This window comes from Salarias fasciatus, chromosome 13 (assembly GCF_902148845.1).
Source record: "Salarias fasciatus chromosome 13, fSalaFa1.1, whole genome shotgun sequence".
Lineage (NCBI taxonomy): Eukaryota > Metazoa > Chordata > Actinopteri > Blenniiformes > Blenniidae > Salarias > Salarias fasciatus.
The window spans coordinates 27270699-27411715 of record NC_043757.1 but is presented as its reverse complement, the minus strand read 5'-3'; the positions used below and the strand labels follow the sequence as shown (position 1 = coordinate 27411715).

Sequence of the window (141017 nt, the reverse complement as noted above, 5' to 3'; positions counted from 1 at the left end):
ATCATTGATTTCATGCTCCCCACCACACTTTCCACACCTTCTACTCCCACGACAGGCAGCTGCGATGTGGCCATAACGCTGGCACTTGTAGCATCTCAAAGGAGGCTTGCGATAGGGATGCACTTTAAAGGACAGGCAACCCAAAAAAACCCGCTCAGGTAAAGCCTCTTCCATAAAAGTTAAGACCACAGTTGTTGTGTCTTTTTTCCCTCCATCACGAAATACACGAATCCTGGTTGCATCTGTTACTTTAGCCCTTTTGAGTTCCTTCTTTAACTCCTCAGTAGAGATTTCAGCCGAAACCCCATAAATCACACCCTTAAATCCTGCAGCATTACCACCAGGGACAAATCCTGACACACGCTTCCTCCCAAGCATCTGCAGAGAGACAGCTTTGGCCAGCTGGGCTGCAGTTTTACACAGAACAAACAATTTCCCGTCTGCCAAAATTTTCGCATCAAGCACTTCACCCAGCTCTCCCTTCAAATCTCCAGCGAGCCGCATAGGATTTAAAGATCTAAATCCCGCCTGCTCTCCAATCAGCCTAAATATAACTTTATACTCTCCTGCCTGACTATCCTCCGTCCTCATTGTCTTAGCGCTTTCCCCCTGATCTTTCCCATCACTCCTACTCGATCTTTTCCTGCTAAGTTTCCCCTCAGTTCTCTCCCAACTCCCTCCGTCCTCATCCATGTCATTACACTGGCAGCAGTTCACTTTCTCTACTGAAGTTGTTGAATTACAGAGCACCGTGCGTCCCGGTGTCTCCCAAAGCACTGTCAAAGCCAGCCAACCCGCGCCCCTCTGCGCCCTACCTCCGGACGCAGAGGCTGTACCCGTGAGAATGGCCCTCTTTTATACACAGCTCCCCCTGGCGGGATTGGTTAATTATTACAAGCCAGGAGAGGGCCTCTTCCTGCTACATTATTGTTGGTGACTGATTTGAGCTGTGGCGGAGGTCTGCGCTCTCTGAGTGCCAAATTCTAATTATTTATTATAATCATGGCCTCCAGTGACATCCGCCATCTTGGATGTTACAAGCTTTTGAAGACATTGGATTGATCACAGCAGACATTTCTGAGGGTCTCAGCAGACAATCAGTCCAGGCGAGAACAGCAGGAGACGTCAAGGTCACATGTTTAAGGTCACATGATCAAGGTCACATGCTCAAGTTCATGTAAGCCAGTTGTACTGCGTGTCCGCTCTATGTGGGGCACCTCTCCACAAAACCTGCATAGCTCTGCGTTGTGTTTCTTGTAGTGTTAGGGTGGAGGGTGTCGTGCAGAGAGAACAGACAGCAGGGGGGTGTACTGGCCTGGGGTGGGTAGCCGCCCGTGTGGGCCGGTTCTCCCGGGTGGGTCATGGCCATCCGCCTGTGTGGGGGGTCGGCTCTTGGGCTCTTGGGCCTTGGGCTCTCAGCTCTGCCCGCCCCGGGGGTCCGGCGCCCGTGGTGGACCGGCTCCTGCCAGTTGTGGCTCCGTGGGGCCCGGGCTCCGGCGCCGACGGGGTCCCCGGCCGGGGCTTTCCTCTGCCCCATTTCTGAACCGGAGCAGGGGCGTCTGCCTGGGGGAGCGGCTTGGTTCCGGGCTCTGTGATGACCGCCGGCTGTCTGGGCTCTGAGGGCCTCTCTGGCCTGCTTCTGGCCTTCTCAGGGGGCAGAGGTCATATATGCATGATCACTATCACCATCACATTTGCATGATCACGCTGATCTTTAAAGGGGAACGGTCATTTTTACAATCTGGACCTTATTTCACATTCGTCACAACAACATTTACTCACCCGTTTGACTTTCGTGTGATTTGCAGTTGGTTCGGAGATAATTAGATGCTCCCATATCCATATAAAGGCAGCGGGCGGGGCACTGACATGCAGCCGTTACAGACGCTCTTTTCTCTTATGTTTGTTGTGGTGTGGTAGGTACATGTAAATTTATTAAGTCAGCATCACTTAGCGCTATTGGGAAGTCTGTAACCGGCTAGATTGAGCAACTCTCCGGGAACTCTGAAGCGATGATGTCATCACACTGCGCCGTGGCGCACATTCATTGTTTGTTTACATGGAAGTAGCGTCTCTGCTCTGCAGTCAGACCACGGCATCTCCATCGGCTTTTTTAGTCAGTCGGAGTTTATTTTCAGCTGGTTGTAACTTTGGTACAATGGTTCCAGTGTGCATATATCCTGGCTGTGAAAGTAAAATGACCAGCTGGACTTCATTGAGCTCACAGGCTCCCACTTCGTGACCGGGATTTATTGAAGCTATGGCTAATAGCGCTCAACACGGACCCCAGCATCAAAGTTCAAACATTACCACATTTGGATTATCGGGGGTGTAGTGCCCACTTCACATCGGAGGACTTCTTCCCAGTTCAGGAATGAAATGAAGGCCAGAAGATCCAGAGGATGAACCTCAAAAAGAATGCCATTCCAGCGGCTGCAGGAGGAGAGCAGGTCGAGGTAACAAGACGCTAACGCTATTCATTTTTTTCTTTACTAATGTCTAGAGCTGGTTAGAGTGTTATAAACTTGTTCCTACTCCTTTTGAGCAACAGTGTACAGAATATTTTACTGTTTATGTACAACTATTGTCATTGACAGATATACTTATATCATCCTTTGTTGTTGCTCAAATGAACTAAACAGTAAACATCCCAGCCTCTAGATCCCAGCCACAGCGCAGTGTGATGACATCATCGCTTCAGAGTTCCCGGAGAGTTGCTCAATCTAGCCGATTTATAGACTTCCCAATAGCGCTAAGTGATGCTGACTTAATAAATTTACATGTATCTACCACACCACAACAAACATAAGAGAAAAGAGCGTCTGTAACGGCTGCATGTCGGTGCCCCGCCCGCTGCCGTTATATGGATATGGGAGCATCGAATTATCTCCGAACCAACTGCAAATCACACGAAAGTCAAACGGGTGAGTAAATGTTGTTGTGACGAATGTGAAATAAGGTCCAGATTGTAGAAACGACCGTTCCCCTTTAATCATTCTTCACATACTCGGTTACCTTGTCTTCTTGTGGTGGTTAGACTAATGGTGATCTGTAGTAGCCCTCTCTTGATGCACGCCCCGAGTTTACTACTAGTTACTACGAGCTATATTCTCAAAAAAAAAAAAAAAGGTTTGTGGTGTCCTTGCATTTCCTTCCTTCCCTACACCTCCTTTTATTTTTGTGGCCTGGTCTGTTCACTTCTATGGTTCGTCAGGGGGGAAAAAAAGAAAAAAAAAAGTATGTATACCTAAAAGAATCTGGAATTTGATTGTAACTTTTTATTTCTGACATTTCAAAATAAAACATCACCGTCACCTTCAAAATAATCTCCATCCGCATTAATGCAGCGCTCCAGCCATGTTTCCCACTTGACGAATGTGTCGTCAGACCCGTGCGTAATTGTGCCATTTTGAGCCGGGTGCCACCTGTCATCTGCAAACCGCTGTCCCTTCAGCTCCTTCTTCAACTTGTGGAACAAGAAAAAGTCACTCGAGGCTACATGTGGGAGAGGAGATTCATCTCATTCTTCTCCAGAAACTGCGTGAGGCGCAGCGCCGTGTCCGCTGGCGCTCTGTGGTGGTGGATCAACCGGCTCCACTCTGCCACTGCGCTATGCTTCATCCTCACGGAGCGTCTGAGGACTTCCTGTAGTAGTCCTGATTTACAGTCTGACCTGGAGGGACAGACTCGCTGTGGATGATACCCTGGACAGCCAAGAAGCAGCTCAGCATTGTTTTCACGGCTGAGCGGACCTGACGCGCCGACATCTGGCCCTTCTCAAACCGCCCGGACCACTCATGGACCTGAGTCTTCCCCAGAGCATCATCCTTGTAGGCTTGCTGCAACAAACTGAGTGTTTCTGCTGCTGTTTTTTCCCAGCAAAAAGCAGAATTTAATGTTTGCGCGCTGCTCTGGCTTCCCAATCAATGTCGCCATTTTGGAAATAATCGCAGATCGCTGCTGCACTCTGTTACTATAAATAGCGCCTGACAGGCGTCAGTGTAACTCTGGGAGCTCGGACTTTTCACAGATATGCATGAGGCTTACCTGTAGCACATCTGACGGCCAGAAGTCGAAACTCATTATTGTTATTATTTTCTGACCAAATTCCAGTTTCTTTTGGGTACGCCCTCGTATGTATATGTATGGTTCTGTCAGTTTCTGTGTTGGTTGTCGGCTCTGTTTTGTTTTGTCTAGATTGGGGTTTGGGATTGTTCTTGGTTGCGTGTGGTGCGTCGACAACACTGTTTTGTATTGTGAATTTGTACATAAGTTGTGCCCCCCCCCCCACCGCCGTTCTCCCTCTCTTTATCTCTTCCTGTCTCTCGCTCTCTGAGCGTTTCCATCCCGGTCCTGTCCAGCAGCCATGCTGGATGCCAGTTCTAAATAAAGGCAGCAGCAGGAGGAGATTCAGTCTTGTCCCGCTACTAACATTAAAATCTGTTCGAATAGTAAAAGGCTACAATCAAACAATATTGCGCGCCCCAACTGCCGAACAGGACAAGGGAAAAAAAAAAAAAAAAAAACAGACAGCAGGGTTCAAAGTTGTAATGTAGACTATATTTCTTGCCAATCGCTTGTACATACTCAACCTTTAGCAGTAAAAAGAAAAGAATAATGAAACATGGCGCCTCCTACAGAACACTTACAAACAACGGTGTCCTGGAAAGGAAAAACTGCTAGATTTGCTGTGTTCAACAGAGCAACTGTAATATGTTTGAAGTAGTTCCAGAGGCGTTTCGGGAGCGAAAAGATGTTTATTCCCAAGCAGGCATCCACAAAAACATGCATCAGCATTGGCAGTCACAAACACACACCACAATGCAGCTTCTGTAGCTCCGGCTTAGACAGCATAGACCTATCGATATAGAACACTAGATATAGGTATCTAGATACGCATGCTCCTCTCAACTGCGCCAAAGAGTAAATTCAAACAGAACATACATCTGCATATGTGACAGAAACATGCAGTACTACAACACCACCTACTGGAGGGTTTCAGTTCCTCCCTTACTTCCACATGACAAAGTATAGAGACGCTGATATTGTGGTTTATCCTCCATTGTTGGTTTTTATTTCACATGAATTACTGGAGATGAGGAAGTCACCATTTCATGCGTCTGCTACTTAAATTCAGTACTTTCATGAGATAATATCACTGCAGCATGAATTTTTGACCTTTTCCATAAATTTCACCAGAAAGCCAAATGTCCAGCAGGGATGGTCGGCTCTGGTCCTCGAGGGCCGGAGTTCTTCATGTTTTAGACGCCTCCCTGCTGCAGACACTCCCTTCTCTGTCAGAGGAGGATGGACTGGAAATAAAACGTCACGCTGAGAAAGTGAAACTTAAAGTCAGAGCTGCAGTTCAGACACGTGTCTGAGTTTCTCTGTAAGAAATCTAACCTGAGTTCATCTGGATTTTCACAGACGCTGACTCCAACACTGGTGAGTACTAGGGATGTGCACAGCTAATCGTTTAATCGTTTAATTGCCTACTCATTTAATAAACATTTAGTATTTTACTAGTCGGCTAAACGCTGCATGGCCCGTCCATGCTTCACGTGTCCGCGTGTATGGGCGTTGGTCACCGCGCTGCACTGCTCCACAATTCTCCCCCCGTCCGACACCGCATGCAGGCACCGCTCCGTGCCGCTCTTATCCCCCCTCGGACACCATGCCTGCGCTGCTCCGCTCACATTATTAATTAAATATGGGTATTAAATTGCAGGTTTTCTTGCTTATAGACTAGTCGACTAGTTTCAACTAATTTCCCCGCCGAGCAGACGAAGATTTTATTTGCAGCTACTCGGCAGGGAAGTTAGTTGAAATTCCCATCTCTAGTGAGTACAGCTGATCACACTGATGCTGACTCTCAGGAACCTGATGAAGAAGGTGAACAAATGTCCTCTTTTGTCTAGACAGGTCCACTTTTCACCTCCTGTTCAGGATGTAAGTGTTGGACATATTGTGGTTTATTATCATGCATAAATGCTTTCACTGAGCGAAAGATACTGTCCCTGAGCTTTCCGTTATAATACATCCAAATAAGGTCATGGTTTGTCTCATCTCTTTCCTGTTGAAACTGTTGCTTTAAGAACATCCAAATAAGGACGGTTGGACCACTCTTCACTGATAAATCATGTGCAAGCGCCACCCTGTGGACTCAATAAAGAGCTGCAGGAAAACGGTGCTCAGGACAGAAAGAGAGATGCCACTGAGCAGGGTGTTTCTGTTCTTACGAGTACCAGAATTTTGACATTAACTGAATTCTTCTCTGTTTGTTTCCATCCTTTAACTATTTCAGGGTTTGAACCTGACAGTGAGTGACGAAAACTGATATATGTAAGCTGTGAATATGATAATGATGATGAACAAAACAGAAAATAAACAGAGGTGATTATTTTGATGATTATTTGAAGAAATTAGGTTGGAATTGAAGAAAACCTTTCTCCCTCTTTATTGACATATTTTATTAGACCTGATTTTTACAGACAGACCTGATTTTGAATGCCACTTGACAGAGGGAAAAGGCACTGCCCGGAAAAATATTTGTTGGAGATAAAATATGGTTTAGAATTCAATCTGAAAACAGATAAAGTTTCACATAACTACAACTGGACCAACAGGCTCTTCAAAACTTTCTGTTCAGTTTGATCTTAGAAATGTCAACAGGGTAACAATGACCTGCAGCTTCAGCTCCCAGCCTGACGTTAATGTACCATCCAGTATGTGTAGAGATCTGTGATTGACTCCAGTCAGATAAAGTCATGTGAAACAGTGGAATTGTTGACAATGAAAGTATTTAACAGTCTCTTCAATCAATGTTGTCCTCAGTGTGTGAAGATGTCTGCTGCCAGCAATCTGCGCTCTGAAGCTCGGTTTCTGTGCTCCATCTGTCTGGAAGTGTTCACTGATCCAGTCTCCACACCATGTGGACACAACTTCTGCAAACAGTGCATCACTCAGCACTGGAACATCAACAACATCTGTGACTGTCCCCTGTGCAATGAGGTTTTCTTCAATAAACCTCAGCTGAAGGTCAACACTTTGCTCTCTGAGATGGTTTCTCAGTTCAGACTTGAAGCTGAACTCAAAGCCAGCAGCAGCTCAGAGCAACAAGCTGCCAAACCAGGAGAAGTTCCCTGTGACGTCTGCACTGGAACCAAAGTGAAGGCCCTCAAGTCCTGCCTGGAGTGCCTGGTCTCCTACTGTCAGACTCATCTGGAGCCTCATCTGACAGTGTCAGGCCTGAAGAAACATCAGCTGATGGAGCCTGTGGAGAACCTGGAAGGCAGGATGTGTCAGAAGCACCATAAACCTCTGGAGCTGTTCTGTCAGAGAGAGCAGACATGTGTCTGCATGATGTGCTCTGTTTTAGAGCACAGGAAACACAAAGTTGTTCCTCTGAGTGAAGAATGTGAAGGAAAGAAGAAGGAGCTGAGGAAGACAGAGGCTGAGATGCAGCAGATGATCCAGGAGAGACGAGTGAAGATCAAGGAGATCAGAGAGTGTGTGAAGAGGAGTAAAGCTGCTGCAGACAGAGAGAAAGCAGAAGGTGTTGAGGTGTTCACTGCTCTGAAGGAGTGTGTTGAGAGAGGCCTGAAGCAGCTGATGAAGAGGATGAAGAAGGAAGAGGAAGCCAGAGAGAAACAGGCTGAAGGTCTCATCAGAGATCTGGAGGAGGAGATCTGTGAGCTGATGAAGAGGAGCTCAGAGGTGGAGCAGCTCTTCCTCTCTGAAGACCACCTCCACCTCCTCCAAGGCTTCTCCTCCCTGAAAGCTGCTCCACCCACCAAGGACTGGACACAGGTCAGCGTCCGTCCATCATCATATGAGGGGACTGTGGTGAGAGCTGTGGCTCAGCTGGAGGAGACTCTCAGCAAAGAGATGATGATGAAGAAGAAGAAGCTGTTTGAGGCTGATCTGAAGAGGAAGCAGCAGTTTGCAGTGGATGTGACTCTTGATCCTGATACAGCAAATCCTTATCTCATCCTGTCTGATGATGGAAAACAAGTGAGTCAAGGTGATGTGAAGAAGAAGCTTCCAGACAACCCAGAGAGATTTGATGTTTTTTTTAATGTTTTAGGAAAACAGAGTTTCTCTTCAGGTAAATTTTACTTTGAGGTTCAGGTTAAAGGAAACATTAACTGGACTTTAGGAGTGAGCAAAGAGTCCATCAACAGGAAGGGAAGGTTCATAATGTCCCCTGATCAAGGTTTCTGGGTTATGATGCTCACAAATGGAAATCAGTACTCAGCCTGTGATCGTCGTGCAGTGCTTCTGTCTCTGAGATCAGCTCCTGAGAAGGTGGGGGTGTTTGTGGATTATGAGGAGGGTCTGGTCTCTTTTTATGATGTAGCTGCTGCAGCTCTGATCTACTCCTTCACTGGCTGCTGCTTCACTGACAAACTACTCCCATACTTCTGTCCCTGTTTTAATTATTGTGGTAAAAACTCTGCTCCTCTGATCATCTGTCCTGTCAGTCAGACTGTCTGATGAGGAAGATTCACCAACAATTAATGAGCTTGTTGGAAAGTAAAAGACTGACTCTGATTTATTTGATCAAATCCAGATGTTCAGTCTGCACTAAACTCACATTCTTCTCTTCAGTCTTTGATTATTGGACCATTGTTTGAATGAATCCAGACCAACCAGTCATGATGTCCACTTCCCTAATATGAAGTGCTGAAGCTGCCCTGACCCACTGAGACATGGACTCCTCTACACCTCTGAAGACCTGCTGATTAAGGACTGAATACAATCCATGTGACAAACACCATCCATCCATCTTCTCCACCTCTTTCTCCAGCAGAAGTTCAGGGGCTGTTGTAGGAACCAGCAGCTTGATCATTTGTCTCACTGTGGACTGCTAAATGTCTCAAATCTCTCAGATGACTTTGTGTCTTCTTCCAGCTTCATGCAGCTCAACAATTCTTCACAGATCTTCTTCTTGTGATGCTTCCTTCACATCAGCAGATGTTTCTTGTGTTTGGTGTTTTTCTTGGTCACAGTTGTTCTTCAGTTTGGATCAATCTTTCATCTGAACTCAAATTAACATGTTTTAGACTCATTAACCTGAAAGTTCATTTATTTCTTCCAGCAGCTGTGAGAATGTTTAACGGATATTTTCAATAAAGACATGAAATGTTGCAGATGTTTCACTGGTGATTTGTTTTTCCTTGATTATATTTATTTTTGCATTTTGTAGAAGTGAAAATCAGTGTCCAGACCAAAGCCAGTCACACATTGATTCACACTTTCACTGCAGATCAGAGAACATTTAAATAATATAATTGAATGAAAAATGCAATAAAAACATTTTGTACACAAAAGCAGAAGAATTCATGTCATCCTGAACTAAAGACACTGGTTTAATCTACATGAAAATACAAATACAGTCAAATTGGATCCAAGTATTTCAACCAAGGACCAAGATTTCTACCCGTTTCTCTTCCTTTTAGGCGAGTCCAAAGATTTATCTGCAAATAAAATCGCTGAAACAAAACTGTTGTGTAAATTAAGCTAAAAAAAAAAATCTATGAGGCCACATTTTCTGAGCATTTTAATCAGGTTTCCAAACTTGTTTTTAGAAAGATTCAATAAGTATTTTAAAGAGTTGAAAAAGTTTAGTACAGCCTTGAAGAACAAGCCACCAAAACTGAGCTTCACTTAAACAGCAATATGTTAAATATAAAAGTATAACTTTGTCATGCTTAATTCAGTAAAGAAAAACTGTACATTTAGGGAATTGATTTGGATGAATTCAGACACTTCGTCTGATTTTACATGAATAGTTTTGCATGTTATGAGAGTCTAAATTACTTTATAAAATGAGTCAGAAATAACTAAGAAATTTTGTTCTTTAAAGAAAGAGAACTGATTGTGTCAAACATTTATTCTTCTGAAACCTTTTCTGTAAATTCACAGTTCTTAACTGTTTACAATTTTTCTTTTTGTGGCGAGATGTATCAGATGAAAGGAAACCGGACAACGCCACCTTGGGAGTTGCACCCAAGGAAATAAAGAATGAGAACACTCGGGTTCGAGGCTTAAGAAGCAGGAGACGTGGGTTCTGGCTCACAGAAAATCTTTATTAAATATCAAAAACACATTCACTCTTCTTAAAAGAAGGGGAAGAGGGGGAGCCCAAACAGGAACTGAGGCTTACCGGTGGGACACGGGTAGTAGGGGGAATGAAGGCCTCGGAAGGATCACCCCAGACATACGTGGACACTCTCACTCGCTGAAAATAAAGGTGAGCACACTCAAACCAAAAGGGGTGCACCGCACATCATACGGGAGGGAGACACCATCACCCAGGGACACCGATGCCGCCACCGTTGCTCTCAGCTTCTGGAAGGGAGGACAAAAAAGACAAGGGGAGTATAAAAAGGGTTTTTCCCTCACATTCATGCACTCAAAAGGAAAATAATAACTAAACACGAGTGGGAGGGCAGCCACCACTCACAAGTAAAATAAATGCAAACGTGTAACTGCCACACCCAAACAAAACAAAAGTAAATAACCAAAGAATGAAAACAAAATTAAATAAGGAAACAACAACCAAAAGAGCAATAAAATGTACCAACACCTGTCTTAAACTAAATTAATCGAATCAAAAAGAGAAGAAAACGCAAACAAATCGCTTCTGTCTTCCGCCTGGCGTTCCACAAGCGTTCAAGCTCTGTTCAGGAGGTCAGCCAGTTGCTTGAAGTGCAGCAAACTGCAGACGGCCGACTCCACGGAGCAGAGGCAGACCAGCCGTAATTACGTGTGCCAAACCTGGTCGTGGCAGCAACCCGGAAGGACAAAACAGCTGGTGGGCTCCACAGCAGATTAGCCAGCCGCTCCTAATATGCAATAAAACAGGCATATCCACAGTGCACAAACCAGCTTAGAATATGAGGGTGTCTCGTCTGCTTACCTGGCAGAAAAACATCTAATTAACACACCCAGTAGGAGAGGTGGGGGGTCGGTGACCCCAGATAGCCACCTAAACACAGACAGCTGATTACTGCCAGCTGATCCTGACAGTAGGGGTGCGCCTCCAGAAGGAAAGCTGTACTCACTCACCTAGCAGCAGCTCCACACACGGATGAAGGGGACAATCACCTCAAACGCAGCCCAGCAGAGCTCACATGGCTCACACCAGGAAGTGAGGGAGCCCAGGGGCGGGGTCTACTCCAGACTCTTCTTCTTCTTCTTCTGTTAGATTTCCGGCAGCGTAGACGCTTACTGGCATATTACCGGCCCCCCACAGTTCAGAACAGGATTGTACTCTCTCAAATCTTCTGATAAAGGCCAGTGGAATGAAGAAAAGCCAGCACTCTTCTCTCGACAGCTCGAGTCTCCTTCCCCCGACTGAACAGAGTTTTATAGTCCAAAGAGGATATTCCGAAGCCTTCCAGATCTTCAGCCAGCTGCGCTCTCTCAGCCCAATACTTCTCACACTGAAAGAGGACATGTACCACAGACTCTTCTGTTCCACACTCACACAGTCCGTCTGGATGTTTCCCGACTATTTTCAGGCAGCTAGCCAGGCCACAGTGTCCAAATCTCAGGCGGGTCAATTTGACTGCGTCTCTTCTGTCATTACCCATACACACAATCTTTTCTTTGACAGATGGATGTGCTGAGTAATACAGCCTCCCTTTCACTTCGCTGCTCCACTCTTCCTGCCACTGTTTTTCGAGCCCCTCCTTTATGGCACTATATAATTCTGGTTTGCCTAAAGGCATTCTAACATTCACATTACCCCTCCGGAGCGAGTACTTTGAGAGCCTGTCAGCCACTTCATTCCCCTCTACCCCTGAATGAGCTGGGACCCAAAGAAACGCCACATCACACCCCCCTTTTTCCACCCTGAGCAGGCTTATCAAAGCTTCATTTATGAGGTCAGCCCTGGCTTGTGATGTCCTGCTCCTCAAGGCCATCAAGGCAGCAGCTGAATCAGAGCAAATTATGACTCTGTCTGGCTTGACTTGCTCGACCCACCATAATGCCCAAATTATTGCCATTATTTCAGCGGCAAACACAGATGTCCCATTTGTCACACGTAAACCTTGAGGGTCTGCCACATAAATTCCAAACCCAGTTCTTTGACTGTCTGGATCCTTAGAACCATCCGTAAAGATTTGCATATGCGCCCCCCATGCATAGCTTAGGTAGCCTTCAACCTGAGAGCTAGAGATGCCTTCCCTCTGCTTCCAGTCTAGCAGTGTTAGGTCTACAATAGGCTCTGGGAGCAGCCACATTGGCACAAAATGCATGTATCAGGCCTTTGTCTTTGTCTAGTCCCACTCTCCCAGCCAATTCTCCAGCTCCAGATAGGAAGTTTCCTTTTTTCCTCCCATCGGAGAACTCCCAATTTTCATTAATTAAGCACTTGGCTGAGAGACTCAGGCTACTACCATTTAGTTTTGCCCAATAATGCAAACCTAATTTGCTACGCCTAATTCTAAGTGGCCACTATCCCGTTTCAACTAACAGAGCAGAGATGGGCGTTGTACAAAAGGCCCCGCAGCATGTTCTTAAAGACCTCGCTTGGACAACATCTAGTTTGTCCAGAGTGGACTTCGCGGCAGACCCATAAACAAAACTCCCATAGTCTATTGCTGACCTAATCATCGCTTGATATATCATGAGCATGGTCCCCCTCTCTGCTCCCCAGTCACTCCCAGCCAGACACCGAAGAATGTTTATCACCTTTTCACATTTACTCTGAACCTTTCCTATGTGGATTTTCCAGGTGAGTCTTTCATCTAGCCACATTCCCAAGAACTTGAATTCTTTAACCTGCTCTAAGGGGGCCCCATACAATTTCAGTTGGGTTTGAGGGATTTTCTTTTTAAAACCGAACACCATGAAATTGCTTTTAGCAACAGATATTTTAAAACTCCACTTATTTGCCCATTCCTCTATTGCTTTTAATCCTTCCTGCATTTTCTTAAATAAGAACTTTACATTCCTGTCTCTCTTCCATATGGCCCCATCATCTGCAAAAAGTGACCTCCCGAACCCTTGCCCCACATTTTTAAATATATCATTTATCATGACATTGAAGAGGACTGGACTGATAACTGACCCCTGTGGGGTGCCATTCTCTATGTCAACCGTCTCAGAGAAAGTTCCCCCCACTCTAACCTGAATTGTTCTTGCGATGAGAAAATCCTTAATCCAGTTAAGCATCCTCCCCCTCACTCCTGCATCATAAAGTTTAATTAAAACACCTTCCTTCTATACTGAATCATAGGCCTTTTCAATGTCTAAAAACACTTCAACTACAGCCTCCTTGTTTGCCATGGCTTTCCTTATCTCTAGGTCCAGGACTGCTACAGAGTCCATTGCTCCTCTTCCAATTCTGAAACCATTTTGATAATCAACAAAAAATTCACTTGTTTCTAGAAAATACACAAGCCTGTTGGTTACCTTACGTTCCATTATTTTACACAGCACCGATGTCAGCGCTATTGGACGATATGAATCGGGCTTTGAGGCATTCTTTCCTGGCTTCAGAATTGGAATAATTACAGCATGCTTCCACTCCATAGGTAAGCTTCCTGCCTCCCATATGATATTAAATAACATTAAAAGTTCTTCAAGCACGGTATCATTTAGATGCTTGAACATCTCATAACACAGCCTATCTTTTCCTGGGGCAGTGTTGGCCCCGGCCTGAATAGCCTCCTTCAATTCTTTAAGAGAGAAGAACAGATTGAAGGAGCCACTATTTTCATGACAATAGTTTAGCTTCCATTTTTCTTGTCTTAATATTTCAGCTCTACTCCTCAACCCTTCTTCTCCCAATATAGCTAAGTTGTGGACTGCCTGAAATGCTTTAACAAGCATGTTAGCTCTCTCTATGTTGCTTACAGCCTCCCTCGTTTCATCATTCAGAACTGGCATTATGTACTTTTTAAATTTTAAATTTCCCTGACATTCTGTGAACTCTGGACCAAACTGCCTTAATGGGAGTGTCGGGGCCTATTGTACAACAATACTTCCTCCAACATCCCCTCTTGGCATCCTTAATAGTTCTCCTAGCAACAGTTCTTAACCTTTTGTATTCCACTGCATTTATAAGAGTAGGATATTTCCTTAACTTTCGATAAGCCCTGTTTCTATTTTTAATGGCTGCATCACAGTCCTTATTCCACCAAGGAACAGCTACTCTGCCTTTGGGACTCTGCCTTTGAGGAATTGAGTTTAGTGACGCTCCCAGCACCATTGAGGAAAAGGACTGATTAAAGGGCAACTCCGGTTTCTTGACACCTGGACCTTATTTATAGGTGTGTGCATGCTCATATACTCACTCAGACAAACATCGTGCAGCTCGGAGTCCTTCAGAAGTTATTTAGATCCAAACGATGTAGCCGCACTAGCGGGGGTGCCACAGCAATGGAGCGTTAGCGCGGGACATAATCTCTGCAAAATCGTTTTGAAGTCAGGCTTTTATTGGAAGAGCTGCTTCATTCAGGTGCGTTATTTAGTCACTGGCACCTGAACTGTGGCGATATCCTGTATGCATGCAGACATTGTGACCCAAAATGATGACTTTAAATATGGGTTATGGGTCAGGCTGCGGGTCGTGTTTCAACGGGTCGGATCGGGTCGCGGCGCTCTTCGGGCTGATGCGCGGGTTTGCGGTTCGGTTGCGGGTTTGTACATCCCCGGGTCGGGGCGGGGCGGGTCTTGAAATTTGGACCCATTCAGGACTCTGCCCACAAGGATACGCCCACTTCCAGGGCCAAACGTGTCTGCACTCCGTTGGCACAACGTGTAAAACAATTCAAAACAAACATGTCAGAACCTGTAAATCTCTTTACAATTGCATCTTTTTTTGAATGAATGAATGAATGAATGAATGAAGTTTATGGAATACATGCTTCCGTATTGGTACAACCACTCTGTTCCACAACGGCCATACATATAAAAATATATTCAAAAGGAATGGGAAGAAGTGTAAACTTATAAGCGCCATCCCTTTCATATTTCATATTACATTTGAAAACATCCAGTTCCAGTTCTTTTTTTTGCCTTTACAGTCGCTCCTGCTATATATATGTATACATACTTACATACATGAACATATAAATACACAAACATATCTATTACTGTTATTAATACCATGACTACCATTATTATTATTAATATTATTATCATTATAATTATTATATTTTTCTTCTTTATTGAAGTATACTTACTAAGTAAGACATTGCATTGGCGTAGAGATACATATTGCCATCACCACTCCATTACATCACCATCACCCAGCAAGACTCTCTTTATAAATTAACAGTTGCTTACTTTTAACTAGGGATGTTCCATACCACTTTTTTTCAGACCGATACCGAGTACGAGTACTTCATCTTCAGTACTCACCGATACTGATACTCGATACTGTACAGGTAACTGATTATTGCTTGCTCTATACATCAGCTGCACTGTTAAATATTCAACTATATCTATAAATTTTAACAATTTTGAGTGGAAAAATAAAGAGTTTGTGTGATCTCTAAAGGCCACTTTATGTACGATTCTAATCGCCCTTTTTTGAAGAGTTATTATGGGTTGAATAGCAGTTTTGTAATTGTTCCCCCACACCTCAGCACAGTAGGATAAGTATGGTGAGACTAGCGAATGATACAACAGCTTGAGAGATGTTATGTCTAAAACATGTCTTGCCTTGGCCAAAACTCCAATGCTTCTGGCCAATTTTGATTGCACATGTTTGATGTGGGCTTTCCTGGAAAGTTTTTCATCTATTATTACACCCAAAAACTTAGTTTCTTTGACCCTTTCTATAGTAATATCATCTATCAAAATATCTGTCTCAGCATTGATCTTTTTATTTCCAAAAATCATCAATGTCGTTTTGCTTAGATTTAAAGATAATTTGTTTTTGTTAAACCAAGATTTTAATTTTCCAAATTCAGTTGCAACATTATTCAGTAATTTTTGCAGATTTGTATCAGATAAAAAGATGTTGGTGTCGTCTGCAAACAAAACAAGCTTCATTAGCTTAGATACGTTACATATATTGTTGATGTATAAAATGAAAAATTTTGGACCCAATACCGACCCCTGGGGGACCCCACATAGAATGCAGCGAAATGAGGAGCAATTTTCCGCCAACCTCACGAACTGGTGCCCATTTGTAAGATAGCTTTCCACCCATTGTAAAGCCACGCCTCTAATACCGTATAACTCTAATTTATGTAATAAAATTTTATGATTTAACGTATCAAATGCTTTTTTTAGGTCAATAAATATTCCAATTGCAATTTTTTTGTTATCAAGAGACTTTGTTATCTCTTCAATTGTATCAATTAAAGCAAGTGAAGTGGATCTTTGGGGTCTGAAGCCGTATTGACATTCGGACAGTATATGATGTTTATTAATAAATGAATCTAATCTGTCGTTGAACAGTTTTTCTAGAATTTGAGCAAATTGAGGCAGTACAGAAACTGGTCGATAATTTGTGAAGTGATGTTTATTGCCAGTTTTATAGAGAGGGACAACCTTTGCTATTTTCATTTTTGAAGGGAATGTGCCAGTTTGAAATGAAAGGTTGAATATATGTGCTAATGGTTTCGAAATCTCATTAATAACTTTTTTCACTACCATCATATCCACTCCATCACAATCAGTAGACGTCTTGTTTTTACAATTTCTTACTATATTTACAATCTCTACTTCATCAACAGCTCTAAGAAACATTGAGTTTGGATTTGATTTTATAAATTGATGATCATCATCTCCATCAGGAATTTTGCTTGCCAGTTCAGGGCCTATGTTAACAAAAAAATTGTTGAATTTCTGAGGCACAACATTCATATCATATTCCTCCTTCTCATTGTCCAAGAAATATTTTGGATAACTATGTTTTTGTTTCGACTCCCGGTTAATAATTTTGTTTAATATTTTCCATATTCCCTTGGTGTCAACTTTATTTTTTACAAGCAAGTCTTGATAGTATTGTTTCTTTGCACTTCTTATAATATTGTTATAATATAATAGTTCATTTTTATATATTTTATACTTTCTTTCCACTTCTTTTCATTAAAAACTCTTTATATAGCTTGTTTTTCTTTTTGCAGGCCTTAGCCAAACCCTTAGTTATCCACGGACAACCTTTATCTCTCCTTCTATTTGTATACCGTCTTATGGGGCAGTTTCTATCGTACAGAAACAGGAAGATTTTAAGAAATTCAGTATATGCTTTTTCCGTTTCCAGATTAACATATACGGTGATGTGGAATAATGCTTTGTTTTCAAAGTTCTCGGGAACACAGTGTGAAGGCCGCTCTGTTTTGTCTGAAGTCACTTGGAAACAGCGTCTGCTAGTCTCGTGAGATCTAGCTATATGACCTGGCATGGCCGGAAGTCATGCCAGAGTTGGGTTGGATTCTCCTCGGAGCAACAGCCTTGCTCTCAATCAGCTGATTTGTGTGTGCTTCCTCTGCAATCCTCAATAAATCCTCCTTGTGCAGCGTCAACACCTTGACTCGTCATCTTTGGCTCTGATTCACCAAAAATTCCACAACAGTTTGGGGGCTCGTCCGGGATCTAAATACAACATAAACGAGGTAAGTGCAAATGTTTCCTCTGTTAAATATTTAACTCAGGAAGTAATGCCTTACCTGTGGGGATGTTTGACTAGATAAAAGAACTATTTCATGGTTGATTGGAATTGTTAAAGCAAATTTCTAAACATAAAGAGCCAAAGATGTCCCTAAATTTTTGATTGATTCTTATCAATCAATTGCTAATGATTAGTAACAATTGGGTTGTAATAATAATTTAATTCTAACTTGGAACTGTGGCTGAGAGAGCTTTGGAAGAGTTTCTAGACTTGGAGTCTGGACGGCCCTGGGGGCCACTGGCGTGGAAGGGCTGAGTCCCTGAAGCGACTTTGTTTTCACTCGGATTGGATCCGATCCGAGATTGACGCACCGCAGAGCTTGGGGGGTATCTTAATATAGCCTCTTCACCAGGGCGGGCCTGGTGCATGTAACAGAAGGGTTGATGATTTCCCTAACGGGCTGACCTGCACTGTTGCAACTGTGGGTGGCGTCGCGTGTGGAAGTTTCTACTGGTGAAACTTTTTGAAAACTGGGTGGGTGTGATTCTGCAGGTCACACCTCACGACTCTGACTCTCTCTTTCACGTTAAAAGAAAAGGGGGTAAATAAAGAAGAAGGTCATGATGCTGGGAGGTTGTTTAGGTTTGTAGAGGACATGTGTTGCTGTTTGTTTTGCTGTTTTGTTTGCAGTTATTGTTTGTGCTAAACGTTTGGTAAACACCAAAGTGTTAAACATAGGAAAAGAAGAGACAGGAAGTAGAACAGCACGGCGTGGTCTGATCCCATTGAAAGTTTTCAGCAACTATTCGATAAGTTCACACCGGTCGGGGTGGTCGGCAGGACCAAGATATTGGAATGTTTAGAAGAGTCACAATCTACGGCCCGAGCGATGATTTCTGGCTGGTTACGCAGACCACCGAGTGATCTGAGAACACCGAGAGAATTAAAGTTTACTTTAATGCATGGTGGTTTTGATTTGCTGGTTCTGTGTAAAACACGGATTGCGACTCCTCACTCGTGCCACAAAACCGGTTGTTGAAGAGAAGTGTGAGGATAGAAATGCTGAAGAGAGAGAGACAGGCAGAGAGAGGGAGAAAGAGGTAGAGAGAGAGAGTGAGAGAGACAGGCAGAGAGAGAGAGAAAGAGGTAGAGAGAGAGAGAGGCAGAGCAGGTAGAGAGAGACAGAACAGAGAGACAGGCAGGGTGAGAGAGAGAGAGACAGAGAGAGAGACAGGGCAGAGAGAAAGACAGGCAGAGAGAGACAGAACAGAGAGACAGAGAGAGAGAGAGAGAGAGGCAGAGCAGGTAGAGAGAGACAGAGAGAGAGACAGAGAGGGAGAGAGGCAGAGCAGGTAGAGAGAGACAGAACAGAGAGACAGGTAGGGTGAGAGAGAGAGAGAGACAGAGAGAGAGACAGGGCAGAGAGAAAGACAGGCAGAGAGAGAGAGAGAGGCAGAGAGAGAGCGGCAGAGTGAAGTGAAGAGATGAAGGGTTTGATGAACAGGGAGGAAGAACAGGAAGTTAAGAAAAATAAGCAGGGTTTTAACCAAAGGGAAGGTTTTCAACCTGTTTGTTTTGTTTCCTGTTTTTTACATGTTTAAAATAAGGAATCCATCAATGAGTCAACAAGGTTGCTTGTTGAACATGTAATCTACTCCACTATTTTTAACCTCAAGTCTACCGTGGACACCCAAGATTTGAATTTATATTCAAATTTTTCAATCTAACAGCCTGTCTGATCACGACGGGGTTGATTAATCTATGATGTGATTGATGATTGGTTCTCTGAGAGAGATTCACTCTGCAATCTTAAAAATTTGATTAATCTAAAAATTGAATTCATCTGCAGCTTAAACCAAAATAAAGAAAAACAGTTACTGTTTTCTAATGAGAGGGAATTCATTTAATAGAAATAAATTCCTGCTTATATCTACACCCAAGACAAGCTGTCTTGGCATAGTTTTTCATTATTCCTCTGAGGAATAAACTTTGAATGCAGTATTTTATCAGATGAATCAAATAAAATGTCTGCTACTGACAACACAAATCATCCATTGGTTAAAAGTAACAATACTTTGAGCAGTTTGTCTAGAGACATGCTTTGCACTCATAAGTATTTTCTGATACTGGTACTTTTACGGGTCATTGAGCATTAATCAGTGTAGCAGTATTTGTACTTCAGTGCTAAATTTTCAGAAACCTCTGCCTCTGGAAGTTTGTCAAAATAAGTTTCTTTTCTTTTCCATCTTCAGTCGGTGGGCAGAGGCCAGGAGAGCCACCTGTGAACCGTTTCCTGGATAATGCTGTAGAGCATGTGATTCAGGCCTGTTTGAGAGAAAACTGATTTCTCCAAGACTGCCAGCTGTGTGCAGGGTCAGAGGTCACTGCTTGAGCCATTGACAGGTTTGAGGATGGTTCCCTGAGGACAAACTCTCAGGATGATTATTCATGATTGTGTTAAAGAGAAAAGACAACCTGAATTTGCTGAATTTGAGAGGCAGTCTATTTTCTTTGACAAAATTTCCACACTATTTTAAACCCTCCAAAGTGAGCTGAAGAAAGCAGTTCTTTCAGTGGTTCTTATCAGACTGCTGAGGAGCCGAGGACCCTGAACAGAAAACAATCCAGAGAAAATATCAGCACTAGTGAGAGAATGAGGACGAAGGTCCACCAGTCACATTGTTTGATAGACAAATATGATAATATACTAATATGTTTTTCTCTCTTGAGTGTTTGTTTTGTTATAAAGTCCTGTACAGGCACTCGCCGCCCCGATCCACAGCCCCGATCCTCACGGCCAGCTGCACTGCACCAGCCAACCGGGAGGGAGAAGCTCTGTCAGCAGCGGGAAGTGCAGACATACACACACACACACACACACACACACACAGGAGTGACGAAACTCAGATTTTAGCGAGAAAATTGGTTTTTCTATGATGATGACATGTGTGGTGATTCTCTGTTCTTCTGTTCTGCTGAGACTTTCCGTACAGGAGAGGAGATGTTGTGACTACAGAAGCAGTGGACGCATTCTTGGAGAGGGCTGCTCCTGGTGGCTGGGTGGCTGGCTGGGAGGAGGCTGTGGAGGCGGTGGGTTTGATTACGACGTGAAAACATCGGACGTGATAATGGCGTACCGCTACGTGATGAAAAATATGAGGCAGCATGACCGCGACAAGGTCAGGCCATGAACACACACACTGTGGGGAAGAGAGATTAGACTTTAAAGAGTTTTAAATTCCTTACTTTTTTAGCTTTTGAATGAATTATGTGTTTTGTTTGTTTTATAAGTCACTAGGAAGATATCAGTGGGTCGACGGGCTGAACCGTCCTGATCAGACTGAACCAGAGGCAGCAGGATCCTCCATGATGGTCACTTCTCCCCCACATCACTGTAACCTGAACACAGGGTGTGGGGCTTTAGTGAAATGGTTTTAATTATCGACCAATTGCTCAGATGGGTGAAGAATTAAAGTGAATTAATTAAATGAATTTGTTTCAATACAGTTTCAATGAAATGACTTGGAGGTCACATTCCGGGTTTTCAAACTGAGTGAAGGGGGAGACAGAAGCAACAGGTTTATCTCGACCTTCCCCTTCGACATAACAAAACTAGCATGACAATGTTTTTACATGACTGTGCTACAAGAATTTGTTACTGTCTATGAATCTACATTCCTAACTTTGAAATCTACTGAAATGAATTACATTTGCACCTTTATTTGATTTAGTTGGAGAATTTGTGGACTAACTATAAAGAGATTACTCAGATTTAGCATCGACTAAACCTCACAGAATCACACGGGAGCTAAATGTCTAACTGATACAGATAGACAATAGAATGTTTGTCCAGAAGTCATGGGAGGTATTGAATGTTTTATGAAGTCATTGAATGATTCAGTGATGTTTAGTACCGACTCTTTCTACACCAAGAAGAGGAGGACCTGATGGGTGGACATTTTTCCAAGATTTTATGGAAATCAACTGAACTGTACTATCTTCTACTTCAAAATCTGCTGATTTTGAAATAATTTTGTCTTTTGGACCTCTGACTCATGCTACTATCCAGTCGTTGACCTGTCTGACCTGTCTGCTGCATTATTTTCACTCAGATTGGATCCTGAAAGGCAATATTTGCCTGCATTCACCTAAAAAGGTAAATAATGCTTCACATTTGGCCCAGGACTTTGTCTCTAGTCTGGGAGTTTATGCATCGGCAGTGAGGGGATCTGGATCTGGACCTGTCAGGTGGAACTCTGATACAGTATGAGGATGATGTTTTCACACCAAAAGGTTGAAGGAAGCTTGAAGAGCCTGACACTGTTCTACTCCTGAACTGTCTCCCTGAGGGAGGCCGCCGAGCATCCTGAGCCCAGCTGCAGCTGAAAGTGACGTTCCTTGGACACGTTCTGGAGGAGAGGATCTGGAGGAGAAGAACCGGTCCTGGTCTTCGGGAAGACCTGAACTGTGGTCTAATCTGCCGCTACAGACTAAAAGAAGAGACGTTGTCTTTTCTAGGTCTGGCAGAATGCTGTCGTCACTGGATTTTTGGTTTGCAGCTGTAGACTCTGTGTTCGAAACAACCACACAAGGATGTTTCTGCAGGACTGGAGTGAACAGAGACCAGGTCACGTGAGGGTTAACATCTGGAAGAAGACTAAACATCAGCCTCTGGTCTGGGATTACCTGGCTACGGACCGCCCTGTCATCTCTATTCCAAGAGAAGGGACGGTTCGCTACAGGTATTCTGGTTTGGACACATGGATCACGGTTTCACCCTGATGCTAATTTCTCTTGCAGACTCCTGACTGGGTTCCTGGGCTCCTAAACAGTCTGAGAGCAGCTGATGCTCCAGCAGAGATTATCATTGCAGCAGGTTTTGGTTCGGGGCGACGGATGCGTAGTACATGCATCACATTCTGCTGCTGGTGAATAAAGCACAGAGTGCCTGTCAGCAGGGGGGTCGGGGTGTGAAGCCATGTTCTGTGGTTTTAATTTTACCTTTGAAATATCTGCTCAATTGAATATGTGTGAATGTGACTATGACTGTGTTACGGCTGACAAACTAACTTACTAACAAACTAACATTGACATTGATGACTGACTTTGAGAACGACCAGATGTTCAGTGTTTTATTGTTGTTCAATGTGTTTGCTGATTTTAAGGGTTTTTCTTTCTTTTCTTAGTTTAGCTTGATTGGACACATCGCGGCCACTGATTGTCTTTTGCCTTCCTGGTTGATTGGCCTGGACCAGGATTGATTGTTTGGCATGAAGGTATTTGCAGCTGTCACTGTCCCATGGTATGCTGGTTTGTTTAAATTGTGCATCCATGACTGAGTGCTGCTTGGTGTTTTTTTGTGACAGTGGATCAGTTGGAAATGGTCGTTGAAACATAGGTAACTTAAGACATATAAAATAAAAATGACGATGCACTTGGAGGAACTGATCTTATTGATGTTTATGGGAAACATTAATATTGACGTGTGACACAAATGAAAAGTGGTTTTACTTTGTCTGGCTTTACTGTTTCCGATAGTGAGTTAGATTATTGTTAAAATTCGAATTTATTTTGTGTCTGGTTTTGTTTAAATTGAAATTTAACAACAGGAGGGATTGATGTGGAATAATGCTTTGTTTTCAAAGTTCTCGGGAACACAGTGTGAAGGCCGCTCTGTTTTGTCTGAAGTCACTTGGAAACAGCGTCTGCTAGTCTCGTGAGATCTAGCTATATGACCTGGCATGGCCGGAAGTCATGCCAGAGTTGGGTTGGATTCTCCTCGGAGCAACAGCCTTGCTCTCAATCAGCTGATTTGTGTGTGCTTCCTCTGCAATCCTCAATAAATCCTCCTTGTGCAGCGTCAACACCTTGACTCGTCATCTTTGGCTCTGATTCACCAAAAATTCCACAACATACGGCATCCCAAGTCTGATTCAGTAAGTCATTCTTGAATGCCCTTAAAGCTTCTTCTGATTTAACTCGTCTGTATTCAATTTTTTTTTATCATTTTTTTCCTCACCAAAGTAACCACTGCTGACTGTAAATACCGGAAGATGATCTGTAATGTCACATATAAGCATTCCACTGTCTGAGTCATTATTAATGTCATTGCTGAATGTATTATCGATCAGAGTAGCACTGTGTGAGGTTACTCTAGTTGGTCTGGTAATTCGGGGATAAAAGCTCATACTATACATTATATTGATAAATTCTTCAGTCGCTTTGTCATTCTCAGAATTTAATAAGTCGATATTGAAATCACCGCAGACGAAGATAGTTTTATGACTTATTTGTGAAAAGGTTTCCTCCATCCAGTCTCTAAATGTTTCAGGATTTGATCCTGGTGTTCGATAAACACAGCTCATTGTTACATTTTTATGATTCTCAAAACAAACTTCAGCTGTTAAACACTTCAAAAGGCTGTCAACAACTTTTGTCGTGCTGTCAATAACTTTATATTTCAATAAGTTATTTACTAATATGCCTACACCCCTCCTCCCCTATTTTGTCTATTGACATTTACAAATGTATAGCCTTCTAGTTCAAAATTCATTCCCTTTTCCCCATTTTCTAGGGAAACCTCAGAGAGGATTCAAAAGGGTCTGAATTCCTTTAACTCCGGTCGGGGTTTTTTTTCCTTGTCCTGTTCGGCAGCTGGGGCATGCAATATTGTATGATTGTAGCCTTTTACTCTCCGAACAGATTTTAATGTCAGCAGCAGGACGAGACTGAATCTCCTCCTGCTGCTGCCTTTATTTAAAGCTGGCATCCGGCATGGCTGAGGACAGGACCGGGACGGAAACGCTCAGAGCAGGGAGCAAGGGACAGAAAGAGAGAAAGATAAAGAGTGGGAGAACGGGGGGCAGTGTTGCCAGGTGGGAAATGTAGGATTATCGTACCAGAGACATAAAATTATCGTATTTTGAGGAAAATTATCGTACACCTGTCATAAACTAAAAAACTCTATTGATGCGCTATAGTCACTCTAGTGTTGAAAAGCATCTAACAGGCACTCACGGCTTTGCGGCAATACAGAATGGATCAAAGAACGTCTGAATGGATTCACCAGCAGCTCCACAGTGGCGTCAGGCGAATGTGTCCCCCATAAACAATGAGGGGTGGGAACTAATGAGCCAAACCATGAGAACTGGAGGCCACCTAATATCAGGAAATAGACATAGCGCTAGGTTTAAAAGGTAAATAGTTTTCATGATAACTGACAAGGAAATAAAGATCTGGCTTCAAGTATTGAAGCCAGATCTTTATCGTGGGGCGACAGTAGCTCAGTTGGTAGAGCAGGTCGTCTTATAACCGGAAGGTTGGCTCGATCCCTGCTCCCGCAGGCATAAAACTGTCGTCGTGTCCTTGGGCAAGACACTTCACCCACCTTGCCTAGAGGGGCCGATGGCGCAGATTGGCAGCCTCGCTTCCGTCAGTCTGCCCCAGGGCAGCTGTGGCTACAGCAGTAGCTTACCACCACCCAGTATGGTGTGAATGAATAATGCAATGCAATGTAAAGCGTCTTTGAGTGTCCTGAAAAGCGCTATATAAAACCAATGCATTATTATTATTATTATTATTGAAATTTTATTTTCAGTGAAACAACATTGTCTCTGTCCTCACAATGAAAACAGTTCATAAAATAAACAAAAACTGCACTTATGCAAACTTAAAAGCGCCTGTGTCGTGCCAAAACTTGATTTTTGCCAGAAAGTGATTTCCGGTAGGCGGAATCTGTTTTTGTCAAGCAAAACAAGCTGATTTTGACATTGTGATGTCTTTACTCATTTTCAAGTGCTATAAAGTACTGGTTGTGTTCAAATGTTGTAAATCTGACTCTGCTGTGTTATATTAAATAATTCTGGGGCAAAATATCCCTCTATATACAATACCAGAGGCATGAATCTGTTTTTGGCAAGCAAAATAAACAGATTTTCACATAATGTCCCTTTACTCAATTTTCAAACCATGCAAAGCACAGCTTGGGATCAAATCACTCTGTTGAGCGATTTAGTAATTTTGGTGCAGAAAAAAAAGAACATATGTGGCAGAATGAATGGGGGGAAAAACAGAACACAACCAAAAGACAACGCCACCTGGGGACTTGCACCCCAGGATCTCAAATGCTAAATAAAATTAAAAAAAAAAAAAAAGACCCGCAGGTTCGAAGGATTCACTGGGACGGGAGAAGTGAGTTCAAATTAAAACAAACTTTATTAAATTCCAATATTAAAATTAGCAGACTAACTCAAAAGTAAATGGGGTTTGAGGCCCGCCAAACAAAACTGAACTCGACGGGGCTGGGGCTTACCACGACAGCGGTAACAGAAAGGGGGAAGGATACAAAAACACACAGCACCCGTGACACAGCAAACAAAAAGTGAAAAAGGGACCACCACCAGGGAACCGCTGCCACTCCAGGCCCCCCAGCACCTGCCAAAAGAAAAGAAAATCAACAATTAAACTCACGAAATGATGGCAGCCCTCATACCCCAAAAACAAAAATCCAATACCTGAACAATATTCAAAGGAAAAGGAGAGCAAAGTAATTTATACGAAATGACAAAACAGAAATTACAAAATAACAAAACCAAAGGAAGTGAATTGGATAGAACACAATGAACCAAAGTAATCACTAATAAACGCAATCCAACAGAAGAAAGAAAAAAGAAAGAAAATCAAAAGGAAGAGTGCGTCTGCATTTATAAAAATGCCCGAGCACGGCGCATGCCCAAGCTCCTAGGCTCGATGCAGCAGAGCCACACTTCTTAAGGAGCCCGGGTGGTCCATCAGGCCCCTAGGGCAGCAGGGGGCACTGAGGAGGCCGCGGTGCGATGAGTAGGTGCCAAGCACATCCAGAGAAGGGGAGCCAAAACAGCAGTAAAGCCCGGGATCAACTGCAGCTGATGACTGCGCAGCTGTAAAACAAATCATAAAATCATACCAAAATAATGAAATTAATCTAAACAATAAATCACCATTTCCTACCGAGGAGGGATTGGCACACCTGGCAGCATGAAGGAGAGCACACACAGCCCAATACAACAGCAGCGGCGGCTGCAGGAAACACGCCGCGCCCACACAGACTCCAGGGCAGTCCAGCTCCCAGTCAGTTCACACCGCTGTGAAGCGCAGGGCTGGGGTAAATACACTGCTGAGGCTGCTAAGTGGATTAAAGAGAAACAGGACATGCGTACCTTTGTGGAAGACTCAACACTATCCTGCACAGACACGCTGTCAGGACCATAGATATCTTATAGAACACTAGATACCTCGTCCCCGCTGCTCGCCAATGAAGTCGGACGTCTGCAGAGGTCGGCCATCTTTGTACGGGAATCTGGCTCGCTCATAACATTGTGTTGATGAGACATGAACTGCTTAACAAGCTATAACTTGCTCAAATTTTTACCGATTTTCAAACGGTTTGGTTTGTAATAAACATCAAATCTCTGTTAATGACATGACATATGTTTGATGAGTATGGCATGCCTTAAATATATATAATAAATATATATCATATCCTAAATATTCATAATATTCTTCATATTAGGCTCCATGTTCAAATCCTTACACTGAGATATATTTATAGCACTTACGAATAATTTAGACAAGCCATACATGTCCATATTTTTAGTTTTGGTGAAAATATTTTAAGACGTGGCAGGGCTGTAGTGGAGGCTGAAGATGAACAATGTTTCGTGTGTTTATTGTTTGTTTTTAATGCTGAGTGAAGCTGCTTTTGACACCCTGCAGTTTGTCACGTGAGGCACATGGTTTATTCATGTTTAGGGGCACATGCCCCTAAACGGTGAATTGGAGCAGGACGAGGAGCTACAGTTTTCTGACCGGTTGGTTGCGTCAAAGTTTTTTGTTGTACTCCTGAGGTTTTGGCAGCTTTCAGTAACAGATTGTGTTATTTTTTGTGACTTTTATGGTTTAATAAATGGCAATCGTTTTTATATCCGTTTTGCCCGTTTTTCTTTATTGGAGTGGATTCTGCGTGTCAGAAACTTCGAGTCCTGCAACACCAAAACAGAGCCGACAACCAACACAAAAACTGACAGAACCATACATGTACACATACAATTTTTTTTTTTCCCTGATGAACCATAGTAGTGAAGAGACCAGGCCACAAAAACAAAAGGTGTAGGGAAGGAAGGAAATGCAAGGACACCACAAACTTTTTTTTTTTGACAATATAGCTAGTAGTAACTAGTAGTAAACTAGGGGCCTGTGTAGCCGAATGGTGAGGGTGTAAAGTGAGATACAATGATATAAACATTAACTTATAAACTGTAAACAATAACAACGCCAGCTGGGTTAACCAGCAACTAAACTAAAATAGCCCCGCAGTTAAATAAGGCAGCACAAGTAGGTGGACTGAAGAGGACAGAGGTAAATTAAAAAAATATAACTTTTATTTTACAGTGTATACAAATAAGACATTTCCATTTGGTTTAAAATGTTTTCTGTCCAACCACTTTCACACAACAGTTTGGTTTGTTTTGTTTTTGTTTTTAAAACGCACACTTAAGGAGTGTTTGTGGAAGACAACGGCGCTCCCACGTGGTCGCTCGGCCCAACAGTCCAGGCCCACACAGCAGGGCCAACCAATAGCTGTAGGTCACTCTGGTTTGCGACAGTGCTTCACAGCAGCAGACAAGGAGCCAATATGAAGTGGGAAAGGAACGCAAAGATCCAGAGAGGAGTACAAAATCAGGGGAGAAGAGGAGGCCCGTTCGGAAACCTAAATAAGCACACTGTTTTAGCCTATATTTTTACGGATTAACTTTATGAATGAAGAGCCCCACTACTCACCAAGGCAGCGCTCCGAACCAGGAGCAGCAGGAGGAAGACAAACCCCGCACTCAGCTGTAAGTCTGAAACAGCGCACAAAACGTCCCATGATAGTTTGCACATGGCTTTATGAATGAACGTTTCGCTTATACTCACCAATAAAGCATTTCACACAAGAATGGAGAGCGAGGAACTACTAGGCAGCCTACACATACGAGACCAGAGACCTATGATGACGCGGATTAGACACATACAGTTTTATGAATGAACGAATGAGCGAGTACAACTCACCACAAAGCTCGCGAACGGCCACAAGGTCACCAAGCCTGAGCTAGGATTCTGTGACCAGCTGTTTTAGCGTTACAGAGAAATGTTGGCGTCTCTGGAATCGGCTGCATGGAGTGTGGACGCCAGAGGAGAGGAGACGCACAGGTGAGGCGAGTCACCCTAATCAAAGCTCCGCCGCAGTGGGATTGGTTACTAGGTGGGCACGCTGGAGGCAGGTGCGCGCATACCACTACACGTGCATCAAGAGAGGTCTACTACAGATCACCATTAGTCTAACCACCACAAGACGACAAGGTAACCAAGTATGTGAAGAGTGATTAAAGATCAGCGTGATCATGCAAATGTGATGGTGATAGTGATCATGCATATATGACCTCTGACCCCTGAGAAGGCCAGAAGCAGGCCAGAGAGGCCCTCAGCGCTCAGACAGCCAGCGGTCATCACAGAGCCCGGATCCAAGCCGCTCCCACAGGCACACACCCCCGCTCCGGTTCAGAAATGGGGCAGAGGAAATCCCCGCCCGGGGACCCCGGCAGTCCCGGGGCCCAGGCCCCGTGGAGCTGCGACCGGCAGGAGCTGGTCCACCCCGGGTGCCAGACGCCCGGGGCGGGCAAGGCCAAGAGCCCGAGGCCCAAGAGCCCAAGAGCCGAACCCCAACACAGGCGGAGGGCTACCCATCCCAGGCCAGTACACCCCCCAGCGCTCCGGCCACGCACCCCGAGATCCAGGGCATCACCCATTTTGTATAGCCCAGTATCACAACAACAGTTTCCTCAGAGGGCTTCAAGATGTTACATTGATTGGTAAAAATTTCAAAGATAGATAATGACTTTGATAATAACAATGAATCACAGTGTAGTGTCCATATAAACAGTCCACAGACAGAACAGAGAACGTTGACATCAGACCAACAAACATGGTGGCATGAACAGTCCACAATAGCTCGTCAACGACCGAACCAAGCAATGTCACAATGTTAACACAATAAAAACAGTCAATAAGCATAATGTTAATGTCAAATTCACAGTAACGAGACAAAACGAAGCAACCACCGCCTTAGAACCTCACATCTGGCAAGAAAAAAACTCCAAAAACCCAGTGGGAAAAGAAGAAATCTTGGGGAGAACCACAGTATGGAGGGATCCCACTCCCAGGGACGGACAGCTTTGGCAACAGCTAACATGAGACAATAAAAAGTAAAGCTTAGGACTATGTTGAGTACAGTCCGTTGGACGGTCCAGCACAAGAACCACGGATCCCAGAAGTAGAACCAAAGCCAGTCGGTGGGCATGTGGCAAGGTGAAGAATAAAACTCGGTTGACAACGCCACCGAGTTTTAATGGAGACTGGGAACTCACTAAAATACCAAAAAGGCTCTAAAAACAAGGCAAGCAATGCAAAACCAACAGGCTGAAATGAATGGCTGGTTAAAAGATTTATTACAATAAATCAAACAAATGAATAAAAATAAACGAAGCAGCACAAGACTTAAAATGATGCCAGGAATAAAATAGAAATAAAATACTAAAAGGTCCGCCGCTGGCCTGCCGTGTCAGCTGGCTCAACTCAACCGCAGCACAGCTCCACCGCTGTCCGGGCACGGCCATCCGGGTCGCTGTCCGAGGCTCCTCCGCCGTCCAGGTCACTGTCCGAGGCTCCGCCGCCGTCCGGGTCGCTGTCCGAGGCTCCGCCACCGTCCGGGTCGCTGTCCGAGGCTCCGCCGCCGTGATCCGATTCCCCCGTGGGCTAGGCGACCGGTCCGGACCCTCCTTCCGCGCTGCACCTGCGGGAGACAGGAACCTGGGGGCACTCACTCGTTCGCGGCCGACCGAGCTGGCGCAGCAGCAGTGGTTTGCATCCCGTCGCCAGAGTACAACAGATGCGGTACTTACACGCAGGTGCAGAGAAACTCTGCCCACCGCGCCGTCATCCCAGGTCCCGTCTCTTCTCCTCCTGCCATGCTGGACGCTCCTCCTGCTCCCTCTGCCACCAATATTAACTCACCCGCACCTTGGCATCCGCCCCAGTTCATTTAGCCATAATTAGCCTCAGCTGCGGGGGTCAGGTCATTCATAACAGGAAGTAAAGCACGCACCGTTCCATTTCAAATTAAAAGCACCACAAACAAAAGCACACACAGCAATCCAAAAAAAGTGCAATACAAACAAAAATCATGCAAGTGCAAATGTGCAATACTCCCGTTCCGTGACAGGCACAGCACCGACAGGAGTGTCCTCCCGGTCCAGCCGGAGCTTGTTCATAGGCCCTCGCAATAATGGAGTCAGCAACTGAAACTCGAGAAGACTCCCCCTCGAAGGGGGGGACAGCAGGTGAAAAGCAATGAACGGACTAAAGGGAATAACATTCAGACATTAGAGGATAGGGCTCAGTGCACCGTACTTCCCACAGCACTCTCGCTCCTAGGGCAGCTTTGTGGATAGTTTAGTATTTAAACTAATATTTAGTTAGTATAGTTTAGATAGTTTAGTTTAGTTTAGTTTAGTGTAGTTTAGATCCCTAGCTGACCTGATCATAGGCTGCATTGAAGAGAAACGTCTTGAGCCTAATCTTAAATGTGGAGACTGTGTCTGCCTCTTTGACACCACTTCCATAAAAACGGTGCCTGATAGCTAAAGGCTCTTCCGCCTAATGTACATTTAGAGACTCTAGGAGTCACCAGTAACCCTGCATTTTAAGAGCGAAGTGCTCTGATTGGTTGATAAGGCGTTAAAGCATCTTGGAGATAGGCCGGAGCCATCCCATTTAGGATTTTGTAAGTGAGGAGAAGGATTTTAAATCTAACTCTAAACTCGACAGGAAGCCAGTGAAGAGATTTTAGAACAGGAGGAATGTGTTCGCCTCTTCTAGTTCTGGTTAATAATCTGGCGGCCGCATTTTGAACCAACTGAAAGTTTTTTAATGCACTTTTTGGGCAGGCTGCAAGAAGGGAGTTGCAGTAGTGCAGTCTAGTGGAAACAAATGCATGGATGAGTTTTTCTGCATCGCTTTTAGGTAAAATGTTTCTTATTTTAGCTATGTTGCGCAAGTGGAAGGTTACAAGCCAGGTTGTTATGTGCTTTAAAGGAGATATCCTGGTCAAATAAGACCCCGAGGTTCCTGACAGTAGAGGAGGAGGATACACTGACATTATCTAAGGTGATACCGTATTGGCCCAAATATAAGACGATGTTTTTTTCCAGAAATTGCATCCTAAAAAGTGGGGTCGTGTTATAATCGCGGACTTACGGTAGATGGTCAATACCCATCTGCGCCGCTAGATGGAGCCAAAGTATCACTGACCAGGGAGCGAGTGGAGTGATGAAATGAGATCAAATGATCTGATGAAAAATGGCGGATCATCTGGAATAGGGCTGTCGCGGTAAACCGGTATTGACGATAATCGTGGTATTAAAAAAATGAAATTTCAATATCGTGTTCAAAATGCACACATGATAATATCGTAAAGAGGATCTTGTGCTGCTTGAAGCGTGTTGAAGTGTATTTTCAAAATCCGCTCCTGTTCTTCCGCCCTGCTTCGTCTCCCTCCTGCAGCACCCCAGCCTCTCCCCCTCCCCTCACATGTAAACACAGCAGAGCAGCGGTAGCGGCACGGCTGCTAGCTAGCTAGCTCCCCGTTAGCTAGCGTCACGAGTGAACTAAACATGTCGGCGGTGGCCGACAACGACAGCGAGACGCTCTATCCTAACCCGAAGAAAGTGTGTTTAGCAACACTGACTGCACGTTGATGCAAGCCGGGTAGTAGTGGGGCCCCATTAGGTAGGTTCCAGACGTGTCATTGTAATGTGTCCGGGGGCTTTCAAGTTGTGTCGCTGATATCCGCCGTCTTCTCCGCCGGCCCCCTTCTAGCAACTAACCGGTGAGTACTCGGAAAAGGGCCCCATGCGGGGAATTTTCGACATGTTGTCGTTGCAGCGTCGAGTGTAGCGCCTTAAATATGTCATTGAAATTGACTGATGTCAGCCGTCCCTCGGGGCCCCCTTCAGCTCAGGGCCCTAGCCAGTAGCGGCGCCTCTGGCTGGAGAGAAGCAGCTGCTGCGCTCATTCCGCCTCCGATTTAAACAAACAAACAAAAATCCTCGGCAGTATGGTGGTGGTACAGGATTTCACCCCAACAGGGCCCGTGGGTTTCCATAACCCACCAACCCTACGTAAATTATGCCTCTGCTGTGGATCCTCTGTTAATCAGTTCTTCAGATTTTAATTAGTTGAGTGTAACTACACTTTTTGTATGCATTTGTACAGTTACTGTTCTCATATTGTTTCAACACCTCATTTGACAGGTATTCTGAATGTAATTCATCTGGGAAAAGAGAGAAAACAAACAAAAATAAAATTAAAGATGAATCTGAATGTTTGTACATTTAGTTACATTTTTGCTGATATCGTGATAATATCGTTATCGTGATATTTTTTGCCCACGATAATCGTGAAGAGAAAATTTGATATCTTGACAGCCCTAATCTGGAACAAAGGGGCTCAAACGCTGGACAACTGAGCAAACAACAGAGGGGAAGTTATGATACCAACTTTAAGCTGATGGTGATCAATGTAGCAGAGTCATCAAACAACTGCCATGCCGCCAGGAGATCTGGTGTAGTAGAGCACCTCGTTCTTATTGGAGAGCACAGAAAAAACGCCTACAGAATGCTAACACTATGAGAAAAGCTTTCCGTGGTCCCAAGAGCGACGCTTCAGAGAGACTGATAGAAGGGTGAGTGAATACGTCACTGAAAAACGGAAAGACGGAATGCCCACCACCAGAGCCTGATTCAGCTAAAGGCACTGGAAAGTTATTTACATCATTTATGCAGTTTTGACCCCTTGAGGCTTCTTATTTGTTGCTTATAGTTTCTTATTTTTAGAAAGAATATATTTTTTATTCAATACTGTAGTAATATTTTTTCATTTTATATCTCCTGAAATGTTATCTCAGTTGTGAGTTTTTGAGTTTATAATAATTGTATAATAAAAAGTTGTTTTATGAGTGACCTTAATGTCTTCAGCATTTTTTTTTTCACTAAATGATCTTTGAAAAATAGGGGTCGTGTTATAATCGGAGTTGTCTTATATTCGGGCCAATACGGTAATCTGTTCAGATAGACACTCTCTCAGTTTATGGGGGCTTAGTATAATGACCTCTGTTTTGCCAGGATTAAGACAGAGATAGTTCGTAGTCATCCAGGTTTTAATTTCTCTGATACAGTCACTGAGTCTGTCTATTTGATTAGTTTGATCAGGTTTCATAGATAAATACAATTGTGTGTCATCTGCATAGCAATGAAAATTGATATTGTGACTTCTAATTATGTTCCCTAAAGGAAGCATATACAACAGAAATAAAATTGGCCTGAGCACGGACCCTTGAGGAACTCCATAACTGACCTGGGAGCACGGTGAGGACTGTTGGTTAACGTGAACAAATTGGTACCTATTAGATAAATAGGATTTGAACCAGCAGAGGGCTTTTCCTCTGATGCCAACCTCACATTCTAACCTCTGCAGGAGAATATTGTGGTCGATTGTATCAAAAGCTGCAATGAGGTCTAAGAGAACCAGGATTGAGACTAGACCTGCGTCAGCCGCCAATAGCAAGTCATTTCTGACTTTAACTAACGCAGTCTCAGTGCTGTGATAAGCTCTATATCCTGACTGAAATTTCTCAAATAAACTATTGTCCTGTAGGTGGTGGCAAAGGTGTTTAACCATGACTTTTTCCAGAACTTTTGAAATAAAAGTCCAGGCCTCCCCGTCACCCACAAGGCCTCCCCGCCATCCACAACCACCGCCCCCACCCCCAAACCCCACCGATGCAGACAGGTATGCACCCCCAGAGCCAGCAGCCCCCCAAACCACAGCTGGTCCAAACCCCAGGCCTGTGGGGGAAACAACAGCCCCCCCCAGAAGGAATCCGGAAACGGGGGCACAGAAGACCTCATTGCCCCCCACCCCGGCTCGTGAGTGTTGATGTAGTATATGTTGTTTGCGATTACAATTGAGGGACAGTAACAGCACCATGCGAGTGAGGCCAAACGAGCAGTCCCATCTACCTGAACAGCCCCACCCCCGACACGGCGCACCAAGACCCCCCAACATGTGTGTTTGTATGTATTTGGTCGTGTTAGATGACTAAATGCAATTAAGACTGAGAGGCGAGCCACTGAAGGGTGCAGTGATTGGGTCCACTTAGATGGCCCCCTCCACCCCCCCCACCACCTGATAAGCCCGCCTCCCAGGGCCCTACGTGTGTGTGCATGAGAGCGGGGGGAGAGGGGGGTCCGGGGATGCCGCAGCACCCCCGTCACCCAGGAGCCCCCAGATGAAGGACAGGGCCAGGAGCGCCACCCTTACGTGTGCGTGGTTGTTCTTTTAGAATGTTTTAATTGTTATTTAAAATAAAGCATTTTAAATTGAGGTCCCACGTCTCTGGCCTGGAGTACAACGAACCCGTGTGCCCTTGGGGGGCAAAAAGTAATTCCCTGGGTGCAAGTCCCAGGGTGGCGTTGTCGGTCTTACTAATTGAAGTGTCTCCCGCTTCCGCTCGCCACATCATCAAGCAGCGCAAAGTAGTTCAAGGTCACACAAGCATGGGCTAGAAACATAGATGCTCTGGAACAGTTCTACAAAGATCATTTCTTGCCGAAGATGTTGCAGGAGATGTGAATTTGCACCACCAGCCTACAGAATGCATGCCATAAAGAAGAGCCGCACTTTAAGCAAATGACAATTTATTATAATAAAGGTTCATACATTCATGACTTTGCATTTATTTCGTTTTCACATCTGAATCATTCCCATCATGTCATTTCATGCAGAATTGGTGTTTGCAGATTCGTAAGACAGACACACACTTTCAGTATCTTATCCAGTATTCACGCAAACCGTGATGGCCCAGCAGCTTTGCCCTGAGGGAAATGCCAACTGCACACTCTGGCGTTGTGGTTTGGAGTGAAGTTGTGACGCCTGTGGAGGACAGATCATTACAAATTGTAAAATTGGTATCAGTTTTGTGTTCAAAAAAATACATTAAAATAACTGGCAATGAAAGACTTCAATTCCAGACTTCCTCAGACTATATATACTTTCTTTGAGATAAGTAATTTCTGTATGGAAAGAACAACCGATGGAAAACATAAATACTCCAACATACTTTACAGGGTTGCAGTTCCAGTATTTTAACAACATACAGTGGTAAGAAAAAACACAGTAGAGATCGTTAGTTACACAATTTAGAACAAAGAGATGCATTTCTAATAAAAGCCTCTTAGAATATTAACATTAGCTTCGGATTCTTGTAGAGGAGGATTTTGCTTGAAGACCCAAGGGCTAGTTTGCGATCATGACAGGCACAAGATAATGTCAATCGTCTGCTTCTGTAGCTGACATGAAGCTAACTCAGAAGATAACTAAGACAGACACTCATCATCTCTTCTCTTCATCAAGACCAGAATGAGTAATAATATAAAACACACAATACATCGATCCTTGAGGAGTAGTTAGATGGCACGTTTGCATCCGGATGACTGAACTAAAAAGTTAAATCTGTCTAGTATGCAACATCTGTAATGTTAGCACTGGATTAGCTAGCATGTGCTAACGTGAGCGATGCTTCAAATTGCAATTTACCTGATTACTTTCAGCCATCTCTTCTTCTTTTGATCATCAGCAGGGAAACGGTCTGCTCACCCCTAGCAGACTCACGTGACAACGGTGCTTGTTTTCGTTGGTTGTTGCACTATTTTAGCCAGCCCCTTCCCTTTTTTGATTGACAGGTATGTGACAGGCTTGTGTTTGATTCCTCCCGGTTCCACAGCAGCGGCACACCAGACACATTTACCGTTAATTTCTTTTCAGTTACTTGGGGCCGAGTTGATCGGGAGTCGGGGCTGTTGGGGCCGAGTTGATCGGGGACTGGGCTCGAGTTGGTTGGGGGCCGACTTGGCTAGGGGCCGGCGAGGTCAGGGATGACTTGGATTGGGGCCGTGGCGACAAGTTACTGAGCTTTCAGCTCACAGGCTCCTGTTATGTGGAACCAGCTCCCAGTTCGTGTTTGGGAGGCTGACACAGTCAGATGGTTCAGGCTTTCCTTGACCATTTTATCTTGTTGTTCCTGTAGGCCAGGAGCTAACTAACTAGCTTGCTCTCTCTCTCTCTCTCTCTCTCTCTCTCTCTCTCTCTCTCTCTCTCTCTCTCTCTCTCTCTCTCTCTCTCTCTCTCTCTGGGATCGATGCTTCATTCTACTATGGGAGACTAAAAAGTCGGAACACCAAAACATAGGTGGCGCCAGGGAGGGGCTTGGGGGTGCTTCAGCTACCCCTGGGATTTTCAAAGCACCTCCATAGCACCCCCGAAAAAATTTCAATGATTTAAATTTTTTATGGAATTTTATTTGTAGCTTTGCAATGGACATTCAAAGTAATTTTAAATAAGAAAATATAAAAACTATCAATTAAAAAAAAAAGCTGAAATATGCACGAGATTACGCACATAACCTTTGACCCAACTCTTCCGTTTTTGGCTAGTGAGGCATGTTTTGTTAGCTTGGTAGCTTGCCAGGTGAACGGTGCAGAGATGGACTGCTTTGTTTTTCAAAAACGTCCACGGATGGACAAAAAAAACTTCTGACGGTGGGGAAACAAGTCAGGCTCACTCTGCTGATGAACATCTAGAGATGCCAGGACCAGAACAGGACCAAAGAGATGAGGAAGGGCAGCTGCCCGCTTTTTCATCAGTCAGCTGCGAGCACAGTTTCTAATGTCTGCGTCATTTAAAGAACTATTTGAGAAACGTCAGCGGAGATTCTCGAACCAGCAACCTGGCACTGCTGGCAATAAACTCAGACAGAATCTGAGTCTTGAACCATGAAAAGATCTTATGTAACAGAGTGGTGCGTCTGGTCAATTTGGATGGTAGTAATCTCCCCAGCTTCCCCAGTCACACAGAAGGACACAGGTTCACCGGTTAACAAAAGGAGTACAGTGGTTCCTTTTTGAAAATAATTTATTCTGTTCTTAGTTGAGTTCGGTTAAATTATCATCTTGAAGTACACAGAGAGACGAGCGAAAAAAAACTTAATTTACAGACGAGCGCTTCATTTCAGTCAAAAGTCCCGTGCGCGGTTGGGCTGGCCCACACCAACACGCCACCGTATCAAGGACACCATTCAGGATCAACAGTTCATATGACAGCAGCTCCAGGACGGACAAAGACAAAGAACAAAGACAGCCGTGGTGTGTCTGCGCTGGAAACGGGGCTCGAACAGGGCAGAACCTAATAAGAAAAGGATTTGTTACAGCCTGCACACCTGTTGATTAACAGAAAGTTACCACAACATACCGCTTCCTACTTCCGTTAGCGGGACAAATGCTCAGACCAGCACCGGACCATCGGGACCCACGCGCCCGATCTACAGCTGCTGCGGCATGCGCTTGACGCGCTCCCCCCGGAGCCATCGCGATACTGCAGGGCATAACTTTCATCAGGACCAACACGATATATTTCATAGAAGGGGCCTTAGCCTTTACCTGCTCTCATGGAACACCGCTACCAACCAGCACCAACCCGGAAGTGCAAGAACCAGAGGCTGACACAGACATACGAGGGGTTTTTATAGCACCCCCAGCCAATAGGCTGAGAACAACAATAAACACACCCATCCTGCCACACTTAGATGCCTGTAACGACCGGGTAGGTCCCTACGTGTTTCACCCGGCAGGGGTGATGAAATGTGTTCCTGTGGTGGCACACCAATATGAAAAACTTGGTTCACTGGGGATATTTAATCTGGGGCACGGTTTTGTGATTGAAAAAACATGTTGAAGTCATCACCTGGACATTGGTATCTGGGCGGGGTTGTTTATTTAAGGACGGCGCATGCTCCAAGGGGAGTGACGTTACACGCCGTCCTGCTGGAACTCACCTGCCGGAGGAGTGGAGCTGCAGAGCATTTTGCCAGGAGTAATCTGCCACAAAAGGGATTATAACTTGGTGTTTTGTGGACCCTCTGGATTTACTGGCTTTGTTTTCCACGGAGCTACCGGCCGGATAGGAGGAACTTTGGCGACCGGAGGACTGAGGATTGTCCGGGTGTGAGTAATTAATGGCCAACAGCCACCCAGTTGGTCACCTGCAGGGAGGGGCGCCTACAACTTTGGGAACGTTTGGATATTGAGGCGCACATTATTAAGTTTTTCTGGCTTCCCACCTTGTGCGGCTGTTTTCTGTTTAATTTATGACGAGGAGCGCTCGAGCGTCGGGTTGCTTGATTTCTGTTGGGAGGGGTATTTGTCAGAATGAATGTGGGTTTTTGTTACCAATCCTATTATATCCCAAAGATAGTCCAGACAGCCATGCGATTCCAATGAATGAATGCTTTATTTCAGACTACATTTCCCAACAACTCTGTGCGCGAGAACAGCGCCTACAAATACTCAACATGCGCTGACATCACCATCACGTGATCCCACACACCACATTTACCCCCCCCCCCCCAAAAAAAAAAAAAACAAAAAAAACACAACAAACAACCAAGTTCAATTGTGACATGACAAAATGACTCGTTAAATAACCTACCTAGGTAAACTGGGTAGACTACCAGTTTAACTCCATGGCCCCGTGGATTATTCTGATACATCACAGGCTTCAGGGTGACAGTAGCTTAGATGGTAGAGCGGGTCGTCTCATAACCGGAATGTTGGCGGTTTGATCCCCGCTCCCACAGGCGTAAAACTGTCATTGTGTCCTTGGGCAAGACACTTCACCCACCTTGCCTAAATATGAATGTAGTGTGAGAGTGAATGGTTGGTGGTAGTTGGAGGGGTCGATGGCGCAGATTGGCAGCCTCACTTCTGTCAATCTACCCCAGGGCAGCTGTGGCTACAATAGTAGCTTACCACCACCCAGTATGGAATGAAAGAATAATGCAATGTAAAGCGTCTTTGAGTGTCTGGAAAAGCACTATATAAAACCAATGCATTATTATTATTACTACTATGTACCTAAACTTCAACTCAAAAGTCCGTGATGTAGTCCTTGAGGTATGCGGGCCTCTGGCGGGCCCTAACCGGACAAGCTTGTGGCTGTGCTGGCTCAGATGGGCCAGCCAACTCATAGGGTTGCCCCGTTGTAGCCTCCACCTGTACTGGAGTCTTCATCTGCCCATGAAGGGGGTCCCAGACCCCATCTGTTGTAAGGAGATCTAAGGGAGTCAGGTGATCAGTCAGTGACGATGGCGCCGCCCATCAGAGGCAACTGGCATGCCAGCGTGAACCGTCTCCCAGGCGGAAAGTGGCCGGTCCCAGCTGAGCTGCGACCTGCAGCGGTGCAGACCAAAAAGAGAGCAGCTTGTGGGAGTGAGTGGGTCGCCAGACTCGAACCCAGTCCGACACGGCCAGTGCTGGATGCCTTGCACGACACTCCTTATCGAACCGCTGTTTCATACACTATTGCTGCTCCGCGACTCTGTCTCCGGTGGAGGTTGTTGCTGCTGGGACGTTGCTAACGGGGCGACGCAGGCGATCCAGAGGAAGCTGCAGCTCACACCCCAGCATCAGGAGTGTTGGTGAGCTGCCAGTCGTACAGTGTGGTGTTGCTCTGTAGTGCATCAACGTGCTCTGCAGAGTGTCTGAAAACGGGAGGCTGTCAGCCATGTGCGCTCTGAGCCCGTTCTTCAAGGTCTGATTAAACCTCTTCATGCTGCCATTGGCTTGCGGGTGGTACAGGGCAGTCCTGATGTGTTTAATCCCTCTGCCCTCTATGAAAGCCACAAAGTCAGTTGAGATAAACTGGGGCCCATTATCTGTGGTAATGGCGTCAGGGACGCCCCAGCGGGCAAACATGGAGGAGAGGAATGCGATGACCACTGTAGTGGTAATAGACCCAGCAGGCAGCACTTCCGGCCATTTGCAGTGGAGATCATAGGCCACCAGTAGTAAGCGCTGATGATGTGGGGTGCCGTGGAGTTCGCCACAGATGTCCACCTGGATGTGGGTCCACGGTGTCTGAGGCCACGGCACCGGCTGCAGAGGTGGAGAAGGAGGTGGACAGGTCTTACCGCTAGTGAGGCAGGTTGCACAGTCCTGGACTAGATCCTCAATGTCTCTGTTGATGCCTGGCCACCAGACTAGACCTCTGCATCGCTGCTTCACTTTCACAATGCCCAGATGGCCATCGTGGACCATGGCCAAGACATGTTCTTACAGAGCGCTTGGGACCACCGTTCACAGCCCCCTAGCCACACAGACATCATTCCAGCAGAAGAGGTTATTCCTGACCCGGTGAAAAGGTGCTACTTCCTCCGAGACCCTGGCAGGCCAGCCGTTGCGAATATAGATGCTCAGTTGTTGGAGCACAGGGTCCTGTGCAGAGGCTGCCTGCAGATCTGAGAGGGAAACAGCTGCCTGAAGAGGCGTGTGCAGCATGAGGATCAGTTCTGGTTCCGCGGCGTCCTGGGTGGTGTCTGGAGTGACTCTAGAGAGGAGATCTGCCACCACATTTTCTCTGCCCGGCGTAAACTGTGTGGAGAAGTTGTATGCCTGCAGCCTCTTTGACCAATGATAAAGGCGCAGCGGTTTGTGATCTGATCCAGTGGTGGCCAGGAGAGCTGTGAGGGCCTGGTGGTCGGTTCGCAGCGTGAGTGCCTGCCGTAGAGGTACATGTGCCACCGCTCAAATTCCCAGACGCAGGCCAGCGCCTCCCTATCCCCCACAGAGTACTTCTGCTCAGTTGGAGTGAGTGTCCGTGAGGTGAACGCCACCGGGCGTTCCACCCGTTGGTGGCGCCATGACAAGACTGCACCAACCGCAGTGTTGGAGGCATCACAGGTGATGAACATGGGGCTCTCTAGGTCAAAGTGAGCGAGCACAGGTGGAGAAGTCACTTGTGACTTGAGCCGGCGAACTGCTGCGGAGCATGCAGTAGACCAGGTCCAGGGGACACCCTGTTTTAGGAGAGCGCACAGTGGTGCGGTGGTCTCGGAGTATAGGGGAAGGAAGCACAGGTAATCCCAAGAATGAGGACAGCTGTGCCGGACAAGAAGGCTCAGGCAGGCGCAGGATGGCATCAACATTTGAATGTAGCGGACTCAGACCTTTGGCAGTCAGGCGGCACCCCACGAACTCGATGTCAGCGACTGTGAAGATGCACTTGTCACCGTTCAGTGTGAGGCTGTGACCCGCGAGCATGTCCATTACTCTGGAGAGACGGTCATCATGCAGGGCAGATGTTGCCCCGTGCACCACGATGTTGGGCAGGTAAACGACCACAGCAGGGATGCATGTGAAGATGGCGACCATAATTTTCTGGAAGCAGCTGGGAGCAGAACTAAGTCTGAAGGGCATGCGGGTATAGTGGAAAACCCCCATGTGGGTCCTGAAGGCGGTAAGAGTGCAGCTGTCTTGGTGTAGAGGAACCTGCAGGTAGCCCTGGCGAAGGTCTAGCTTAGAGAAGACTGTTGAGCCATGGAACTGCACAGAGAGCTTCTCCACTGTAGGTAGCGGGTATTTATCTGGGACCACAGCTTTGTTCAACTGCCTGAGATCAACGCAGGGGCGCAGACCACCCGTCTTCTTCTTAGCCACTACCAGGTTGGAGATCCAGGGCAATGTGTCGATCCATTCAATGATGCCAACATCCAGCAGTTTCTGCAGCTCGGCAGTGACACCATCACACAGGGTGAGGGGTCGCCGGCGCAGAGGCTGGATAACAGCCGCGCCTACCGCGGGGTCGATGGCGGTGAGGCAATCAAGCCGGATGAAAAGCGACGGCCAACGCTGCTGCCATGGTGTCGTTACAGTCAGGATGGTGGCACCCAGGTTGTCAGTGATGGAGAATCCCAGGGCACAGAAGAGAGCAAACCCCAGGAGGTTGGCACCATGGCGGAACACCTGGAACGTGAAGGCTGGGAGGAGTCTCAAGCCGTAACTCACAGAAATGGTGGCGGTGCCTATCATGTTGATTTTAGAGTGACTGTACCCATACAGTTCATCCGCTCTTGCTTTAATAGTGTGCTTTGGAAAGAGCTGGCGGACTGTGGACTCACTGAGGAGGGGCCTGGAGGCAGCTGTGTCCAGGAGCAGAGGTAAACACACACCATCCAGCTCCACGTTACACCAGGTGAAAGGCTTGGAGGCTGAGCCCATGGATGGTGGTCGGACTGGACGGACGAGATGTGCGGTGAGATGTGGGGTCTCGCAGCTTAGGGGACTGAGTGGCACACTTTGGCAAAATGATTGAGTTTCCCACAGCGTTGACACCTCTGTCCTATGGCTGGGCAGACCGGTGCACGTGTGGGATGAGACGATGAGCCGCAGTTCCCGTAGGATCGGCGTGCTGAGTAATCCCGGTAACCCGCGACGTTAACCTCCAGCTCGTCAGGGGGGTAAATGGGGTCGAGGAACTGAGCTGCCGGGGCCACTGTCTGTGCGAGTGACGCCAAGTGTGATGAAGCTGGGTTCGCACGTGTTGGCCATGATGCTAACTGCCCAGCCGACTCCAGCTGGAACGCCATCTCCACCGCCTTAGACAAAGGCAGATCCTCCGGTGCCATAAGCAGTCTTTCCCATAATTTCGGATCAGCTGTATGCTCCGCCAACTGATCGCGAAAACATTAATCTTCCAGATGATCGAATTTGCAGGAGCTAGCCAAATACCGCAGGTCTGTGACGTACTGATGAACGGGCTCACCTGGTCTCTGTTTGCACTGTCGGAAAGCAATCCGACAGACGATCACACTCTGTGGAGCTGCAAAATGTCCAGCCAGCAAATCAATCAATCAATCAGTCAATCAATCAGTCAATCAATTTTATTTTTGTATAGCCCAGTATCACAACAACAGTTGCCTTAGAGGTCACAAAGCAACACAGTCCTGGTACTTCCTTGCCGGTCCGAGTGTGTGGAAGATACGTTGTCCCTCGGTTCCCAGGCTGTGGATTAGCCGCGCCCGTAGCCATGCTTCGCTAGCGTCGGCTAGCCCGGCAGCGGTAATAAAAATCTGAAAGGACCCATACCATCGGACCCAGGGAATCGGCGGCTCGCCCGGCAAAGCGAGGAACTGAGGAAGAGACGAAAGGGGAAGCTCTATCCTCTTCGCCAATATTATATCCCAAAGATAGTCAGACAGGCATGCGATTCCAATGAATGAATGCTTTACTCAAATCAGGTTTTAAACTTTTTACAGTGTGCATTTGCGCAGCGTCACCTCTCACACTCCGCGCACTCGTTTCCCTGACAAACACGCACACACACACCAACACACACAAAATTGATGTATTACTGACCATCAATAATAATCAAGAACATATTAAAATTAGTAAAATAAGTCTCCCTGGCTGAGCACCAGGACGGACACCTTCCCACACGGTCCTGTCCTCACCCTGCAGGCTTGACAGGACAAAGGTATTTATTCAGAAAATATGTTCGTTATAAAATTAATTTTTCGAAAGGAGAAATACATGGTTTGCTGTACTTTGATGGAGGATGACCAGAATCTGTAATTGGCACCTCTGGAGACACTGAATGCTTTGTAATATTATGTGTGTCATTGTCAGGACCTTATTTGTTTCAGAAAATCATACAAGACACATATTTAGGAAAAGTCAAAGAACTACAGGACAGGGGAATTATTTTTAACAGATTTATTTGAATTATAAAAACCCAAACGGTCTGTCAGACCGTCTTGGCTGTTGGTCACCGATGTCCAGCCAGCTAGTGAAGTCCCCCATCGCTCCCGGCGGCCCGGCGGACGGGCTGTCGGCCGGCGGCCGGCCGCTCCCAGCGTCCCAGCTGTCCGCTCTCGGCGGCACAGCGTGCGGACTGCCAGCCACGGGCCGTGCTCTCCGGTTGGGAGACTGGAGGACAAACTGTGACTGACGGGTTAGAGGTGGATGCTGCTGTTGTTTACCGTTCTGTTTGAAGTGGCTAGCTTACAGCAAGCAGAGGTTGTTTGCTCATGTGATCACGTCGCAACGAATTATGGGAAGCGTAGTCAAGACAACGGACTGACAACCGGGTGGTCTTTATGACCGTATTTTCTGCAAAAAAGGCGCACCACATTATAAGGTGCACTGTTGGGTTTTGAGAAAGTTAGAGGCTTTTATGTGTTACTTATAGAGCGGAAAATACGGTAGGTTAAATGCCACAGACAGGAACTTTTCCTGTCCTGTCCTGTCCTACCTAATTGGATGCAGTGATTAATCCGATGAACCTGATCATCCCTGAAGAATATCCCTGAGGAATAGGGCTAATAATTATTCATTTCTTTCGGTCTTTCGGCTTTCGGTTTTCGGCTTGAGTTTCCTCATTTTTCAGTTTCGGTCAAGAATTTTCATTTCGGTGCATCCCTAATTAAACCACCATATTCACCATATTCTTTAAGACTATTGAGCAGAGCAGGTACAGATGTGATGGGATTTTCCAAAAACAATAAAATATCATCCGCGAAAAGTGCCAGTTTGTGCTGCACATTATTTTCATCTCTTATTCCTTGTATGAGTGGGTTAGATGTTATGAGTTCAGCTAATGGCTCAATACTCAAAGCAAACAAGGATGGAGACAGAACCTCGCTCTGTCTAGTGCCACACGGCCAGTGGAAAAAAATCTGAACAATAACCATTGATTCTCACCCGTGATTTTGGATTTTTATAAAAAATTTGAACCCACTTAATGAACATCTCATTCAAGCCCATATGTCTCAGTGTCTGTTGCAGAAAAGACCAGTCTACCCGATCAAATGCCTTCTCGGCGTCTAAGCCGAGAAGCATCGACGGGGTGTTCCTTTTATGAGCGATTATTTGGAGGTTTAAGGCTCTTTGAACATTATCAGATCCATGTCTATGTGCAATAAAGTCAGTTTGATCAGGTTTCACTATTTTTCTTATATATTTTTGTATTCTGTTAGATATAATAGCAGTGAGAATTTTCAGATCGACACAGAGGAGACTGATGGGAGGATAAGATGTGCACAAAGTAGGATCTTTACCATCTTTATGGATAATGCTGATAATGGCTTCAGACCATGATGGAGGAGGATCATTCTCTGAAAGTGCATAATTGTAAACTTTATACAAGAGTGGAGGAATCTCCTTTTCAAACATTTTGTAATATTCTCCTGGGAGGCCATCCACTCCTGGAGATTTATTATTTTTAAGTTTCAGAATACTGTTTTTAATTTCCTGCTCTGTAATTGGACGATTGATCATATCCGCCTCCTCCTCAGTCAATTTGTTAAGGTTTATTGAATTGAAAAGAATCTCAGTTTTTTCTTTTTTTTTGTAACATTTTTCCTCCTTATATAATTCCTGGTAGTAAGAGGCGAATGCCTTGGCCACATCTTTGGGCTGTATAAATATTTCCCCTGTTATTGGACACTTAATTTTTTGAACTACTCTGCCTGATTGTAATTTACAAAGCTGGAATGCTAATAGCCAACTTGCCCTATTGCCAAATTCATAGTATTTTTGATTTGAAACTCGAAGTTGTCCCTCTACCTTATAGGTTAAAAATTCATTTAATTTCTGCCTATTTTCTTTCAACGTGTTTAATGTGATATCTTTTGGGTTTTTTTGATATTCTTTCTCCAAATTTCTGATTTTATTTTCCATTTCTGATTGTTCTGCATGTCTTTCCTTTTTTATTCTTGAAGAAATTGCAATAATATTTCCCCTCAATACGCTTTTAGCTCCCTCTCATAGTGTAGATGGGGACACAGGTATCATTATCATTAAACTGAATGTACTCTATTAGGCCTCTTCTAATTTCTTTTTGGATCAAATCATTATTTAGAATAGATACATTTGCTCTCCAATACTTAAAGTTATTCTTTGGATAAAGTCCTCCTCCTGCAGCCGCTGGAATGGCGTTCTTTTTGAGGTTCATTCTCTGGATCTTCTGGCCTTCATTTCTTTCCTGAACTGGGAAGAAGTCCTCCGATGTGAAGTGGGCACTCCACACCCGATAATCCAAATGTGGTTAAGTTGGAACTTTGATGCTGGGGTCCGTGTTGAGCGCTATTAGCCATAGCTTCAATAAATCCCGGTCACGCAGTGGGAGCCTGTGAGCTCAGTGACGTCCAGCTGGTCATTTTACTTTCACAGCCAGGATATATGCACACTGGAACCATTGTACCAAACTTACAACCAGCTGAAAATAAACTCTGACTGCCTAAAAAAGCCGATGGAGATGCCGTGGTCTGACTGCAGAGCAGAGACGCTACTTCCATGTAAACAAACAGAATGAATGTGCGCCACGGCGCAGTGTGATGACATCATCGCTTCAGCGCTCCCGGAGAGTTGCTCAATCTAGCCGGTTTACAGACTTCCCAATAGCGCTAAGTGATGCTGACTTAATACATTTACATGTATCTACCACACCACAACAAACATAAGAGAAAAGAGCGTCTGTAACGGCTGCATGTCGGTGCCCCGCCCGCTGCCGTTATATGGATATGGGAGCATCTAATTATCTCCGAAACAACTGCAAATCACACGAAAGTCAAACGGGTGAGTAAATGTTGTTGTGACGAATGTGAAATAAGGTCCAGATTGTAAAAACGACCGTTCCCCTTTAATTTTAGAGAAACTGGAGCATGATCTGAAATAGTGATTGCATCTATATTACACTCAGCGACTCTGTAAAAATCTACTGTAGACATCAAAAACATATCGAACCTCGAACGACTACCATGTACATGTGAGAAGAAGGTAAAATCTTTTTCTTTAGGATGTAGTCGACGCCAAACATCCACCATACCTAGTTCATCCATCAGTGCACAGAGAGTGAGAGATTTTCTGGATCTTGAATTTAAATCTGCAGGGAGCCGATCTACAGATGCTCTTAGAACACAATTAAAATCTCCCTCTATAAGAACGATTCCCTCAGCTTTTTCTGCTGTCAATGATGCAATGTTTTTAAAGAAATTTGGACAATCCTCATTCGGCGCATATAAATTAAATAGAGTAATTTTAACGCCCCCTACACATCCAATAACCATCAGATATCTCCCCTCTTTGTCACTGAAGGTTTTTTCATGAATAAAATATACCTTTCTACTAAAAAGAATTGCAACTCCTCTTTTTCTCCCATTTTGATATGAAGAACTAACCTGCTGATCAACCCATTCCCTTTTAAGCTTCATGTGCTCCTTTTCTGAAAGATGCGTTTCCTGGAGCATTGCGATGGCACAGTTCAGTTTTTTCAGTTGATTCAATACTTTTCCTTTTAATTGGGCTCCCTAAGCCTTTGACATTGTAAGTAACACAGATTATATTATCCATATTATTATATTTTCTACTTTTTTCTTTTCAACCTTGTATTGTTTCACACATTTTTCATAACAGTACATATTAGAAATAACAAAAGAATAGCCCAATATAAGTCTCAGGACAGAGTAAACTTTTACAAATGAACAAATATCAAAGAAATACAACAGATTTGGCTTCCACATACCTGACTGGATCATCTGAAGTGTTTCAATGCAAAATTTAGTTCTCAAACTTAAATTATCCAGTCTCCGGTGTAGCTTGAACGGAGGTTGGTGACCGGTCCTCCGCGGGAAACGGCACGACGTGCGCAGCCTCGCTGTCGCTCTCAGAGCGTCTCGTTGTGCGGCTCCAACTGTGGATAGACGGATCTCCACTCGAAGATTCTCACGTTCCGTCCATGTTGAAAATATTCATCTTTCTCCCAACATCGAAGTTTCAAAATAAACAGATAAACTTGGCAAAAAAAAAAAAAAAAAAAAATATATATATATATATATATATATATATATATATATATATATATATATATATATATATATATATATATATATATAATTTATATATTATTTATATATATAAATTAATCCTCAGTGCTGAAGAAGGTTTTGAGCTCGGCGTGAGAGACAGTTGCTGGGCCTCTGGCTCCATCCTGCAGTGCTCCATCCTTCCCGGGCCAGCTCGGTCTCGAGTCGCTCCCTCTCGTCGGCTCGAACGTGCAGCCCCAGCTCCTGGAGCACGGCAACGGCATCTGTCAGGGTCCTGTAGGTCTTCACGCCGTCTTCCCAGAACACTCTCAGTTGTGCGGGGAAAATGCACTTTGCTCTTATTATTTCAGCTGTTTCACTGCGTCTCGTACCAGCGCTCTCTTCTTCTGCAGCTCGGGGGAGAAGTCATGATCGAAATAGATCTGTTTTCCGTTATACATAACTTTCCCCTGCTCCCAAGCCTGTCGTAACACAGTCTCTTTAACAGAGAAGTCCAAGAATCTAACGACAAGGGAGCGTCGTGCAGCTTCGAGGTCTTAGGCTTGGCGTTGAGCGCTCTGTGTGCACTTTCAATGTTCATGTGAAGTTCCGAGGGGAGTCGAAGAGTAGATCTGAGTAACTCCTGTACAAAGGACTTGACATCCTTTCCTTTCTCACTGTCTTCAGCAACTTGGTAGATTCTCATATTGTTTCGCCAAAGTCGGTTTTGCATTTCTTCACACCTTGCGGTCAGATCCATCTCCCTGTGCAGCAGCTAGCGGAGGGCTTGTTCATGGCGCGTAGCCGCATCTTCATTAGCACTGATACGAGCCTCTGCCTCGGTTGTTCTCTTCTGCAGTACAACAAGATCTTCTTTCATTTCGCGAAAAGACGTCTCCAGTCTTGTTAAAGAGAGCTGTGTCTGAGCATGCCCGTCTTGATTGTCTTTAATAGCATTTCATCGTGAATTTAAAAGCACCATCAGCGGTTGGCACCTCGTAGCACCTGCAAAAAAAATAGCCTGGCGCCGCCACTGCACCAAAACCCTGGAAGAAGAGGCTGTCTCTTAGGTGGACTAGAGCCGAGATTGAGGGATCGCAGACAGAACATCAATCGCAGCTGATCCATTGATCTAATGAGACAACCTGGACTCAACTGGTGCAATCAGTTCTAATTGGCATTAATTATAACAGCTGATCCATGTGGCAGCCGGCCCCTCAGGAGGCCCTGCAGCTTGTAACCCAGACCCAGTGGGTGTAGGCGTTAACTTCAGCCCGGGCTCCTACCATGTGGAACTGGCTCTCAGTTCTGCTCCTTTCTCTCGATTCAATGTAATTTCACTCTAGTACTAGGTGTCACTGACGATTGTTCCTCTTGTAGCCTACGTACTCTCTGTTTATCCATGAAATGTATGTAGATACAAGAAACTGTCTGTCCTATCTCCGTCTCTTTCTGTCCCCTCACCCCAACTGGAATAGCAGAAAGCCTCCTCCTCTGAGCCTGGTTCTGCAGGGTTCTCCTCCTCTGAGCCTGGTTCTGCAGGGTTCTCCTCCTCTGAGCCTGGTTCTGCAGGGTTCTCCTCTGAGCCTGGTTCTGCAGGGTTCTCCTCCTCTGAGCCTGGTTCTGCAGGGTTCTCCTCCTCTGAGCCTGGTTCTGCAGGGTTCTCCTCCTCTGAGCCTGCTTCTGCAGGGTTCTCCTCTGAGCCTGGTTCTGCAGGGTCCTCCTCCTCTGAGCCTGGTTCTGCAGGGTTCTCCTCCTCTGAGCCTGGTTCTGCAGGGTTCTCCTCTGAGCCTGGTTCTGCAGGGTTCTCCTCCTCTGAGCCTGGTTCTGCAGGGTTCTCCTCCTCTGAGCCTGGTTCTGCAGGGTTCTCCTCCTCTGAGCCTGGTTCTGCAGGGTTCTCCTCCTCTGAGCCTGGTTCTGCAGGGTTCTGCTCCTCTGAGCCTGGTTCTGCAGGGTTCTCCTCTGAGCCTGGTTCTGCAGGGTTCTGCTCCTCTGAGCCTGGTTCTGCAGGGTTCTTCCTGTTTAAAGGGAGTTTTTCCTTCCCACAGTCACTTATGGTTGCTCATGTGGATCTGCTCTGTAAAAGTGTCTAGAAACGACCATGCTGTAATTGGCACTTCATAAATAAAGCTGAATTGAATTGAAAACACATGGGTGAGTTCGACCCACCATGAACCCGTCATGCCTGGGGTGGCATCTGGACGATGTGGGTGTCACTCTATTGCCAAATGTTGCTCTTCTTCCAAAGGTGCTGTTGGGTTTGTGTTCTAGTCAGCCTATACGACTCGCTTGACATAACCCTACGTCAGGAAGTCCCGGTGGCAGAGCAGAGCGGAGCTCCTGAGCCCAGTCGGAGCTCTGAGGGGCTACATGGACTCGACCTCGGCCGTGCGTATGTCTGAACAGCTGCTTGTCTGCTATGGAGGGCCCCGATAAGGGCTCGGCTCTCTCCACACCTTTCCCACAGCGGATCGGACACCGTTCACTGGTTCCCAAACAGCCGGCCGCCCTCTGCCACTCAACCAGAGCAGTGTCCACGTCCTGGACCGCCCTAAGGGGGGCACCCCTGGACGAAATATGTGCCGCTGTGACCTGGATGACACCCGGCCCTTTTTCCAGGTTTTACAGGGTGAATGTGGCTGCTGGGCACGGTGCACGGCTCTGTGGAGGCTCCTCAGTGAGGGTGGTCTCTGGGATTGAAACTCAAACCCACCTGGAGTCCTTTAGGGTTTAAAATAAATTCCAGCACTGTGAGGAAAAGTGTGTATTTATTCCTACACACAGCGGCAGTGAACACACAGGACGTGCAGATACTTTAAGTTGAGATTTAATAGGTTTGATTTGTACATTTGTAACAGTATTGTGTGCAACAAAACCGTACAGTCAGCCCCAAGTTAGCCAACTCAAAAAGATAGTTTTCTTGGTTTACATACATGAAATAATTCACAATCTACACTTTGAAGTACATGAAAAGAACAGTACAAGTTCCTAGACTGAGACGCAGTCTCAAATTAAGCCACTAGATTACATCTTCTTGTGTTTTTTGCAGCCCAGTGTCAATATAATACACACGCTGTGTTCGCCGTCTCACGCCACCTGCAGGTCATCCAAACCGGGGGGTGGGGGGTGGGGGTGGGGGGGCAGCCACAATATGGGCTGGCAGCTCATTCAGTTCAGCAGCAGGAAGATTTTATTCAGAAACGTCCAGTTTCAAAAAGTCAAATTATTAAGTATTCCAACTTTTATCTCAAAATGCATGATGGGAAATTACCCTGACCTCTGACCCCCTCTGGTGACCCACCGGGGTCCCCGCCCCACAACTTTGAGAACCGCTGACATGACAGATCAGAAGGAAAACAAAATGACAGAAGCTGAAGCGCAGCTGAACTTGGAGGCGTCCACAGAGCCGCAGGGAGAACATGACTCTGAAATGAGACGACAGCCGCGGTGGGACAGGAAGCGGCTCCGCGGGCGTTGAACCGGCAGCTTTCCTTCATTCTGAAACGGTAAGGCAGACCATGACTGCAGGTCTGAGCAGAGAGAACCCCGCTGGTCAGACTTGATCTGTGTGAAACCAGAAAAGCGCCGACGCCACCCAAGACCTGGACTCCACCTCTCCGGTCTGGACCGGACGAGATCCGTCCTGAACCTCGGCCTCTTCTGAACACGCAGACGCTGATCTCCAGAGGTCAGGAAGGACGTGAAGCGAGGGGTTAGAGCCACGGCGAGGGGCGCAGACGCAGGTCAGATGGCATCTTCATAAGCGTCCCTGCAGAGAGTCTCACTGCTGAACCGTCAGATCCTGACGCTGCCGAGAGGCTCGGCCCACCGGGACGCCCGGCAGCGGGAAGCAAACCTCCACCTTCGTGTTCTCACAGGCTTCTGATTCATATTGCACTTGGTCTTCTGGTGGAGGAAGTCTGTCTGGATCCCAGACGCCTCGCTGCTTCTGGCCCTGAACCGAAAACCCTGCAGGAGCGTGGGAAAGGCCACAGACTCGGCGTTCTGTCTGGAAAGGCAGGAGAAGCCGAGTCCGGAGCAGATGATCCACCGAGCTGCTAATGCTAACCGCTAACGGCTTCCAGACCTCCTGGGGCCTGATCTGGATCCACAGAACCTTCACGTTGATCACATCCAGCAGTTGCCTCACACACTCCGACAAACACGTTGCTGGAAGAGTCTTCATTTGCCCATTCTGCCTCTGAGCCACGGCCTCGTTTGTCGGGCCAACACCCGGTGGACAAACCGTTTCCCCGTGCCGCCGGGGACCCGGACGCCTGAGGTTGAGACGGATCCAGAACTGTGCAAAAACCATCAGAACCAGACGCCTTCCTTCATTCCTTCATTCCAGGGCTCTGCTGCTACAAACACTGACAGCAGGGAGAGAGTTCCCAGCAGGGGGGCGGGTGGGGGGTGGGGGGTGGGGGGTGGGGGGGGTGGGGGGGGGGGTGGGGGGGGGTGGGGGGGGGGTTCCCCAGGGAACCATGAAGAACGGTGGAACAGCCAGGAGTTACTGCTGAGACCAATCACTGAGTAAACACCAGATGTGTTGAGTTCAGTAGTAACGTCTGTGTGGATCCTGGTCACCAAGAGAACCAGACCGGGAACCACAGTCCTGAAAGAAACCATCTGATGGGACCCGGTCCGGGTTCTGCCAAGTCCTGGTTCCCCAAAGAACTCTAATCCGGTCCAGCACGGCGATGCGGTTCTGACAGGAACGCTCCAGACTCGGCTAAGAAAGTACTGGTTCTGGAGGGGTGAGAGGGGGTCTCTGGGGTACTGGTTCCTGGGGGGGGGGGGGGGTTTCTGGGGTTCTGGTTCTGGGGGGTGACCAGGGGAGACTCTGGGGTACTGGTTCAGGGGGGGACTCTGGGGTACTGGTTCAGGGGGGGCTCTGTAGTACTGGTTCAGGGGGGGCCCTGTAGTACTGGTTCAGGGGGGGTCTCTGGGGAACCTGGGAGCGGGGTGAACTGGAGTCACTTCTTGCTGCGGAGCCGTTTGGACTGCCGCGGGACATCGGAGCTCTTCCTGGTGCGTTTGAGCGACGAGCCCTGCTCGGCCCCCGGCGGCCCGGCCGACTCGGCGCCCGTGTCGCCGCCGCCGGCCAACGTGGCGGCGGTCGTGACGGCGGCGGAAGAGGCTGCGGGGCCGGCGGACGTGGAGGCGGCGGCCGGCGCGGGCCCGGCCCCGCCCATGGCGGCGGCGCTGCTGTCCATCAGTTCGCGGAGCTTGTGCTCCAGCTCGGCCAGCCGGGCGTTCTGCTCGCCGATGACCTGCGTCTGCTCCAGCAGCTTCTGCTCCTGGTCCTGCAGCTGCTTCTGCTGCTCCAGCTGCTTGACGCGCACCTCCTGCATCTCGCGCCGCAGCGCCGTCATGGACGCGCCGTTCACCTTCACCTGCTGCTGCACCTTGGTCATCTCCGAGCGCGACGGCGTGTTCTTGGCCAGCAGCGACATGGTGGTGAGGGAGGTGGAGGGCCCGGCCACTGGGGGGGGGGGGGGGCGGAGGGTCAGAGTTCATCTCAGGGTCACTTCAACATGTTGTGTGTGTCTGTGTGTGTGTGTGTGCGCGTTTCTCACCCGGTGCGGAGCCGATGAGGCGGCCGGACAGGTCGGCCCCCGGCAGCTTCTTCTTCAGGATGGGGACGATCTTCTCGTCGAAGTACTCCATGGCCATGGAGGAGATGTCCCGCAGCTCCTGCAGCACCTCGTGAGCCCGCTGCGGCGCCCGGGTGGAGTTGACGTAGCGAAGCACGCGGTAGATTTCATCTATGACCTGAGGACAACGGCACACGGTCAGGCCGCCCCCCGGTGGACCCTGGCGGTGCTGCGGACGCTGACGGAGCTCACCTTCCCCGGGATGAAGCAGCAGAGGTTGGAGTCGACGTACTTCATGAAGGTCATGTTGAGCAGAGAGAGGCGGGTCTCCACGGCGGCCAGGATGTCGGCGTGGCGGGCCAGCGAGTGGTTCCTCCTCTCAGACTCCCGCCTGCAGAAAAGGGATTTTAGAAACGGTCTCTTGAAGAGCGGCGCTGCTCTGTGATCGACTGCTCAGGTCTGGCTGTCAGTGACTTCATTAAAAACAGTGGATGAATGAGAGCAGCTGTTTAACTCTGAGGGGATCAGTGGAGGCTTGTACACTCAGGTCTGGTACTGATCCCGATAAAGCCTCTCGGTGAGACGTGGTGCTCGTGGTGTTTGTGGTGCTCGTGGTGTTTGTGGTGCTCGTGGTGCTCGTGGTGTTTGTGGTGCTTGTGGTGCTTGTGGTGCTCAGTGGCGGCTGCAGCGTGGCTCCCGGGCCCGGAGCCGGTACTGACCGGGGCAGCTGGGCTTTGACCTGCCGCTGGCACAGGCTGTGGTAGCGCTCCACCTTCAGGAAGCCCTGGTTCAGCACGCGCTGGCAGATCATGTCCATGCGCTTGCACACCTGAGGAGACAGCAGACGGTGGTCAGAGAGGAGAAGCTCAGCTTCACTGAGGTGTTTTCCACAAGCAGCTTGACCACGGCGCACCTTCTCCTGCTCCAGTATTGTGTGTGTGGGACGCGGTATCAAGTTTTCATTCATGTGTGAAAGAATCAACAGCAGAATCCGCTCCACCATCAAACAGACACCATCAGTTTACAGTCCTTTGTGGTTCAGTAGATTCCTCTGACTGGAGGCCAGTGTCAACTCCACTTCTGACCCCGCAGCCGGCCCCGCAGCCGGCTGGCCCAACCTGCAGCCGGCCCCGCAGCCGGCTGGCCCAACCTGCAGCCGGCCCCGCAGCCGGCTGGCCCGACCTGCAGCTGGCCCCTCAGGAGGCCCCGCGGCCGGCCCCGCAGCCGGCCCCGCAGCCGGCCCCGCAGCCGGCTGGCCCAACCTGCAGCCGGCCCCTCAGGAGGCCCCGCGGCCGGCCCCGCATTAGTCTCCTCAGGAAGTTGCGTTCTTGCAATTGTTCTCGCAACCATGAAGTTAAATTCAACCGATCTCCATGAAGTCGGTGCCATCTTGTCAGATCGGCAACTTGACAAAACTGTAAAGTCACAGAAATCATGGAAATTCAGAAAACTTCCTGGAGGGACGGAGTCCAGTGACTCTTTAAGCTTTACAATGACGTGAACTAACAGGGGCTGGCACCACCCGCCAGAGGACCTCCACCACCCACCAGAGGACCTCCACCACCCACCAGAGGACCTCCACCACCCGCCAGAGGACCTCCACCACCCGCCAGAGGACCTCCACCACCCGCCAGAGGACCTCCTCCACCCGCCAGAGGACCTCCTCCTGAGCATGTCTCACTTCACGCCTTGCACCAATCAGTAGATGCACATTCCCGTTGCCATGACGTCAGTATGAAGCCGGAGCAGAGACGTTAACAGGCCCGGAGCACGATCAGGAACAGGACGGTCCCACACCGGGACGGCATGACGCCAGAGAAACGCGGGGGTGTCAGGAGGACGGCCGGCGGCTCCACCACGCTGCTCCACCCTGCAGGGAGCGCCGGGCGCCGTGGAGGACTACAGACAGCAGCACTCTGCTCAGCTGTCCAGACGATCCACCAGGAAAAACAGGAGATCCACCTCCACCTTCAGCCTCCGCAGCACCACCTAGTGGCTGGAGCGCTTCAGACCGGCCGCAGCATCATTTCACATCCAGCCTTCAGTCCAGGGCAGCTGGAAGACTCGACTCACTGGACGCTGAGCTGCTGAGAGCGACGAACAACCAGATCCAGAGTTTACCTTTAGTCCGTTATCTGATCCTGACAGGTGAAGAGCTACGGTGTCCCAGAGGGGACAGCAGGAGACTCCTCCATAGGACCACGACGCTGAGTGGAGCAAAAACACCGCTGGGTGTCTTCAACACCTAAACACCGCTGGGTGTCTTCAACACCTAAACACCGCCCGGGTGTCTTCACTAACTAAACACCGCCCGGGTGTCTTCACTAACTAAACACCGCCCGGGTGTCTTCACTAACTAAACACCGCCCGGGTGTCTTCATGAACTAAACCCCGCCCGGGTGTCTCCACTAACTCCGCTCTCGTGCAGTGTGCAGCCTGCAGCGCGCGGCCGCAGCTAGCGCTAGCTTGTTGTTGCTGCTTACCGAGCGCAGCAGGCTGATCTCGTCGTAGGACAGGAAGTTGAGGATGGTCTCGATGGCCACGATGGGCAGCCCGAGCAGCGGGTTGTTCTGGTGCGGCTGGTCCGGCAGAGGCGTGGACTGTCTCAGCGACACCGAGTCCGAGTCCAACGACCCCACTCCTCCGTCAACCCGCTCCACCACGGCCGCCATGTTGCTATTGAGGAGGAGGCGGAAGTGACGTAGGCGCTGGAGCCACAGTCTTATCCTTCCGCCCTGGAGGAGAATGATGTTTACATGATTAATAAAGAAGTTGAAAAATCTTTAAAAAAAAAAAAAAAAAAAAAAACACCAGACAATATGATCTTTACAAAATTTGATCAGTTTAATTTTCATTTTAAGTTTCTAATCTTTAATGTTCTTTATGAAAATCAATCACCAAACCACGTGACAGCTGACGTTAGTCAAACTCACAACATTCATGACAACTCCAGACTAACTGTGGAAGCTGCTTTGGGGATTCACTCCCATGCTTTCTGATTTGACATCACTCTGTAGGACACGTTGATGAAACAGTAATTCAGTGGTAATTTATCAGCTGCTTCACTGGGTCATCAAGCAGAAGACGGCTGGCTGGTCTTCAGCCGACAATGGTCAGATTCAACCATCTGTGATAAATGCTGGATGTAACCTTTGACTGTAAAAATATAAACCTACAGCAGTGCGCCTCATGATGCTTCCTCCACCATGCTTCACCTGGAAATAACCCTGGCATGTTTTCATGTGGTGATCTTCAGAAAACTAACGCAGCTAAGAAAAACCAAAACAAAACTGGTGCTCTGTTCGCTGCAGCTGCTCCGACTCTCCTCGCGATGGATCAGGTCTGGTGGGATTATACGACCCCTGCTGAGTCCACTGGGCGGTTTGGGTTTTCATGTTTGATTGGAGGTGAGAGCACCAGGCTGTTTTCACTGCGGAGTTTCATCAAAGCAGAGATCAGAGAGAGTCCACGGTCTTTAATGAAGAAGACTTCAAAACACGCCTCGTCTTTCATGTTTTTTTTTTAATAAACTCAAACTCTGTGAGGAACACAAATACCATCAAGACACATATTTACATACTTACAGAAGAGTCAAACTTATTCTGAACAAATCTGACACATCATCCTAGATCTCAAGGCTCTAGAGCTCTGGAACACCAGGGAGACCAGAGGGGGACCAGAGGGGGACCAGAGGGGGACCAGAGGGGGACCAGACCAGGTCTCTCCAAGTCAGTCCATGTCCGTCGAGTCCAGCTCCTGGAGGAAGCGCTGACACTTGGCCATGAGGACTTTGATGGCTTCTGTAACCAGAACATCTGGAGGAAGGATCCCAGTGGACTCCACGGTGACTGGAACCACACAGAACAGATCAAAGACCGAGAGCAACTCCACGGTCTTCTTTAGAAACTGTGTGTGTGTGTGTGTGTGTGTGTGTGTGTGTGTGTGGACCCTGCGGAGCGTACAGATGAAGTGGTCCCGCACTCGTCCCAGCTTCACCAGGTTCTTCAGGTCTGCGTGTCGGAGGACCTCCCGGCTGCAGGTGTCCAGACGGCTGTTCACCACTTTGGCCACTTTTCTCCCTGAGGAGGACAGGGGGGGTGAGGCGTCCGCCCTCCGGACCCCGACGGGGGGTTTCGCTCCGTCGGCTCTCACCGTCCACGTCCTCCAGGTCGATGACTCCCCGGGAGAAGCAGCGCTTCAGCCGCTCGGCCTTCTCGCCCTCCACCGGCTCCAGGATGGTGATCTCCGGGAGGAGGCGGTAGCTGGCCGTGGCCACCGGGGAGAACTTGGCGTGATCCTTCCCTGAGCAGAGAGCACATCCAATCAGCTGCTGGCTCTCACCGGGGGGCAGCAGAGTGACACCCCCGACACCCTGCAGGGGGCAGTGTGGGCCTGGACAGCTGTGTGTGAAAAAACTACACATTTGTAGAGCTGCATTAAAATCCATTAAAAAAGGCTTTTTTTCTCTAACAGGTGGAAAATGTATGCAGCTGTGCCGGCAGCCCCCACCGATTCCTTGACGCAGTGCATGGTGATGTCCAGCTCCTGGCCCGGCCGCAGCTGGGCGATCAGGATGTCGTCGTGCACGGGCCCGATCCGGCAGTCCGCAAACACGTCGGCCTGGTTCCCCACCGGGACCCACTGGATGTCCCTGGAGTAGACTGGGGGACAGACGGACGGTCACAGAGCCGCTGTACGTCACACGGATCACGCCTCAGTCCGGACTCTCAGGTTCTGCTGTTTGGGACCAGACCAGACCAGACCAGACTAAACCAGCAGCGCCTGATCCAGAACTCTGGAACCTCCATGTTTGTTCTGGAGCCACTAAACACCAGAACCTTTATGGACGTTCTCACTGGATCTGAGGTTCCACTCAGAAACGTTTGCAGCCGTTCTTGGACTTGATTCCAGTAGTTTCACTTTTTCCCAACTCTTCTGACATTTCAAACTTTTCTTTAATTGTAAAGAATTTTTATTTTTCCCACGTTTTTGTGTGTTTTATTTCAGAAACTAATCATTCTGTGTTTTAATAAAGTCTGCTCGGTAAAGTCCGGAAATGTGTAGCTGCAATAACAAGGAGAGAGAACGTTCACGAGCAGATGGACATGACACAAGTGACTTTTGTCTCCTGTCGGCCTCCAGCATGGCTCCACCCACAGGTCCAGGTAGCAGCCAATCAGAGGCTGCAGGGGAGAAAGGCCCGGAGGCGAACGCACCTCTGCTCATTTGCATAAAGCTGCGTGAATCCAGCTTTGTGCAAATGAGCACAGAGAAGCTGCCGGCTCTCACCCACCCATGGAGTTGAGGTAGAGCTCCCGCGGGTCGGAGGAGTCCTTGCTGGCTCGGGGGTTCCTGCTGCATTTCACCTTCAGCTGCAGCTGGATGGTGTCGATCTCGGAGCCCTGGTCCTCCGCAGACTCTTCGCCTGGAGCACAGGACACACAGAGAGGGGCTGGAGTGGACGGGAGGAGGGTCCGGGAGGGGGAGGGGGGGGCGGAGGGTCTCTACCTGTGTTCCGGTACTCGAACAGACGGGGGTCCGCCCTGATGGGGATCAGTCCCAACCGGTGGGCCAGCACCTCGTCCTGGACGATGGACGTGTTGTTGTAGATGAACACCTTCTCTATGGCCATGGTGGGAACCTGAGGGGCAAACACAGCTCACACACTCCGCCCCGGCCGGACCGAAGCCCCGGGTCGGCCTCCTCTCCGCCCCGGGTCGGCCTCCTCTCCGCCCCGGGTCGGCCTCCTCTCCGCCCCGGGTCGGCCTCCTCTCCTCTCCGCCCCGGGTCGGCGCCTCCTCTCCGCCCCGGGTCGGCGCCTCCTCTCCGCCCCGGGTCGGCCTCCTCTCCTCTCCGCCCCGGGTCGGCCGGCTCACCTCCGCCAGCAGGATCCTCCGGAAGGCGTTGGCGATGGCGGCGTCGATCCCCACCATATCGAACTCCATGCTGCTGTCGTCCAGGTGCACCACGTCGATCCGGAAGTTCTGCCGGCCGTCACAGGAAAAGGGGTGAAACTCTGTCACCGCGGCCGCACGGCCTCCGGAGGCTCGGCCGAGGTCAGAGGTCAGAGGTCGTCGTTCACCTGCTGAAACTTCTGCATGCTCCAGGCGTCGTCGTACCCGGGGTAGTTTCCAGGGAAGTCAGTGGTGTGAGTCTGGACGGAGCGGGACGTCAGAACACACACACACACACACACACACACACACACACAATACCCAGATCAAACCTCACATCAAAGACACGCCAGGCAAATCTGAGTTCACATCTACAATCAGGCTCACAGCGAATTCCCTTTGCAGACTCCCTCCAGAACCCCCTCCAGGACCCCCTCCAGGACCCCCTCCAGGACCCCCAGAGCTCACACGGACCCCCCCCAACACCCCTCCAGGACCCCCAGAGCTCACACGGATCCCCTCCAGTATCACCCTCGGAGCCCCCCTGAGCTCACACAGACCCCGTCCGGAACCTTCCTTCAGGACCCCCCTCCTGGACCCCCCTCCTGGACCCCCCTCCTGGACCCACTCACGTTTTTCACGCCGAACTCCCCCAGAATGACCCGGGTCCGGATCTCTTCCACGTTCTTCATGCTCGCCGCCATGATGCTTCGCAGTGTCGGTAGCTCCGCCCACACTTCCGCCGCGTTCCTTCTTGTTCCGGTTGCGTCATCTCCGTGTCTCCGTCAAATGGGTCCGGGTGGACCGCTGCACCCGTCAGAGTAGAATTGACTTTATTAATTTTCAGCACGGAAAAATATGCAGGTACAGAGTGTCATTGATTTCTTATGGGGGTTAAAGTGACCATGACTGCAGGATATTATCATGTCCAGGGTTGTTGCTCCTATTCTCCACAGTGGAGCTGTCCAGTCTGACAGCAGTGGACATGAAGGACCTGCTCTGTCCTGCACTGAGGGCGTCTCAGTCGGCTGAGCTCCTCTACCGTCCACTGCAGTGGCTCAGAGCTGTTGTCCATCATGGATGTCAGTTTGGCCAACATCCTCCTCTCGCCTACATCCTCCACTGAGTCCAGAGGACAGCCCAGGACAGAGCTGGTCCTCCTATCCAGAGGACAGCCCAGGACAGAGCTGGTCCTCCTATCCAGAGGACAGCCCAGGACAGAGCTGGTCCTCCTGTCCTCTGTGCTGCCCGAGGCCCAGCAGACAGCGTAGTGGACAGCAGAGGCTACCATAGACTCATAAAAGGTCCTGAGGTCAAGAGGTGGAGGACACTCTGGTCCTTCTTGTCCAGAGCGTCAGTGTTGTGAGACCAGTCCAGTTTATTGTTGAGGTGAACACCCAGGGACTGAAACTGTCCACTGTTTCAGTGTCCTCCCCCTGGATGTTCACCGGTGGACGTGCTAGTGTCCTCCTCCTGAAGTCCATCATCTCCCACTGTCCGTGCTGTAGGTGAAGTCTGAGGTGTAGTGGTGAAGAGGACAGGTGAGAGGACGGTTTCCTGGAGCGCCCCGTCCCATAATATCCTGGAACCAATACAAGAGGAATCAAAGACTCTGTCAAACGTGAAGCAGTTTTCCTATTTTCCAATCAGTGTAATGACAGGTGGCCAGCCAGATTCCTACAAGAACACCCAAATCCAGGGGAATTTATCCAAAAGAACCACCTGATGGATGTGTGGAGGAAGATGAAATGAATCGGAGACGCTTTACTTGGTTCAAACTGAACGGAACAGCCACATTAGGAATTGATTGCTGGCATGGCTCACATTCAGTTTTGAAACACGTCACAGAAAGTTGTCTTTGCAACGGCCTTCTAAGTGATCACAGTTTAAAAAACCTACAAATAATCAAAAGGCATCAAATTAACGAGCCTGAAGATTACTGGGAATGTAATGCAAGTTTGTTATCTTATTCAGAACACTGTAACAATGTTTAAAATAATGATTTTGGAGATTACAAATGAAGATAAATCAATCTCAGCTATTCAAAAATGGCAGTTTTTTTAAAATCAATCCATCCATCAATCTGTCTATCAATCTGTCTATCCATCCACTTTCAACCGCTTATCCGGGACCGGGTCTCGGGGTCAGCAGTCTGAGCAGTGATGTCCAGACTTCCTAACTCCAGACAATCCTCCAGCTCTTCCTGGAGGATCCCAGGTCAGAGAGAAGTAGTGGTAATGTAATGTTATTCAAACAAACAGGCTGTTGACCCTGCACAGGGTAACTGTGCTGGAAAAACAAACTCTTCTGAAATCAGGTGTCTCTGTATTGGATTGAAAGAGGTAATAACTTGGAAACCTTGAGTTCTTAAAAGAGATTATTGAACAAACGAAAAGGAAGAAGATCTGGAGACACTTTGAGACAGACCCCAATGGAGCAATGCAGGGTCTGTGGTCCTGGTCCATGTTCAGGGTCTGTGGTCCTGGACCATGTTCAGGGTCTGTGGTCCTGGTTCATGTTCAGGGTCTGTGGTCCTGGTCCATGTTCAGGGTCTGTGGTCCTGGTCCATTTCTCACATATCCTCAGCTTCTTAATCTCTGTGTTTTTCTGTCAAATTTTCATTTTAACTTCACACATTTCGAAGGAGAATCTTTCTTTCCACCTCAAACCTCGAAAACATTTTTGACAAAAACAAGCGATTTTAGCATTGTAACTTGGAATGGACTATTTCTTCAATAAACACACAGCAGACTTGATTCTTTTCCATAACAAGCACTTTATTTGATGAACAACAAACATAACTGGACAAAGTCAACATAACTGGACAGACAGAGCAGAGGACATGAGCTCAGTCCCCTCATGGTGCGAAGTCAAGCTTTGATGGGACTGTGGAGGGACTGTTGATGACTGGGGAGGATTGTGGAGGGACTGTGGAGGACTCTCTGGGTCTGTGGAGGACTGTGGAGGACTCTCTGGGTCTGTGGAGGGACTGTCGAGGACTCTCTGGGTCTGTGGAGGACTGTGGAGGACTTGGGAGATCGGAACCAGCTTCATTCTCTGGAAATGTTTCCGAGAAAAACATCGTTTTTAACCTATTCCTTTCTGCTTTTACCAGTTTTCTCAAAAATATTTGAACTTCTACTACTTTCAGGCCTCCAGTGGGTCCACGAGCCTCTGATTATACAACACGTTGAACTCTAAACTGTTGCTCTGCTTTGCTTTTCCAGAACACAACCTGGAAAACTGTTTCCAGCAGATGTGTTTCTGTGAGTAAACAGCTCCAAAGCTGGTCGACATGGAACATGAGCAAGCCGTGGGTAATTTGACACCAGCCTCACCATTTTGTAGACTCATGCCAACTTGATTCTAACTTGAGTCTGAGAAAACCCTGCTGTTTGTTTGTCAGTTCGGCCCATTTAAGTACATTTCCCTCCTATCTTTGAAAGATCAACTGCAAACAAACAGTTGGTCAATGAAGAGCACGAAACCTGCCGACTGTAGGAACGTGACACGGATCAGACGGCGACGGCCCGACGAGGGTCAGAAAACCTAGAAAGACTTCAGTTCAGAGGGAACAGCAGCGAATGGCTGAGAGGCTGGAGCACCTGAGGAGGGGCGCTGGACTCTGGAGGTCCGGTCCAGAGGATCGGCTCCTGGACTACTGCAGGAGCTCTGCTGTTCTGGGGTCAGTACGTCACTGCTCGTTGCATCAGGTAGAACCAGACGGCTGGCTGGATGTCGTCTGCTGTAGTGAAGCTGCTCATCAGCACATTGTTTCTGCCGACTAGGAGTGATGACGGGACAACGCTGCTTTGGCCGAGGCGCTCTGAACATTCCGACAGTGTAAATGCTGGCTGTGGTTTGCATCGGTGTGTATTTTGCTACACCCACAGCGCGGAGCTCACTAGTATTCCTGTGTCTTTCTTTTAGAAACAGCTCAGCTTACATCTGTGAGGGTGAGGGGGATGTTAGCATTAGCAGCTCTCCACCAGGCAGAGTGACTGAAATGAAGAAGTGATGAGATCCTTCATGAACGTCCTTCATCACACAGCGTGAGGGTTAGGTTCAAGTAACCCTAACCCCCCCAATCCTAAACCTCCCATACGCCTAACCTCCCTCATCCCTCCCCGAACCATATCTGAACTCTAACCTCAGCTGACCCTAACCCTATACTGACCCTCAACTATCCCTCCTCTACCATCACAGAGCAGAAACTGATGCTGATTTAATAAAGTTGAATTTTCCAAATTCGGTGACAAATGTGACAAATATATCAATAGTAACTGAATCTTTAAACACGTCAGTGAATATAAACATGTCAGGTGGAGCTGGCTGGTTGGTGGGGACATTCGGACCGATCCTGACCGTGTCCGAGTCCTCCTCTGGTCCTCTGGGGTTTGGGTTTGAGGCTGGAGCGTTGATCAGCCCTGTGTCTCCGGAGCACAGTGTTCAGGTCAGGTTGCGTCGGCGCGTCAGTCCACGGCGGCGGTGCTGCGGCTGCAGCAGCCCGGCGTTGGGAAGGAGCCCATCAGCCGACTCCTCTTCCTCCGGGAGCCGGCCTGCTGCGAGGCGCTGGTGTTCTGCCGCGACAGCTTGGCGGCGCGGCTGGCCGTCTCCTTGATCTGCAGCTCCAGGTGCTTCTGGATGGCCAGGCCCAGCTCCTCGGGGTCCACGGACGCTCCATACACCTCCCACGTCATCCCCTCCGCGTCCCACTTCACCTCTTTCACCGGGGACTTGGAGGCGCCGCCATGTTTCTTGTCGCGGTCGCTCTTTGGCGTCTTTGCGGCGGAGGCGTCGCTCCTGTTCTCCTCTGCCAGGCAGATCTGAGGGAACACGTGAGCGCTGTCGGGCTGGCCCGTCTGCACCGCGGCGTCTCTCAGGACTTTGTTGGTCGTCATGGTCCCCGCGTCCCGGGTCGTGACTCCGACCGGGCCGGTCGGAACTCCACAGCACGCTCTGGGGTTCTGGCACTGCGGGGCGGGGCCGGGCGGCGGCGCGCCCATCCACGTGCAGCTCAGGCTGCAGCAGCGCAGCAGGTGTTTGGCGTCCAGGCCCGTCTCGCTGACGGAGGAGATGAGGCGGGGCAGGCTGAGGTGGGAGGCCGCCGGAGGAGGCACCGCGGCTCGCTGGGCGCCGCCGGCCAGCTGCACGCCGGCCAGGCGGGGCAGCAGCTGGGACGGCGCCGGGATAGGCTGGGGGTGGCAGTACGCCGCGAACGTGTCTTCCAAGTTGGAAGCGTTCTGGACGTAGGAGCCGTAGCAGAGGACCTTGTCACATTCAGCAGGATCGTCGGCGGGACAGTGGACTCTGACGGCCGCCCTGGCGGGTGAGATGCAGGCGCAGATGTTGGGCGGCAGCGGCGCTCCACCGTCTCCACCGTCTCCACCGCAGACGGTGGAGACGGTGCCGCTGGGCTGCAGCTGCAGGGGCTGCTTGTAAGCCAACATGGCGTACGCCTCATGGAGGCCCCTCCCCCCCGCAGAGTCCGGGCTCTGGGCCTGCTGCTCCACCTCCGGGCCGACCGGCGCTGAAGTGTCTGAGTGACTCCTGTGAACGGGCAGAGAGGGCGGTGCCGCGGCACCGGGGGCGTTCAGCTCATTCCCAGCTCCCGGTGGGGGGTAGTCTGGGCTCCCTGAGGGGTTTGAGGGCCCGGCGGACTCGGCTTGGCTCAGTGGCTGCTCGGCAGGCTCTGCAGTGACAGTCACACCGCCGAAGGTTACGGCTTTGGCGTTGAGAGTTCCAGACGGCTCCTCGCAGACGTCACTCATGGCTTCTTCCCAGTAGGAGCGAGCTGATTGGCTGAGTGTGGAGGACGTTAGCGCCTGTGTGGAGCTCGTGGAACATTCCCAGGGACCAGGTCCTCCTGGTGGGGACGGCTCTGACACCAGGCGGCCTCCCTCTGCCATGGACGACCTCTGGGAAAACACAACACAACATTTAGATGATGCTTGATCAGCCGAAAGAGAACAGGAAGTGTCTGCCTGTCTGAGTTTTTTTTTTTTTTGTTATATTAGAAGGAGATTCAAACAACACTTTATCAGTGTTTTTGATTGGAAAGATGTTTTGAACAATCCAGCAGATCAGTAAAGCAGTTCTAGTAGTCCCCAAACCTGACCTCCTGTGCAAGCAGAGTATTTCTCCCGGTACTCTGATTTTCTCCCAGTTTGCATGTCGGCTGCAGTGCAGTGAGAGTCAAACAGTGCTCGTTATTATTCAGAGTGTGGGAGGATGAAACACATTGTGCCATCGACCCTGAGCGGCTGTTAAACAAACACAAATCTATGCTTTCAGCTGTAAATCTGCAATTCAGATGTTGATCCCGACATCCAGTCACAGGAGGGAAGTACAGCTGTGTTTGTGAATCAGTGCTGGAGTAGAGCCAAGTGTATCCGAGGTCACTGGGGGTCAGAGTTCACAGTTCTGGCAGCTTGAATCCAACCAAACTGTATTTATGAAGCATTTTTCTTATGAAAAAAAAAAGCACAAAGTGCTATACAGCATTAAAACACAAATAGTACATAATAAAATAAAAACCTAGCTACACTTTCACCATAATTGTGCACGCATGTGTGTATGTACACACATGTAAATGGTGATCTTGGCCCTGAGGGTGTTGAGGATCCTTCCTGGTCCGGCTGGCCCGGGTCTTGCTCTTCCAGTTCTAGATAGCAACCAAGCCTACCTGGAAGTGTCAGCAACTAGTTTTTGACATTTCCAGGTAGGCTCGGTGTCAGTATCACAGTGTCCACCAGGGGCTGTCTCCAAAAAGCCTGTGACTCTTACTTAGTGGTCCAGGAGGGTCAGGGTATCCCGTCCCGGTGCGTTGAGCCGACCAGGTGAACCAGGTTTTTCCATTGCCGGCGATCTTGTGCCAGCTGTTCTGCATCCTCCACAGTAACCCCATGTTGTTGGAGGTCGCCTGCAATGACGTCGAGCCATTGGGTCCGGGGTTTCCCTCGTGGTCGTCTCCAGCCTGAGGCCTTTGGGTTAAACTGGAAAACGGCTCGTGTCGGATGTTCTGAGAGTAAACGAAGCACATGGCCCAGCCAGCGGTGCGACCACGGAAGATGCTCGGGGCTGGCCTGTGCGGGCTCTAAGCACTTCATGGGAAACTCGCTGGGGCCACCTGATGTTCTCCATGGTTCTAAGAGCCCTGCTATCAAAGCCATCGATTCGTGAGGCCAGAGTGTCGTTCAGGGGTCACGTTTCTGAGCCATAAAGCAGGATGGAGAGTACGGCCAGGTTGTAAATCCGGAGCTTCGTCGTGAGATGGTCTGGTCCCGCCAGAGTGGTTTCCAGAGGGACTGCAGAGCAGATACTGCCAGGGCTCGTCTGCGATCAATCTCTGGTTTTAGGTCCCCGCTGTCTGTCCCCATGGACCCCAGGTACACGAAGGTCTTGACAGGCTCTACGATGTCACTCCCAATTGCATGGGAGGTGGATCTGCTCCATCACAGACATGCATGAACCTGGTTTTAGTCCAGCTCACTTGGAGGCCGAGCTGTGCTCCTCCTCACAGTAAAGCCCAGAGCGTGTCTCAGCTGACTGCAGGCTGTCCTGAGCAGGATGGTGTCGTCAGCGTATTCCAGGTCAGTCAGGTGGTAGTTGCCGAAGGACACTCTGGGGACGCCTCGCAGACCTTGGACATCAGATGGTCGATGATGCAGTTAAAAGATCAGGAGCCACACAACCCTGGAGAACGCCACTAGAGATGTTAAACCAGCTGGAGTCAGTACCGTTAATACGGACACAGCTCTCTGCGTTGCTGTAGAGCAGCTCGAACAGAGCGATGATCTTGGGTGGAGCTCCGAGGGTTTGGAGGATGTTCCACAGTGAGGAGTGGCAGATGGTGTCAAAGGAGGCTTCAGATCAATGAATTCGATATACAGATGGCGATCTTTACAGAATTCACGGGTCTTCTCTGTCAGCAGACGTACGGCAGAGATGCTGGGGACGGCGACTGGTGACTCCATAGACTCCAATTCAAAATTAAACTTCAATAAAACTGGATCGGTTGAGTTTCCACAGCTCAGAGTTAGTTTTTTCATTGCATATCATTGTCTGGAAGAGAGATCAGGTGGTCCATCTGAAAATATATTAATATTCAATTTTTTATAGAGCGTTAAGGTTTTCATAATGAGGGGGCGGGGCTACTTGATTGACAGGTCTGCTCTGGAACGATTGACAGATCTTTCCAGCAGCTCTCAGGAAGTGACAGTAAAGATGTAGTTGTCCTATAACTGCCACACCATGACTAGCTCCTGGATTAACTGTTCTAAAAGACCCTTGAAGGATTCTGTTGTCCAGTAAGTAAATGTTTGCATTAATTGATCTTTCATTCACAGTAGTCGCAGTTTCAGCAGTAAATAAGATGTGTGGTTTTCCCCAAAGCAGGTGCCCCAACATGAAGCTTAACCAACTTTAAGCTAGTTTCTTCTTCCTGGCTCTCGTCGGGTTCTGCCTCATATGGAGTCCGGTTGCTTTGTCCTTTCATACAGTCAATGGTTCTGCCGACCGTCCTCCACCTCTCCTCCACCCAGCTCCCCGCAGCCTCGGCAGCAGCTCTGCTTCCTCCACAGCCTGAGGACAGAAGAACCGCTCACCCCACATCCGCCCCTCACCGGGGCCGTCTACGGCTCCAGGCGGGTGGAGCGGGCTAAAGCGTGGCTTCGTGTTCTTCAATGGTCCAGTCGATCATACTTCAGTCGTCATTCTGCCGGTTCTTCCAGAACGTTCAGTCAACCTTTGCTGGTTTACAGAGACCACATCCCTTCATTTCACACATAAACCTTTAGAAGTCTCCCTACAGTAACTCCAGCTCGGAGGACCGCTGGGCGGCGCTCTGTAGCTCTGTAGCTCCGGCTGGTGGACGGAGGACCTAAAGTGAACCTTGTACATGAATAAAACTCTAAATATTCCTGGGGGGACCAGTCAGCAGATGGTTATCCGTCTGGTGAACCCCGTCCGTCTTCGCCTCGGTGACGAAAATCTAAAACAGACCATGTGTTGATTCCATGGCAGCTCCGTCAGGACGGCTCGGTCTGTGTCCTCCAGCCCGGCAGCCCAGGCTGCTTCAGAAAACACACTCCCCTCTCCATCACACACTCCCCTCTCCATCTCACACTCCCCTCTCCATCACACACTCACCTCTGCCAGAGAGCAGCCTCCACCTGCAGCTCGGTCCGCTCTGCGCTGCTCCTCTGCTGTCGGCTGACGGAGCTCTTCCTCCTCCGCCTCCTCCCCACATCCACAGGTGACCTCTCCCCCCTCCGCTCTATCTTTATCTCGGCTCCATTCACTGTGATCTCTCTGCTCACCCTCTTTTGTCTCAGCAGCCCCCTCCCCTCCGCCCCCTCCGCCCGGACAAGATGGTGCAGACCTGGGGATTATCCTCCCCTACATCTGATTACAAATGTGAGGATGCAATCTTCAAATCCTGGCTGTGTGACGAGGAGCGGAGCTTATCCAGCTGCTGTGGGGGGAGGCAGGCGGAGGGGGAGGGGGAGGGCAGCAGGCAGGCGGCGTCACCGAGTCTCCAGTGGGGAGGGGTGGAGGAGGGGTGGAGGTGGAGGTGGGGGGGGGGGGGGGGGGGGGGGGGGGGGGGGGGGGGGGCTGTGAATGAACCTGTCAATGAGACGGAAATGGAGGAGAGCGGTGGTCTTCCCGCTCCGCGTCGTCTTCTCCAACACCTCCATCACTACCTCCCCCCCCGGCCCCAGCCCACTCTCCATCACTATCCAGGTTGCTATGGAAACAGCAGTACTCAATGGGTGGATGTGTGTGCGTGCATGTGGAGTGTGTGTCTTGTTTCGCAGGCGGCAGCGAGACGAGCGGCAGCCAAAACAAACGAGCGGCGGCGGAGTCGGATCCAACACGTCACAGAACCCAGCGGAGAACCCGGCCGGAACGTCATCCGGGACCAGGGACCTCCCGTCACGCGGCTCCTCTCCGGATCTGACCTGGGGTCAGTTCCAGGGGACTGGCTGAAACACCTGTCAGTCACCCGACTCCGCCTCCATCTGTCCACATGTGACAGAACCGAGCGGAGAGCCACACACCACCTGAAGAACCACACACCCACAGAGAAACCTGCAGAACCAGGGTCAGAGCTGGAGAAGCCTTTAGAACCAGACCCAGAGCAGGAGAAACCTGCAGACCCAGACCCAGAGGAGAAACCTGCAGACCCAGACCCAGAGGAGGAGAAACCTGCAGACCCAGACCCAGAGGAGGACCTGGAACGTGTCAGTGTGAAGGAACAGAGAGCAGTGACAGGAGGCTTGTTCAAATGGGGGGTGTTCGTGTGGTGGGTGGAGGTAAGACGCTCCGTCCATATGTTCCACCTGCTGCTCTGTGCTGGACCAGCATCTGTCCCTGGTTCAATAGGGTCCCGAGGGTCTGTGAGGTCAAAGGTCAGGAGGTTCTGCTGCTCCGCCCTCATTCAAACACCAACTGCACCCGGAACGTTCCTCCAGCTTTAGGAAGCCAGGATGGAGACACAGAACTCAGCAGAGGACTGGGATTCTGTCAGCGTCCGTCCTCTTATCATCTGTCACGTGTGTGTGTGTGTGTGTGTGTGTGTGTGTGTGTGTGTGTGTGTGTGTGTGTGTGTGTGTGTGTGTGTGTGTGACAGCTGTGCTCAGATTAGAAAGTGAGATTTTCTTGGAGCGACTCCGTCTCTCGTTTACTGTTTGCTCTCAGTATTAAAGTGTGTTTCTAGAACATGTTTGATGCTGCAGTAATTCCTCTGGTTCTGTCTGAACTGGACCGCTACCCGAGGGCCTGGTTCTACCTGAGTTCTGATGGACCAGGTCTACTCACTTAAAAAAACAAGGAGTCTTAGAAATGCTGGCCAACCGAAAAGCATAAACATGATTAGTATGTCCATGTCCAGCACTCAGGACTGAGTCGGGCTCCTTTTGCCTGAATGACTGCAGCAATGCGACGTGGTCTGGAGAGGACCAGCGTGGCGCTGCTCAGGTGTTCTGAGAACCCAGGCTGCTCTGATAGTGGCCTTCAGCTCTTCTGCATTGCTGGGTCTGGCGTATCACATCTTTCCCTTCATAATACCTCATAGATTTTCTGTGGAGATAAGGTCAGACCAGTCTGCTGGCCAGTCAACAACATTAACACCATGGTCCTTAAACCAGACACTGATAGCTCTGGTACTGCGTGCAGGCGCCAAGTCCTGTTGGAAAATGAAAACTGCTCAGCAGCAGGAAGTGCTCTAAACTTCCTGGTAGACGGCTGCGTTGACCTTGGACTTCAGGAAACACAAAGGACCACCGCCAGCAGATGACATGGCGCCCCAGACCATGACTGACTGTGGAAACTTGACACTAGACCTCAAGCAAGGTGGACTCAGTGACCCCCCCTTGCTCCCTCCAGACCTTGGGACCCTGGTTTCCAAAGGAAATGCTAAGTTTGCTTTCATCAGAGAACACTTGGACTGTGGACCAGTCAGCAGCGGTCCAGTCCTTCTTGTCTTTAGCCCAAACGAGACACTTCTGATGCTGTCTGTTGGTGGCTTGACACAAGGACTGCGACGGCTGAAGCCCATGTCTCCATCCGTCCCTGAAGCTCTGACTCCAGCTGCAGTCCACTCTTTGTCCCACATGTTTCAAACATGTGTCCCCCCACATGTTTGGATGGGTTTTGTGTCACAGTCCTCTCCAGGGTGCGGTGGTCCCTGGTGCTTGTACACTTTTTACGACAGCTTTTCCGTCCCTTTGCCTCTCGGTGAATGTGTTTGGACACAGAGCTCTGTGAACAGCCAGCTTCTTTTGCAATGACCTTTTGTGTCTTGCCCTCCTTCTGTAAAGTGTCAATGATGGTCTTTTGGACAACTGTCGGGTCAGCAGCCTTCCCCATGATTGTGTCGCCTACAGAACTAGACTGAGACCATTTAAAGGGCTTTCAGGTGTTTTGAGTTATCAGGCTGATTGAGTGTGGCACCAGGTGTCTTCAATACTGACTCTTTGCAGAATATTCTAATTTTCTGAGACAGCGATATTCTCATTTTTTGACAAGCACCTGTATTTCATGAGAACCGACCCAGTGAACCTTCTCCACTGGTCTGACTCTGAGGCGTTGACTCGACCCGTCTCAGGAGAATCCTGGACCAGGTGGTGAGATCCGTGACGCCTCCAGACGCCCAGGATGTCACCCCCTCAGTGCCGGCTGGTTTGGTGATAAAAAAGGAAGTTTCTTGCTTCCGTTGTCGTTTTCAGTCAGAAACTGTTCAGGGCTCATTGCCGCCACGTCTGGATCCGAACATTTCAGCGATTCCAGTCGAATAACCCGCGGCGTGCAGCGTCATACACAAGCACGATGATCTGGCCTCCACCCTCCAACCCCCTGCACCACCTGCCAGCCTCTCATGGACGCCTCTGCTGCCACCCTGTGGCCACAACCACACATTACATCCAACTGCTTTCAGTTCCACTGTGACCGGCGCTCCGTCCTGAGGTCTGAGCTGACGAGGCGAGCACACACTCCGGGCCTTTCCAGCGTCTCTATGTGTTTATTAGAGATAATACAGTGTTCGCCTTCTGGACATTTATACAAAACAAACAAACAAAAAGAAAAACAAAGACAGCAGCTTGTGGTTGTGTCTGTACTGGCTCTGACGGCTCTGCTCCGACTGCAGAGGGTGTGTGTGTGTGTGTGTGTCTCAGATCCAGCCTCCCGTAAGCGTGAGCAGCTGGAAACACACCGAGCGGGTCGTCACTGGAGCTCACTTTAAAAACATCCCGTTCCGATTACTCTGGCTTCTTTAAAGGTGACAGGTTCCTGAAGGCGCCGCCTGGCGGAGCGAGGCGCTGCTGCAGAGGCAGATGAGTCTCACTCCACTTCCTTTCCTCATGCAGTGTCTTCTGAATCAACACGATTAACATACTTCTGTGGGATTTTAATACGAAACACTGTCAGAAGTCTTCAGGTGACTTATAAACTGTGACCTTTGACCTCTGAGTTCATTAAACCACTGGAAGGGTAAAACATTTAAAAAGATGCCTTGCTTCAGTGTGTCACCAGCTGACGAGAGGAGAGGCTGGACCAGAGAGCGAGAGTGTGTGTGTGTGTGTGTGTGTGTGTGTGTGTGTGTGTGTGTGTGTGTGTGTGTGTGTGTGTGTGTGTGTGTGTGTGTGTGTGTGTGTGTGTGTGTGGTGCCTGCTGCCTCTTGTTTCTTACTTGTCCCCACACCTGTAAATTAAACTGCTTCTTTTAAAATACACTGCTTTACAATCAGTCCTGTGGAGAGAGCAGTGTGTGTGTGTGTGTGTGTGTCAGTTCAGTTTCCAGTCACACACTCCACATGTGAGCAGTCTGAGATGTTCACGTTAAGGCTGAGTGAACCTCTCTCTCTCTCTCTCTCTCTCCACAGCGCCAGGCGTCCCCGGGTTCGTTCTTCCTCCAGCAGTTAAAGAAAGACGTCGTGCTGCGGTTCCATTTCCTCCACCAGCAGCAAACACACCGGGTCCTTGAGGTTCTGCTGTGTGTGTGTGTTTGTGTGTGTGTGTGTGTGTGTGTGTGTGTGTGTGTGTGTGTGAGAGAAAGAGGCGTCCTCAGCTCCACTGCCGGAGTTCTTGTCGCAGCCAGGACGGCAGCGGATGTCCCAGACGGTTCATCAGACGTAGCAGCTCCATGTTGTGTTCACGGTAAAACTCTGACAGGAAGGCACGCGTCTGGAGACACACACACACACACACACACACACACACAAGCACACACACGGAAAGTAGCATTAGCCAGCATGCACAGCAAATGTGATTAGCATTAGCATGCTAACCCCAGTTAGCTTCATTTACTAATAGCATCTTCCTCCTCTAACGCCCAGATTATAGAGCAATCGAGCGTCTTCCTCCTCCAACACGGGGACGGAGACGCACCTTCGAGGTCATCTCCGGGTACTTCCTGCCTTTGCTCTTCCCCAGACACTTGGTTCGATTTCCTTCCCCTCGATGGCACCAGAAACCTTTGCTCTCATCGTATCTGCAAACACACGGTGCGTTAGCGCAATGCCCTGCACACAGGAACAGTAACCTGAGTGTGTGTGTGTGTGTGTGTGTTACAAACATTAGAGCTTGTGTGTAGTTGAAGACAGGAGTGACTCCGAGGAACTTCTGGACCCCCTCCATCACCACCGCCGGTTTGGACCTCAGCAGGACTCCGTCTATGATGTGCAGCTACAGATACACACACACGTACACACCACACACACACACACACACACACACACACACACACACACACACACACACACACACACACACACACACACACACACACACACACACACACACACACACACACACACACACACACACACTTTTAGAAACTACCATCAAACTGTGTCTCGGCACTTCGCATGAAAACATACCAAATACTTTATTAATAAAATGATCATTCTAACATGAAATGTGACCAACTGAAAGACGTCTACAGCCGTGCAGGGGAATCTAGTCCGATTCGGTTCAGCCTCATGAGTTCCAGACATTCTGATGTCTGGAAAGCTTCTTCGATCCTGGTCAGAGAACCAGAGTTGCTCCGCCTGGTGGCTGAGAGGCGGAACTACAGCCACTACAGACGACCACACACACACACACGTACCTGGTTGGGCTGGTAGTGCTGCAGCCAGCGCGCCAGGTGGACGGCGTACGTCCCGGGGAGGAGACAGCGTCTCTGCAGGGCCAGCAGGCTGGCGGGGGCCGAGGGCCCGGCCGTCACCACCTCGTAGAAGCTGCTGTTCAAGGCTGCAGGGTCCTGGTGAGCCCTCTGGTGCTGTGGACACACACACACACAGCTGTGAGGCAGTGTGCACGCTGGATGGATGCGCGGCGGCGTCCTGACGGGTCTACCTGGTACCAGGAGTAGGCCCGGTCCGCCGGGTTGATGAGCAGAGCCAGGATCTTGGCTCGGGGCAGCAGTGCGGCGGCTCTCCGCGGCGTCAGCTCCGTGTCGAAGTAGTTGGCGCTCTTCTCGAACATGAAGTCCGTGCTGACGTTGGAGGGGAACGGGAAGAAGTCCATGTACCTGAGGAGGAGGAGGAGACACGGGAGAGGAAGAGGCGTGTTTCAGCCGCGGCCCGCAGGACGTCGGTTGAACGCCGGCGCCGCTCTTTACCAGTCGATCCCGTTGTTGTAGCTGGGCCCACTGAAGAACTGGATCTCCTCGAAGGTGGAGGGGCTGGGGAAGTTGCTGGTGATTGCCGGGTGGAGGTTCAGGAATGAATGAAGTGCTGTAGTGCCTACGAGCACAGGTACAGCAGACAGAATGAGGGCGGAAGGAGACGCGGCGTGTGGAGACAGAGGGGGACGGGGACGGACTCCAGCAGGCAGTACCTGTTTTCTGTGGTCCAACAACCAGGAATTTGGGGAGTCTGTCACAGGTCTTCTCTTTAGACCAGATGTCTTTGTGCCTCTTGTCGTGACACGGGTTCTGGAAACCACGGAAAGACTCAGCCACAGAGGACGAAACGAGTGGACCGACGGACACGAGCGGCGAGGAGGACGCAGCCTGACCTGCCAGAGCGGCGCTCGCTCCTCGGGGAAGAGCTCGAAGTACTTCTTGGCGAGCTGGATGGGGGGCAGCGTCTGCAGCTTGAGGTTGGTCCAGCACTGCACGAACTTCACCAGGGACTCGAAGGTGTAGAGGCCCAGGCGGTCGTTCCCGTAGTTGGACAGGTGAGTCATGAAGATGCTGATCTGGAGGGGAAACAGCCGGAGTTACACCGAGTGATCCTTCACAGGGGTGTGTGTGTCAGGGCTGAGTGTGTGTGAGTGGTTCTCTCACGGGGTTCAGCAGGACTGTGAGGAACAGCTCTCCTCCTCGGATGCTCTTGTCCAGCTCCTTGGAGCCTCCTGGATACTCGTTGTAGAAGATGGTGTGTGTGAAGAGGCCACACGTCTGCCGCGGCAACACCTGGAAGACACACGAGTCAGGAAGAGACGCCGGACACGGCGGCGCCGGCGGGGACGTCCAGACCCGAGCTGAGGAGGGAGCCGACCTTGATGCCGTTGTGGATGAAGCCCCGGCGGTACCGGGCCGGTCTCAGGTGGGGGTACTCCTCGGTGCTGGTCACCTCGATGCCCCACACCGACTTCCAGGCCTCGTACAGCTGGCTGTGCACCGGGTAGACGCCGGAGTGGTGCGGCGCCACGGCGTAGCCCATGTCGACCGGGAGGCCGTGCTCCTGCAGGACGGAACCAGAGTCAGCAGGAACACACCGACGCAACAGCCACGGTTCCCTCACTTCCTTGCATCATCTATTTTCTCCAGTGTATCAGCAGGTCAGAGGTCAGAGGTAACCTGACAGGAAGCGGGAATATTCCCACTCCGAGGCTGAGGAGCAGGGACGTGGACGGACGTGACGAACCAGAGGGGGGACGCCGCGACTCTGACCTGAGCGAAGATCTTGTTGAGCCTCATCTGCTCGGCCAGGACGCTGACGTTGTGGAAGAGGTGAGGCTGCATGTGGCTCCACATGTGAGGGAACCACCAGAAGTCCAGGCGGTGCTGCAGCAGCATGTCGTCCCCCCGGTCCTCCTCGTCAGTGCCTGCACACACACCACACACACACAGACCGTGAGAGTGTGTCTGGGAACATCAGACACCAGAAGGTGTGGAGGACAGACACTACGGCTCCATACCTGTGTAGTAGAACTTTCCGGAAAACCCCAGATTGAAGGTGAAGTTTGGGACCAGGGCTCGCAGTTTGCTTTGTGTGTTGAGTAACGCCTGAGGAAGAAGGTAAAGAAAACATCAAGCGCACAGCTTGAACTGACGGAGGAATGAAGGACACGTCGGGCGGCTGCTTACGTCCACGTCGGACATCTTCATCCGAGTTTCCTCCTTGCCGACGAATATGTCGTCCACGTCCACCAGGATGTACCGGTCCAGAGAGAGGGACAGCCTCTTCCCCGTCAGGTACGCGATGGCGTCCATGAACACCAGCTTGTGAAGCCAGTAGTTGAGGTTATTTCCAAAGAGAACCCGCTGAATCCCGTCATGGAGGCCCAGGTCCTGGATCACGGTGGCGTGGAGAGGCCGCATGGCGTTGGGTCCGAAGTTAGCCAGCGACTCCGAGGACTTGGTGAAGGCCAGGAGCACGGGCTCATAGGTGGAGTGGTTGGACTGGAAGATGGTCCAGTCGTCGCCGGGCAGAGGGCCCTTCTCCACCTGGTTGGGCTTGGTGATGTAGAGCAGCGGCGCGTTGGGGTTGATGTAGTAGTCCCTGAGCCCCAGGTGAGAGTGCAGGAAGAGGGGGAAGCCCTTCAGCTGAGCGCTGAACAGAGAGTTCTCATTGGCTTTGAAGAAGCCAATCATACCTACTCCGTATTCCGTACAGTACTTGTCCAGCAAGTCCCGGTTCCACGGATCCAGGTTGACGTACTTCAAGACGTTTTCAAAGATGATGAGCGAGTAGCGCCCGCGGTTGTGCTGGGTCAGCGTCGGCATGTCGCCCTTGCCGGGAGCCACCTCCGCCCGGTAGTGGAAGCGGCTGGACTCCAGCACGGCCACGATGTCCTGGCCCATCGGGGAGTAGGCGCTCTCCACGAACACCAGCACCACCAGCTCCGTGCGGGAGTTGTCCACGGGCTTCACCTTCTGCTGGCGGCTCTGGCGCGGGGGGAGGAACAGAGGCGCCCTCTGGCCGCCGGGCCCGCCGATGTTAACCATGAGGGAGAGCCCCCCGCCTCCGTCGCAGTCGCTCAGGGGTAAGGGCGGGGCCTCTTTGATTTTGGGGCTGTTGGAGACGTAGTAAGCGAGGAAGGCCATGGACAGCAGGCAGAAGACGATGAGCACCAGGATGAGGCGGTGGAGCTCCAGCTTGCGGACACCTCGGGTTAGTTTCAAAACGCCGAAGCCCGCGCCCACCATGGTGTTGGAGGGCAGAGCCGAGTCCGGTCGGCAAGCGGGGGCGGGAGGAGAGGGGCGAGGAAGAGGAGGGTCTAGCAGTAGATACTGGCACTGGGCTGTGCTGAAGAATAGCCATTTACACTAGGTCACCATGGCCAGCATCGTCCATTAGCTGCCCTCTGCTTCTAGCTCTGGAGCGCAAAAACGGCTGCCTGAAGAGACGACTCGGTTAAAGGGAGGGGGGAGAAAACCAGGAGCAAACAGTCCAACGGAACGGGGTTTCTTTCTGAGGGCCAGCCGAGTCCTGAATATCAGGCAGGAGGGGGCGCCGCCGCCGCCTGCTGCTGGTCAGCCTCCGTCTCAAGCAGCTGGGAAGGCGTCTCTACAGTCCAGGTGGGAAAGTCTCTGCAGTCCCTCAGCAGCCGCGGGGCCGGACCCCTTCAGTCCGCCACGCCTGGACATCCCACACCAGAAACCTGGAGGACCAGGGAAGACGGGGAAAACACAACTCACATCAACATATATGTTTTTATTTTGGCGTGCTGGAATGCAGAGGATGTCTTTCCTGAACAGCCATCAGTCACGTATCCAGGTCACCGTAACAGTGGGAAACTGATGATACTGAAACTACATGACCCACAAGCAGAGCTAAAGTTGAAGATAGCAATACTAATATTTATCTGGATTGTATTTCTAACCTTTCCTTTGTCATAAATTTAACTTTCAGCATGTTATTTCAGGAATCGAGCATCAGAGGCTTTCCAGTGTATGTGTGCATATATTTTCACGGTTTTTGATGTGCATTTATGTATTCTTTTTAAATGTTATTTTTTCTGTTGAGTCTGTTTACTGCTGCTGACAACACTGAATTTCTCCACTGGGAGATAGTTTTAATACTATTAGTTCATAATTCAATCTCAAAACCTCTTCCTCATTCTGAAAATCTTCCATTTTTATTACATAAGAGTTTTATTAAATCAGAGTTAAAAACGATGTACCAGCCTCTGTGACTCTGTCACACCAGATGTAACGGGTAAGAGTGTAACTCGGTCCTCCTGAAGCCCCGCTCAGCCGCCGGCCCGTCTCGGGCTGACTGCCGCATGATGACGAGCACGGAGGAGAGCGAGCGGCGGGTTCAAGGTGAGCCGCCGGTGGTGTGGGGGTAATAAACGGCGTGCGGCTGTAACGAGCGCTGCGTCTGATGACTTACTGAGCAGCGCTAAGAACTCCTCCGGGATCGATAGAAGGCAGCAGCAGCATGAGAAGCCCGGGGAGGAAGCCGGGCAGCCGGGACTCCGCTTTCCAGAGGTTTAAAGTGACTGACTGACTCATTAACACAGAGTCTGGAGATCAGACGAGGTGGAGGGAGCTCAGCGTGGAGGGGAGGCGGCTTATGATCCCCGAAGACACACCGAACCTGACACCTGCACTCCAGTCTGAAGTATTCAACCACAAGAACCGTCGGGCTGCGGCCAGCACGGCCCAGGCCTCCAGACTCTCCACTTTCAGTGAGTTTCAATAGAAACACAGGATTTCTGCAGATTTCTGCATGTATGTTTCCAATGAAGCCAATGCTATTCTCCGGCAGTAAGCTAGCTGCTCGGGATGATTGATTGATATGTGATTTCTGTTCAATCAAAAACTGTATTTCCTCATTTCCTTTTCAACACTGTAGTAAAATAAACTGTCATTCCTGAGGTAGGTCCAGTAAGTGGTCCAGTGGCTCCCACTGAGGAGGATTTACTGTTCTCTGAATAGAATAACTTCAAGTATCTTTTGTCTGAACAGAAATTTCAGCACGTAGCGACCCGGGACAATTATCCAGGACTGAAGCTCTCAAACAGCAGATTGAACAATCCTACCCAGTCCTACCTGGTGCAGAGCGGTCTGAGTCCCGCTAACCCTCACACACACAGGAAGGTGGAGGCAGATTAAGGAATAAATCATTCAAAGACTCACCTGAACGTCCGACGCCTCCACAGTCATCAGTCCTTCAGCGCCGCCTCACTGGACCATCTGGAAACAGGGGAGGACACCAGGAGTCAGACTCCAGCTGAGGATCAGGACTGTCTTGGTCCTGGTCTTCCCACGGCTGAATGGAAGAGCGGAGCGGTGATCAGGACTACCAGGGTCCTGCAGGACCAGGAGAGTCCCCCTCCGCTATTTTTCAATGTGTTGATGAAGCTGCAGGAGTCACTTCCCTTTAGAGTTTTGAGGAAGGAAACTGAAACCAAACAATCTGTTCATCTAATTTAACCCGCTCTGGAAACCAGAGTCAGCGGTGCAGCAGATTCACAGAGAGCACAAACTAATGCTGAACTGGCAAACACAGCTGGTTCCAGAAGAAAGCGGCGTCACATGACCGGCTCTGATCACTGGCTCAGCCCCCGGTAAACCTGAACATTTGCACCGAGAGCCGTTCAGGAACCGTCTGGGTCTCGGGGGACCATCGGTCGGGTCCTTTCACTCCTTCAGCGCCAATCAAGCAGGAAGGATCTGAGCCGACGACGCTTAGTTCAATACAGTCTTGACAAGAAAATACCATGCTGGATTCAACAGAAACAGCAAAAAGATGTCCGTCAGAATTTATGTGAAAAATTATTCTGTTTTTAAAAAAACAAAGAGGAGAGAGAAAAGACTGTATCTTGGACTTTGCATCATGAGTTCTGAGCTCAGTGAATGGTTCCACGCCCCGTCTGCATCAAAGAAAACCCTGCAGCAGGTGTTAGGAGAGTGCTGAGGTCTCAGAATAGAAACAGGCACATCAGACCGAGAGTAGACCTCAAACGACAGAGAGTGAGCCTGCAGCTCCGCCGGCGGGTCCAGGTCCCGCCCTCATCCCGTCCCGGCCGAGCTGCCGAGGCGGAGCCAGCATCCTGCAGAAGGTGATAACTCAGCGCCGCGTTCTCCTGCGAGCTGCGGAAAGCTCCAGAAGCAACACGGCGATCATCACTGCCCCTAGAGGCCAGAGCGCGGCATGACGCCACGGCTCCACGACAAGCTTCAACAAGCAGAAGCAGCTTTCCTCCACAGCGCCTTCCTGTCGTGTCTTAACACGCGCCGCCACAGCTTCCTCTTTACAGACACACACACAACACACACACAGCGCTGTCCTCAAATAATGGCCGGACACCTCAGAACACACCGGGAACCTCCAGAGCAAGGCGAAACGCAGTGTTGCCCACGAGCGCCTGGACCAAGTCCGTCCACACACGGACAACTGAACGCCGGCCTCCATCAACAGATGGCTTCTTTAGCTGGAATGGCTAAAAACGTTTTGGATCAAACATTTCATGCAGACATCTGGGACAGCAGTGAATGCTGGGAAAAAAAAAAAAAGCTTCTCAGTACTACAGTAGTACAGGTTGGCTTCAGGTAACCTCGAAAACATGCAGAGGGATTGAAATGTTTGGAATGAGCTAATGATATAGCACCTTAATCAGGTCTCAACGACATGAACAGTGGTGGCACTGCATTCATGCGACGTGAGGCGTCTTAAAAAGACGCCGTCCTTCAACCACAACGCGTCAGGGCAGCGTGTGACGCCACACGCTCCAGCTCACTGCGAATCGGCATCAACCAGACTTTAACCATGTTTAGCATGTAGCATCGCTGGCGTGTGAGCCCTGACACTCTTTAGCATGTAGCATGACCGAGTCCCTTGCTGCACCTGATTGGCCAATCGTGTCACTCGGGCTCTGCCTGCTCCAGGGAGTTCAAACTGCACCAAGATGGCGGCCCGGCCTCAAACTTCCTCTTTTATTACAACAGAAAGTCTCACGGTTCGTTCGCGCTCAGCTTGTGCCTCATTAGCATAACACTGGCAAAATTCAACTTTATGCAAATCGCGCTGCGGTCGCCTCTGGGGAGACGTGACGCAGCTGGAGTCAGATGACGGCTGATCAATGACACCATCAGTCCTGAAGAGCGTGGAATGCTGAGGTGCTCACATGTGTTTCTTGGCTGCACATCAGGAGCAAACAATGCGTTCGGGGCCCTGCCCTCATTCAGGGGCCACCTGATTCTGCCAGGAGCGGCAGCCGAACTGGTTAATAGCACATCCTGAACAACCCATTGTTCTCGACATTTCTTTCATTGTCTTCACATGTCATTGCTCATCAGCCCCCGGATAGAAGCAACGCCACGTCAGCTGTACGAGATTAGTAATGTTCACACCGTCGGTGTGTCTGGGGACCACTCGGGGTGATAAAACCACCGCACACCAACTCCAGTCCAACACCCCCGGTGCCAGGCAGGAGTGAAGAACGTACAAGAGTCATGAGACGAGAGAAGTTCCTCTACCATCACCAGGAACGGACTGTTCTAGGGAACACCGTGGGGGGTTGGACCACACTTCACTGTTGGCTACACAGCATTTTTTTCCTCATCAAGCAGGTTATTCTACCACAAGCAGGTTATTCTACCACTTATGTAAAGGTCATTCTGGAAAACAGGCCTGTCAAACAGGATGAACTTAATTGAGCTACAGAATGAAAAGATTCATGATCATCATTTACAAATCCAATATTAAAGCTTAGTGTGGATTAGATTACAATGTGTTGTTGGTTTTGCACCAATATCATTTTACAATACATAAAGATCTTTGTCACGGCACAAAAAAGCAAACGGTGACTGACATGATGAGAAAGGCATGCAAACAGGCATCAACGCAGATATCACTGATTTCAGAAAGACAATCCCAGAACCCTGAAACGTCGAGTCCCTCATAAGCCTCAGCTGATCCAGATCTTCAGGCTGGAGCCGGGTCGACTCGAAGCCTCAGAGCAGCGGTCGGATCCTCAAAGAGTGACGGCGCCGTGGATTAGGCTACAGAGCAGCAGCACAGTTTAAAAGCCAAACAGGAGAAGTTGAGGTTACAGCCCACTGGCTTCGTCTCTGAACTCTACACCGTCCAAAAGTTTGAGCACGTCTCTTCACTCGTGATTTTCTGCACCGAATCCATCCTGCTCCCAGTTAATGGTACGGCGTCAGCAGTGGGATTTGAACCTGCAAACCTCTAACACAACCTCTCCACCACCGAGCTGAAATGATTCCTAATGTTCTCACCGAGCAGCGTCCCGCCGCGACCGCCTTACCGTCCACTGAGAGAGAACCAGAGAGGATCACAGCCGCTCCGAGTCCACGATGCACTCTGGTTTGAGAGCGTTAAGCCTGATAAGATGACGATTACATCAAACAATGAGAGGGAGGAGCCACAGGTGTGTCTATGCAATGCTTTAGATTCCGAGGAGGCGGTGATGTGGACTGAAATATAGTCTCTGAATGACACTTTGTGCTCGTCACAGATTGATGAGGCTCTTCACAGATGCAGACTTTAATTACAGCGTTCCACTTCAGTGGTGCAACAGATAATGAGCCACCTCCGAGACCAGAAGTTCCTGTTCCTGTCGGACTGCGTTATCTGCTGGGAAATTCAGCATTCGGCGTGAAATAAGGATGATATAAGCAAAACAAGCACCCAGTGGCTCACACGTGAGCAGTCGGGGTTAAGTACCTCCATCACGCGGTTGTTTAGCTCTGCGCCGAGCTTCACGTCAGAACCTCCTGTGGTCAGAGGAACCCAGACGTGGTCCCGGGTTTCAGCCTCCATGTGTCACAGAGGTGGACTCAGCAGCATTCTTAACAACATAATTGTCCCCCAGACTGGCAGGACGGTTTATGAAAAGGCCTCAACGATGTTTAACCGGTGCAGTAATCACTGGTGGAATAAAGCTCAATGCAGACAAAGAAAAATGCAAACGTAGATTTTTTTACAGTAAAACTTTTTGCTTATTCTTTTGCGTACTATATCAGCAGGACAGCAAAAGCTATGCACGAATAGGACAGGGCAAGAATCAGGGTCGTCGATCGTCTGAAACATCTGAGAAAGTGTGATCTGGAAATCTCTACAATCTGCGGGAAGGTTATTTTTCCATTTCCATTCCAGAAAAGTTACAGATGCACACAGCAACACTCTGGACGGAGCAGCAAATGGTGGGAAACCTTTATTTTGTAGGAGGACTGTTATTTTCACACGGTTCCTCAACATGCTATACAGCTATACATATATATATAATATATGTGTGTGTACACACACACACACACACACACACACACACACACACACAGACACACAGACACACAGACACACAGACACACACACACACACACACAGACACACAGACACACACACACACACACACACACACACACACACACACACACACACAGAGTTTGATTTACAACATTTTCGTAATCCAGACACAAAGTGCAGAGGAAAACACTGTCTGCGTAGTTGAGTCAGGACTGATCTCTCCAGGCAGTGAGCAAGGCATCAATGGCTTCCTGGCTGAGAGCGTTTCTACTCTCTGTTCAGCTTTTTCCTGTTGTGACTTCTTCTCTCACTGGAGCAGAGCAACCAACACACAAGCTTCAAACCAGGACCCGTTACGCTGTGAGCAGACGTGCACAACCACAACACCACCACGCCGCTCCAGGCTGAAGACCCCCCAAAACCCCCCCCCCCACTCAGCCAACAAGCAGGGCTCAGCGGACACACAAGAGGACCAAGCAGTGTTTGTGCACGCCATTATCTGTTATTCCAAACACAACCTGCTCTGCCAGCGGCCACTGCAGTGATAAAACCCTCGACTTTGTACTGGGCCATTCACTGGACGGCTTCACTGCACAACGCACTGATGTGGTTCAAGTGCCACGACACACACCTCCAAACCATGTGAGGCAGCTCAAAGTAAGAGTGCAGAATAATCCCAGAGATCACCTACACAGTGATGTTCTGAAACGTTCCACCTGTTCAGTCCTGATACTTTCTATAGTCTAATGAAGACCAACAGCTTCAAACTGGATCAAGTTAGTTTCGAGAGCATAGGAGACAGGAGGCGCTGCTGCAGGTTTAGACACTCATGTCCTTCATTAAAGTGTCTCCTCTCTGAACCTGAGAGATCCATGTTCCTGAGGTGCAGTTCTCCACCAGCCGTCTTATTTTTCTTTTCTAAAGCAAACTAAAGCAGATGTAGTCTGTAGTATTTCTGAGTGGTTCTGCTGGAGGTTTCTTCTTGTTTACATTTGTTTCCTTGCCTTGCTCATTTCTTGTGTTAAACTTTTGACCTCACAACATTCAGCAGCACGGGACGAACGCTGTGGGAACAGGCGCTGTGATCGCTGACTGACTAGCAAGGACCAGACGGTATTTCTACACCAGACTCGGACTCGTCACTGAATACAGCAGCAAACGAGACACCAAGACTCGCTGAGCTGTGATCCTGCTCTTTATCTATAGTATTGATGAAAATCACTGTCTGTTTGATCAGCGGCAATGAATCGACGCCAACGCCACCAGACTGGAGGTAAATCAGGAGCACAGCAGTGAACAGCTGGATACTGAGATATCGAACCGTCAGACCCCACATGGGACCATTCAGGGCGCTCGCTGCCTTCAAGCCAGCAGGATGTTCAACAAGCTGTGGCTCTGGAGTCCATGACGGCTACCTGATGCTGACAGCTGGAAGGACAGTCCGTTCCAGATGGTGGGGACTGTGGTGTCCACGATAAACGCTGACAGGTTAGTGGCTCTGGATGGAAGGGGCTGTCCGAACAACTTCAGTGACTTTGGGTATCGACTATCTGGTCAAATAATCCAGCATTCCCCACCTGGCCAGTGTGTGTGTGTGTGTGTGTGTGTGTGTGTGTGTGTGTGTGTGTGTGTGTGTGTGTGTGTGTGTGTGTAATCAAAGATGGCAAGAAGTGTCAGAGCTCCATACACTGAAACAGCAAAACAGCTTTCACACCCCCCCCCAACACACACACACACACAAATTAATAGACAGACATACAGATAAATATAAAGATAGACAGATCTATAGATAGATGGATAGACAGATAGACAGGTTTACAGACAGAGACAGATGGACAGACAGAGTGATAGATAGACAGATGGACAGACAGACCTATAGACAGATAGACAGACCGATAGACAGATGGACAGACAGACCGACAGATGCCACCAGCAGTGTAAACTTACTCACGGAGTCAGCTAGCATGCTAAAGGCTAGTCCGGGCAGACCCTCTGTTTACGTTAGCATGCCCGCCGTGGTCCTCGGAGGTCTCAGACCGTGTGGAACCTTCACCCGGGAGCTAAACCGTAACCAGAACCGCGGCTGCTCCGTGTCCCAGCGGGCCGTGGCTCCCCGGACCGCACCGCCCCGGGGAGAGCCGGACCGAGTCCCCTTATCGCGGAGCGAGCCGCCGCTAGCCGCGAGGCTACCTCCGCTACTCGCACCGAAACGAGCCCCCGCCTGCTCACGCGGCCCGGCAGCGGAGCTGGACTCACCGGGGCGGGTGGACGGAGCGCAGCGGGCCCGGCTCGGCGGTCCGGCACGGCCAGCAGAGCCCGGGAGGACGACACGCTTCTGGGTTTAGAAGTGAACTTCCAGCGCGGAGAGACTCACTCAGCCATCTTGGTTCTGATGGAGCTCCGGACTGAACCAAGTGCTGCTCGCGGGAGGGGGTTGCTGGGCCTCCCCCACTACCCCCGCCTCTAGAGGTGGACTGACCCGTGTTTGCTCCCACAGACCAAAGTCCAGGTGAAGACAGGTTATCCTCGCAGGTATGTCCAGCTGTTTCCACTCACTGCCCCGTCACGTGACCGATCCGTGAAAACAGACCCCCCCCCTCCGCAGGCTGCACCGAGCGGCCGCTGCCTGGTCCCGTCTGGGAGGGGTCAGTGACATGGACCCTAACCATGACCCCAGCTGCTTAATTTGTCCCGGAACTGTTTCCTGCTCCAGTCACTACTAAAACACTCTCCTCTTATTTAATCTGCCGCTGAGCCAGGCACTTCTGGATAACAGCACTCCACATCTGGACGGCGTGATGGACTGATGCTGCTGTCAGTCCCCACATCAGGAGGACAGCAGGAAGAGCATTCAGAATAATAATAAAAATAATTATGTGAAGTGGAGCATCAGAAGTCTTTTTATTTTACTGAAATGTACTTGTTAGGTGGATTTATCTGATATCAAGTGAAATGACAATTGTTTACTCAAAACAAGTTTACAAAACTTGGTAAGATTTTGACTTTTTTCAGTGCAGGAGTGAGTTTATGGTTTTGCTGGCAGAGGTGAAGGAAAGAGTAGCTCAAATATAAGATCCATCCATCCATCTTCAACTGCTTTTCTGGGGCAGGGTCGCGGGGGCAGCAGTCTCAGCAGGGATGCCCAGACTTCCCTGTCCCCAGACACTTCCTCCAGCTCTTCCGGGAGGATCCCAAGGCGTTCCCAGGCCAGTTGAGAGACATAGGCCCAATCCCATTTCTCTTTCTAGCCCTCCCCCGTGGCCCTACCCCTTAGCCCTACCCCTATGAAACGGAGTGCTAAGGGGTAGGGGAGAATGTAAACCCCTCCGAATTGGGACACCCCTCTGACAATCGCGTACGTCATCAGTAGTCGCCGCTGCCGATGACGTAGGCAGATGTGACAATTATTTGCCGAAGAAGAATGTTTTTCTTACATTTTAAAACTTTGTTAATTGACAACATACTGACATTTATTAACTTCTTTCGTCGCGGATGCCGCCATCTTGCCGATCTTGGAAGGCATTCTGAGAAATCTGTCATAAGTGGCGGCGGTGGCGAGGGGGCGCCTGTTTTGTTCGACTGGAGCGTCAGTGGCGGGCGGGGTTAGTTCACTTCCGCATTGGCGGGGGCGCTGGTTTCCCACCCGCGCATTCCAGGCGAGCAGTGTTGAAGAAACCAGTTTATTGAAAATAAGCATCTTTCTGTTGTGTTTGGAATGCGCCTGGAATGCGCCTGGAATGCGCGGGTGTGGAAACGATCGCTCCCGCCAATGCGGAAGTGAATTAACCCCGCCCGCCAGTCATGGTCTAGGCTGAAAGAACAAGCGCCCCTCGCCATCGGCCGCCACTGGATCATACCCCTCCGTTTGGAGTGTGCCTCTCTAGAATCTCCTTTTGGAGGGGTGACTGGCCCTCCTTCTTGGCCCTACCCCTACGTCATGATGACAATTGGGACACTCCTACCCCTACACGTGAACGCGCAAAATGAGGGGAAGGGCTAAGGGGTGAAATGGGATTCAGCCATAGTCTCTCCAGCGTGTCCTGGGTCTTCCCCGGGGTCTCCTCCCGGTGGGACATGCCCAGAAAACCTCCCCAGGGAGGCGTCCAGGAGGCATCCTGAAGAGATGCCCGAGCCTCCTCAGCTGGCCCCTCTCAATGTGGAGGAGAAGCGGCTCTACTCCGAGCTCCTCCCTGGTGACTGAGCTCCTCACCCTATCTCTAAGGGAGCGCCCATCCGCCTGTCAATCTCACGCTCCATCCATCCCCCACTGTGAACAAGACCCCAAGATACTTAAACTCCTCCACCTGGGCTAGGGTCTCTCCACCAACCTGGAGAGGGCAAGCCACCTTGTTCCGGTCGAGGACCATGGCCTCGGATTTGGAGGTGCTGATCCTCATCCCTGTCGCTTCACACTCGGCTGCGAACCGCCCCAGTGCATGCTGTAGGTCCGGGTTCGATGAAGCCAACAGGACAACATCATCTGCAAAAAGCAGAGATGAAATCCTGTGGTCCCTGAGCCGGACCCCCTCCGGTCCCTGGCTGCACCTAGAAATTCTGTCCATAAAAATGATGAACAGAACCAGTGACAAAGGGCAGCTCTGCCAGAGTCCAAAATGCACCGGGAACAGGTCCGACTTACTTCCGGCAATGTGGACCAGACTCCTGCTCTGGTCATACAGAGACCGGACGGCCCTTAACAAGGGGCCCCGGACTCCGTATTCCCCGGAGCACCCCCCACAGGACACCATGAGGGACGCGGTCAAACGCCTTCTCCAAGGCCACAAAACACATGTGGACTGGTTGGGCAAACTCCCATGAGCCCTCAAGCACCCTATGGAGGGTGTAGAGCTGGTCCACTGTTCCACGACCAGGACAAAAACCGCATTGTTCCTCCTGAATCTGAGGTTCGACTATCGGTCGGATCCTCCTCTCCAGTACCCTGGAATAGACTTTCCCGGGGAGGCTGAGGAGTGTGATCCCCCTATAGTTGGAGCACATCCTCCGGTCCCCCTTTTTAAAAAGGGGAACCACCACCCCTGTCTGCCAATCCAGAGGTTCTGTCTCCGACCGCCACGCTATGTTGCAGAGACGTGTCAACCAAGACAGTCTCTGCACATCCAGAGACTTGAGGTACTCGGGGCGAATCTCATCCACCCCCAGTGCCTTGCCACCGAGGAGCTTACCAACCACCTCGGTGACTTTGGCTTGGGCGATGGACGAGTCCACCTCTGAGACCTCAGCCTCTGCTTCCTCCACGGAAGACGTGGCGACGGGATTGAGGAGGTCCTCGAAGTATTCCTTCCACCGTCCTATGATATCCCCAGTTGAGGTCAGCAGCTCCTCCTCCACTGTAAACAGTGTTGGCGGAGACCTGCTTTCCCCTCCTGAGGCGACGGACGGTTTGCCAGAATTTCTTCGAGGCCGACCGATACTCCTCCTCCATGGCCTCTCCGAACTCCTCCCAGACCTGAGGTTTTGCCTCCACAACCACTCGGGCTGCAGTTTGCTTGGCCTGCCGGTACCTGTCAGCTGCTTCAGGAGTCCCACAAGCCAACAAGGCTCGATAGGACTCCTTCTTCAGCTTGACAGCAGCCCTTACTTCCGGTGTCCACCACCGGGTTCAGGGGTTGCCGCCACGACAGGCACCGGAGACCTTACGACCACAGCTCCGGGCAGCTGCTTCAGCAGTGGAGGTGGAGAACATGGTCCACTGGAGTCAATGTCTCCAACCACCCTCGGGACATGAGAGAAGCTCTCCCGGAGGCGGGAGTTGAAAACCCTGCTGACAGAGGGTTCCACCAGACGCTCCCAACAGACCCTCACAATACGTTTGGGTCTGCCAAGTCTGTCCGGTTTCCTCCTCTGCCAGAGAATCCAACTCACCACCAGGTGGTGATCGGTCGACAGCGCTGCCCCTCTCTTCACCCGAGTGTCCAAAACACGCGGCCGGAGGTCAGATGACACTACAACAAAGTCGATCATCGACCTCCGACCTAGGGTGTTCTGGTGCCAAGTGCACTTATGGACACCCCTGTGCTCGAACATGGTGTTTGTTATGAACAAACTGTGACTAGCACAGAAGTCCAATAACAGAACACCACTCGGGTTCAGATCAGAGAGGCCATGCGATCCAATCACCTCCTCCAGGTCTCACTGTCGCTGCCCACGTGGGCGTTGAAGTCCCCCAGTAGAACAATGGAGTTCCCAGTCGGAGCACTGTCCAGCACCCCTCCCAGGAACTCCAAGAAGGCTGGGTACTCTGCACTGCTGTTCGGCCCATAAGCCGAGACAACAGTGAGGCACCTGTCCCCGACCCGAAGGCGCAGGGATGCGACCCTCTGGTTCACTGGGGTGAACTCCAACACATGGCGGCTGAGCTGTGGGGCTATAAGCAAACCCACACCAGCCCGCCGCCTCTCACCGCGGGCAACGCCAGAGAAGTGGAGAGTCCAGGCCTTCTCAAGAGATTGGGTTCCAGAGCCCAGGCTATGTGTGGAGGTGAGCCCGACTACATCTACCTCTCGACCTCCCTCACAAGCTCAGGCTCCTTCCCCCCAACGAGGTGACATTCCATGTCCCTAAGAGCTAGTTCTGTGTCTGAGGATCGGGTCGCCGGGCACCCTGCCGTCGGCTGCCACCCAATCCACACTGCACCCGGCCCCTACGATTCCCTCAGCAGGTGGTGGGTCCGCCGGGGGGTCGGCCCACGTCGCCCCTTCGAGCTGAGCCCAGCTGGGCCCCGTTCAAATATAAGATATCAAGACTAAATTTAGGAAAATGACTCTTTAAGCCAGTGAAAATGTCTGTCTGAGTAATTCTGACTTGATAATAGATTTTGAAATAAGATTAAAAATGTCGAAATTAGTCTGAAATGAAGACATTCTGACTGAAAACTAGACGGAAGTAATGGGCAAGAGTTGAAGTTTTAGCAGTGACAGATACTGAATAGATGAACATAGGCTGTTACGTTCATCTTTGATATTTATTTCTTTTTTCTTACCATCATATGATATTTGACACCAGAAGAGGAATGTTCATGCCATAAGCATTATTTCTGTGTCCACAGCTTCTCTGGTCTCTCAGCAGAAGTCACTAATTTCCCTCTTCTGGGACGTTCTCTTGTGAATAAATGAGTAACAGTCAGTTAAGCCTTTTGGAATCCACCTGTTTTTGTTTTTTTTTAATGTATCATCATAAATACTCAGAGTATCACCTGAGTCAGAGCCACACGTCCTCAGATTGATCAGGGCGTCTGACAGTCTGTAAATGTGAATAAAGTTCAGTCAGGATATCAGAAAGTATTGAAATCATCGATTCACCAGTGGTTTTAGGAGGTCGTTACTGTTTTCTTTCTGCCATAGTACCATCATTTACTGAAAATGAGATTTTTAAGAGGAACAGGAAGCGTTTTAATGTCTGTGTGGCGACAGGATTCTGTATGAAGGTGGCATCTGACATGGAGCTGCGATCTGCACTCACATAATATGATCAATCCTGAAGAGCGTGGAATGCTGACGTGCTCCCACCGTCTGTTTCTTCATGAGCAAACAATGCGTTCAGAGCCTTGCCCTCATTCAGGGGCCACCCGGTTCTGTCTGACACGTTTTAATTTACACCCAGGAGGGGAAACTGAACAGGTTAATAGCTCATCCTGAACGACCTATTGTACTCAACATTTCTTTCATTGTCTTCACCTGTCATTGCTCATCAGCCACACACACTGTCACATACTTCGGCAGTGTCTTGACAGCATTTCAGTTCTCATCAGCCACTGTTAGAATGTGAAGATCGAGGCCTGTCGAACAGGAACCTGGACCTGATGCGACAGGCCCAGGAGGGGAGCGCAGGACGCTTCACCCTCTCACCTGGTCTCTGAAGAGCTGAAGGCAGTGAGCGTCTCACACGACTCGGTCCAGAGGCTTCTGGTCATAACCTGGAGGGCTGGGTGTTAGAAGACTGGCCAAACAGCACACAGCCGGTCGGAGTGACCCGCTTCATGTGACGGTGCTGCTCCACCAGCTCTCACTCATTCACTGGTCTTAATGCTCAGCCTTTTAAAGGAGGCTGGAGACCGTGTGATTGAGGGGCTGCTACAGGGAAACAGTGAAAACACACCTCCTGGTGTGAGGGGCCGTCTCACACACATATATTCACCTCTCACACACACACACACACATTCTCCTTTCACATACAGTGCATATATTTTCATTTTCATGCACTCATACTTTATCTTCTCTCATGCATACATTCTCCCAAATAAATAGGCATATATGCATATGTACAAAGAAGATATATGCACGTGAAAGAAGTATGTATGTATGTGAGTATTGTGGAAAAGGAAGTCCATGATCTATTGTGCTTTGATTGGCTGAGAAGCTGCAGTGGGCCGGTCCCGTTCAGGTCAGTCAGCATGGAAGGTGTAGTGGAGTCTGAGCGCTGCTGAAGCCACCAGAGTGTCCAGCTGCAGACCTCTCGAAGCCACTGGGGTATTAGGAAATATTTTATCATCTCAGAGACTCCCATCCTGGCCCATCCTGACCCAGAGAGTCCACTGGGAGCAGTTATAGGTTCAGCATATGGACAGGGATGGAGAATCGAACCAAATAACCTCCCGATTGCAAGACGACTGCTCTACCAACCGAGCCGCCCAGAGTCCTATCCTGACCCAGTCCAGTACCCGTCAGTACCTGTCTGGTACCCGTCAGTACGTGTGTAGCACCTGTCACACCTCCTGTGTTTGAAATGCCCAGAGTCCCATCCTGATCCAGAGTCCAGTACCCTGCAAAGTACCTGTCAGTACCCGTCCAGTACCTGCTGAGTTTTAAATGTCTGCAGAACCGGAAGTTAATGGAGTGTTTCCTGATACTGACCATATGAAGAGTGATCCATAACATGAACCAGCTTGATCAACATGATCAAAACCAGTTTGGTTTCAGACTGATTGAAACTACTTCCTGTAGGACTTCAGGACTGAAGGGGGGGTTGGATACTGACCTGGGACCTGTTGGAACACATGGATCAAGCAGGGACCTGGTTGTGGAGGCGGTAAATGACCCTCTAGCCTCCTCTGCTGGTCACCAACAGAACAAACCACAAACAGCGTTTAGTGTTTTGAAGGATCTTTATTAAGTAAACTCTACACTGTAAGTATTGCTATTATTTTTTTTTTCCATTTTTGTTTGATTTTTTAAAATCTCGCCACTCTAAATTAGAACCTTTTTGCAGTCAGTACATATAGAACTTTTCCATGGAGCTACACTTCTGAGGAATACAAAAATATCACAGTACGTTTTCTACCACACCACCTGTGAGGTTCCAGGACGAGACGGGCGGGTTCAGGACCTGAGCAGCTGCCAGGACAGAGAGACGGACCGGATCCAGGTCTCAGCCCCTCAGGGGGTGATGGGGGGGGGGGGGGACTCGGTCCCCACGGGGACAGACGAGAGGAGGAAACGGGGTTTTTCGGGGGAGACTTCAAAGCTTCGGAGAGTCAGATTGTGGGGGGTCAGATGGTGGGGGGGCCGTATGGAAGAAGACCTAGGAGGTTCAGGAGGGCCGACCTGGTCCTCTTCACCACAAACATGAATCCTTGATTAAACCGTTGATCCCGGTTCACCTTCTTTAGAGGAATTAAAGTTTCCGAATGGAAGAATCACCTCCGTTCACATCGGGTTCTGTCCACTGACACTCCCGCTCTTTAGATCAAACACATCTGGGAAGATTTTAGGATTTTTAAGGACAATTAAAACTGAGAATTTTGCCTCAAAAGCTCATAGATGGATCTCAGAGCAGAGGAAGTGATTTCAGCTTTCAGCTGCTGTGGAGACGAGAACCTTCCACTGACGGGTTCCACCGCCTGACTCCGTTCACCAGGTTTGTTCAAATCTGCAGTTTGTTCATGTGAGGTGAATTTACTGGATAAAACCTCCAGCTTGAAACAACAGCTGACACACACACACACACACACACACACACACACACACACACACACACACACACACACACGCACACACTCAAAATAAAGAACACACGTGAAATTGGGAAAGTTTTTCTTTTTTTTTAAACATTTTAATTCATGTAAACTAACCATCCAGACGTATAAACTAGAATTAGGATGAATAAATCAAAAGAAACAACAACAAAAAAAAGCTTCAAATGTTTCATTTTTTTTTTACTGATACATGTAAAATAAATGTTAGTAGAACTCTCGTTAAATTAAGAGAAAAAAACGTTCTTTTCTGCTGGACTGGAAGGTTTCTTGGAAGGTGTGTGTGTGTGTGTGTGTGTGTGTGTGTGTAGATTTGAATAAACCTGAAACACCCTCAGAAGCTTTGCGTCTGTGTCCAGCCTGGGGGGCTGTGGTGTTTCCGGGCCGCGGGCGGAGGCTGACGGAGCTGGTTTGAAGCTTCAGCTTTGACTGGTAGCTGCCTGTGAACTGCAGACGCAGCCCCCCCACCCCCACCAACCCCCCCACCCCGTGGTGACCCGAGGAGCGGGGCGGGGTCTGAGCTCCGGAGCAGAGTGCCCGTCGCCATCGGGCGGGGGGTTGGGGGCGGGGCGGGGGCTGAAATGTACATGTGGATCCCACACGACGACGAGAACGACGACAAGAGGAGCGGCAGCCGCCCCGGCCCCCTCCTCTGGGTACAGCCAATACAAAGTATGAAAAAGATCAGAGAAAACACCGAGGTCCTCACCCGAACCGCCGCCGCCGCGCCGGAGCGTCCGTCCCGCTCCGCACAGGAATGTTGCAGAATGGTTTGGATCCGGGTGAGTCTGGGGGGGGGAGGGGCAGCCGGGCCACCCTGGACCCCCGCCGGGCTCCGCCCCTCCTCAGGGGGAGAAGGTGGCCATCTCCAGCGAGATGCGCTGCCACAGCTCCTTGGTCTGCTTGCCCCGCTTCAGGTTCTGCAGCACGTCGTTGAACTGCATCATGCCCACCGGCGTGAGGCAGAAGGCGCCGCGGGCGCTGCGGATGATGTTGACGAAGTCGTCGTAGTCGGCCGGCGTGAGGTGGATGAGCCGGTGGTGGATGTACTGCGGACAGAGGGGGGGTGGTGAGAGACCGGCCGGCGGGCCCGCGTGCGCCTCCCGCTGGGCGGAGGTCCGGCTCACCTGCAGGTAGGCCTGCTGGCAGCGCTGCACCAGCTGGTGGAAGGCGGGGGTCCGCAGGTGGGCGTGGATGTGAGCCGGGTTCAGCCTCTGCAGGGCCTCCATGATGATCTCCTGCAGGACGAAGGGGCTCAGGACCCCTTTGGCTGCCCCCACGCAGAACTGGTAGACGTAGTTCACTCCTGGGGGGCGGAGGGGGGTCACAGGTCATCTATCTGAGACGCTAAATATGACCAACTTCTAAACTTCTAAAAGTTTTCCATTCTTCCACTGATTGACTGATCAGGTCTGGTCTGTAGCAGAGCCAGAGGGGGGCGGTCGCCCCAGGGCCCACAAGGTCATAGGCCCCGTTTCGTGATGTGTTCACATTTAATCGTAATAAATTACGATAATAAAATGTGCAGTGTGTGCGAGAAGGTATACGCGGATGAGTGTGGGCTCCAATTTGCCAATTCTTACATTACAACTGTCCATGAATGCATCAGCGCTGTCAGTGCTGATTGGCTGTGCAGCGTTAACAAGTTTTTTCTTTGCACTTCATCTGAACTCATTGGGGGGAAGTTAAAGAGCAAAAATGGAGAAGAAAAAACACCAATCTGGCGCATTCAAGAGAAAAGCAAAGAGAGAAAAGAGAAGCTGGTTGCTTCTTGTCATCAACTAACGTCTTACTTTTCATCAACGCCGCACCGTGGCCGCGAGAGCCCAACAACGCCGGTTGCAGTGACTGAAGACGAGGCTATGCTAGCCGCTAGCGGTAGGAGAAAGTGGTCGGCAGGTTTGCCGCCATGAAGGAGAGGAGGGCAAAACTTTGAAGGACGACCACAGCATGTACAAAGTTCTGAACGTTGTTTTCCACATTTCCTGGATTGTTTTGTTTGAGGATGTTCAAGGATTATGGAGGAATCAGCCGAACTGCAGGCTCCAGCACAGAGAGACCCACTGGTGAGTCAGTGAAACCTTCAGTTATATTATCTTTATCAGAACGCTGTGGCCTTGAACACCTGCCTACTTGAATGTGCCTTGTGTTGCTCTCAACTATAAGAGACCACCGAGTCTATTTTTTTTTTTTTTTTGTATTATACGTGAATTCCTAAAGAAATAGATAGCTGTGTCTATATCTATCTGAATAGATTGTGTAATTTTAGACCAGCTGTGTTCATTTTATATTTAAGCTGTAGCAAAGATGGTACAGATTTAGCCAGTGAGTTTATCTGAGCTTTCAGCAGCATGGACAGCGGACGCTCTGAGATTGACACCTGTCAGGCTGCGTGTGTGTGTGTGTGTGTGTGTGTGTGTGTGTGTGTGTGTGTATTTGTTCTTCAGAACAAGTTTGTGAACTGGTTTGCGACTCTATTCTGCTTTCTGAGGCATAGAGGTGTGCTTGGCTCAATAAAAGTGATCATTAGTGTGTTGTTTGATGGTAGCGTGAGGGATTGTTTGAATGGTAAAATTACTATCATAACGGAACATCGAGAATGCTCCGCCCCCTCTGTACTGAGACCCAAGCTCCGCCTCTGGGTCTGGTCATATAATTGGATCAATTATTCAAGTATTTCTCCTGTTTTTTCTCCTGCTTGAAGTTATTTCAGCTGACTGAGGGCCGTTTCACACCGCCTGCGCTACGGACCCACAGCGGAAAATTGCGTCACGCAGCAGGAGCCATAAGCGTAGACATATGGCCACAGACCTGGCCACGAGCATTAGCCCCACTCTGAGCTAAACGGCTGGATTTCCACCAGGCGGAGGTTTGCCTTCCCCACCAGATCAATATGCATTAACTTTAACTTTCTGGCTTTCATTAAACCATTTAAAGCATTTCTTAGAGACATTTCGGCAGCTTTAACCATTCAGGCAGATAAGAAATATTCAGAAAAAATGTGATTTCATAGTTTCCCTGAAATCTGACAAAAGCTTCATGGATGATAAACAGTGGACTGGAGGCCAAGCGGCTCCTTTCAAACCAGAACTCCACGTTCCACCTGTAAGCCACAGAGCTGTGGGTCCCCTTCCCTCCCAGAGGGCCTCACCCAGCCTGGCGGCCAATCCCAGCAGCCACTTCACGTCCTCGGTGTACGGGGGGCTCCTGGAGAAGTTGTTGGGATGGTCGTTGTGCGCTCTCCTGCCCAGCATCTCCAGAGCCAGCATGCCTTCACACCACCAGAACGGACACACTGTTAAACACTCACACTCACACCCTGCTCACACTGGGGCATTAACAGAAACGTCGACTAGTCGACAAGTTGACTTCCGTTGCACAAGTCGACGTAAATTTGGACGAGTCGAAAAGTCGTTGGTTATTTTTTTCTCTCACCTGATCACCCGACAGCGCGCAAGTCTCCATCCAGCGGTGTGGATGCTCATCTTTCTCCAGGAAAACATGCAGCGCAAGCCAGTAGGATTACTAAACTGATTGTGATATAAGGATATTATATCAATAAGGATTATTTTTTACCCTTTATCTTTAGAGGCTGGTGAGTACTTTTTTCTTTATTTTTATTGCAAGCTGAAGTTGGTTTCTCTTTGATGCCTATTTGCAGTTCTGAAGTATTTCATTTCCATTTATTTCTCTTTGAAAACTGTTTTCTAGGTAATGTTCTGTGAACCATGCAAGCCAGACCAGTATTGAATTATAATTCCGACGACCATTGGGTTTTGATTACTTTGGTATTTGAGACACGTTGCAGGCTGAAGTTGGTTTCTGATTGGTGCCTATTTGCGGTTCTGAAGTATAATTCCCATTTACTTCATGTTAAAACAGTTGTCTAACCAATGTTCTGTGAACCATGCAAGCAAGACCAATATTGAATTATAATTTTGCCAGCCATTGGTTTTTGATTATTTTGGTATTTACTTCATTAAAGCTCGGGTTGGCGATCTTGGAAAACTAGCATGGAGCACGAATGTAGCATCTCCCCAAGGCTCCGCCCAGCTCCCACCCCATTGGAGGAGCTCTGTTGGGAGCGGAGACGCAGAGACGTTCGTGCGCGCGTTGCGCGCAGCACTTCCGCGTCCAGTGCGTTCCTGGCGTAACCTGTCCTCAGCGCTTCGTTTCTTCGTTTTTCTTTATTTGCACTACGCCAAGTATGGCGCACTCACCGGTAAGTAAAGCCCCAAACATTCTTCTCCGCCATTCTGCAACAACGCTCCGTCCTTCTACGCGCGCACTGAACCAGGGTCAGTGCACGCCATTGACATGTACGCGCAGGGGGCAGGTCGAACGGCGAAGGGATTCGATTGGTTTAAAAAAAGGTGTCCCGTCAAGACGATTGGTTGCTGTTTTTCCCGTTTTACTCCTGCTGTAGATAGCGGATATTTTCCAAACTACTTTAAGAACACGCTATGAATTGTTTCCCATCGGGTCATAAAGATCATTTTAACCAGTATTTAAAAAAATGTATCTCATTCAAATCGCCAACCCTAGCTTTAAGACAACACACGCTATTTTTTTTTTTCCAAAACACGATGCAGACACGCACGGTGTGCGTCTTGGCTGCCGCTGCTTTAAATGTAAAAGAAAACTCACGGTGTTAGCCTTTGTTGTGTTCGGGTTAAAATCTACATGGCTACGTTGCAGTGAACTTTAATGCAAGTTTCTCGTTGCCGGACAGCTGTGTGTCCATGTTGCTCCCCCCTGTCAATGTGATGATGTCATCACGACTTGTCGACTCGACCTCGACTTTATTGACGGAAAAATCGACTTGAAAAAAACTGAAGTCGTTAATGCCCTAGCTCACACACTGCTCACCGACTCTGTAGGCGGAGTGCAGGTAGTGCAGGCCCTGCTGGCTGATGGGCTGGCTGTGCGGCTCGTCCTCGGCCGGGAACGGCGCGCTGACCAGCGGGGCGGGCTGCGAGGACAGGGCGGGCAGGGACGCCCCCTGGATGGCCTGGATGGTGGGACCGGAGTGGACGCTGCCTACTGAGGGACGGGACGAACAGCGGTCAGCGCCGCGGGGGTGGGGCCGAGCGGCCGGACGGAGACGGCGGCGTCCTGACCTGCGACGGTGGTGCTGAGGGGCAGGCCCGTCTCGGCGTGGTAGGGGTGGACGGCGATCTGGGTCATGGACGGGACGGGGACGCCGGGGAAGGTGACGGCCGTGGCCGCCATCGGAGGCTGAGGCCCGGCGGCCACCGAGAAGGGGTACTGAGCACCGATGAAGGCCGGGTGCATTCCCTGAGGGGGGGCAACACACACACACACACATACACACACAAACACAGGGGGGTATGGTGACTTCCTGGTCTGCAGTACTAGACTCCTCCAGTCAGTTAGGGTGACCCCCCTGACCTGTGGGTACGCAGCTCCAGACACCGGGAAGACGGCGGGCCGGGGGACGTGCTGCAGCGGGTGTCCCAGGTACTGCGGGGTGCAGACGGTGGGCAGGTGGGCCTGGATGGTGGTGTAGGGGTGCAGCCCCTGGCCGTGGGGGTGGGCCATGGCCTGGCCCGGCATGGCGTGGGACTGGTAGATGGTGGAGCCCACCGAGATGACAGGCACCACGGCGGCTGCCGTGACCGCCGCCGTGACCGCCGCCACGCCGGCAGACTCCATGCCGGAGCCGGCGTCCAGCACGCCGCAGCCGGACTCGGGGGGCCTCCTGCCCGAGCCCCCGTTGGCGCCGCAGCGCCCGGACGTCTCCCGCTGCTGGGCCGAGCCGCCGCCCACCGACTGCTCGTACAGCCAGTACCACTGGTGGGCCACCTCGAACAGCACCTCGGGGTACACGCCTCCGCCCTTCGCCGCCTCCTCCACCGCCATGCAGGCCTTCTCCAACATGACGTTGTCCTGGAGGCGAGCGGCGGCCAAACAAGACAGCGTTCACATTCCGAATTCTGAGAATCCACTCTAACTTGTTAAAGGAATACTCCGAAGATTTTTGACCCACGCCCTTTCCCTATCATTGACAAAGTTAGACAAGCTCATAAATACCTTTTTTGTGGATACCAGCTGTTAGCATCGTAGTTAGCTTAGCTCAATTGCTGGAAGTCAGTAGGAAACAATCGGACGGACAAAAGTGGACAAAATACTCCTTACAGTGGTCCAGGAGACGGCGTATTGCATGCGCAGTGCTCCGCGGAAGGATATACTGGAGCACACCAGTAGAAGCCATAGACTCAGCCGCTGTGCTCTGGTATATCCTTCTGCGGAGCACTATGCTTGTTCAGATCTGTGTATCAAAACGTTATTTTAACAGATTGAAAAGAAAACATGTCTTTTAAAATGTTTTATAACCATTCGGATTTACTTTACGTGCTAATACGCCGTCCCCTGGACCACTGGAAGGAGGATTTTGTTCACTTTCGTCAGTCTGGCTCTGATTCCTATTGACTTCCAGCAATTGAGCTAAGCTAACCACGATGCTAACAGCTGGGAACCAGCCACTGGACGCAGAGACACAAAAAAGGTATTTATGAGCTTGTCTAACTTTGTCAATTATAGGGAAAGGCGGTGGGTCTAAAATCTTATTCTTTTAAAGGGTTAGGGTTAGAGGGTTAGGGTTAGAGGGTCAGGGTCTGGACGTACTAGCCGGGGCACGGTACCTGCTCCTTGCACTGAACCAGGGCTCTCTGGATCTCATTGGGGTTGAGAGCGTGGGCGTGAGGCAGACAGCTCAGGGCCAGCTCCGCCGCGGCCCGGACCATGTTGGGGTCTCTGGCCCGCGATGCCCGGTCGGCCAGGGAGGCCACCTCCGGGGGGGTGAGGTGACCGTCCCAGCACTCCACCAGGATGTTCAGAGCGGCGCTGCCGATCTCCATGGCCTGACCTGACGGGGCCGGAGGACGGGGAGCCGCGTCAAGAACCCACAACAACAGCGGATCTCAGCACTGCGACCCGGACACTCACCGGTGATCCAGGACACGTGGGACGAGTAGGTCCTGGACAGCCAGTTGGGCGAGACGAAGTTGTGGAGGCCGAGTGCGTACAGGCCGATCTCGAAGGCACAGAGGTGCAGGTTCCTGTGGGGCCCCTGGTGACCCCCGCTGGCAGAGGGCTGGGTGAAGATGGAGGTGGAGGAGTTTCCTCCGGCTTTGATCAGCACCGTCTTGGCCAGCTCAAAGTAAAAATGAGCCGCCGCCTCCGACGGCTGGTTGGGGACGTGGGGGGCGTGGCACTCTGGGCGTCGGCCTTTGTACCTGAACGCAGAGAAATGACTGACACAGCAAACCCAGGAAGCTGTCTGCCATGCTGGACGGGGCAGCACAAACATGTGGACAGCTACGAACACAACTCAAGTGGTTCCAGCGTTTACCTGCTGGTGTCGGTGCTCTTGGCCCTGGCCCCGCCCCCCGCCCTGCGAGAGCCGCTGGAGGACGACGAGCCCAGCGAATCCGATGACGAGCTGCTGATGCTGTCGCTGTCCTGGCCCCGCCCCCAGGAAGCCGCCGCCCACCCGCCACGCAGCGGCCGCCGGCTGAGGGTGGGCGAGCTGTCCGAAGTGGTCTCGGGGGCGCTGCTGTCGATGCTGGCCATGCCTGGTCAGACGGACACGGGGGATTAGAAACACACGCAGCGCAGGGAAGACCGCCATCAGTAGTGACGAGGCTCGGAGTCTTCACTGGGGAGGGAACTCTGACAAACAGATTATAGAGCATCTTCCTTGCGACTCTGAAGCTGACGTAGCAGTGTAGAAGTCGGACGTGTACCGGTGTGTTTCTTCTTCTGCCGGACCGGAGATCCCCAGCCGCGCTGGCTGTAGCCACAGCGGGCCCCCAGGGCCAGCCGGCTGGGCACCGTGGCCTCCAGCTTGAAGGGGGCCACCTCACTCTGCGGCTCGCTGGACGACTGAGGCCCGTCTGGAACTGCAGCCGACAGAGAGGCGGGTCAACAAGCTTTCACTAATTCGTCAAAACACTCTGAGCGTTCACCGTCCAGTATCGCCACATGACACCCCGGTGAGGGTCTGGCTACCTAACAGGATGTCTCTGTGAACATGTGAACGCCTCACCGTGCTCTCGGGGCTCTGCGGCGCCGTCCGCCGCCGTGCTGTTCTGCACCGTGCTCAGTTCCGCCTGAGGAGCCACCTCGTCCCCGCCCACGGCCACCGCCGAGCCGGAGGACGAGGCCGGCGGCGGCGGCGGGGGGGCGGCGGAGGACGAGGAGGGGGTGTGCTTGGAGACGCCGCCCGTGGCCCCGCCCAGCCCGCCGTGGCTTGCGGTGGCGTGCTTGGATGGGCTGCGCTGACTCCCAGCCGCCGGTTTGCTGGAATAGAAGGAGCTGAGGGTCTGCGGCTTGTGGGTCTGACTCTCCCGGTCCAGCAGCTTGTCCAGAATCTGTGGACGAGAGCAGAAAGCGCCGTTTCTAGTAAAGATGGCGCCGTAGATAAAAACCGGACGGAGAAGGAGCCCCAACGGCGCCAGGCAGTGGTCACCTTCTTCAGCTTGCTCTGGTCGTCCTTGTACGTGATCATGAGGGCCAGAGCCAGGTCGCCCTTCACCCGCCGGGTGCCCTCGCACAGCAGGGGGTGCTCGGCCTCGCTCACTGTGGTCTTCATACCTGAAGGCGGCGGACGGGGGACAGAACGCCGGGATTGAAACACCGAAGAGGTCGGAGCTGACACGCAAACAGAGCCAGAAGGCGGGGTTTACCCAGAGCCGCCACGGCGGCCTCGAAGCCCAGCTCCTCGTCTCCGGGCATCTCGTTGTTACGGTTACGGCTGGGCGGCCGGGAGCCCGTCGGCGACACGACTGCACAAACAACACGGCCAAAGACAGAAGCGATGTGAACTGCTGGAGTCGGCGCGGCGTGGCGCCGTGCAAGCCGGGCCGAACCGGGCCGATGATTACCTGGGGTGCACAGCACGTCGAAGATGAAGCTGGCCAGCATGAGCGGCAGCACCGGCCGGTAGTCGCAGAAGCTCCCGTCCCGGAGCTGCTCGGCCCGCTCCCTGATGGCCGACATCTCCACCAGACCCAGAGGGATCTTCTTCAGCAGCGCCACCACCTCCGACTCCTGGTAGGCCAGCTTGACCTGGAGACACACCGGCGGTCAGCCGAGGCACGGCGCCACATGGGACGGCACGGGAAAGACGTGGCCATACACCGAAGAAGTGTGTGTGTGTGTGTGTGTGTGTGTGTGTGTGTGTGTGTGTGTGTCTGTCAGAGACCTCCAGGGCTTTGGTGGATGCCGGCGGCCGCTGCAGCTCCAGGGAGAACATGCCGGTGCTGAAGGCCAGGTTGTGCAGCTCCAGCCGCTCGCTGAGGACGGTGAGGAGGAAGGCGGCCTTGGACAGCGTGTTGGTGGCCACCTGCGTCTGCCGGCTGGTCGACACCTTGCTCTTCTTCCCCTGAATCCACCAAACAAACACAGGGACAAATTAAGCGGCGGTCCCGGACGCTCCCCGTTCCGGAGTTTCCACCCTGGACTGACGGACGGAGGAAACGTGGCGGGAGCAGGTCTACCTTGGTCTGCGGCTGCTCCACCTTCAGGTCTGGGGGGTTGGCCAGCAGGTCTCGGGCCAGTTCCACCGCCAGGCGGCACGCCTCATTGCTGTAGCCGTGAGCGTGGAGGGCTTCAGCACAGGCAAACAGCACCTGGAGACAGACAGACGCAACTGATCTCATGATCAAAGGTCCTGGTTCTGCAGGTTTCTTTCTCCATCCCTCCGTCTTCCCCCCTTTCTCATGTGGAACTGTGTGATTTCGTTGTCTGGTACTTAGTGCTGTATAAATAAAGCTGAGTTGAACTGAACCCGACGGGCTTCAGGCCTGGAGGTTGAACCGGCCGTACCTCCATCCGGCCCTCCTGCTCCAGCGGTTTGATCCCGGCGAAGATGTCGGGCTCGTCGTCCTGGTGGTTGTCAGCGAGCTGCCTGTCCGCTCCCTCCTCGGACGCGGCGCTCAGGTAGTACGCCTGGTAGTCGTCGTCGCCGGCGGGCTCCCCGTCCGCCGCCGCCTCCGCCCCCGCCCCCGGGTTGGCCGGCCCCCCCGAGGCGGGGGCGGCCCCGCCCCCCGCGGATGCCGCGTCTCTGCGGCCACGCGGCAGCTTGGAGGACGGCGGCCCCCCGGTGGACCTGGTGGAGGCGGGGGGCTGGTTACTGCCAGCTGAGTCCACGTCCTCCTCTCTGCTGGGGGCAGGCTCCACCTCCCCCTCCCCAGCCTTCTCGGGGGGGCCGGGCCCGTCCATGACCACCACCACCGTCTCCTTGGCGGGGAAACAGGGCGGAGCCGCCTCCGCGGTCGCCAGGACGGGCGGAGCGTGACTGACGCGCTTCGCTTCAAACACCTTGCTCCCTCCGCCACCGTTGAATTTGCGGGAGTCTCGGAGGAGCGGGCTTGGGGAGGGCAGCATCTCTGGAGGTGGGGGCAGAAACTCGAAGGTGTTGCTGGCCTCCGCCCCCAGAGCCAGACTGCAGCCGTCGTCCAGGCTCAGCTCGGCCAGGTCCGGCTCCAGGGAGCTGTCCTCGCTGCTGGTCCTCCTCTTGGCGCCGGCGTGTTTACTGTTCCCCGCGGCCCCCCCGCAGCCCGCCGGGCCCCCCACGGACGCCCCCTTCCCGCCGCCCTGCGGCAGCTTCAGCTTCCCCCCCGAGGACGGCCCCGGCCCCTTGTACATGCACTTCCCTCCCCCGTCCTCCAGGGACAGCGACACGCCGCCCCCCAGGCGCACCAGCATGCCCCCCCCTCCGCCGACCGACAGACCCTTCCTCTTGCTCAGGATGGTCTCCTTTGGCCGCACCGCCACCTCCTGCTGGGACGAGTGCCCGCCCCCCCTTCCTTTGTAGTCTGTGGCGGCCCCGCCCTCGGCCCGGCCCCCGCCCCCGGACTCGGAGGGCTCTCCGCCCGCCGCCGCCGCCGCCGCAGCTTTGGCCCCCCTCTGGTGCTGCACGGCCCGGGACCAGCAGAAGGTGGCGCTCTTCTTGTCGGCGCTGCAGTAGGTGATGCCCTCCAGGGGGTAGGCCGCCTCCCAGTTGAAGTAGCAGGACTCCACGGCCGGCTTGAAGCCCTGGAACAGCTTGTCCAGCGACTTGCGGTGCTGCCCCCGCTTCACGATCTCGATGACCTTCAGGTGCCACTGCTTCAGCTGGCTGGCCAGCTCCAGGCGCCTGGAACACACACAGCGTCAGCCGACCGGCCGACTGCGGGGAACCGTTTGGCGGGGGGGGGGGGGCCGCTCTGACCTGCAGGGGCTCATGGTGGGGTCGAGCACCGCCAGCCGCCACAGCACCACCATCTCGTCGCACATGCTGGCGCAGGCGTGGGCCGCCACCTCCGACTGGCCGTTGCTGCGCCCGGTGTGTCCGCTGGCGCTGCTGTGAGACGCCGACGTCCGCACGCTGTACCACCAGCTGATTATCTGCAGCAACGCAAACACACGGGGGGAGGGGGGGTCGGTATCGGAGAGCGTGCACCGCCCCGCCGCGGCGCGCCCGGCCGGGGAGCTGGGCGTGGGATTACCTGCTCGTAGGTGAGGCACTGCTCAGTGAGGATCTCCAGCAGCGGGGCGGCGTTGCTGTCTCTCCTCTTAAACATCTCCCTGACGATGGACAGGAGGTTCCAGATGCCCTCCGGCTCGCGGCCCCTCAGGGGCCGCAGCAGACACGCCCACTCGGCGGCGGCCGGCGGCTCCGTGGACGACAGGTACATGGAGTTGACGTCGCTGCAGGTAACGAGAGATCAGTCAGATCCTCCCCTCCACCCGAACCACGGTTTGAACCCCTCCCACGAGGTGAGACGGCGCCGCTTCGTACCTGAAGACGACGGGAGACGGCCCGCAGAACTTGTGCAGAGTCTTCTTGATGTTGTCGCTGAGCGTCGACTCGTCCAAATACCAGGTGCTCTGATCGGAGGCCGACGGGCCCGCGGTCGGGTCTGCCGGTGCGCACACGCACGCACACGCACACACAAAAACAAACACAAACACACACACACACACACACACAGACACACACACACACACACACACACACACACACACACACACACACACACACACACACACACACACACACACACACACACACACACACACACAGACAAGAATTCCACATGCTTTTAACCCGCACTTTTCTTTAATCCAGGACAAGCTAAAGCAGTTTTTTTTAAGCATTAAACGTTATTTTTAGTGCTGTCAATTGATTAAAAAAAAAATCACGCCTGACAATTAATCACAACTGATCACATCGGTTTTGACCTTGTAATCAACAAAATCACCACTTAAATACACAAACATGTCTGTATCTGAATCTTGTAACTTCAGTGGAGCAGTGTCTCATCAGAAAACACTAATGTGGGATTTGCACCATCCAACATTGTAAAGTTGAGTTGCTCAAGGGAAGGCCAGTCCCAGTTTCTCTCTAGATGCTGAACAGTAAAGAAGAAGGTAATCCTCACAGTTCAGCTGGACTGAACAGAGAGGAGAAACAGTTGAGTGGTAGGAAAACGAGTTGTCTCTCCTCTGAGCCCATTCCTAACCGAACCCTGATTCTGTGACTCATGGCAATTTTAAAAAATTAATCACTGACAGCCCTCCATGACTTAATCGCGATTAAAACTGACAGCACTGGTTATTTTTCACTGACTGGGGATCCACATGGGTCGAGTTCAGCCTGGAGGCCGGTCTGAAAGAGGAGTCCGTACTCCGGGTCTAACGCCGATTCTACTGAAACCCGAGGAGCTGTGATGGAGCCTTCAGGGAGACACGCCGCCGTTCTCCACACTTCAATAACTGGGGTTTTCTCTGCCATCTGGAGGCTGAAATGCAGCTCTTCTCCTGCGTTTCATCTGACCAAACCTCTCCCGGAGGTGGAGTGGGCACGTACCTGGCGCTCCGCACACGGTGTTGATGGCGGTCGACTGAGACGACAGCAGCTCGTCCAGCAGCCGCTGAGCGGTGGGTAAGATCTGGAAACACACACACACACACACACACACACACTGGGTTTGAAGCCGGCCTGGAGACACGCCTCGCTGGGCTCTGAAGCCGGATGCGTTACCTGCTGAGGCAGCTCGCTGATGAGGTACTGAGCAAACTTCTGGAGCTGGTCCCTCTGCAGCCGGGACAAGGACTCGGAGACCGGAGCTCGCAGACACACGGCTGAGGCCTACACGCACACACACGCACGCACGCACACACGCACACACACACACAGCACGGTGAGACCTTCACATATTCACCACTTTAGTCCCTGTAAAGAAGCCTGGAGGCCCTGAACTGGTCAGAGGGCAGACTCACGTTGTGGATCCTGAAGAGGCAGAGCGCCACCACATGGGCGCACCACTTGGCCCCGGCGCCGCAGGTGCAGCTGCAGGAGGTGATGCGGCAGCGGTCGAACATGACCGCCACATTGTAGGCTCCTTTGGACTGACCTGACTGACTGGAAACCACCGTCGCACTGAGGTGGAAGCCTGGGGCAGCAGGAAGAGAAACAATACCACAGACGGAACGTCAGCTGTAGCTTGGAGTGTAAACACCCGAGCAGGACCGCTCAGGAAGCGGGGTGTGTGTGTGTGTGTGTGTGTGTTAGAAAACTCTCTTTGTTCTGGACTGGAGCCTCTGTTTCAAAGCTGAAGGAGACAAACCAACCGATCTGCAGGGGGTCTTTGACCGCCCGGATCCTGTAGAGCTGCTCGCCGCGCTGGAACTCATCTGGACTCCCGTTAGCCAGGCAGGAATACAACCTGCAGCAGGACGAGAGCAGGCGTCAGGCTACAGAGAGAGGAGTCCACTGACAGAGGTCAGCAGCTGTGCTTATGAGAGTGTGTTCCTCTGGATCGACTCACTAAACGGATGGTTTATAATCACTGCAGAAATAATCATTCACAGTGAAAACACAGAAGCTGAGGCCATCGGGATCAGGACTCCAGAAGGAGGCGGAGCTTCTGACGAAGCAGAGCGGCTCACCTGATGTCCTCCTCGTTCTCGGGGAAGCTCCAGTAGGCGATGCGGAGCTGAAGCTGCTCGGGGACGGGGGGGTAGACCTTCTCCACCACCTCAAACGGGATGTGGAATGCCACCTGCTTGGCTGAGAGCTCCACCAGCGGGATCACCTGACCGTCTGAGGAGGACGGCGGAGGACAGGGTCAGAGGGTCAGAGGGTCAGACAGACAGGACTCATTCACAGATCTCTACTGAGAAAAACTGACGCTCAGTCAGGATTAGCTCAGCTCATGTGGCTAACGGCTTGTCTGAGACGCTGAAGCAGGTCCAGGACGACAGTGAGGCAAAAAAAAAAAATCAGACTGGGGAAGCTGGAAACCCTCTTCCTGTTGGCCCCCGACGGGCCCAACTCCCCAAAAACAAGTCCAGGTCAAAACCAGAATGTAAAATCCCCCCCTCCACCAAACTTTAGACTTGGAACAATCAGCACAACATGAACCGTTCTCCAGGAACCCACCAAACCCAGCCACCCATAAGACTGTCCATCAGATTACCAGAAACACCGGAATTCAGTGATTTGGACAGCTGAGCAAATACTTTTGGCAATATACTGTATCTCTGACAGGCATGTTTAAATGAAGCTTTTTCATTGGGACTCATTTCCAGGAGCTGATCCAGTGTAGAAACTTCTGCTGGCCTCAGACCTGCAGTTTCAGGGCATTTCTTCCTCATCAACTTTGCAGAAAGACTCTGGGAGCTTTCAGGAGCTTCAGCTACGCCAGTCTGTAGAACATAAACAGCAAAGCACAAGTACAGAGGCCTATACCCGCACAGAGAAAGTGTGTGTGCTGCTCCGAAGGGTCGTGGCAGCAGTCTTCCTGAGAGCATTGAGACCAGGAGAGAAGAAAAAGTGCCGAGTCTCAGATTACAGACTGGTTTCCAGGCCGCTACTTGTGCTGCTGTTGACCATATATGGAGCAAAGCTCTGGTTCATATAATGCCATCCTTGGCACAAAGGCCCAGGGGCTCGCTGCAACAGGCGAGGGGAAAGCCGTGGAGACAGCGGCAGCCTCCATGTGTCACGTCAGGAGTGTATCAGCAGGCCGAGCCCCGGGGCGACGAAATACACTCCAGACAAAACCACAACTATGAGTATTGATCAGTGATCCACGAGGACTGGCTTTTCAATTCAGAACATCTTTATGATGCTGGATGCATGGATATGTTAGAAAAAGGACAACAGGAATCTAGGGGATTATCAACTACCAAAACAAGTACAATTTAAAAACAATATAATCCTTATAAAGATTGAACTTTTTTCAAATTTCATTTCCAAACACTGTGCGGAAGATAAACAGAAACTCCAACCGAGGATAAACCGGCAAGCTAAAAATACAACAAACACACTTTTTTATTTCAAATGTAGAAAACATTTCCAGTTGGACGTCACGATATGCCGACGATGGGCGACTGTATTTAACTGCACCTGCACACATTTAAAGAGGCTTTTCTCTGCCTGCAGACGCTTATCAGGTTACAAAGTCAATGGAGATACACCACTAGAATGGACAAGAGTCTCATTCAACAATTAGAAACAAATTTAAACAAACAAATCTCAGCACTCATAAAAGATTTTATATCCTGTCAGAAAGATTCAAGATTTGTGAAAAAGGATTAAATCTGTCCTCATCAATCTGTTTCGCGTCAATAACGATGGACATTTCAAGTCTTTCACACAGTAAGGAGGGGAACTTACATGTCAAAACACAGATAATCTACAGATAATCTACAGTTAAAAGATGTCTGGAAAAAGTTAAATAAACGGAATTTCAAAACAAATCTCATAAAATAAACTGAAGAAAATGTAATCTTCAGTAATCAAAGGCTAATTTCAATATCTGCAGACAGTTTTGGTCTTCGGTATGTTCTCTCCATTTTTATTTTCTGCCCTCAGAAAGTCAAAGCTGCCACAGCTCTGACCTAAACTGTCTTGAGGACAGGCACACACACACGATTTGTGTATTTTATATTTTTGTTATTCTGAAAATTTACTGAAACTGGAAAAAACAGAAGAGAACATCTGCAGTGGAAAATGCATATATTGTTGAAATGTTGAAGGTCAATGAAAACAGTAGTAATTTCCTGATTTAATGAATATTGAGCACCACTGTCCTACTGTGCAATATTTAAATTTGCTCTGAAGTATCTGAATACTGACTTCGTGAAAGTACCTGGTCTGAGCCAGGCGGAAAACAAGAAGAGACTCCAATCTCAAAATGTAGCCACACAACTTAATCATGTATTCATAGAACTGTCATCAAATAAGAGCAAAACAAACAGCAGCCCAATAAATAATAGATCTGGATATGCTGTGAAGCGCTACCGAGCCATTTCGCTTTTTGAGGGGTTTTTTCTGTCAAACTGCTGATAGAAGTGTACAATCTCTCCATCACCTCTGATCATTCATAAAAAATGGAAGACGTAGGATCAGCGTGACTGTGTGGCAGAAAACTGGGACAGTGTGAGAGAGGAGATGAGCGTAGCTGGATAGTAACAGAGTTCATGCTGCCGTCCTGTGATTGGCTGCTGCCGGTGAATGGCAGCGAGCCGCCTGCCCATTGGCTGCCAGCAGCAGGGGAGGCCACCACAACAGCTGTTCCTTTGTAGCTGACCGGTGAAAGGCCGGCCGGCCGGCTCATTCAGGCTGTGCACAGGCCCAGAGGCACTCGGTCATCCTGGGCTTCAGCCCCATCAGCCCCTCCACAGGGGCTGATACCAACACACCAGACTCATTAACACACTGCTCCATATTTACATGTATACATATTTTCCAAAAACTCTTCATTAACACAAACTTGCATGAACACCTGGTTGAGAGCTGCTATGAGCATGATGAACCTGTAGGGGGCAGTGGAACCAGAGGCAGGAAGCCAGGCGAGCCAATAACAATCCAGGGAAAACAACACGGGTCGCACAAATGATGCCAGCTCCACTAAAACCAGTGCCAACATGCTAATGCTAACGCACTGTTTGCATGTAAATTCACGAGGATATTCTGTACTGTTCTCTGTCTCAATCATTAAACCAAGGGAACAGCCAGAGTTATTTGGGGATTGTTTAGCTGGCTGGACAGCTAGCTTTAGCGGCTAGCTAAAAATGTCTCCATCTACATGCAAATCTCTACTCTGAAAGGAGTTCTCATGTGGAAGCGTTTTCAGTGACTTTTAGCTTTGTTTACGTGTAAACAAAAGGTCAAACATGTCTAAATATCACCGTTTTCTCCGTCACGTAAACCCCACCCAATAAAATAACATCAAAGATACAGACACACTGAACGGGTTCAGCACGTGCATGTTTCCCAAAGCCATCAGGCTCCTGCAGAGAGATAATCGCTCACTAAGCTAGCTACTAGATATGGTTTACCCACTGATCCCAGCTCATCACCACCACCTTCTACATGACACACATGAGACCTATTCACTTCAAGGTTTGAGGAAAGTCACACGTTCCCTCCCCCGATCGACAGCAAACGTGCAAGAGACTGGGAGAAGAAACAACCGACTGTTCTGCAATCTGTGGCTGTACGGAACAGTCCAGGCACTTTCTCCCTGTGTTGAGTTATGTGTTTAAAGACAGGAGGTGAGGGAGGAGTGGCCGAGGTTACGCAGTCACACCAGGGAAAGGATTTTCATCAGAGTGAAAGCTCTCAGCAGCGGTACAGCTTGGTAGTGCGCAGGGTAAATCCTGGCTTGACCTCATGTGTTTGGCTCATGGGCGGAGGCGGTGGTGGCGACCCCAGAGTGCGAGTGCAGGCAGCCTGGAGCACAGCTGAGCCGACACACTCAGCGACACACAGCAGGAAAAGCTCAGCTCATCTCCGGAAGGGGCAAGTACGGTGGCCCAGTGGGGTCAAAGTCACAACACAACGGTAGAACCCCACAACACAACAGCAAAACATCCCAACGCAACAGCAAAACGCCAGAACACAACAGCAAAACATCCCAAAGCAACAGCAAAATGCCAGAACACAAAGCCACAACGCAACAGCAAAAACATCCCAACGCAACAGCAAAACACCACAACACAACAGCAAAACATCCCAATGCAACAGCAAAACGCCACAACACAACAGCAAAACATCCCAACGCAACAGCAAAACACCACAACACAATAGGAAAACGCCACAACGCAACAGCACCAAGTCACAATGCAACAGCAAAACACCACGACGCAACAGCAAAAACGTCACAACACAACAGCGAAGTGCTGGGCGGTGTGACCTAAAATTCATATCACGGTATAAATCAAATCCCTTCACGGTAACGGTATATATCACGGTATAAATGTTGCGGTTTTAAATCTATACTGGAAGTGTTTCTGAATGGGTTTTGTAGTTGTTTAATTCACCTGCATTTGCACTTCATGCCACTAGGTGTGCTGTTTGCATGTTCGATCTTATTTTTACACCACAGAAGAAGGATGGCCCCTGAAGCAGGCTCTCTCTGCATGTTGTTAGAAAAGGTGTTAGCCGGGCAGACGAGACCAGAAGAAGCTGGAACATGTTCAGTGATGCGATGCTCCGTTTTTCAGTAAAAGAGAAGGATGAACTCTTGATTCATCACATTTTATTTACGTCATGGCTGCTAAACTATATCAGGTGAGATGACAGCAGAGCGCAAATCTCTACCGTGGCCAAATTTATATCGTTTCTACTGTCATACCGTGAATACCGCGCAGCCCTACAACGGCACAAAGTCACAACGCAACGGCAAAACGACAACGCAACAGCACAAAGTGGCAAAGCAACAGCACAAAGTCACAACATGTGCAAATAGTCACAACGCAACAGCAAAATTCACAACGCAACAGCGAAAAGACAGCACAACAGAACAGTGTCACAACGCAACAGCAAAAAGTCACAATGCAACAACACAGTCACAACGCAACAGCAAAACGACAACGCAACAGCACAAAGTGGCAAAGCAACAGCACAAAGTCATAATGCAACCATAAACTCCAGAACGACAGTGTGGTTCGGGAGCTTCTTCAGTGGAGTGAAGCGGACGGCTCCCCCTACTGTTTAGCAAGTGTCTCCTGGAACTGAAGCCTGATTGTTAACCGACTGAGGATGTATGGTTTCAGTGATCGCCTGGCCGTGGCAGTCCACCGCATCCTGCAAACAGGAAGGCTGAAAGTGGATAAAGGACTTTCCCATCATTCGTCTGGTTGATTCTGTGCAGCCCCGGTTTTCCTGCGGGTGGGGGCTGAATTCAGTCTGTCACTGAAGGTGCTTGGAGGAGGAAGCCCCCTCGCTCGAAACACAGAAGACACAAAACACGGCCTTATCTGCCGCAGAGGCTGCGTCCTGATAAGGCCTCGAACCGTCGGCACAGGAGCCTGGACCTCGATAACAGCGCCGACGCCCACCGACAGGTGGAACTTTTGAAAGTGGCTTCCAGCTCAACACACACCTTTTCTGAAACACGCCATCTTGCTGGTATCTTTAATACTATTTCAGCGAGGCGGTCACAGGCAGCAGCGCAGCCTGACAGCATGATGAACCCTCCATCGTGCTTTTGCAGTCACCAAACTGGAATTCTGAACTTTAATAGTTTATCACTGCTTTCTTTAACCAGTGAACTTCAAATCCAACTTAAAAAGAAAAAGAAGGCTTTGCAGCGCCTGACAGAACGCGTGGTTTCCCTGTGGCGGCAGGTAGACAACATGTTGACTGAAAGGGTCTGGAATCAAAGTGGGAACACACACTGACCAGCCAAAACATTGTGACCGGGGAATCCTGGGACCTGCTGGGTGACACACAGCAGGCAGTGAGGAAGGTTTGGTCTTTCCTCCTGGTCGAAGTCAGATACAATAAATCTGGGTTTAGTTCCGTTTTTTTTTTTTTTTTTCAAATAACTGGGGCCTTTTAAAGATGTGAGGATATTCTGTTCAAGCCCAAAACAGAAGAGCTAATCATACATTCATTCCATATTGTCCATAAAAGAAAAGAGGCGTTATGAGAGCCACTTTTTAGTTGTGATTATTTTAACTGGTTTCTGGAACACTGACAGTTAAGTAGAGGTTATTCCAGGCAGAGCAGAGCACTGGGTCCTGCAACCTCCAAGACCCATACAGTCCACCAAATAAACTCTGGAGATTCAAAACATGCTTACAATCTGAAATGAGGAGAAAAAAAGAGCATTGGTGACATTTATTAGTCAGTTTTAATATGCTTCAGCTTGTCTTCTAACTTCTGTAGTCACCTTTAACCATTCCTCGGCTGTATCTCAGCCGTGACAGCTACTGATCGCTGCTGTGTGCTTCCTAATGGGTCCAACAGTTTGAGCTTCATTAGTATTCCTCCACATTTTTGACTTTTATTAGTGATATTGCCATTTTAACCGTTTTATTTTTTGAGTAATTTAAGCCAATTTTTCACAAACATGAGTGTTTTCAGCCTGGAGATCAGATTGTTTTAATGAACAATAACAAATGAAATGTTAATTTGCAGAGAATGTGGTGGAGCCGTCACAGAGAGGCTGAAGTGTCCCTGCAGGTTGAACACCCCTACAGCACACTGAGTGACCTCTGAGGTGGATCCAGATTTTTGGGGGGTTTTATAGTCCTGACTGGGTGAATGAACCACAGAAGCTCAGAACAAAGTGTGGTGCTACGGCTGATTTCAGTCCTTTAGAGCAACCCTGCGCCCTGACCATGCCTGGACAGATGAATGGAAGCGTGTGTTTGTGGGTCTCCGCTGACCTTTGACCTTGACGGTGGGGGAGTTGGGTCCGGCGGACTGCTTCCTCCATCCCCTCCAGTTCTGGCAGAGGCTCTCGGCCTCGGAGATGAAGGAGCACAGGGAGTCCTCCTCGAAGCGGTCCGAGTCTTCGAAGGAGAACCTCTCCCCGTCCTCCCACTCGGCGAACATCAGTTCCATCACATCCACTTTTCAGCCGAGCCCGAGTCCAGAGGCCGATCTTCAAAAACAAGGTCCAGCAGTGGAGGGGGGGCAGGGGGCAGGGGGCTGGGGGGAGGGGAGGCCACGGGCAACCAAAACACAGCTGAGAGGCTTACCAGAGGGCCCTCACACACGTCAGGGAGTCCTCTCACTTCACACCAAGCTGCCCGGGGGGGGAAGGGGGGAACTCCGCCAGTAGCCAGGCAAAGAGCGAAGCCCTCCAGCCGCTCACATCCGCTCGGAGTGCCGCTAACTTCAGGCTGACACGACGGGACCAGACCTCCGGGGAAGAGTCAGACAGCTCGCCTTCATCCTGACGTCCTGGCCGGCTCAGCCAATCGGCCGGACCGCTGCTCCCCGAGGCGAGGGGAGTCCGGGCCCCCCCGCGGAGCCGAGCCGAGCCGAGCGGAGCCTCCTCTCCGGCTCCTCTGTTTACGTTACGGAGCGATGCTAACAGCAGTTAGCCGACGGTAGCTAGTCGACGGGGTTTCGCCACTAGCCGCATTCCGAGGAGACGCACGCGCGTGTCATCCGGCGCAGGCCGCTCCGGGGAGACTCTATCGGCTTTCCGAGCCGGAGACAGCCGCGTTCACTCCACTTTACTTTTGTTGCGAGTCGATTGGAGCTCCGCTAGCTGTAGCACGGCGCTAGCCCCCAGTCGGCTAACGTGCGCTAGCTCGGTTAGCTGTTTGTTTACATCCGCTCCGCCGGGACCGCACGCTCTCTCACCGCCGGCCCGCTTCAGCCCGCTCCGGCCCGGGCTCCCGTCCGCCCGCGGCTCGCCTCTGCTGTCAGTATTAATCCTCACAAACTGCCACGGCTGTCCGTCCTTTGTACCCCGGGCTGCTCGGTCTGCCGTTCAAAGTTGCGGCGCTCGTCATTCAGACGACGAGAGGAAATCCCACCGGGTCCTTCACGCGCCTCCTCCCGCCACGGCGACCGGCCGTCCCGGCGTCTGACACCCGGAATCCCCCCGGATGGTGTCCGGGCTCCGCTTCGTCCTGGCTGCCTCCGGCGGATCGCTCTCCCTCCAGCGGATCAGTCTGCCGGGGGAAGATGGCTCACCTCTCCCGCAGCTCCGCCTCCATCAGCTGATCATCACTTCCGGCGGCCAGATCCCACGAGCTAGAGAAGCGTCCTCTGACGTCACGGCCGAGACAAGCCACTTCCGGTCTGAAGATAATACTCATAAAAATACTCCAGAAAAACAATAACAATAACAATAACAACAATAATAATAATACATTAGAAAGACCTTAACATTTCAACGTAAAATTTTAATGAACCCCAGAAACCAGAGTTTTGTTGAAGGTTGAAGAAGTTGACTTGAAGATGCTGCCTCTGGAAAAAATCTCCATACCACTCTGTTCCTTCTGCAGAAAAATATCCAAAGTCACTTGATTGTACATATTTACAGCTATTCTAGATAAATGCAGATGTTCTACATTTTTCTAGTGCGAGTCAACTGGTCAGTAGTGATGGATATAGAGTTGTTTGTATTCTGTTGTTCTGCTGCCAAGTGTGTTTTAATATGAAATATATTTCAGCTGAATCTGATCAAAATAATAAGCCAGGAAGAACAGCAATCCACCATGAAAGGAGGCAACACAATCTGAAATTAGTTTTGGGTCTTCAGAGACTGATCCACCAGCATTAAGCCAATAAGTTCCTGTCAGCATGGTGTTTATCCACATCAATGAAATGTGTCTTTTCCCCTTCTTCTAGACATTTAACTCCGGGTCTTATAAAGACATACTTTGCCATATATGTAATCTACCTGTAACTGAGTTATCTCAAACCTTTGATCAGAATGATATTTTTGTTAGTAACTTGATCCATTAATTCAGATTCGTACTTCTTTACATCTCTGGGACATTCTCCAGATCCTCTTTTTGCTGTTTGTCCAACTTTGTTTGACTAACTTTAACTTTTCAGTCCCATTTATTTATGTTATCACAATTTAACCTATCAGGATCAAGTTGAGGAAAAAGCCACTGAACAGTGTGACTAAAGGACTCGTCATTTCAAAGAGAATTGTTGGTCTTCTAATAACCAGCTTTTAGTTACTTATTACATCATGTGCAATCTTCTATTCCAGGATGGTAAAATGACCAACATCATGAGAGAAGATTATATTTAAAATCACCTAAGATGATATGAAAGGCATCTGGACATGATGTTATGACCTGAGACTTTTTTTGGAAGCTTTAAACTCATTAACACTGAAATAATGTTAAAATACCTGTTGTCTTGTTTAAAGACTAAAGAAATCGGTCTTCACAAGATCACAGGAGGTAAAATTAAAATACAAAAAGGAAAAACTTTGGCTTATAAACATGATGTGAAGAGCAATCACAGGGCCAAAAACCACAGAAGTGAAAAAGTTGACTTTAATCTACTGAGCTGTGGGCTAAAGGCTGGAAATGTGCAATACCTGCAGGAACCTAATAGCTGTGAAAATGGGTCAGTGCCCCAAAGTTTGACCGGATGATGAGCAGACGATGAACCTTTTCAATCAGGTAGTCCCCTGAAATGAAAAGTGGCGACCCCGACGCAGGATCGAGCCGATCGGGCCTTCCTGGTGGACTGAGCTGAACTCAGACCTGCTCCAACCAGATCCCTCCTCTTCTTACTGCATTTTCGTCTGAGAGAAAGACGTAATTAATGCAATTATTTGTAATTAATTTGAAATCTAATTGTCTGCAACTACTGATCTTCTTTCACACCTTCAACGCCAGTAGCCTGCTCCACTGTTACTTTTTTAAGAATCTTCTGTCCTGTTTCTAAACCTCTCAGACTGAAAGACACTTGACTTTGTCGCCACCTTGTGGCAGAATTCTGTAACTGCATATAATAATAATGTATTGGGTTTTTTTTTTTTAAGGGAATTGCATTATTCATTCACTCCAGTCGATCAGTTAAACGTTTTTGATGAACTGGATTGACTGTTTCCTCTGCTGTGGCTGAAAATGTGCCTCAGGCGAGGAGCTGAGTGTGTTAATGTCTTCTAATGGTAAATGGACTACACTTATATGGCGCTTTTTACCCTGCACTGACAGAGCCCAAAGCACTTTACACTGCAATATCACATTCACCCATTCACACTCACATTCACACAGCAGTGGAGGCGGCTGCCATGCACTGGGGGCAATGTAGGGTTCAGTGTCTTGCTCAAGGACACGTCAATATGCAGACAGGAGAGACAGGAATCGAACTAACTACATTCCGATTGAGAGACAACTGCTCTCCCCACTGAACCACAGCCACCCTCTAATCTGACCTGATGAACCCTCCCGGCCCCCCAGCTCCTGGCAGAGGGCTGCTACCAGTCCATACAGAACAGGTTCCCGTGGCGAGGCGTCTTTCCAGTTCTACGGCCCTCGTCTACGGAACGCAGGACCTCGGGGCCACAGGGGATGTTCAGGTTTTTAAAAGCAGGCTCAAGACCCTCATTTTTAATCTCGTCCTCAGCTGATTTATTTAGTTGTTTGTTATCTGATGGAGTTTTCCTCGTCTGGTTCACCCGGACTCAACCTCACGTTCATGTTTCTCATCTATGATTTGCTGTTCCATTTAATATTCACTATTTTTAGTGTGTGTGTGTGTGTGTGTGTGTGTGTGTGGGCAGAATGGGGGGGGGGGGGGGGGGGGTGTTTCGGTAGGGTATGAGTGATGGGGAGTTCCTTGCACTTTGATTTTTTTTTTAAAGAAAATTTCTTTATAAATAAACTTTGGTTTGACTTCGAGTTTAATTTAATGAATTTTTTTTCCTTTCAGTTTTATCAGTGTTGGCCCAAAACATGCACCACACAAGCTGCTGAGTGTGATTTTGGATTAAATCTCTCGAATCCCTTGAAGTGTGATTTGCTGTGCAGCAGTCATGGTGTCTGGAATTCAGATCTGGTTCATTATATTTTGAAAGCGTGTTTGTTTCTGAGCTGTCTGAAAGGACAGTTTGCCTTTGTTCCATTGTGGCTTCTTGCTGCCAGGTTGTGAATTTTGCTGGTGCGTGTTGGCCTTGACCCTCCTGGGCCACCGTAAGTGAGAGCTGTGCATCCATTTACAATTGGTCAAGTTTTTCTCTTTTTAACAGAGAAGGTGCGTTCACGATGGCAGAGCCAGAGGCAGGCGGAGCTAGACGGAGTAGACGGCGCAGCCGTGGGGCGGAGTTATTAGTCTGCCTCCAACTCGGACAACCCTATGGTTCTCCGTGTTTGTGTTTCTCATGACTCCCACGTGGGGGGTGTTTATTTATGGAAATGAAGCGTGTTATCATTGATGAGGAGTGGGCTGGGGTCCAATCCCCTGCCTGTCTGAACCAGAGCGGTGGGCCAGGCAGCGGTGAGTTGCTCTCCAGCAGCTCACAGCAGCTCCTCTGTGACCGAGCTCGTTTGGGTCTCACCAGTTTTTGATGCCCTACGTAGGTCCAGGGTTTCCCCCAGAAAACTTGCTAAGCCTGGCGGTTGGACTGTTAGAGAAGCTCACCGTGTTTATGAAAAAAAAAAAAAAAAGAAAGAAAAAAGTTAAAAGTTGACAGAAATGTTGAAATTATGACTATTTTGTCAGCATTTATTAACATTACTTAAATGCAAAGTCTTACAGAAAGCCACAATCTTAAAATAAAGTGTTAACAAACACAAAAAAATTAAATCAAAATAAATATCAAATGTTTTCACCGAAGTTAAATCCTAGTGAATCTTAAAACAAGCCATTGCTGTTCACATCTAAAGGTAAAACAAATTAACAAAAATAAAAAAGTGCAAACATGATCAAGGTGTAAAAACAGGGCATTCAGAGGCTGAAGAGGTGGGCTGTGTGACCTCGTCTACTTTTTGAATGAAAAACTGAAGAAAAATTACTGAAAAATTATTAGATTGCTTACAGTCATTAATATTATTATGTTCTTTAAAGGGGCTGTATCATGCAAAATTCACTTTTTGTATGTTTTAACCTTGTTATATAGTTATGTACTCACCAAAAACACCCCCAACGCGTTTATTTCCTTCGTGCCTGTGTGGAGGTAAATTTGTTTCTTTATTTTTCTATCGAAAAAAAAGTTGCTCCAATCACAAAACATGTTTTAAATCAGAAAAACTTCACTTCAATCAAAGAAAAAAAACGTTTTCAATCAAAGAAAAAACTTGTTCAAACCCAAAAAAAGAATTGGATACCCCCCAAAAATTGCATATAAACACGTTTTTTCTTTGATAGAATTTTTTTTTTTTTTTGGTTGAAAATACATTTTTTGATTGAAGTCCTGTTTTTGGATTTGAGTCATATTATGGGTAGGACATTTGTTTCTTTATTATTCAATCAAAGATATAACTTCAATCGAAAAAAATGTTTTCAATCAAAGCACAAAAAAAAAAATGTTCGGAGTGTTTCGACTTTGTTTTAACATTCAAACACCTTTTTTCCGATCTAAGTGAAAAAAGTTTTGAAGCCTCTTTTTTGAAGCGTCTTTTTTGGAGTCTCTTTTTTGAAGCATGTTTTTTGATTGAATCATTTTGACACAAACGTCCCGCAGTGGGCGGAGCTTCTCCATTGGTCGGGCATGTTTGAGTGACAGGTGTCCACACCAATGACAAATCTCTCCAGAAGAAGCTAGAAGCTGGAAGCTAGCTGCTGGTGTGTGCGGGGAAGTCAGTTTCTATTTGCAGCTGTCGTCATGCTGTTGCATTGTGGGATTGTTCAGGTCTCACTTGCGAGCTACTTTCCGATTCACGTTTTCTGAGTGCGGCGGTATTTCTTCAAAACGGGAAGATCCTGTTGCGTGAAAGGCGACCACAATCGGTCACGTCGATGGAATGAGAGCAGGACAGACGACAATCTACGTTTTTTCCAGTTTCCCAAGTGGAAAAGAAGTTACGGAGAGCAGACTGAGGAAGAGGCGTCGGATGGCGTGGTTCGCAGCAGAGACATGAAAGAAGAGCCTCACTTTCGACTCCATATCTGACAACATGCTTGTTTGCTCTCGACATTTTCATAAAGGCAAGTAAGTGAGTTTATTAGTTTTTAAGCGATACTACTGAAAATGCGGTTTCTTTGTGAATGAAGTTACGTTAGCGGTGAAGCTAGTTTGCAGCTGCCAGCGAGCCTCAGCAGCCACGAGCCAACTTCACTTATAAACTCCAGTCAGAGGAGGGCAGTAGAAATGGGATAATCACTTCATGCTCAATCTGTTTATTTTATTTCTTCATCTTAAAGGTGCATTAAGGAGTTTTACAACCTTAAAAATATTTATTTTCCACCATAAATATGTTACACATTTTTAATGATGTGTACAATGCGCCCTGACATATTCATTACAAGTATTGCTAACAGCGCTAAATTGTCGTGCTTGTGCCCTTTCAGCAGGACACCGAATTCAAAGCTTTAAAACAGTAGCCAATCACTTTTGTGATTGTCCACATCTCGGTCACTCACAGCAGAATATAAACAACGGAACTTCTTCTTCTACGCTTGCAATTTCGAAAAGTAGTCGCTGAAAGCGCGCAAGCATGTTGCTTGGTCTGCTGCAGCTTCCGTAGTTCAGGGTGCTAGCACAGACATGCACCTGAGCTGTACCAGAGCGCACTGTTTGGGCTCTTAAAATGTACTAAATGACCTCGTTAAGAATTAATTATGGACGTTACGCGCTCAGGACACTTGGATTACAGAGGATGAGCAGTATGAAGGAAAATGGGCACGCTTTGTGGACTTTATGGACCGTTTTTTCTGTCGGGCTCTGTCGGTCCCTGTTTGTTGACAACGAAAATCCCCAAACATCTCCAACTGCATTTGAAACGTCAAAAAAGTGCTCCAGAGTGTTTCTCAGCATGAGGGTGAGTAGAAAATGAGGCCAAATCGTTTTTTGGGTGGAGTATTCCTTTAAGGCACCTTTAAATGTAAACGTTACGGAGGGAGTGACCTTAAAGATCCAGTCAGACGTGCTGTCCGAAAGAGGACACATCTTGCCAGTTCTGTCCTTACAGACAGATAAACACACACTCCCTGGTACACCGCAACACACAACACATCAGATATGATCTCCTTTTGAAAACAAACACACAGTCATTGATTTGTTTGCTATAACTGATCAAATTAAATTTACAACACATCCTAGAGAACACAGCCAGCAGCTTCAGCAGCAGCAGCAAAATATGTCAGATGATGTTACAGCCTGAGAAACAATCAGCACAACAAATCCATCTGCACCTGTCTGTATTTACAGTCCTTGTAACTATGTGCAATGTCATGCAAGAATCCAGTGTTTACTAGCTTTCTCAATTAAACCTAACCTGTGTTTGCAGGTCAACCAGCCTATGAAATGATGGAGACTGATCCAGACTGGACACCTTCCCTACGTCTGGACACACATCAGTCACACCGACCAATGGAGCGCGCTCTGCAAGGTGACGTTGGTGGGAGCAGCTACGGAAAGTAGGGATGTGCGATACCACTTTTTTTCAGACCGATACCGAGTACGAGTACTTCATCTTCAGTACTCACCGATACCGATACTTGCATACCGATACTTTATATATATATAAAATTTAAAATAATGCAATGACAGATCGTTTTTGAAAATGAATTTTATTTCCAATAAAAAGGCAGCCCAGGCACTATGTTTAAGCCCAAAATAATAGTCTGAAAAATAAAACAAACAACACTGAGTTTACACTTATTTAAATGAAATTAAGTGCAAGATAAAACAGTTTTCTCTGAGTTTTACACTTTACATAAACTAAGGTTTTTGAATGTACTAATTTTAATTATTTTTTTATGAATTAAAGTCAAAGATAGAAGTTTAAAGAGCTGCTCGTGTTATTTGTGCTGCTCTCGGATCTCTGCTCTTCAGTTTCTCGGTCTTCTGCAGAGTTTGCCGTCGAGTTGCTGCCGGAGTTTTCTTTTTTCCAGCTCAACAGCGTCAGACTCTCGTCCACAAGCTTCGCCCTGAGGTGTTTAAACAAATTACTAGTGGTACATGAACAACATCGCGCACCTCCTTTAGCAATTTTAGCATTGCAGAGTTTGCATTCTGCAAAGCTCGGCTCGTTTTCACTTATATAAAAGAATTTCCACACCGGCGGTTCTGGTGAGACGAGCAGCCGTTCTGGATTCATCCTGTTGTCTCTGCTCTGGATGAGACTCATGGAGAAGTCAGCCCGCTGCAGTGTAGCCCTGCGCCTGTCAGCGCTCCAGAGAGGAGCTTCTTCCTCCTTCATGTTTGTCGGCAGCTTGCATCCCATTTGGTTGCACTACCGCCAACTGCTGGTGAGGAGGGCTTACTACGCGTGGGGTTTTCTTGCCGTGAGTATCGGCGGCTGGCATCGGTAGCCTTCACGAGTACCCGATACTTTGAAATAAGGCCAGTATCGGCCCGGTACCGATACCTGGTATCGGTACTCGCACATCCCTAACGGAAAGTGTCACCGCAAGCACCAGAGACGGGAGTCCACCAGGATGCAGAGACTGGAGAGCTGCAGACTGAGGAGGGGACGACGGAGCCTGGACAAAATCACAGGATGAGACACCTGATGCTGAGAAAGACAACAGTCAGCTGGTCACAGAAGACGACACACACACAACACCAGTCAGGATGCCACACAGACTGACTGTGACCTCTGTGAGTTGTTGTTGTTGTGATGTGTGCGGAGGTCAAACTACCAGCATTAAAGGCTGCTGTCAGTTAGCAGCCAGAGATGTGGAGGAAACCTGGAAAATGGCACATTTGAGGATTCATGTTGAAAGGGTCACTGGAAATACCTGTCAGGAATATAGAATCTTGTCAGGGACCATACCCAGACACATGATTCTTCCATGTGAAGGTGAAGAAGTCACACTGCTGGATAAGATTGTCATTCTGTGCTGTGCCCTGACAAACCACCGCCCATCAGTAGTGTAGTGACCTGGACAGTGAGCAAAGACCGAATATACATATATATATATATATATATATATATATATATATATATATATATACGAGGGTGTACCCAAAAAAAAACGGAATTTGATTATAACTTTTTATTTATGACATTTCAAAATAAAACACCACCGTCGCCTTCAAAATAATCCCCATCTGCATTCATGCAGCGCTCCAGCCGTGTCTCCCATGTCACGAATGCGTCGTCAGACCCGCGCGTGAAAGTGCCGTTTCTTGCTGGCTGCGATTTTTCTGTCACCTCCTCCACATCTGCAAACCGCTGTCCCTTCAGCTGCTTCTTCAACCTGGGGAACAAGAAAATGTCACTGGAGGCTTCATCTGGCGAATCAGGCGGATGGGAGAGGAGATTCATCTCATTCTTCTCCAGAAACTGCGTGAGGCGCAGCGCCGTGTCCGCTGGCGCTCTGTGGTGGTGGATCAACCGGCTCCACTCCGCCACGACGCTCTGCTTCCTCCTCACATCCTCACGGAGCGTCTGAGGACTTCCTGTAGTAGTCCTGGTTTACAGTCTGACCTGGAGGGACAGACTCGCTGTGGACGATACCCTGGACAGCCAAGAAGCAGCTCAGCATTGTTTTCACGGCTGAGCGGACCTGACGCGCCGACATCTGGCCCTTCTCAAACCCCCGGACCACTCATGGACCTGAGTCTTCCCCAGAGCATCATCCTTGTAGACTTGCTGCAACAAGCTGAGTGTTTCTGCTGCTGTTTTCCCAGCAAAAAGCAGAATTTAATGTTTGCGCTGCTCTGGCTTCACCGTCAATGTCGCCATTTTGGAAAAAATCGCAGACCTCCTCTGCACTCTGTTGCTATAAATAGCTCCTGACAGGCGTCAGTGTCACTCTCAGAGCTCAAATTTCTCACAGATGTGCATGAGGCTTACCTGCAGCACATCTGACGGCCAGAAGTCGGAACTCATTATTATTATTGTTTTCTGACCAAATTCCGGGTTTTTTTGGGTACCCCCTCGTATATCTATATATATATATATATATATATATATATATATATATATATATACTATAGTAGTATAGTAGTAATATAGTATATATGTATATATATATATATATATATATATATATATATATATATATATATATATATATATATAAATAATAAATGATTCCAAACGGTATGTTCCAGTCACGGCCGGCCCGGGCTTCAGAGGCGCCCTAGGCGAGCCCGAGATGAGCGCCCCTTGGGAGCGTGTTTTTCGAGCGGTCCCGACATTTGTTGAGCGGGGGGGGGGCGCTGAGGAGCGATGCCGAACAATACCGATCAGTGCCGAGCAGCGCCGAGGACGAGGAGCGCGGTGCGTCGGACCGCTGCACAGCGGGGCACACGGAACACAGAGCGTCGTGGCGCCCCTTGTACGACCGCGGCGCCCCCCTCGGGACGTGGCGCCCTAGGCGGCCGCCTAGTTCGCCTATGCCTAGAGCCGGCCCTGGTTCCAGTTCCTTCCATAGTTTTCCCGTGGTTGCGCTGCTTCCAGACATGTTTTTTTCATATTAAATCATTTAACCAATCAGATTTCAGGCATCATCTGTTGCTAGGGTCAAAGAAATCTGCCCGAGGCCTTCGCTATCCGTTCCTGATGGCGCAGTGAAGTAAAGTGAAGCGTCAAACAGACAGTTGCTTCAACCAATCAGACGGTTGCTTCAACCAATCAGATTTCGAGTTGGCGACTCAGCGCCTTCTAGCTTCTAACAACAGCAGATCCAGGTCTTCTGATTTACATTCACCAAGAGATACAGTAGGGGGCGGTATGCACCTAAGTTGTTGGTCGCCACCCGCAAATATTCCAAAGAAGAAGAAGAAGAAGAAGAAGAAGAAGAAGAAGAAGAAGAAGACCTGAAGAGAAATAAAACTTATGCCAGAAATCCCACAGGACAGCTGGACTTTCAGCCCTGGCTTTACGGGACTGAAACGCACGGATAATTTATATGACAGAACAATTGAACTCTTTTTGAGGAAGGAAAGGAGGATGTATTTTGTTTTCAAATAATCGGGATTTTGGTGAGTAAAATGTTCCTCTTTTCCTAAATAATATTGCTGTTTTATTGAGTTGTTGATGCTCATTGTATGTGCACAGATGTAGTAGGAGACTTGTGCACTTCAGCAAAGGCATTTATTCTGGCTGCACAAGTATCTATCTGCTGTGCAACAACTCTTTATGTGCATATCTGCATAATAAGATCTTTTTTTTTGTAGAAAAATAGTTATTGAGAGGTGGATTGGTTCAGGCGGATCTGTTCTGAAGGCCTTAATGTGAAATGCACGGTCCGCCACTGATATATATACATATGGTGTAGTTAGACCAGTAAAAGCCCTGAACTTTTTTTTCTCTAAATTTGTGGAAGCACATGTTTTTGTTTCTGACATACAATAATAAAGCATGTCACTGACACTTTTGGAGTCTTTTTGAGTTACTGCTTTTTGTTAGCAAATAGGTAACTACTGTTGGTTCTGATAATTAACTGTGCTCCTCATGAGTAATTACTTCTTGATAATTTAGTGAAGAGAAATGGTCAGTATGGGGAAAAGTACTGAAATGACAAGTGAGACATTTTCTTTTTTCTGGAATTTATTGTATTTCACACACTCAGCAGCAGCAACACAGTGATATATGAAAAAACAACAGTAAGAACGATATGCATGGCAGCTAACGTCAGTGGAGCACGTCATTGTCACATAATGTGTTGTGGTAAATGTGTCCGACATCAGTAAAACAACATTAGAGGAACAATGACTGCAGATCCACAGTCCCCGTGCACCGGTGCACGCTGCAGACCAGCAGCTCACATGGAGCATAACATGGACAGATCCGGCACCCAGCCATTCCTGAAATGTCCGTGAGCTTCCAGAGATTTATAATTTCGGAACTGCTCACACGGGCAGGCGCTGACATCGTAAGCCAAGTAGTTTGTGGATCCATCGCCGAAGTCGGAGGCAGAAATGCGGCGTCGGAGCTCGAGCAGACTCAGAAATAGAAACTGACTTCCCCGCACACACCAGCAGCTAGCTTCCAGCTTCTAGCTTCTTCTGGAGAGATTCGTCATTGGTGTGGACACCTGTCACTCAAACATGCCCGACCAATGGAGAAGCTCCGCCCACTGCGGGACGTTTGTGTCAAAATGATTCAATCAAAAAACAGGCTTCAAAAAAGAGACTCCAAAAAAGACGCTTCAAAAAAAAGGTTTCAAAAAAGAGGCTTCAAAACTTTTTTCACTTTGATCGGAAAAAAGGTGTTTGAATGTCAAAACAAACTCGAGACACTCCGAACATTTTTTTTTGTGCTTTGATTGAAAACATTTTTTTCGATTGAAGTTATATCTTTGATTGAATAATAAAGAAACAATTGTCCTACCCATAATATGGCTCAAATCCAAAAACAGGACTTCAAACAAAAAATGTATTTTCAACCAAAAAAAAAAAATTCTATCAAAGAAAAAACGTGTTTATATGCAATTTTTTTGGGGTATCCAATTCTTCTTTTTTTCAAAGTTTTTTCTTTGATTGAAAACGTTTTTTTTTTTTGATTGAAGTGAAGTTTTTTCTGATTTAAAACATGTTATGCGATTGGAGCAACTTTTTTTTCGATTGAAAAATGAAGAAACAAATTTACCTCCATATGCCTGCGTGTTTGAGCTTTCCTCGTGTTTCTGCTGCTCAGAGAGGCAGCCCCTCCCGCACCGTGGAAACGCTCTGTTTTCCCACGTTGACGTCACACGGTGAAGACGGCTCCCCTGAGCCCCCCTCCCGCAGGCCCTCGGCAATCAGCGTTGCCGCTTTTTGTAACTCCGATTACGGAGATAGACTTTAACCATCGTCTGAAAGCAACAATCAAGCAAGAGCAAGAGTCTGAAGGGTCTGCGCTTGGTGAGTTTCTAACAGGAAAAGACGTTTTCGCGTGTCTTTGCATGTGGACAAGCTAGAGCTAAAGAGCTAAAGCTAGCCAGCGTATTTGTTTTGAGGCTCTGATTGGTTGAAGTAGCTGTCAGTCAAAGTCCACAGGGGGAGAGGCAGGATTTTCAGTGAAACAGAGCGTTTTCTCTTCCGAGTTTCAGAATTAGCCCCAGAAAATCTTTTATTTCACACAAAATGACTTTTCCTTAGCGCCAAAAATAAACTATTACCATATTAATGCCATTTCTAGGGTTTGGACTAGCTAAAAAAAGCATGATACAGCCCCTTTAAGTATTTGTTGTTTATATGGAGTTCACAGCAGTGCATAAGTCCATCAGTACCTCCTTCAGTCCAGCAAAGGGCGCATTGTTACTGTTAGATGTATAGTGCAGCGTGAAGCATGTAGAAGAAGAATGTGTATGAATAGGTGCGTTCACGATGGCAGAGCCAGAGGCAGGCGGAGCTAGACGGAGTTGACGGCGCAGCCGTGGGGCGGAGTTATAAGTCTACTTCCAACTCGGACAACTGTATGGTTCTCCATGTTTGTGTTTCTCATGACTCCCACCGTGGGGGGTGTTTATTTATGCAAATGAAGCGTGTCATCTAACTGATGAGGAATGGGCTGGGGTCCAATCCCCTGCCTGTCTGAACCAGAGCGGTGGGCCAGGTAGTGGTGAGTTGCTCTCCAGCAGCTCACAGCGGCTCCTCTGTGACCGAGCTCGTTTGGGTCTCACGAGTTTTCGATGCCCTAAGTAGGTCCTACGTATCAGTGACGCCAGGCCAAAATTGGCTGGGGGGCTCAAAAGTCTTACAAGTCTGCCTCTGGCTTTCTCACGTCAAACGCACCGTGAGTTCCAGGACGGATCAACTTCGGTGGGGGGGGGGGGGGGGGGGGGGGGGGGGGCTAGAGCATCACACTTCCTGGTTTCATAGCCAATCAGATGTGAGTTTCCGACTTTACCAAACAAGCAGTGCAACATCCTGTATGCATACCACATCAATCAATCAATCAATCAGATTTTATTTATATAGCACTTTTCATATTAATAAAAACAACGCAAAGTGCTGAACGCACATGTGCTTGACGGCCGCACTCGTGCACATTGTGCACAGTGCGCCAGCAGGGCGACTCGCGCGAAGCCTCCCAACCTGGCAATCCAAACTTTAATGTTACTTTTCACACCGTTTATAAAGTACTTATAGTAAAAGGCTCCTCATGAAAACATTCCATAAAACCACAAAGTGAACATTTTGAAAAAATGATAAAAAAAAACAAAAAAAAAAAACAAAACACACACAACTGAAACTATGTTTCATACTACAAAAATGACCAAGTCAAGCTAAAGACGCACGGTTTTCCATGTGTACATCCTCCTCCTCACATCCAGCAGGCCACCGGCGTGGAGCCGTCTTCTCAAAGCATGCTGGGACGCTGCGTGATTCTGATGCCCGACACTGGCAATCCGGACGTTCCTGGACTGAGGGTGAAGCTACGCCTTTACATTGTTAAACAGGAATAACACACAGGCCACTCCCACCACAGCACAGGCCACTCCCACCACCAAGAGAAGCCCCTCCCACCAATTGTCTCAGAGCCTGCATAAAACACTATATAAGAAAATATTTACTCCTGGAATAGTTAGAAATGAAGACCTCAGTGTCCGAGGGATGACAGACTCCGGACTCTAAGCGGGGTTGTGGAAGGCTACTTCCCCAGTCGTCATGTTAACCCAGCTGACTGCCATACTGTCTCGCCAGGGCGCACCGTGCTTGGAGCAGCTCCTCGGTTCAGGTTGGAGCTGTCCTTCATGGCCGCTTCAATCCTTGGCCTTTGGTTGGGGGTCCTCCCCTGTGGAGATCGGTCGGGGTGACACCCCTCCCTGTCCCAGCTGCTGTCTCTCCGAGCAGTTTGTCTCACAGGGACCAAAAGTAACCATCGTCCAGTTTTCTGATGTGATCAAAGTCCGTAGCGTTCCCTCCACGTCTGTGTATTCCAGCTGAACAGCTTCGTCAAACCATCCCTGCTCCGGACTTCGTCCAGAGATTTAAGGTAATCCATAAAAGCGACCCGTGCTCATCTCTTTGAAGTCGCAGTTTCACAAAAAGTGAAAAAATAGCCACAAGCACAGCCATCCATCCATCTCCGACTGTTTATCCAGGACCGGGTCGCCAGGGCAGCAGTCTCAGCAGGGATGCCCACACTTCCCTGTCCCCAGACACTTCCTGGAGAATCCCGACGCGTTTCCAGGCCAGTCGAGAGACGTGGTCCCTCCAGCGTGTCCTGGGTCTTCCCCGGGGTCTCCTCCCAGTGGGACGTGCCCGGAACGTCCAGGAGACGTCCTAAACAGATGCTGAGCCTCCTCAGCTGCTCCTCTCGATGTGGAGGAGTAGCGGCTCTACTCCGAGCTCCTCCCCATATCTCTCAGGGAGCGCCCAGCCACCCTACGGAGTTTGTATCCAGGATCTTGTCCTTTCGGGCATGACCCAAAGCTCATGACCACAGATGAGGGTGGGAATGTAGACCGAGTGGTAAAGCAAGATCTTCTCCTTTCGGCTCAGCTCCTTCACCACGACGGACCGATACGACGACTGCATCACTGCACCGATCCGCCTGTCAGTCTCACCTCCATCCGTCCCCAACTCGTGAACAAGACCCCAAGAAACTTGACCTCCTCCACTTGGGGCAAGGTCTCTCCGCCGACGGCGGCCCCACCACCTGCCGAGGGGACCGTAGGGGCCGGGGGGCAGGGGGGCAGCCGACACCAGGGATGTCCGATCTCCGGACACAAGCACAACCACTCTAGCTAATTTAACCTTATATACTGGTGGGACTTTGTGCTCGCGTCACTGCAAAGCATCATGGGATTGATCCACTGAATGAACCGTCCCACATCGGGACAAGTTGTTCCTGGAATCGGACAGAGTTGAGACTGGCCAGATGAACACAGCTGGAGGTTTAACCAGACTGACCGCCAGCCGCATCCCGGAGCCATCGGTTCTTCTGGCTCTGGAAAGCTACACTGAAAATAATGTGTTTCAATGAGTCTCTTTACAGCTTCAGAGGTTTTCCAGCTCTGACTGTGAGATTTAGTCCTTTGCATTACAGAAATAAGACCACTGACAATTTATTCCTTGTGTTAAGACAACTTTATATATATATATATAAATCAAACAAATCATTCAAAACAAAGTACCTTAAAAGAAGCTGCACACAGATTCTTTACAGTGCAGTGCATAAAAACACATGAAGTCAACGTGAAACGATTTTTTTTATAAAAAGAAAAAGAAACATTTGAACAGTCTGATCTGGAGGAGATGTGACGGCGGCCGACCGCCTGATCCCTCTGATTCTATCAAGCATAACAGCAGTAAAAACCTTAAAAAACAAAAAAAATAACATGAAAAGTTACACACGGGTTACCTGTGTGTGTGTGTGTGTGTGTGTGTGTGTGTGTGTGTGTGTGTGTGTGTGTGTGAGAAATCATATAAACTCATGAACCATCTGGTCAAACATGTAAAAGTCATCACGTGTATAAAAAAACAAATCCAAACTCATCCTTTGTCTTTGAGCGCAGGTCGTTCAGTCCTCAGTTCGGGGGAAGTGTCCCTCAGGAGTCGTCCCGTGTTGTACGGCGCCGCGGCCGCCAGGCGGCCTCACAGCATGTCGTCGTCGTCCTCTCCTCCTCCGTACATGTCGGCCAGCTTCTTGAAGCGCGGCCCCCAGTCGTTCAGGCAGTTGTAGTCCTGGTCGCCGCTGCCGGACGAGTTGAGGGACGACAGGCTGCCGGCGTCCGAGCCGCCGCCCTCGTAGTCGAACACCAGCAGAGAGTCGTACGGCGGCGCCGTCGGGTCGTTGTCCGCCGCTTTCAGGTTCTGAAAGGAGCGAACGGCGTGCCACGTCAGCTCGGAGAACGAAACGCCACGCTCCATTCGGAGGAATGCCGGAGAGCTTTACTCACATCGTCGATAAAGTTGCCGATCTCCTCCGGGTTGGCGGGGCGCGGGCGGTACTGAGGAACCGGCTCGTAGGTCAAGGTGGGAGGCATGTCGTTCCTGAAGACCTCGGGCCGGTTGTCCAGACCGCGGTGCAGAACGCCGAGGTCGTAGTCCTGAAGGAAGAAGAGTCAGGAGAGAAAGAACCGTCGACAAAACATCGAGACGTCTGATCCACTGGACGGTGTGTGTGTGTGTGTGTGTGTGTGTGTGTGTGTGTGTGCGTGCGTGCGTGCGTGCGTGCGTGCGTGCGTGCGTGCGTGCGTGCGTGCGTGCGTGCGTGCGTGCGTGCGTGCGTGCGTGCGTGCGTGCGTGCGTGCGTACCTGATCGTCCTCTCCGCCTCCCTCCTCATCGTAGTAGTAGATGTTGTCCCGAATTTCTTCTGCCGGCAGAAGAAGGTCCTTCTTCTCTCCTCCCCGCCGCCGTGCGAACAGCAGCAGCAGCAGCACCAGCACTGAGCAGACAGAGGGCAAAGGTCAACTCACCCGGCCCGGCAGAGGAGTGTGTTCCACCACAGCTGCAGGCTGAGGGACTCACTGAGCAGCAGCAGGATTCCTCCCAGGATCCCCAGGATGACGGGCAGGCTGGTCCCTCCAGCGATGCGCCCCTTGCACACCACCTCCTCGCCGGTGCAGTCGCATACCGTGGCCAGCACGGTGTTGTCCTGCGCCATTCCCTGGTTGTCCGCCACCCTGAGCACCACGGTGTACTCGCCGCTCTCCAGCTCCTTGGCCAGATTGAGGATGATGCCGGTTTCTGAGGGAGAGACGGAGAGAGGGACAGGTCTGGAGCTGGACGCCTCTGCTTCTCACCCACCGCCACGCCGCCGTCTGGTACGTACTGGTGTCGTTCATCCTGGCGGTCCAGTTGGTCTTGGTGGAGTCGAACAGACTGACTTTGTACGGCGCCGTGAAGGTGGGGCCGTCCTTGTCAGTCACCGACAGCAGGATGGGGGCCGGCTCCTTGTTACACACCTGGGAACACACCGAGTTCAGCTCTACGTCCGTCTCACTCCCTGGGTGTGGGGGTGAGGGGGTGAGGGTACCTTGAAGGAGCGCTCCTCGATGGTGGGGGCGTTGTCGTTGACGTCCTCCAGCTGGATGACCAGCGTCCCCGTTCCCGTGGCGGGGACTTCGTCTGGCGAGGCAGAAAACATTCAGCACTGGAGCGTCACAGGACTCAGATTTGACATGGGATTTTTAACATGGCTGATTGTTTTTTTTAAACCATTAGCATGAAGCGGCAGTTTCATCCAACACTGCAGAGAAAAAGGGTTCAATAGTTACAAACTCCACCTACCGTTGTCGTATGCGCCGATGAGCGCAGTGTACTTGTTGTCTTTGACGAAGGCCGACTCTCTGTCCATGGGGCTCTTCACTGTGATCAGCCCCGTCTTCCTGCTCACGTTCAGCCAGCCTGCCGGGTCACGGATCACTCGGTACCTGAGAAACCACAACACAGCGCCGTAGTTCAGAATCAACCCCGCCGGACTCTACCAATCGACCCCGGCTCGCTAGAGCTGAACTCCAAGACGGGCCGAGTCTGTTCTTACATGACGGTCTGCTTGCGGTCGGTGTCCGGGTCGGAGGCGGTGTACCGCACCACCTCCTCGCCCAACGCCAGGTCCTCCCGTTTGGACACCATCTTCTCGACCGGATCGAAGATGGGGGGCTCGTTGACGTCCAGCACGGTGACCACCACCGTGGCGGTGGAGGTGGGCAGTCGCAAGGCGAAGGGAACCTCGTTCTCCACCGCCACCAGCAGGGTGTGTTCCCTGGCCCGCTCAAAGTCCAGACCCTGTTCGGGAGGAGGAACCACGTCAGCGTTTGAAGGCTCTACCTCTCGGAATCCACTCTTGCTCGGCTCCCGCCCCCCGGCTCACCTTGGCAGTCGAAATGATGCCCTCTTGTTTGTTCATGGCCGTTTTCACGGTGAAGAGTCCTTCGGGATCGCCGTCTACGATTTTGAACTTGGCGTTCCAGGCCGGGGAGTGCGGCTCGTCGCCGTCCGACACCGACATGGTGACCAAGTGAGCGTCCGCTTTATTCTCTGCGACTGACGCCGTGTACTGGAGGAGGGGCAGAGACGGCGAGGGTTCAGTTCATTTCAAAAGCATCTTCTGACCCGAGTTACAGCAAATCATTCTCATGATTCCACATCATCCGGGTTTCACATCAAGAGAGAAGAACTTGGACTCGGTCACTAAAAGACAACACTGAAAACTTCTGATTTTCATTTACAGTCCACACCGATTTTCAAAACTGGTAAACCGATGAGGCAGCCAAAGCTTTGGTTACTGAAACCTTAGTTTTCGTTTGCATAGCTTTTGATTGAAAAGTGTTTTGTCTTTACTGCTCTGTGGCCTGAAGGCAAAGACGCATCAGCAGCGCAGCAGTTCCCTTCGGGACGGTGTGGACCGTGTCCAGACGCCTTGGCTCGGTGGTACTCACAGAGGGCTGGGAGAAGACCGGAGCGTTGTCGTTGCTGTCCGTCACCTTGAGGATAACTTTAGCTGTTCCCGTCAAGCCTTCTCCCATCATGTCTGCTGCTTGAACCTCCAGGGTGTATTGTGGGTATTTCTGCAGGAGGAGACACGTCACAGGTGACTTTCAGGCCCGAGTCTCGTTCACACAGCGAGCGTCGGCGACTCACCTCTCGGTCCAGGCCGACGGCGTTGACTCGGATGACTCCGGTCACCGGGTTGATGACGAACACCGAGTCGGACGGTTGCTGCGGGTCCTGGCTCAGGATTGTGTAACGCAGGTCCGAGTTGTCCGTGTTTGGCTGGTCGATGTCCTCCGCCTTGACGGCAATCACCTCAAAGCCTGGAGGAAACACACGGCGGAAGAGGAGGAGCGCGTCAGGAGCCGAGGGCGGCAGCAGGAAGACGAGCTACTGGTGCTCGTTTGATCGGCGTCTGTCGATTAGAGAGCGCCGCCCACGACGCCTACAGTCGATAATACGGCTGACAGTACCGATCGGCGAGGCCTCCGCCACTTCCCCCTTGAAGGTCTGGTTGACAAAGATGGGCTTGTTGTCGTTCTGGTCGATGACAATGACGGTGATGTTCATGGGCTCCTCGGCGTTCCCCGACCCCTCGGCCACGGCGTGAGCCTGGAACTGTGCGCCAACGGAGAGAGAGCGAGGGGCGTCATTTCAGGCGGCAGGAGGGGGAGTTCCGAGTTCTGAGACGTTTCCACGTCCGTCCGTCCACTCACCACGTACTTGTCCTGCTTCTCGCGGTCCAGCGACTGAGTGAGGTACAGATTGCCGGTGGTGCGGTCCATGGTGAACAGGCCCACGGGAGGCTGGTCGGCGCCCGGCCCCGTGATGCTGTAGTAAATCTTCTTCGCCTTGTCTTCATTGGAGCGGATCTGGAGGACAGAGAGGAAGACGCTGCAGGTCAACCAGGGAAAGCGGAACTGCTGGATCTAAAGCAGGATCTTCTGCCACCTGGTGGCGAGACTCAAACCTCACCACCAGATGGCAGAAGAACTTCAGTAACAACATGGTGTGGCGCTGCAAGTTCACCTGAGATACTCTGATGGGGTAACTTTCTCTGCTGTTCTCCACCACAGCGAGATCTGGGATGACCCAGTCCCTCTTTCTCCTCTTCAGACCCTTGGTGGACCGCGGGAAGACTAGAATGGGAACCGCCGGCTCCTGCGGCGGCTCCGCCGGTTCCTGCGGCGGCTCCGCCGAAGAGGAGGCTGTGGCCGGGACGTCCTGCCGGCGGCCTGCGTGGTGAGAGATCCTGACGGGGACGGTGATCCTGCCACCGTCTGAATCCCGGGCGTGAAGGAAGAACTCCAGCTCCCCTTCATGGAGGAAAACTGGTCTGGTTACCTGGAGGCAAGACGAGCGTCAGCATGGCAGTGATTCACTGATGAGCAGCAGACTTCAACATCTTATCTTCTTAGCTCAAAACATTTTTCTTTCTTTTCCATTTGGAGAAAATGGCTTCAAATTAATAATAATGCATGATTATTTCCAAAAATGCACAATAGTTGAAATTGGAAAAATAGCTGAAGCTCACAAGTACTGGGAAACTATGCAAACATTTTTAAATAAAAAAAAAACTAAAAAAGCAACAATCAAAAGCGCTCAGAAAAGAGTTAGAATGTTCCTCCTTCCTGTGGCGATCAGGCTCCAGCTCCTCCCTGTTAAGACTAGAGGAGGGAAAAAATAAATCAAGATGAGAATTGGGATTCTGTTTGATTTTAAAATCAATTTTTTTTGTTCAGAAAATTTTTCCCCCACCTCAAAAACTTTATTCTAGATTTACATATTCTGAGTCCACTCTGGTAGAAAGACTTGATTTGTAAAAAAGACTTCTTACCATAAAGAAGAAGTTCACGTTCTGCTTTCATGAACCACTAAACCATCAGTACTGTTAGTAGACTTTATTATTAGTCTAGTTCTAGTTCTACTAGTTATGTATAGCTTGTCCACTTTTTAGTTTTCTGAAAGAAACTTCCAGCCGCCTTTTAGACGCACTAATTTTACAGTAAAATAATCAAGAACATTTTTGCATTGTATTTACTGTATTTCTAGACGGCATGAGGATGAAAACGGTGGGTTTTAAGAAAAGTACATTTTAATGCTTTTATTTTTGTTTCTTTTATACGCAGTCAGAGGAAGTTCGAAGTTAAAAAATTAGAATCAGATGTGAAATATGTCTCCTGATATGGTCTGTAGATATCATTAAACTCTTTCATGTGGTCTGATGTTAAAGCCAACTGAAATAAAAAAAAAAAAGAAAAAACACAAAACAAAACACAAAATTCATCAGAATTGAAGAATCACATTTTAAATTAAACCAGCACCCCAACAAATAGAATCAGTAAAGAAGCATATCGTCCCGGGGTAGTGAGCAGTGTTTCGGTTTGTTCCATCCTTTCTGTTGGTCTGACATTAGTCAACAGTCAGCCTTGTCCATATTATTACTTAAAACAACGCTTTATTTCCATCCTGTCTTATTAGATATTCATCTTTCTATTGATTCAGTGTGGAGCCATGCTGAACGGAGTTTCCTCTGGTGGGACGAATGGTTGAAAGGTTAAACATGTTCCGTGGCTCCAGGTAAAATCTGATGTGGTGGAAAATGATGAAAAATGGCGGCAGAGCTCTGCCAACTCACTGTTAAGGTTCCGTCTCTTTGTACTGCGAAGCGAGTGTCGCTGCTGAGAACGATCCTGCGGTCTGTGCACTGAGAGAGGCCCACTGGGGAAGGAAGACAACGTCACGTCAGAGAGAGGCAGACCCTCGCTTCCCACCAAACACAGCGCTTTATCAGCTGCTGAACCCAGGCTACATGAAGCTGCTGCTGCTGCAGGAGCAGCCGGGACCAGAGACCTGATTAGATCAGAGCCAAGCAGCTGGCTCACCAACAAAATACAATAAATAAAAAAAAAAAAAAAAAGAGGAAACTCTTGAGTTCTTCATTTCAGCTCAGATCACTGTAACTGTAGAAATATTTGCTGAAGAGTCAGTTGGTGTTTGATTTCAGGTGGGCTGGTTTTAAACTGGGTTTTAAAGGAATATTTATGCCTGTTTTGACCCGTTTCTCATCAATACGGCTTAAAGACCAGGTTTGTGGGCTCATTTCAGGCATTTTTTTAATCCCACCGATTTAATTAGTCTCTTTTGGCTATTTTTTAAGCGTCTGGCGAGGCATCATTCCATTGCTTCCTCAGTAAACATGAGACGGCCAGGTGTTCCCTCTCCCTGCTCCAACACACCTGGATCTACTGACCGTCCTCAGAGCTCGTCCGCGACGGGCCTGTTGACGCATTCAGCTGTGGTGAAACAGAGCTGAAACCTGCAGGACCAGGACTCTCTGGCAAGGCACCCGGCTGGAGGCTGAGATCGCTATCAGCCAGGCCCTTTAGCATGTAGCATGTAGCATGTAGCGCAGCTCAGTCAAGTCCTGCTGGATCCGCTGAGCAGGCAAGCTATTGGACCAGCCATCTTCGTCTCATGTGGATATTAAAGAATCTCCAAACCGGACATGGCTCTTCCTCCCCGCTGACGTCCTGCAGTACTGATCAGGCTGTGTGGAGGATCGGTAACCAGCACTCACCGACAGCATCATCTCTGATTTAAACAGTTAAAAGACCCACTTCTTTAGTTTGGACTGGTTTGTGACTGGCGTCATTTAAATGAAGTTTAATTAAAAGGCTGTGATTTAAAGAATACACTGGTGAAAGCATTGATAATCCATCAGCGACCCATTAAGCAGCTGATCGAGCGGGTGCTCCGCCTGTTCTTGGACTTGTTTTCGTGTTTTCATTTGAAAATAATGAAGTTCTACTCAGGTACGCCACTGCTTTGACGACTGTGGCAGATGAAGCACTGTGGCTTTCTCACAGCTGTCTGCCAAAAGTGGGTCATTCTGTGGTTTCCTCAAATCTCTCAGCCACAGACATTAAAAAAAAACAAAAAAAAAAACTACTCAGACATTTTCAAACACATCTCCTGCTCCCTGCTTCACTGCGGAGTATCCATTACAAATGGATTATTTAATATGCTCATTTAAAATTCACTCGATCACGGCGGCGGTGCCGCCGCCGGGTTTTCAGAAATGGCTGAACTGGTTCCACTGCAGTCTGAAAACGTGGTCTGGACTTCTGTCAACAGGAATCAGAGGACCGACTCACTTTACGCTGATGATACCTGAATGAGGGGGGAGTCCTTGCTGATCCTCAACAGTGTATTAAAGATGTATTATTGCTGGTACGTCAGCGTGCCTGTTGATCAGATCACGGCCCTGAAGACGAGAGCGATCAGACGCCACAGAGCTTCAGCCAGACCACATCCTGAGGCGGTCTGGAGCGCGGACTCTGGTCCAGCTACTGTCTTCACAGCAGATTTCCGTTAAAAACAAAGCCTCTGCTGCCATCGCATCAACTTACAGGAAGCTCGTTCTTTCTCTCGCACTTGGCATAAAAGAAAGTGGAGGTTACACAACGAGGAAAACCAGTGAAAACCTCAAGGTTTCCCCGAGTCGGCTTTGAGACAGAAGTGTCATTAGCACTTAATTGCTAGCTGCTGAAGCTCGCTATTGAAACAGATCTCCAAATAACTCCTGTAGGCTACAATACAGAATTCTCATCAATCACTCAACCAACATGTGAACATAGGATTAGCATAACAGCATTGCTAACGGCGATAGCACATCATCAGACTGCGATGGCGTGTTCTGCCTGGCATTCTGCTCCTGGTTACGCTGCCCCCTGCAGGTCTGGCTGCTCGTAGCAGCTCTCCACCAGGTTTTAAAGGTGCTGTAGGCAGGATTCCGCGTCTCCGCCATCTTGCTTAGGGTTACCTAAGCAAGATGGCGATTTGACCCATCTAAGATGGCGATTTGAAACCCAGCACAGCCAATCCTGTCCTGTTTTCTCTGACATCACGCCCTTACGCAAGTTAAGCCCCTCCCACAAGAACGTGTGACGAATGCAGGTTTGAGAAATTAGAGATTTTTTGAAAGCATCCGTTTTTGTAAAAACCCAGCCGTGAGTAAACGAGGCCAGAGGCAGAGCTGGAGCGAGACCCCCACCCTGAAGGTCTGCACGAGGCTACACCACCTGCTCCAGCAGTGGAGACACGAACCTGGACAGGTGTGCAAACAGCTATAAAGTCTCAATTATAAAGCAAAAAAAAAAAAAAAAAATAGTTTAAACACCAAACAGACGATAATCAGCACTTCCCAGCAAATACAGAAAAAGAGAAACAACTCCGGAGAGGTCTGCCGCCGTGTGAAAGGCGGAGCCGGCCAAACCGGCTCGGCGGAGCGGTTTGACTGCAGAGCGAGTCCAGGCCTGACGCCGCTTGGACTGGCTGTGTAACCACAGCAGAGGAGAGGATCAAACACACACACACACACACACACCGGAGCGACGGTGTGTGAAGGAGTCTCACCGTCTCCCAGCCGATGGCCGCGCACCAGCAGCTTCCGGCTCACCGACACACTCAGCTGCTGCGACGTGAAGCCCGGCACACACACCGGCATCTCGGGAGGAGCGTCAGCCGCCACCTGGAGAGGAGAGGGCTGCAGTTAGAACACACACACACAAACACACACACTTCAAATGAGGTCAAACAGGAACAGAGACAAACCGAGTCTGAATGTTTTATAAATTTACATTAATGCTCCTCCAGTCTCTCTGGTTCAGTAAAATGTTCGTTCGTCAGTCAAAAAATGTTTCGATTCTACAGATTGGAGTGTACTGACTGTTGCACTGACTGACTGTGTACTGAAAGTTACTGTTTTATTTCACTGAATTTCATTCAGAGCTGAGTAAAAATGGATTAAAGGAGTTTATTACATTCACAGTCCGACCATAAGACAGAAAAACCTCTATATAGCTGCTGTGTGTGTGTGTGTGTGTGTGTGTGTGTGTGTGTGTGTGTGTGTATATAAAGTGTTTAACAAGCAAACTGAAACTGATATGTGATGTGGTGAAACAGCTCTGTCATTTACAGCTGGATAATAAAATCCACAAGGAAGAAAGTCCCTACAAAAGTTTTTCTTTTTTGAATTTTCGGAGCTTAAAGGGACACAAAACTATTAGTCCAGGCAGGTTTCTCCACTTCCTGTGCAGAAATCCACAAAATACAGCGAGCGCTCACTGGAGATCCGTGTCTCTCAAACCACTGAGGCTAAAAACAAGATCTATGGTTCTATGAGGCTTGACGATACACCTGGACAGGCGGGGCAGAAGAACCGGCTGAAAAACACACAAAGTCTCACTGCAAAGATGTTTTCCTTTTTGAAATAAATCAAAAAGTTAAAGCTGTGCAAGACCACAAGTCCCGGAAGATTTTTCAATCACAGTTTGGTAAAGAAATTACAGAAAGCTCCAAGTCAGAAAGAATAAATATACAAAATACTGTGAATAGTAAAGAAAAAATCAGTCACACTGATGAGAGCAGCTTCCGTCTGGAGGTTTACCATCTCTTCTTCCACTGGAGCGCTCAACCATCGATCCGTCAGTCAGATGATTTGTTACTACTGTCAAATCCGTTTTGACCTGCTTCTCATGTTGAAGCTGCATGAGCGAACGGTGGACCGATGGATGGAAACGAGGCCGACCGCAGCTCAGGCGGTCTGGAGCAGATCCACGCCAAGTCCAGACACCAGGAGGGCTCACTTCTCCACAAACAGCACGAGCACGCCCACCTGCAGGGCCACAAATGACTCCCAGAACCAGAACACCGCCAAGACCTGTCCAGAACTGCTACACCGCCAAGACCTGTCCAGAACCGCTACACCGCCAAGACCTGTCCAGAACCGCTACACCGCCAAGACCTGTCCAGAACCAGAACACAGACCTGTCTAGAACCAGAACACAGACCTGTCTAGAACCAGAACACAGACCTGTCTAGAACCACAACAAAGCTAAGACCTGTCCAGAACCGCCACAGCGCTAACACCTGTCCAGAACCAGAACA

At 49.7% G+C, this 141017-nt stretch overlaps 7 protein-coding genes across 11 annotated transcripts in view; 1 reads left to right on the top strand and 6 right to left on the bottom strand.

Moving 5' to 3' along the window:
* Positions 1-5358: 5358 nt before the first annotated feature.
* On the top strand, positions 5359-9154 carry LOC115399608 (E3 ubiquitin-protein ligase TRIM39-like). Its single transcript, XM_030107099.1, has 2 exons — positions 5359-5445; positions 6835-9154. The coding sequence occupies exon 2, from the start codon at positions 6844-6846 to the stop codon at positions 8494-8496; it is 1653 nt and encodes a 550-aa protein (XP_029962959.1). The 5' UTR covers positions 5359-5445; positions 6835-6843; the 3' UTR covers positions 8497-9154.
* A 43714-nt stretch (positions 9155-52868) lies between these two features.
* On the bottom strand, positions 52869-56686 carry fbxo28 (F-box protein 28). The gene is made up of 5 exons (XM_030107117.1): positions 56488-56686; positions 54724-54833; positions 54257-54395; positions 53987-54182; positions 52869-53892 (listed from the first exon to the last, which is right to left on the bottom strand). Exons 1-5 carry the CDS (start codon positions 56674-56676, stop codon positions 53384-53386), a joined length of 1143 nt encoding a protein of 380 aa, XP_029962977.1. The 5' UTR covers positions 56677-56686; the 3' UTR covers positions 52869-53383.
* Positions 56687-57516: 830 nt separating this feature from the next.
* Positions 57517-60624, bottom strand: polr1c (RNA polymerase I and III subunit C). The gene is made up of 9 exons (XM_030107156.1): positions 60531-60624; positions 60087-60158; positions 59881-59988; positions 59513-59645; positions 59298-59429; positions 58505-58665; positions 58157-58301; positions 57967-58083; positions 57517-57852 (listed from the first exon to the last, which is right to left on the bottom strand). The coding sequence occupies exons 1-9, from the start codon at positions 60600-60602 to the stop codon at positions 57734-57736; spliced, it is 1059 nt and encodes a 352-aa protein (XP_029963016.1). The 5' UTR covers positions 60603-60624; the 3' UTR covers positions 57517-57733.
* A 3746-nt stretch (positions 60625-64370) lies between these two features.
* LOC115399384 (G protein-regulated inducer of neurite outgrowth 2) lies at positions 64371-65807 on the bottom strand. The gene has a single exon (XM_030106707.1). It carries the CDS (start codon positions 65805-65807, stop codon positions 64371-64373), a length of 1437 nt encoding a protein of 478 aa, XP_029962567.1.
* Positions 65808-72398: 6591 nt separating this feature from the next.
* Positions 72399-86385, bottom strand: ndst2a (N-deacetylase/N-sulfotransferase (heparan glucosaminyl) 2a). Of its 3 annotated transcripts, none has more exons than XM_030107084.1 (15): positions 85799-86385; positions 79717-79773; positions 76717-78233; positions 76548-76635; positions 76300-76454; positions 75905-76090; positions 75691-75819; positions 75420-75602; positions 75240-75336; positions 75022-75145; positions 74757-74931; positions 74509-74679; positions 73975-74084; positions 73788-73890; positions 72399-73583 (listed from the first exon to the last, which is right to left on the bottom strand). In XM_030107084.1, the coding sequence occupies exons 3-15, from the start codon at positions 77776-77778 to the stop codon at positions 73464-73466; spliced, it is 2703 nt and encodes a 900-aa protein (XP_029962944.1). In that variant the 5' UTR covers positions 77779-78233; positions 79717-79773; positions 85799-86385; the 3' UTR covers positions 72399-73463. The 3 variants fall into 3 exon arrangements, with proteins under 3 accessions (XP_029962944.1, XP_029962945.1, XP_029962943.1); XM_030107085.1 differs by having other exon boundaries at positions 85803-86385; XM_030107083.1 differs by having other exon boundaries at positions 86108-86385.
* Positions 86386-92965: 6580 nt separating this feature from the next.
* zswim8 (zinc finger, SWIM-type containing 8) lies at positions 92966-115816 on the bottom strand. Of its 2 annotated transcripts, none has more exons than XM_030107075.1 (26): positions 114540-115816; positions 107802-107955; positions 107484-107578; positions 107133-107305; positions 106894-107001; positions 106720-106801; positions 105649-105769; positions 105356-105557; positions 105079-105254; positions 103692-105003; positions 103364-103495; positions 103069-103248; positions 102749-102932; positions 102551-102658; positions 102334-102458; positions 101911-102235; positions 101609-101764; positions 101215-101437; positions 100809-101098; positions 100505-100728; positions 99252-99749; positions 98960-99137; positions 98709-98882; positions 96991-97110; positions 94967-95145; positions 92966-94888 (listed from the first exon to the last, which is right to left on the bottom strand). In XM_030107075.1, exons 1-26 carry the CDS (start codon positions 114715-114717, stop codon positions 94685-94687), a joined length of 5901 nt encoding a protein of 1966 aa, XP_029962935.1. In that variant the 5' UTR covers positions 114718-115816; the 3' UTR covers positions 92966-94684. The 2 variants fall into 2 exon arrangements, with proteins under 2 accessions (XP_029962935.1, XP_029962936.1); XM_030107076.1 differs by having other exon boundaries at positions 102551-102649.
* A 14886-nt stretch (positions 115817-130702) lies between these two features.
* The window catches only part of LOC115399599 (cadherin-1-like), an 11568-nt gene continuing 1253 nt past the window's right edge, over positions 130703-141017 (bottom strand). The window contains exons 2-17 of one of the 2 annotated variants that reach the window (XM_030107086.1): positions 139485-139599; positions 136705-136787; positions 135096-135410; positions 134783-134938; positions 134540-134684; positions 134217-134389; positions 134015-134143; positions 133447-133632; positions 133117-133361; positions 132864-133006; positions 132610-132701; positions 132406-132538; positions 132102-132320; positions 131888-132018; positions 131530-131679; positions 130703-131443 (exon numbers count right to left, since the gene is read on the bottom strand). In XM_030107086.1, the coding sequence (XP_029962946.1) occupies positions 131225-131443; positions 131530-131679; positions 131888-132018; positions 132102-132320; positions 132406-132538; positions 132610-132701; positions 132864-133006; positions 133117-133361; positions 133447-133632; positions 134015-134143; positions 134217-134389; positions 134540-134684; positions 134783-134938; positions 135096-135410; positions 136705-136787; positions 139485-139599 (2634 nt within the window). In that variant the 3' untranslated portion in view covers positions 130703-131224. Of the gene's footprint in view, positions 131444-131529; positions 131680-131887; positions 132019-132101; positions 132321-132405; positions 132539-132609; positions 132702-132863; positions 133007-133116; positions 133362-133446; positions 133633-134014; positions 134144-134216; positions 134390-134539; positions 134685-134782; positions 134961-135095; positions 135411-136704; positions 136788-139484; positions 139600-141017 lie in introns of both variants that reach the window. The other variant, XM_030107087.1, reaches the window with a different exon arrangement.

Bases quoted from the DNA above. Each gene is read 5' to 3' on its own strand.
- LOC115399608 (XM_030107099.1), top strand. From the start codon at position 6,844: ATGTCTGCTGCCAGCAATCTGCGCTCTGAAGCTCGGTTTCTGTGCTCC.
- fbxo28 (XM_030107117.1), bottom strand. From the start codon at position 56,676: ATGGCGGCCGTGGTGGAGCGGGTTGACGGAGGAGTGGGGTCGTTGGAC. The intron at 54,834-56,487 runs GTAAGCAGCAAC...CTGTCTCCTCAG, and splicing joins AGATCAGCCTGCTGCGCTCG to GTGTGCAAGCGCATGGACAT. The intron at 54,183-54,256 runs GTGAGCTCCGTC...CGTTGTCCTCAG, and splicing joins GCTGCTTCATCCCGGGGAAG to GTCATAGATGAAATCTACCG.
- polr1c (XM_030107156.1), bottom strand. From the start codon at position 60,602: ATGGCGGCGAGCATGAAGAACGTGGAAGAGATCCGGACCCGGGTCATT. The intron at 60,159-60,530 runs GTGAGTGGGTCC...CGCTCCGTCCAG, and splicing joins GGGAGTTCGGCGTGAAAAAC to ACTCACACCACTGACTTCCC. The intron at 58,666-59,297 runs GTGGGTGAGAGC...TCTGTCCCCCAG, and splicing joins GCTCTACCTCAACTCCATGG to TCTACTCCAGGGACATCCAG.
- LOC115399384 (XM_030106707.1), bottom strand. From the start codon at position 65,807: ATGGCAGAGGGAGGCCGCCTGGTGTCAGAGCCGTCCCCACCAGGAGGA.
- ndst2a (XM_030107084.1), bottom strand. From the start codon at position 77,778: ATGGTGGGCGCGGGCTTCGGCGTTTTGAAACTAACCCGAGGTGTCCGC. The intron at 76,091-76,299 runs GTCAGAGTCGCG...TCCGTCCTGCAG, and splicing joins TCAACAAGATCTTCGCTCAG to GAGCACGGCCTCCCGGTCGA. The intron at 75,146-75,239 runs GTACTGCCTGCT...CTGTGCTCGTAG, and splicing joins TGTTGGACCACAGAAAACAG to GCACTACAGCACTTCATTCA.
- zswim8 (XM_030107075.1), bottom strand. From the start codon at position 114,717: ATGGAACTGATGTTCGCCGAGTGGGAGGACGGGGAGAGGTTCTCCTTC. The intron at 105,004-105,078 runs GTCAGAGCGGCC...TGTGTGTTCCAG, and splicing joins CCCACCATGAGCCCCTGCAG to GCGCCTGGAGCTGGCCAGCC. The intron at 102,933-103,068 runs GTCTCTGACAGA...GTGTGTCTCCAG, and splicing joins CATCCACCAAAGCCCTGGAG to GTCAAGCTGGCCTACCAGGA.